Genomic DNA, 144,179 nt, shown 5'->3' on the forward strand with positions numbered 1-144,179 from the left:
ATTGCTACTCAAAAACCATGGCATTAAGAATTCTTCATCCACGACTAGAATCTGAATTATTTTCAAAAGCAACATAACTAGTAGATAACTAGTAGAGTGCATTATTTTCAACCTCATTAAGCAGAATAAAACACAACCAAACTTTAATGCTCACATATTGATTGGATAGTCATAATAAAACCCAAGCATGGGTTACAAACAAGCACTATAACACATTCTGGCTATAAAGACCAAAGCTTGAACTGACCAATTAACTGAAATTTTATGTTAAAAAAAAAACCAATAAAGCCTACTCCAAATTTCAAATCACAGGAGGTGCAACATATGTTAGAGGAAAACGTTTGTCGAAATGCTATTTAAATTAAACGTTGTCGCACATCAGGGATGTTCTTGCCTACACATCACATTTTACAGACTTTGGAAAATATCCTTGCTTGGTACAAATCCCTGCAAAAATCACAACATAATCATTTTAATATTTTTCAGTGACAGTGAGAAGAAGAATTATCATTCCTTCTCATTTTGCAATTGCAGTATCAGTCAGAATAATAATAATTAGATTATTTTTCCAAGATATTTAGCCATGACAAGAGCTATCAGTATTCAGATTGACAGTTTGATGGACTAATCAGTGGGTGAGAGGCCAGCGTCCAGGTGTGACTATGAGTGTTAAAGCAAAATATATCTTTTCCTTTTTATGGATAAGAACAGTATGCTAAACGTAAGAAACTGAACATTTTACAATTAATATAAACATGGAACATTGATGTTTATATATATATATACATATTTATTTATTTATTACTAATCAGTGAGGTGGGCCAACACCAAAAAAGTGCTTTGAGTGATGGATCGTCTTTTTGTGATTGACTGACTTGTTCTCCTGTAAGTATTTCCTATACATTTCAGTCAAGACACTCTCTTTGAACAGGAGTTGCCCGGCTCCCAGTGATCAGAGTGAAATTTGTAAACACCCACAACTGTTATTGTGATCTTTTGTTGAAGTATTATCAGCCATATTATCAATGTCCACCTGGCTTTACCTGACTAGTGACTGTATATGTATTTAAAATGTCCAAACAAAAGAAAGAGAAAGTCATACTGTTGTAAAAATGTCTACTGCTATACAGTAAAATAGTATTACATTCATCACAATACCAGTTTATAATCAGAAAAGTTTGTATTCCATGGCGACATTCAGCTTTTGTAAATGTGCTCTGCCAAACGATTGAGAATACCATTAAAGGGAAATTAATTGAGTCAGCAAATGGAGTCATCTGCTCTAAATTAATACAATGTCCTGAAAAAAAAGGATGAGGCTTTAATGTTTTCCATTTGTAAATGTTCCTGAATATACACATTGCAAACATTGTAACCGGTAAGACTTATTCTCGTGGCAGGTTATGAACTACAGAAGATACAGAAAAGGGAGACAGGGGTAACAGAGCATCTGATAAAAATAGAGGTCATAAGGTATTCTTCATTTCGCTGAGTGCTACAGAATTGGAACCACTTGGGATGTTGGTATATAGGACACCCGCTGCTAAAACACCGGCATGCAGCACCATGATTACGACTTGATCCTTCCTCCACTGAAAGCTCATGCTGGCGGAAATCAAGTACCCTGAGGCTTACAGCTCGCAGCCCAAGGCCTAAAAGGTAATAGCATGAAATATAGATACGGAGGTGACAGATGTTTACAGTGCGTCGCGAGATGGCATTGAGACACAACACAGTGGCTCCCTCCATTGGAGAGGAACCTGATGAGTGGTATATAGTAAAGAGATGGAGTGATATAGGAGGCGCTCCGGCAGTGTTTGCAGGCAGATCATTAGGGCCCCTCTTTAACTCAACCCCCAGTGACAATCTATTGCTCTCCTCCCCTGTCAGCGAATCATTATGGTCTGATCATTAGTGACATCGCCACATGCCCATCACTCAGGCTGGTGCCATATTGGCAGATGAACAGCCTCTGCCCCAGGCCCACTAATCTAGAGACTTCAGACACGGAGGATGAAGGAATGTTCGCCGAGCATCAAAAACACCGGACTCACTCTTTTCATTTAGCTCAAATAGGACTTCTCAGCATAAATGTACGTAGAGTAGAGCGATGATGTGTGTAATAGTTACAGTCAAAATGAAGTGAACATCATTATTATCTTCATTTTTTTTTTTTTTTTTTTGTTATTTTGCTTGAATCGTATTTTCTTCAGGAATTTGTGAAGCTTTTGTAGAAATCCCATTAAATCCAATATATGCAGAATTACTTGTGGCTAATTAGTTTGTTAACCATCACATCCTAAAACTTTATTTTAAATTCTAGCTGAGATTCAAACATTTCCAATGACACCAAATATGTCAAATCTTTCAAAATGATGCACAAGACCTCTGAGAATATTTCCATTTGATGGGACACTGAAGCCATAAAACACATGAAGTCTTTTATTAGATTTCACTCAGTGTAAACATCATATAGCTTCAGCGAGGAGTTGATACAGAATATACTGTTTATGTGATGTTGTCAAACATTGTGGACTAAGATGAGTTTTCCAATATAGAAAAGGTGTTAGTTGTTTCAATCACTCTTCACTTTTTCTGATTTATCACTTGCAACAGTTTGAGTGTTTATCTTTTGTACTTGCACCTCCTCTGTTTTTAAGTAGCACACAACTGTTCAGAAATGTTTTTAGTATGTACTCTTCTAATTATTCAGTATCAACATCCATGTGGCAATACATGTAGCAATTAATGGAAGGAGAGTAAACAATTTTATTGGTGTAATTGCTACATAAATTGTCTTCTTATATGTGGATGGTGGAATTTCATGTCATAGCTATAGAGGGCTACATCTTGGTCTGGGACATGTAGGCTTACCTGTGAAATGTCATTAGCCAGAATTTGTAAATAACATACATAATCATGAGCCAGTTATTTTTGGATAGGCCACATAATCAGGAAGGCTGCGATCTTGTGACCAGTGTGCTGACAAGTGTAAAGAGGGAAGTAACATAAAGAGCGAAAGACAAGGAGCCAGGTGGGGGTGCTGACTGGGTCAAACAAACACAGGACTGTCCCCATGAGACCTGTGTTTTTGCCCCCTGTGAAGCCAAGTGAACTTTGAGTTATTTTAAGATGCGTCACCACCATGTCTCTTTTCCTAAAGCTAACCTACGCAGTGTTACTTGCCTAATCCTAACCTGCATAACTTTATTTGCGTAAACTTAGCCTGCGTAACTTTATGTAAAGTCAACTTTTGTTTAAGTACATAATGTGACAATGCCCAACCATGTTTCTGGAACTAAACCTAACCTACATAATTTATGTTTACGTGTAATGTGATGGCGACATTTGTGAGGGGTGAATTCATCAGATCATACAAGCCATGAAATGTGCATTTTTGAAAAATGTTATAAAAACCACTGTATGAAAATACATTGACATCTCACAATGCTGTCATACAGACAACTCAGTGTTATACAATGTTACTCTTGTTGCTATTAATTCAAGTCCACTTTAGGTTTTAATGTCTAATGTCATCAAATCAAAAGAAACAATAGATTTCTGATATTTCATACTTTTACTATGTTTGTTTTAAAATGTAATGCACATATAAACACAGTTAATATTACATAGTTACACTATGAATTTCACGTTTATTTATGCATTTATTTTTGTGTGATTCTTTCTGTCATCAGTTTACATTTATAGGTACACGAGTAATAAACCAAACCATGCATCCCATTTCAACATGTATACTAATACCGGCACAAAAAAGTCATTAGTTTTGAACATAATATGCATGTTATGATTGATTTCATGTAGAGAAATTCCAGAGATGCTCTCAGCTCTGCGCTGTATGTTTTGAGGTGATGATGCAATGAGAGCAGAAATGCATGGCCTCTGCTCTGTGACCTGTAAATAATTGATAAATCAATTTTCTTGACTAGAACACCAAATAATGAAGCAATGCAATTCTTATCAATTACATTTTCGTCTTAATTGTTGACTTCACTTAGCACAAAGCAGCACAGCGAAACACCACGCCATTTTTCAATTAAAAGGTCCAGATGTTTTTGGAGGCTTCAGTAGACACAGGCAGTTGTGAGAAATGCTTTATCTGCATTGTAATAATCACTAGAACATCAGCTCCAGGCTGCATTTACATACTCATGTTTTATTCCAGCCCTCTTTCTAATGCACCGCTTAATTATACTGAGCGCAGACAATGTCAGACCCCCATAGCCCCAAATTTATTATTGCACTGTGTGAAGCAGCAACCATCAAACCTAGTGCCCCTCATCACAACATACCACACTCATCACCGCTCTCACGCTATGAAATACAGTACATAGCTCTCAGCGTTTAACACACATCAAAATCTCTGATTTTCTGACCATACTTTATTCCCTTTTTCCTTCCCTTTGATGGGAGTAAAATGTCTACAGTTCTTATTCAGTTATTTTACACTGGAAAAACATGTTTACAGTATAAAAAATGTCATAAAATGTTTTTAAGTCTCTAGTTAAAAGGTAGGAGGTAGATTTATTTTTTTTAAACTTTGTTTAGGATAACTCATCTTAATATACCTGCAAAATCGCATGCTTTTTTCATCTTTGGCAGTCAGTATTGACCCAAACATGCAAAATAGAGAGATGTTTCATGATGCACAGCGCAGCAACAAGATCTCCGTCTAATGGCTAACTGCATGCTCATTAATGTCTATAGGGTGTCTAAATAATTGCTATCGAGAGTTGGTATTGTTAACTGCACGTGTTGTTTTTCATGAGAAAGATTACATTGTTATGAGAATCGGAATATAAATTGGATTCAAGATGAATAATCATGAGATCTAATTACTTTCAAAGGCCATGTAGCAGTCTATCACAGGGAACGCCTGCCTCAAAACTATTGTCCTGTTTATTTCAATCATTATTTCCTTTAATGGAGGCATTTCAGTTGTAGCCTTCATTCATGAAGCTGTCACGTGTCATGTGCAGAGGGAGAAGAAAGCATCCAGAGCCTCTTCTATAGTATCACTGTAAAAATGCTCAATTACAATCAAAATACATGTATTTAAAATGTTGAGTAAAGGTCCGTATGTGTAGCTAAATACATTAGTGTGCAAGTGATAATACGCAAAAATGGTCCCTATGATTGTTGAATGATTTTATATCACATTATTAGATTATTATTATTACATTCATTTTAAAGGTGTAGATGTTCAAGATGGAGCAATTTTTACTACTTTATATACCGCTGTTACTCTGTAACTATTGGCCATATAACATATGTTTCATAATATGCTAAGTAACTCATAACTAAAGACTTTAAATAAGTTGTTGTGCATGGTGCACCTCTGAATTTTTGTAACAGGGCACAAACTAGCTGCGCTGGCTGGGAGGGCTTGCCTCAACAGGCATCTCGAAAGCTCTTCATTGAGAAATCACAGGGACAAATTTCCTTAGAGTCTTTAAAGACATAGCCACCACTCTCAGGAAAGAAGAGGCGTTTTGGTGTGGAAGAACACAAGAGATTGCTGTAAAACAGTATCACGGAAAGAGTGTTGAGCCGGGTGAAAGCAAAGCAGTGTGAAATAATTCAGGCTGCATTATTTGTACCTTTTCCTACGAAAAATAATTCACCAAAATTTGTACAAAGTATGAGCCAGTAATTTGTGCATAATCCAAATATTTTGGAAGGCTGTGATCACATGCCCATTGTCCTGATAGTAGTAATGAAGAAAGCTTTACATAAGGGATGTAACATCATTTGTGGGGGTGGTAATAAGTAGAATATCATACGAGTTGTTGTGTGTGCATTTTGGTATGATATCATACAAACTGCTATAAGGATACTTTGAATCACTGCAGCTTAGAGGTAGGCGACAATAATTACTACAGTACACAAATGCAATGTTTTGCCGTATGTCTGAGTTTACTGTTGCTGCCAGGTTGCCAAAATTTCTGGTAAACATTCTTTTAGTAACACCCTTGGCCTATTGCTATCCACAAAATATTTAGTTTGAACGCTCCTTGGCATTTTGGAACAAACTGCAGCAGACAGCGCGTTGAGTAAAACGCCTCATGCATGCTTTGTGTAGAGACCCGCCTTTTGAGAAGCCCGTGCAACTAAATTATCTCAAAATTACACTTGAGGTCCGTGCTCAAGTGAATGTCCATGATTATATTCAAGCACTGATTATTTTTTACTCATTTGACATCTTGCAAGAATCAAGTATAATCTTTAAAATGTAACATTTTTTCAATAAGCAATTTTGTGTGGTCAGTTGAGGACATCAGCAGATTTTAATTTTACCTGGATTCACCTTCAGAAAAACAAATCCGACAGAAAACTAAAAATACACCTGTCATCCAGCTATAAGTTCAGTCAATATATATAAAAGGTTGATCTTTGGTTTGGTTTTCATACAGGGTAGTATATGTTAGAATAAAACAGACATCCTAAGTGCACAGTACATAGAAAAACCACATCTTATAGCAATACAAGCCGACATCTCCAGTCTGGTAAGGTCACATGTTCCGTTACAGTGAGCAGAGAGTGGATCCCCCCCAACCGCCGCCGTATATATCCAACACCCCAGCCCTGCTGCACAGCAATCCTTCTGAGGACAGCCAAGCATGGAAGAAATATTCTTATTTAGATGAGGGCTCTGCGAGGGGCATAGTATGGCATAACAGAAGAAGAATACAATGTACTGTGGCATGCATTGAGAGTGACTCCAATACAGCCCCCTTTACAGAAGGCAATCAAATCTGGCAGTCATGTGTAAAGATACTTATCTGCCTGGAGAGGATTTCAACACCATATTTCTGTGAGAAATGGAAATCAATGCTGACAGCAGCTTGTCAGTGTTATATATTCAGAACATCTGATCTCAATAGAGAAACTTCCTGGAGAAAAGGCGAATAATGAAGAGATATTTCGTAGTGAAAGGTCAATCCTACATTGTGAATAAAGTTAAAACAGAGCAGGAGAAATTTGCTTGCACTGTAAGTGTTTAGTATCCCAATGAGGATGAATATTTTAAAAAAAACAAAAACAATAACACTGATTTTACGCATTTTTACACACTTTGCATTTAATATTGCCTCTTGCTTTTGTTTGAAATTTGGCACTGTTTCACAAATAAGATTTATCATATCTCTGAATTCATAAACAACCTCTTTTCAGATATGTTGCTGTACAGAAGTCTCTTGACATATCTATAAATTTAGTGTCAAAACTAACCACAGTGGGAGCTCATGAAATATGACAATACTCCAGTAAAGAGAGACTTTGGCATGGACAAAGGCACTTTATGAGCTGGTTTTCCTGCAAATGTGGAATTATCGCCCAACGAGCGAAACGACTTCACAATCCCAGCAAGCGGCGTTAATCAGATTTTCCCACCAGAGCTGTAGTTCATTGTCATTGCTAATGGAGCCTCCTCTGCAGGTTGTTGCTCTTCACTAAATTAGTGTGAAGTCTTATCCCAAAAACATTGACTAATACCGCACTTAATCTTAGAAACTCTCAACTCCCGTGAAAAATCTCATCTGGAATGACACTGATGCATCGGAGCGTCGCCCCACATTGCATTCATCATGTTCCTGACAAAATTAATCTTGATAGACTGAAACCAAATTACACCTGAGTTCACACCCATTGCTCACAACAACTGCTGAATAAATATTTATTGATGATATGTGTAATTTTCTCCTGCATGTGGTTGAGTTGTTTTAGAAAATAAAGATGAAATAAGAAACTTTCAAAAGAAAATGCGGGATGTTTTTATCGCTGGTTGAACTCAGAGAAAGAAGAGGCTCTCAGGCAAAATGCAGAAAAGAGCCAAGGGCATTTCCTCAAGGTGGAAATACTTGAAAGGCTTATCTGAAGGCAAGTTGAAACTGAAACAATTAAAAACTCAAACACTGCACTGTGCCCTGACCAAACTGGATGTCGAAGTTCTGAATTATTTTAATATGAACTGTCCTCTTAAGACAGTCTTTTATCTTTAACTTTTATCTTGATGCTGCTTTGTGGAAACAAAATACTCCAAAAAACTTGCTACTTTTATGTGCTTGTACTGACATCTCTTGGATTAACTCAACAGAAGTTCGCAAAAAGATGACTGTTTGTCACTACGCACAGCCATTAACTAATATTTGCTAACATTAATCAAGCAGCATTGGGCATGATTACAGTGCACATATGGCAATATCTTGAAAATGTTTTCCAATAAATCCCCTCAACAAACACCACTATTTTATGTGCAGGCTACTCTATAATTTTATATTATTTTAACGGATTATGAAACCATCAGCATCCCTTTTTAAGTAGCTTCGTAAGCTATGCAAATTGTGTCTCTCCTCTCAGAGACTGGGGTGAAAAACACCCATCTTTAGCCCTGCCAACCAAAAACAGACATGCACAGCTCATGTTATTTATCTTCCAAATGAACTCATTTTTCACGACTAATTAAAACATGTTGAGATGAGGAGGAACATGGAAGAAGGGAAGCATTTGTTTGGGAACTGCACAGTCACTCATTTAGACACGTGTGTTTGGCTTCTGTTTAAAGAAAGTAAAGTGATGTACGAACACGGAGCAAGTTGTTGTCACTAATAGCGAGAGGGAGTCGTTTGTATTGTTGCCGTGACGCTGACACGCCGAACGGGATTGACAGGCTTTAAAAATATTGGGAGGTTTGCCAACCTTTTTCGGGCGCCATGCTTTAAAATAGATCATCCCGTCACTTCTTTAATGTACCTTAATCTATTAGGGACACAGCAAACCAACAAGAATATTTTTAGATGATGGGTTTTTATGGCTTTGTGTTGGTGATTAATTGAATAAAAAGATGGCGTTTCACAAATCATCCCTTTAATTAGTCTGCGAGCGTCAGGGTGACGACGCTGCCTGTGTCTGAAAACACGGAGACAGGGCTGGAGGTACCAGCCAGAGCTCCAGCAGGGGCCGGGGGCCGTAAGGGGGCTTTGGAGGGGGTTGCATTGGGGAGTGGTGGTGGGGGGTTGAAGCGTGCAGCCCCGGCAGCCTGTGCTGCACACCCAGGTGCTGTTGTCAGCTGGAGTCCTGCTCCAGCTGCTCGCCAAAGATTGATTTAATTATTTCCATTCCCTCTGTCCCTGTATTTCTTTAATTCTTTGTCTTCTCTACCTTGTTGCCTTTTGGCTTCCCTCTCAGTCTTGACTCCATGATGATATGAAAACCTAAAGGTCTACTGTTATCAAAACAATGGATGATATATAATTCAAATCTACAGGTTTGATCTCATGCAAATACAACGCTTCCCTCTTGCCGTTCTTCACATTTCAAAGCCGCACTCAGAACATTTTAAATTGAAAAACACTTGATAGCTCCCATTTTCTAAGCCAAATTTTGACTCTCATATCACTTAATCTACTTCCTTTCATTCGGTTCATTTTCACACATAATGAGACAGATTCATTTTATAATTACGGATGTACTGTATTGTTACAGTCCATAAGTGCTGAAGGAGATTTCGGCTCCGCTTGCTGACTTTGAGGTCGTAGGACTTGTGTTATCAATTCTCAATGATTTAAATTACTAAAGTTCTTTTTCTCTTATCTGATCTTTTAAAGGGCAATGAAAAGGCCCATCTTTTCACTGAAACCCGTCCTCAATCACTGTTAATGTTAACTCCATGTACACATAAGAGGGCTGATAAAGAATCATTAGTCTCGTTAATGGAATCACAGGTCCAATCCCTCTATCCTTTTCTATTGAAAAGCACTCTTCATTTCAAAGTTGTTCTGCTTTATTAAAGCTCATTACCATTTCTCTTTTAATAAGCACTCTTTAAAGTCATTACCTGCAGTGGAGTTAAAGGCTCAGCTATTAAAAGGTTACTTTAATGTGAATAATGGCCTCCCGATATACTCAAGTTAATTACTATTGGATACTGGATCTGGTTTAATCTAATGCTTAAACCTTAATGAAAGATATGTCACAGTACAATGAAATAGCAAAAAAATTGTTCCTGATCAACACAACTATTTGTGCTTTCTCTCCTCACATGGGCAACATTCCTCTGTCTTCAGCTCCAAAGCAGCCCTCCGATACATTGAGTTGCAATGTGCACCATTTTCTCAGAATATCAATAGACACATGGTTAGCATGGTTAATTGCAATTGAAGTCAATCTTATTAACGTTGTCTTCATCAATCACTTTTTCTAACATTATGTTGCAATCAGTTAGGCAACAGCTTTTTCTTTTATTCCTCCGGCAAAGATGTTTTCATTTTTCCTTTTAAAAGAAAACAAATGTGGCAAATGTACAATGTGAGTTTTTCAACCATTTCAAAAGTTGTTTTGAACTGGATTGATGATCCTGTCTCCTAAAGTAATAGTATAACATTTATATATTACAAATTTAAATAAGTCCCCCAACCCATATGACCACAAAAGAGTATTTCCTAAAATAGGGCCCCTACCAGTGTCATGCCTAAATGACAGAAATTGGTTATATATGATTGTTCACAGTAACATATTTAAACACATAGTTGACATTATAGGCTTAGGCAACAAAATCACTTTTTAATGACTGTATCAGCCAAGTTGCAAAATGCTGCCACCGAGCAAAATGTTCTATTATGTGTTTTTTGTTGTTTTTTTTCTTGCATTATACCACCAAATCTGCTCAAAAGCATGATACTTGTTTTTGAGTGTAGATATTATTATGCATTGCTCTTTGTTAAAGAGGATTTAATCAATATTTTTATATTAACAATGGATCACATGACCTCTTGCATGTGAGGGGGGTCCCATATGGTGATGAAACCACAGAGGGAACCTGTTGTTGGCAAAACGGTTCTAAAAATGCATTATGCCGCAGTCCTACCTTATCTGGCTGACATCATATTGTACGTGGGCAAGGTTAGCGACTAGATGTCGCATTTTAAAAGGAGAGTGAGTAATGGACTAACAATCACCAAGCTGCTTGAAACATAACTAAAAAAAAACTGTTATTGCTGTTTTAATGTCAACAAAAGACTGTGGTCTTGCTCAGACAAGTCCTGCGCTCTGTGTGCCCAACGTCCACCACCTCCCAGTGAACTCTGGACAGGAACGTATTTTCTTCAGTGGATAAAAAATGTCCCCAATGACCACAATCCTGACAGTAATTATGTTTAGTAGTATATATGTAATTTCTAGGGGCCAGGGTTGCATTCAAGGTAACAAATTAGTGCAGACTGAAAGGCCCGTAGAGCACACCAAATATGTGCGCATATTTGCAAGAAAAACAGTCAAAACCCAGAGGGTGCACGTCAAATTATTCACCGCTCAGAATTCACTATAATCCTAGCCCTGTAATGTGACACCTTTGAACTCTGTGTTATCTTCCTTTCTGAGGGCACACGGTCAGATGATGAAAGCTGACCTCTTCGTTTCAAACCGTTTTAATTCACAAGTGAAAAGCCTAATTGCGGTGATCTGCACAGAAGGCCAGAGGTAAAGGCTCCTGAGAAGCATTAACCTTGAGATCTTGGTGCAGTAACACTTTCCAGAGAAATCAGCGCTGCAACTCGATGAGAAAATTGAGATCAAATGTGCAACAAATTTTACCAGACACATTACATCAGGTGCGGTTGATGCAAATCTACAACATATACATATGCTATACATTTAACAATGCTATTAAAATAAAACCTGAATACCTTTCTTTTAGCACACTTTCCACCTTCCTTCCAGGAGACTGACACACAATTTAAGATGCTGACAAACTAAAAAAACCCCAAATCAGCAATTTTCCCTAATTCACACTATCTCACAAGAAAAATAATTATAGCGCTGATGATATCACCAGTTAACAAATCACATGTAGCCCTAATTGCTAAAGAGCAGATTCCCTTAATGTTTAAGAGAAAAGATCACATCACTCTGAAGCTCCATTTTTATTTTCCCTGAAGTGAAATATGTGTCGTATTCATGCAGAGAATTAATGTGCACCAAATGCACCACATTAGCATTTTCTAGTGATACGTTTCCCTCTCTCTTAAGGTCATGTGGCTTTAACGGGAGGCTTAAGTAAGACTCATGTGCATGCGTATGACCCATTTCATAAATCCCATCGCCTCCTCAGTGAGATAGTGGATACTAAATGTCACAAACCAGTGGGTCATCTAATCCCTTTTCCTCAACAAACTGCATTAAAACAATGATAAGGAATAAGCAGCGGTTGTGTTGGAGGGTCTTCACCGTGCTAAAATACTCTGATGACAACAAGCATTTTCCATCATGTCAACAACAAAAGGCGCATTCATGAATAGGTTTGTTGAGATGTGGTGGACAGATGTTGTTATAGTCATCGGTCTCCATGCTTGACAGATTATTTGCAGAACTTCAATGTATCTTTGAAGCCCAGGGGTCGCCCACTGCCAGCCAAACAGAAATGGCACTGTCAGAGAAAGGATGGACAAGCGACTTCCAGCAAAGAACGGCATGATGAAAAGACACAACTGTGTTTCTTGATCAAGAGCATGAGGCTTCTATTGAGCATTGGCTTTTAAGATCAAATATTTCAACTGAAAATTGGCTGCAGCACAGGCTGTACGGTGGTGTGCTTCATAAATATTGTACTGTATGTTTCACATGAATGCCTTGCTAACAAGACGAACGGGACACAGACAGACATATTCACCTGGAGATGTTTGAAGAAAGCTGACAATAAAAAGTGTAATCTTGAGACTTCATAAGAGACTAAAAATAAAGAATTTTGCTTTTAGCATTTATTAAAATTCTCCTGATTACACATACCAGGCTGACTGCTGAGATGCACCTGATCTTTCTCTTGCTTTCTTTTTGTTTTCATTTTTCTTGTCTTTGAGCTCTCCATTCAGGACACTTAAGAGAAAAAAAAGACAGCTATTGGTGAGTACGGTCACATTCGCACCACTGCTTGTCAGCACTCCAACATTAATGAACTCACCATTGAGTTGTTATGTACAATAGGATTATTTTCTATCTGCCGTGTTTTCATGAGAAATAAAGGATGACAAATGTTTGGAAAGGAGAAAAAACAACTGTCTTGACTACTGCCTGACATTTGTGTCATCATGTCAAAATGAAATATTAACAAGTAAACCTTCTTTTTACTGAAAGAGGAAGATGCTTATTAAAAGCTTATTATAGGAGTTTCTACATAAGAATTGGGAACAAGTTGCAAACAAGGCTGTTTATTTGAGTCTGGTTCTCAATCAGTGGATTGTAAATAAATAGCGTGACATTTTTTGAAATACATTTATTTACCTTCTTGCCATCAGATGAATGGGAAGAATAATACCACAAAATTTGTGTGGTAAAAATAACTCGAGCCAGCAGCCACTAGCTTAGCCGAGCACAAAAGCCGTAAGCAGGGAAAAAGCTTGCTTGGCTGTGTCCAAGGGTAACAAAATTTACCAGCATCTTTAAGTTCAGGTTATATCTAGTTTGTCTTATTCTTACAAAAGCCAAAGGGTAAAACCATCATGTTTCACCCTCTTTACAGTGTTTGTGGTAAGCTACTGTGAATTTACCATCTGTTGGCGGTATCTTTATGTTTATTGTACAAATGTGAGATTGGTATCAAACCTCTCTGCTAATTCTTGGCTATAAAGCATCCTTCATTAATAAAATTCAGAAAATTAGACGATCTGTTAGTAAGTAACCTCCATATTAAGTTTCAGTGTTGTATCCACTTAAAAGTGATTAAATTAGTTTGACACAATTTGGCCCTAATGTGTAGCATCGAAAATCTTGCCTTGATATTCCTTATAGGTGTTTTCAAAAGTGTTTTTAATAGCAAGGTATCAGTTCTTCTGCAAATAGTCAAAGCTTCTCTACTCTTATCCTACTGGAAGGACATGGACTACTTTGTTCATCGGTGGGTAAGAACACATCTGAGCAAAAATGACATTTCGAGTTCCTCAAGGCTCTGTTTTTGGGGCTCTTCTGTTCAACATATATATGTATGATTTCACTACCGTAGACTATGAAGAACAAAAAAATATTTTACATAGCTACATAGACAGTTATGGACTAAATTTTAACTTCCACATTAAAACAATTACAAAATCAGCCTGATATCAAAATAAGAATATATCGAAAGAATTAGAGATAGATTAGAGATTTTAGCAGGATTAAAAAAACAACAACAAAAAAATATATTAAAAATAAAAAAATAAAAAAAACCAAAAAAAACTTGTACATTCCTTATCCTGTTCTCAGATATGTATACTGGCTTCCTATGTGACAAAAAAAAATGTCTTTTTTCAGTTTTTCTGATGAATCTCATCTTAATGCTTTTTATATGAAGCACTTTGATTGCCTTGTTGTTGAAGGGTACAATAAACTTGCCCAACTCCCAGCAAAAACGCAAAATGTCAAACTTTAACTTTGTCACTGAGGAAAACATTGTCAAATTTTACATGAAAAATTAGCATTGTGCCCTATTTTGCTATTGTTTTATTGCATTTTTATCTAGATAAAAAAAAAAAATGTGTTTGGAACCCACTATTCCTTCATGCACCAAAGGTTTTCAATACCATGACAGTTTAAGATACGTAAGACAAACTATTTCTGAACAAGGCACAATATACTGCTCATACACTCTTTCCCTCAATGAGAAAAAAGATAGTAATACTGCACCTCCATAAGAGCCTCATAAAAATAATGAAACTCTGATACTAGTTGCTCTCTCTGCTTCCAGCAACACTACATTTGAACTGTATGTCGACAAAGCAACAAAGTCATCACTATCTGCAGCGAGCGCTTGCATTTTGCTGATGAATGGAGAGCCCTGCCAGATTACTTGATTTGATAAGCAGTACAACCCATCGGTAACATAATACATCACAAATTGTTTTGTCAACAATTTATGATACCATTTATCAAATGACCATCGCAGTGGGCTGAGTTATGGTGTCATAGCTGGCATAATGTCAATACTCAAGCTGAGTTGAGGGCAGTCTGGCCGCAGTGATTTAGACACGCTACACTCTGACCTCTTCAGAGATTTTCTCTTCATTACCAGACAAATTGATGATGAAGGGAGGAAAAAAGTTGTAAAATTTAATGTTTAAATCTTTACAATTAAATATATGAAGGAGATCAAGTAAGTGAGATAAGTCAGTGCTGTGCAGGCCTGCTGCAGTTCGACTTCAGATTCACAAAATGGAAACACATTTACTTAAAATTTAAATTTAACTTTGAAAAATTAAGCGTTTTATGCTTAAATGAAATTAATATTAAAAGACTTGCTTGAATAGGAGTTGATATGTATACTTTGAATGACAATTGAGTTTCATCTGAAGATTTTTACATTATTTTCTACTTATCCCTTTCCCTAGCAACTACCTCCAGCTTTTTGTCACATAAAAAGTCTTAAAAATCTGCCAGGTGATTGTGAATTTTGCAAACCAAAGCGCTGCAATCAAGGTCGAATTTTATTCTGCGCTTGAGAATCAATTTGAGCTGCAGCCTGGATGTCAATTAAAATGTAAGGCCTTAAAATGCCTCCTCAAGTCAATCCGTGTCTCTGGTATTGACCACAATATATGGCCCGTGTCCAAGCCGCCACAACTCGCTGGCCAGTCTTAAAGGTTACTGCAACCACTACATGGACCCACATTAGCAGGACACTCACCTCTCTGGGTTTATGGCCTGTGTAATAATTTTAAGCAAAGAGAGAAGTGCATTCAGTGGAGACAGTAACAGCCAGAGAGTCGAGGGAGGACAAGTATAGTATGATTGATCGTGTTGAGCAGTGTAGCTGTGTACCTCTCACCTTCCCCCCCTGATTACTGCCTGCGCCTGATCTTTCACATCTGTCTTGACTTCCCGGAGAAACGGATTCTTTAGATATGATACTTTCCACCCTTGGGATTAAAACTTTGTCAAAAGGTCAATTTTTTTAAGGAACATCCTGTTTTACATTTGTGCAGTTATGCACATGGATGAAGTGTGTGTAGTGTGTGTAGTATACTGATGAAGGGCATTTAGTAGTTAGTAGTTTAGGAAACTAAGATTTCTCCTTTTGGATTTTCATCATCCCACATTTTTCCAGCTGGTCCTGACCAACAAACTGCAAAGTCACAGGCTACATTTACACGTGTCCCACAGATACGTTGGAGATGTATCAACTCTCTAATTGTGCATTTAACATTCTTAACAGTTTATTAGTTTACCTCCCACACTAACACTTGAAATGATTTAATAACCACAGGGGGAGTTAACTACACTCATTAACAGATGCAATATTTCCTACATAGTTATCTACCTTTCAAGCACATTACTGTACATGCAGGGATCTAACAATGTACATTTACATTTAGTACAATGTACTATGCTTAACTACAATTTAAAGGTACTTGTACTGCTGCTTTATACTTTTTCTCCACTAAAAGTCAGTGGAAAGTGCTCTGCTTTTCACTCTGTTAAATGTATTTGATAGCTACAATTACTTATCACTTTGCATTATGATTAATATTATACATACAAAACATATGATCGGCTCTTATATAAATATGACATATAGGAGTAGATCTAACTATTCAGCAGTATATAAAACTGTTGTATATAACTATTCTCGACCCGCAACAACATTAATAATTTTCTACAACTAATAATTCTGATACTTTAAGTACATTTTTACATTTTGGTAATACTCCTGAATGTAAGACTTTTTTTGGAATGGATTTTTTTTTACACTGTGGTATTGTTACTTTTTCTTCAGGGTGGAGCGAGTGATTCTGGAGAAATATTGTTGGTATTTGATCTCAACACCCCTACCGAGAAAGACAAATTTACAGTACTAGCCCTCTCACTCCCACTGCCTTTCTCTTTATAGACCGTTTCAAACTTGACAACATAAACATTAAAAATGGGTCCCTTTGTATTTCCTGTTGGAATGTCTTGCAGTGTATTTGAGTCACTTTAGCTATCAAAAACATGGACCCAAACTGTTGCCTATCAATGCAATTAGACAACTGGCAAATGATTTCAGTTGCAGAGATAGGTCAACATTGAATTAGCTTGATAGTGTTGTCTTTTTCAGCTGTAACTGTAACATAGGTATAGTTAATCACGGTGGTACGACCTATCTGAGGTTTCTAATGTGCTTATTTTATGTACTGTGTTGCTTTGCTAGCATCTTTGATAAATCAAACCTATCGGCATGGAAGCTAATCAATGTACTGCTGTGGATGGGGCCACAGCAAAATGTATTTTAGCCATCCAAAAAAATCAGTTTAAGTGTAGACTATATTCAAAATATTTTTTACACGTTCCTTTACCTTGTAACTAATCGAGACAGCACTGGATAAGCAACACCCGTGTTCTGCGAAGTAAAATGATTGTTTTTGTCAGTGGAGTCCAGTGGCTATCAGATGAAAGCTTAATATTAAGTACACTTAAAGTATTACTGATTTTTGTTTTTAAGTTGACCTGTTTTGGTGGCTAAAATCTAACTAAACAAACACTGTGATTCGGTCCATAAATGCATGACCTTTCCTCTTTCCTGTGCTTTAGTGCAAACGTTCCCTGTTGCTGATTGGCTGGAATCGTGTTGTGTGGCTTGGCCCATGCTGCTTTGTTTGTTTTCAAAAATCATTTTTTCAATGCACACACAATGAACAGCAAGGACTGCAAGGATTTATTTGCTTAATTTCTACAAACAGTGTATTGGATTAAAATCACTGACTGTACCTTTAAGTTAAGGACGAGAATGCTTTGAACACCACAGTATGCCGAACACAACAAGTAATATTTTGAGCTCCAACATATACAACAGTATTTTTAGAGACAAAATTCCTTGGATATTAGTTTACCACACGAAACCTAGGAGCAGATTCAACAAATATTCATGCCCTCTCTCTCTCTGATTCCTCATGTGCAACCGTAATGAAGACAAAGTGCATGCACACCAGCGACAAATACCAGGAAATAAATAAGAATAAAGTATCCAAACCAAATGAAAGACTGTTCATAATTGGGTTAGTAATGTCTCTGGCACCGTCTGCTCGGTCATTTCCTCCAATCTCCCGGAGCAACAGGGGATCGTACAGGCAACACTCAAACCAGGAGGTATCTTGCTGCCGTGTGACAGGCTGCCATCACCGGGCTCCAGCATTCTTCCACCGTCCCCGACTCCAACTTTAATACGAGGAAGCTCAGAGAAGAGATGAACACCACCTTCAGATGTTAAACACGCAGCCATTTCACAAATCTTTGAATGATTTGTGACCCCTTTGCGGACAGCGAAATTGTGAAATCATGCACCCATAACTTCTCACTTAATCTGTATTACTCTCATCACAACAGAGCAAGCCAGTCTATCAGTAAATGCTAATCTCCTAATTAACAAGCTAATTAGGCAATTACAGCTTTGCAGAAGGATGCCTAAATGAAATATGACAACACAGTCACTTTCTACAGCACCTGTGGGTCTTTTCAGATGTCACAATGAGAAGCATGATGACAAAGTGTTGTCTCTGCACTCATAGGTGCTAATTCCTATGCCTCGCTTAGCACATTTGTAAAAATATTGTCATTTTATTTAACCTAATGTACAGTGGATGTAGACACAACTTGTCAAATTACATGTTATTTATTCCTCTTCAAAGAAACTGACCGGAAGTATTTTGATTTCAATTTGATTTTAAGAAATGAAGTTTACAGGAAATAGTGCAGAGCACAACCTTTTGGTTATGTAAACAAGGTTTTGTGAACTGGTAGCGCCACAGTGTCTTACTGTAGGGAGCTGTCACATACGGAAATGAATTATGTTGACATATGGCTGAAAACAACGGTGAATAGGCCTGCTATGCAATGCAATGAAGAATCATGCACTGCAACAGAGGAGAGGAGCCCGAGCTGTACCTTTGAGCCCTCTCTGACAGGTATGTAGTGTGACTTGACAGCTCAGTATTTCAATGATAAATGCAGTAGTCCTGGGACTCCCATTCACTAAACTCAAGCGTGTGTTGTTCTGATACTTCAAGGTCAAATGAGTGAGCAGAACCACACAGACTGTGAAAGACGATCTGGATTATTATTATTTATTTATTTTTGGTCACATGTTGAAATCTTGTGTTTTCTGACTTTGCAATTTAGCAGATATGGTCATGTTTACTTCATCTGAATACATGATGCTGAGATTTTCACACATAAAACAATATGTAGTCATTTATTTTTTATTCTATATAGCCTATCTCACTAAGTTTATCAAATTTACTAGGCTATGCCTTATTTATCAATTATTTAGGACATCTTTGACTCATCATCTGCTTCCTGGACTGTGAACTGAGCAGCAAAGTGATGTTCTCTTCCTTGTTAACTGAGAATACTGATTTATTTTAAGTAATGACTCACCGTGTCTTAAGTTTTAATAAAAGTTTCTCCCGTTTCTAAAAAAAATTTTAATTCACTCACTTAGCTCTGACTCATTTAGATGAATCATTTCCTCAGACCAGGTGGTCCAGGATTCTGTGATTTTGTACTCGAGGCCTTATTGTCTGGACTTGTGACTCAGACTGGACTCATGTACTGATGGCTTAGATTGATGTTTGATGAAGTCAGAGTCAGAAGTTGGATAAAGACTCAGGTGAGGTTTATGTTTAACCCTTTGAAACGTGCAAATTGGCTTGATTTCTTCCAGAAAAAAAAGAAGATTAAGAAATGACACAAAAAATAGTAAGAAGTAGACCTATAGAAAATTACCTGAACATTTTTAATGTAGCAGGATCGAGGACAAATCTCAATTTCATTTTTTTTTTAACTATAAAAAGTTATAATAAATAATAATAAATCTACCCTGTACCCTGTACCTAGTACCTTGTAAAAGAAAGACAGAATAAAGGCAATGACCTGGAAAAAGTACTTCAAATGTAATAACATACATAATTTTAAATATGTAACTATGATATGATTATAATAAGTAATCAATAGTTTTTGTGGCTTTTTTCTTTTTCCCCGAGACATTTTCTCCTAGTTTTAATTTTTTTTTTAATCCACTAATTTCTTGCAATTTGTGGAACATTTCTTTCCAAAATGCTCATTGCGTTTTCCTTTGTTTTTAAAAGAAATCACTCCAATTAGCTCAGGGTTCAAAAGTTTAAATACTGGGGAAAGGCGTCTGGAAACAGCACAAGTGATGCGACAAAGGGTTAATATGCCTTTAAATGTGGTACACGGCAGTGGCAGGGCGTGTCTGTACGCCTCCACCTGCACGCGACTTTCTGTTGCGCGCACCCCTCGCTACATCTGTTCTCAATTGAGAGACCCGCTCTCGTGCATGTGGCTTTTATGTCCAATTCGGTTCGCTAAATGTTTCTTTTTTTGCAAACGCACAGTTGAGGAGTCAACTGAGGTGTCACACTTCGACAGACAGCTGTCACTGTTACACCCGGAAAAGTAAGTGAAGTACTTTCGTTAGCTAGCTAGCTAGCTAAAGCTAACGTTAGCCGCTAAAGAGCCCGACCATAAATACAGGAGGTCAAGCTAAGATAGCAAGAAAGCACATGGATACCTGATATTCAGAGTGGCGTCTTGCTGCATGTAGTTGTTAAGTAGCAATGTGCTTTTTTTGTTATTGGACTTTCTGGACTGGATGGAGGGAGAAGGATGAATGTCAGACCTTGCTGCTGGATATTATTTTATTGCGCTGTGTTGGTGTTACAACTTCATATGTTGTGTGATGTTTTTGTGTCACATTTAGAGTCATTGTGCTGTTGCCATTAGTGTCATTAACAGGCAGGTTTCTTCATATGACTCATTATTATGATTTTGTATCTGTCTAATATAGCATGGTGTTGTCAGTGTTACTTTTGACATTGTTTCTCAGGCCTGAAACTCAAACATTTGTCTTATGGTGCAAAAATGTATTTAAACAATTGAACTTATGTCATAAAGTACCATGACTAGTCGGCAATGGTTTGAATTAAGGACAACTAATAAGGACAGTTCTCCTTATGTCCATACACATTTATAGCTATTAGAAAACTTGTTTGAAACAAAACATCTGATCAAAAAATACACATATTTACTACAATCAGTTGTCCAAAAATAGACCCTGGAAGGCCCCCAAGGTCCTTTAGGATTTTTAACTATTTTGTTGTTATGATTTTTTTTATATAATTGAAGGTGGTATAGAGCACAAGAGTGTAACTTTAATCTCCCTTTGGAAGGGTGACGACTCGACTCGGACTCTTCTTTGGTGACTTGGAATTGGACTCGATCATTGGTGACTCGAGACTCATCTCGGACTCGACTACAACACTGGTGAGAACTCTATATATATATTTCACTACCAAGAACAAACAGTATTTTAGAGGATTGCAGACTAACACCATCCAGTATTACAATGGGTACACTTAAGTCACTATTCTTAATAAATACAATGTTTGTAATGAGGAAAAGGATTTGATTTAAAACAAAATTGTATTTGATTATCAATCAAAATTGGAGAGTTTGTTAAAGTCTCACATATGGGTTATGCCATGTGTGGCATAGTAAGAGTAAGAGTTTTTGCATCAGAGATACTTTTCTAAAAAGAAAAAGGAAAAACAACAGTTTTCTATTATAAAAATGATGCTCTGCTTGCTCTTAATCTCACCTTGCAAGTGTTTTCTTTTCACTTAATTTTAGTTAAGATGAGAAACATACATTTTCAGATATTTTTGACTAATTTCACAATCCTGTGAATATTTTTTGTTTTTTGTGTTTTCCCTTTACTTTGTACTGAAGAGTATTCTGTCTTCTTGCTGTAAAGCTGTGGAGTAGATTCCCAGCCAAATCTGATCTGAAGGCAGCCATTGTAAAATACAACACAGAGACAGTTACAGACTGCGAGTGATGCCCAATGATGGTCTGTCTGTTGATGGTATTTTTAAATAAAATCCACCAAAACTGATAACAAAAAATGAGCTGTTAAAAGTGAAAACATTGCACCCTTGCATTTAAAGAACATTTAAATGCACATCAACAGGCTTGCATAAAACTACTGCTGTGAACAAGACCTCTCAAACATGGAGGGTTTTTTTTTTTTTTTAATTTCCACAGAAAGTGCCCACCACTGGTGACTGCAAAAACACTGAGGTTATTTCTTCCCCAGCAGATCAGGTTCCTCAGAATAAACTGCAGTCTGTGAGGATGAAGTTTGTCAGGGCGGACTTCTGTTTGGCTCGTCAGCGTATATACGACTTCAAAAAGAGACTGAAGAAAGACAGAATGAGACTGAAATGAAAAAAAACGTGGAAAAGTGTTGCAGACAGTTAACTGTTAGATTTTCCAGCGATGTCGATCATTGCATATTTCTCAAAGGGAAATTTTAGGCAGTTTAACACAAATTAATTGATTCTCTGATGCCTAGTTTGGAGGGAAATGACAGCCACTGTGGTTATTTTGGCTGCTGGAGAATATAAAATCATATCTGAGCAAACAGCAGCTGAATTGTACTTAAAATTGTGTTTATGTTGACTTTGTGACTTTATGGTCAGGGGCATAGCACCAAATTCTGGGCCCCATACATGAGCAGTCTCTGTGGACAAGCCATTTTTAGTTTTGTGGGTCAGAAATGGAAAATACGGCATAGAAATGCAACAAATGTATTTTTCTGCTATCAACAAAAACCAAACGAAAAAACACCACAACAAGACAAAAAAAAGTTTCTTTTCATTTTCTTACACTGTAATTTTTCCTGGGTAAAAAAAAAAAAATTCAATGCATGGGTGCCAAAATAAAATTAGTATAGTTAGTGAGAGAAGTGAAGAGTGAAGTCTGAACTTATTTTTATAACTAGCACTGTAATGTAATCTTGCCCTCCCAAAGATATTCACTTAACTCACTCTTCACTTCTCTTGCTAACTATACTTATTTGATTTGGCATATATCCCTTGAACAATGTCTTTTTATTTTTTTTAATTTGTTGTTGTTGTTGTTTGTTTCAGTCACGACATCTTCCAGTTTCAGAAAATTAAAAAACCCTTGTATTTTGGCTTGTTTTCTTGGTATTTTATGTTATTTTTGATAGAAGAAAAGTGCCACTTCTATTCTACACTTTCCACCTCTGACCCCAAAAACTAAAAATTGCTTTTCTTTTCAATTTTGGAATGAAAATCAAATAACTATTTTTTTTTTCAATTTCTCTCTCTCTGAAAGGAAGAAGCCAAAAAGTACACTGGCACAACAAGTTCAGCATTAAGACCTCAAATTGCACAAGCCCTCTCTTGAAAGACATGTTGTCTTGTAAAAGTCAAACCTGCCCATAACTCAACATTTTTCATGTTTATCACGAAAAAAAGTCAAAGCAAACCTTTATTTTCCTTTTATCTTTTTAAATTCACTCTCGATGCTCATTGTAGAGGTACACAGTATATTTGCTGCCTTGCATCCAGCTCAACAACTTGTCTGCTGCCATAGCAACTGCGGAGGAGCACCGAGCAGCGCCGCCTGCTCGTGCAATGGATGTCACTCGTAGCAACGACCAATCAGAAGTTCCCATCCTTTTGTACGAGCGGTGCGAAGATGGAGGGATGGAGTGGGTGGGCTCTGAGCATCATGCATCTGCCAGTAATAGGACACGCGGATCGTCAGTCTCCGTCACTCCAGCCTGCGATTGGTCGACGAGCTTTACTTTCCAATAATATAAACATGTCTACTGCTCGCCTGGCTTGAACCAAGGCTTACAAGGGACTATGCAGTTCTTCATCAAACTGTATAAAAACTCTCATTATGCATTTGCCTGTGTTGTTGCAGGGCTAAATCTTTATTATTGGTAGAGAATATGCACATAGCTGCACGTGCACGCGTGAGGAAACGAGGATACCCTGCTGCCGCTGCTGCAAGAAAGAGAGAGGGGGACTCTGCCGTGCTTTCATCAATATAATCACCATCCTAAGTACTAGCTCTTAACATTTTGTTTTTCGGTGTTCAGGCGAGAAGTGACAAGAATATAGACCCCTCCTCTGCAGGGCGGAGCGTGCATTTTCATTTCGTATTTTGTATATTTTTTTATTTTTTTCTACCCCTGTTCCCTGCTCTGACACGTCTGCACTGAGTGAGTGGCATTGGCACACTGTCAATCGCTCACTACCGCTGCCATCAAACAACATAAAACACACACAGGCAGAGGCTGGAGCTCATAAATTTCAGCAGGGCAAGATATTTTTTTGCGCATCGCCTTTATACAGCGTTGTATCCTAATTAATTTCTTCTCGCTTTTTTTTCTAAAACAAGAAACCTCCCAACTTTTTGTACATTTCATATTTTTTATAGTCACATTTGGACACCTTATGCCGCTGTATTTTTTTTAACAGTGTCAGTTGTCGCGGGAATCATTTGTGCACATTTATAGTTGGTAACACCTGCGAGATTTTTTTTTTAAATTTGTTTACACGTTTCCACATTGGATATTTTTTTTTTTTTTTGACGGTGCTTCATTCACTAGGAGGATTTGGACATTTTGGAAGAGGAATGCGCCGGGAATCCCATGAAGAGCGCTAATAAATGAGAGATCACCAAGGAGCGTTTCTGTCTATACCAGCCGTCAAATCCCAGAGAAAAGACAGATTGGCATGAGGAGCCGAGCGGGATACGATGGACCGTCAATTTTGACAAAGAAGTGTTAAGAAGAAGAAAGAAGATTTATGCATTTTTCTACAAACACATACGCGCGTTTTGGCACTTTGGACCGCGCGTAAAAAAAAAAGCGAGAGGACAGCGAGAACTTGGACACAAGATTTACGCTAAAACATCACCGCTATAGGCTTTTTTTTTTTAATACCTGCTCTGTTATCGCTGAAGACCCACAGCCGTGCACCCTTCTTGTCTACGGCATATGTTATAACCGATTTCGTATATGAGTTTTTCAATTTGTGTGGCTCAGTGCACAGACTCTTTAGCGGCTACGATGGACGATCAAGCCCGGATCATGCAGTCGATCGGCGGTGTCAGTCTGGCTGGCCACTCGGTACAAGGAGGCATGGCACTGCCGCCTCCACATGGACACGATGGGACAGACGGAGACGGAAGAAAACAAGACATTGGTGACATTCTCCATCAAATAATGACCATAACTGATCAAAGTCTGGACGAGGCGCAAGCAAAGTTGGTTGATTTATATGTTTTATTAACTTCGCCCCTCCACCCCCCCTTCCCCCAAAACGCTGAACGCATCATTATTGAGATGTGGCCCGCTTAACTTAACTCCCCCATGCATAACAATAGGCTGGAGTGGCTTTAATGATAATCATGCACTGAGGTGTATTTACCGCCTTGCAAAGATTTAACAAAGGAAAAAGTTGTCACTGAGGGAACAGCAGCATTTTATTTAAACTGCTTGTGTGCCAACCTGAGTGAGCTTGTGTTGTTCAAAAAAGTTTGTGTGCACACATGTCCTGTAGTAAATGTTCATACAGTGCTGAAAATTGAAATTTATGTCAGTTGGCTTATTATATAAATTAGTCGTAATTTGGTGTTATATTTATTAAGGAACATTATATCAGTCAAATTAAACTAATGCTTTTACTTTGGTATTTTTAAACTCACATAGTAGCAAATTATAACTTTCGGGAGACGTGTGGGTTGGGACATTTGCAAGTCATGACAGTGAAAACTAATCTACTTAAATAATCTATTTACTTGTTAATATCTACCATGTGATTTATCAGTGAATTTATTTCAGTATTTTATTTTGTCTTATACTGAAACAGGAAACATGGACTGAACTGTCACAGAATGAAACCAGCACTCTTCAGCGTTCTCTGTGAAATCAAAGAAAAGACAGGTAAGATCCTTTTGTCAAAAATGTATATATTGTGACAAATATGAACTCAAAGAAAAACAATAGTGGAGCCTCGATACAAACGCACACAAACATTCTTACCTCCCAGTGATCCGGTGGCAGCCTGCATCCAGGTTACAGGGGGACCTCTGCCCAAATTCATCAATCACTTTTTTAAAAGAAATATGTCATTGTGCCACACAGAAACAGTCCTGTTGTCATAGCAATGGTAGATTATTTTTTCTCCCACTGTTTCTAAAGGAGCATCTTTTTCCAGCACTGGTTGCTTGGATTTAAACAGAAAGTGCGCTCCAGCTTTCACCCTCACTACCCTGGCACTGAACAGGATGGGGAAATCCCGTAGCATATGCTCTACATAGCTGAGATCACAATGAATTCATGCTTTATAAGCTGACAACAATTGCCATGTTTTTATTGTATGGAGACAGCCACCCTCTCAATCAATAATTGTATTCCAATTACATACAGACTCTTGTCTCACAAATGTGGGCAGATAATTGTGGCAAAATGCAAATAATAGAATCAACTTGTGGAAAATTATTGAAACATTTTATTGAAAGAAAAAATAATTTTGTTGTATATTGCACAGTTTTTTTTAATAAGCATCAAGTCTGATGTATGACCAGCATTGAAAACTTTCGCTGTGTGCGCACATAAGCACATATATGAGAGACAGCTGAAATTACAGCTTATGTTTTTGTGTTGCATTACTTTTCTTATAGCTCCAAGTGTGCTGTAGTGTAAAAAAAATTAAAAGTCCCCTTTGCACAGACAGATTTCTGTTTCTACACTTTTCCCACATTTTTTTGTGGGACATACCATAACCAACATCCCTTTAAATTCTTAAATGAAATTGATGTAATTGATTTTTTAGAGATAGCAGCTTTTCACAGAGCTTGTTTATTTAGCTTCATATTTATGTGATTGTCCTGTTCTTGCAACTAGAAACAAAATGCTGTCAAACAGATGCTTCGTATATTTATAAACAGATGCTCATCACTTTTTATTTTCAATATGAGATATATATTTCTCAGTCAAAGAAAATATGAGAATATGAGGAAAACAATGCTGCAGGTTTGGTGTAATTTAGCAAACCTTGTTAGATTTGTGACCTTTGTGCAGTTTATGAGCAAATTGGCTTGGGAGAGATCATAAAAGTTTATGAACTTCCCCAACACAGGTGGCGTCCACAGGGGCAGGCAGAGGGTCCACAGTCTAGCCGAGGTGCTCTGCTCTGTGTGTGTGTGTGTGTGTGTGTGTGTGTGTGTGTGTGTGTGTGTGTGTATGTGTGTGTGTGTGTGTGTGTGTGTGCGCGCCTGTTCAGTTTAGACAATGAAAGAGACAGAGCGAGAAGAAGCATAGGATGTAGATCGCACATCACACAATATATGCTGGTTTTATTTGGCATGCAGTCATTGATTTGATGTGGAAGTGTTTTCTAGTACAGAAGCTTTGCTGCATCAGTAGAATGTACTGTAGATATCGGTGGGGAAAAATATTAAAGTGGTGATTTTGTTTTAAAACTTACGTTTTATTTCATAAAATCACGTCCAGTTTCAGAGGTTTTTGCTTTACCAGTTTGTTTATCAAAACTTGTATGACGGCTCCGGTTTGAACGTCTCCAAACTAAGCTTTCAAGTTTAAATGGCTCAAAATCGTATGAGAAAAAATACACCCAAATTTAAAAAAGTATATATATATATATATATATATATATACTGTGTGTGTGTGTGTATGCATGCACATGTTCTTGGGAATGAGCGTATGTGTGAGAAAGAGATGAGACAGAGGAGAAGAGGGAGAACAAGCGTGTGTGTGTGTGTGTGTGTGTGTGTGTGTGTGTGTGTGTGTGTGTGTGTGTGTGTGTGTGTGCGTGTGCATGGTTAACCTGTGGTTTAGAGTCACAGCCTCCCCCTCTTAGCCATTGACAGAGCTCAGCTGGTCTGGTGGCCTTGTTGACCGGCCTGTTTTTCCAGCACACAGTGAGCCTTTCACTGGCTCCTGTGGCACCGTTCACAGGGGCTTACTTGGCCCTTTCATGTCCGTTCAGATGGCACAGGGGGCCGCTGTCTTTTTAGCCATGGGATCCCACCAGTTGGCTGAAAGTGACTTTTAATAATAAATTTGAAAGCGGTCCAACAATCATGGGTGTAATTACCGCGCGCATGTATCATGTTATCGAGACGTATTGTCTGGCGTGCGCATGAATGGCGAGTTCAGGCTTCATCTTCAAAGCTTGTAGTGTTTATGTTGAAAGTGTTGTTTTGTGATCAGCGGTGAGACAAAATCAAAGCGATGAGAAAACTTGATTTTCTTGTCGAGGTAAAGAAGTGCACTTTTTTTGGGGGGGTGTTTGGAAGTTTCTGGCACTCTACTAACTTGTTTTTGTAGAGCTGCAACATATTTCTGCATTGCTAATGCCCTAGAAGTATTAATTCACTTTGATATGCTAATTAGAGAGCATTATGCAAGAAATGAGATTAAGTGGCAGCATGAAGTCATTTGCCTGTCACTAAATTGAGTGTTTTTAGCAGGAGGGTTTTTTCCCCCCTCCAAAATTTTCTTGGTTTTGCATTTAGATAAGCTAAACGTTGAGATTCAGTTGGCGAGTTCTTTGTCCTTCAGTGTGTTTTTCTTTTGGAACATACTAAAGAAATGGCAATTAAAATGTTTTAGTCTCACGTTTCTAACAGTTCCAGGACAATGGATACATTCATGTACCTTTTTTCCCTGCAGGCTGCATGAGGAGACAATGAATGCATTGAGTGAAAATTGCCTGCGATTCAGATGAGTTTTGCAGTTATTCCTCTGCGCTGGGGTTTGTTTTATCCTGCTGGCTACTCCCTTGTCTTGCTCTCATGCTTGGAAGAGAGGCTCACAGCAGCAGCAGCAGCGGGAGCGGCAAGAATAACAAAGGTGAAAGATTACCTCCATATGGTATTTCTGACCAGGAAAAGAGAGGTTCTGTAGCAAGACTCCTCTTTGATGTGAGGTTTAATCAATAGAAAGAGATTACAGAAAACTATTACAGGCTAAATCACGGAGTGCCACAGAGAGGCTTAGCCCTCTCCACAGCTCTCTCAGCTGCATGGCGCTTCTTTTGGCTGCGTATTGACTTGTTGTTTTCCTGACCTTTGACTCATCAGGTTCAGAAACAGGGGGTCTGGAGAGGTAGGGGAGGGAGCGAGAGGGAGAGTGTGTGTGGCAGATTCAGCCTGATAAATGCTCCGATCCAGTGTTTAAAGCAGTGGATTAGGGAGGGACTACACTCACAGTCCGAGCCAATGTCGGCGTTTTGTTGCACACGTTTGATTTGGCTTCTGAGAGCGGCTGCTTTCATGTATGTTTATGGCTCTGTCCGCGTTATATGTAATGTTCAGCTAGGAAAGACTGTGTTAATTAAATACAGTTCAGGATGGGACTGTAATTAACCACATGCAAGGCCGACTAAAAGCATTACCTGGAGTAAATAGAGTTAGGACTGAGGAGGTAAGCATTTCTGAAATCTACAGGAAACATTAATTTCAATGTTCCCTGACAAAGTTAATGACCCCACTCATTCCAATTGGGTTGTTATTATTAATACAAATTTATTGTTATTATTATTAGAATTATTGCTATTGTTATTATTATTAGAATTATTTATTTTTATTTTTTATTATAGGAGCTGCAGATAAAATATTTTACAGTTACAAGCTTGGGAACATAAAAACACATTCTGTGTTATTTTTATATTTTTACCTTTTGGATTTTCTTCTCAGTGCTGAAAAAGCTCCAGTAAATGCATGACAGAGAACAGAAAGCTATTCAGCACGAGAGACAATTGACTTTGGCTGCTTTTTGTCTCAGAGAGCCCCAGTGATGCGGCTGCATTGACTAGATAGTGTTGTGCCGAATGGCTCGCGCACAGCTGGGTTCCTGACTGGCTCAATGGCAGGGCCACTAGTGCTTCCTCTTCTAAAGCACAAGGGGGACTGGGGAAGATGTGGCTATTATCTAAGTAGCTCCCAAATACCCTCCATTTCCCCATCAGCAAAGATGAAAAGAAGGAGAGCCAGACAAAGAGGAAAGGGAAGAAAAAAAAAAAAAACAAGAGTGTACACATCAGTTTCATTTGGAAGGGTAAATGCCTTTGTGCTGTGGAGATAGATGCCTCTGCACCGGTGCTGCCTGGTGTCTGCACGCACGGCTCCTCAAATCTGGTTTTTTGCACGATGATTCAGTGCTGTCCCTCCATCTGCACACACGAGCACCCATCTTGCAAACGTCTCCCTCGCTTCCCCCTCCATCGCTCGGAGCGCTTTCTGCGGGCTCCTGCGCGATCAACAGCTCATAATTGTTTTTTGCACATACGTTATGCAAATGAGTCTTTATGGCAACTGGCATAACAATTAGCATCCTCCAACAATATTTTAGTAGGTTAATTGCGAAATTTCTGAATTGTACATCTGAGTTGTTAATTAGGCATGACAGAGGTGGTGAAATAGTTATCTTCAGGCGGTGGCAGCCAGCAGAGGCTGCTTGGGATGCAAAAAGGAAGGATTGATTGAAATGAGTTTACAGCAGTAGGAGCGTGGCTTGTGGAGAGACTTTGCGTGGCCCTTTTTTCTGCTTTTTGAAAGCGTCTGTCTGTCGCTGGATGTAGGAATGTAAACCTGAAGCAGACAGGGAGAATCCAGTTCAAACTATGACCCCCTGTAGAAATAGATTAAACGTGAACGATACAACTTGTTGTCTTGTCGGCACAAGTTAGCGGGGATTTTTTTTTTTCATGCATCACTGAGGCTGCACTCTCTGTCAAAACAGTAAAAGACCTTTGACCTGCCAGGCATAGTTAAACCAAATGTTCCTTTTTTTAGGAGGTGCAATATGGGATTTCCATTGCTTTGAATTAAGTTATTGCCCAAAACTCACACTTTTAATGTTCTGAGTAAAATTGACAAAAAATAAATAGAATAATTAATTAAAAATTAAATTAGAAAGAATAATGATAAAATAATTTTAAAAAGTTGCTTCCCTAGTCATTTTTGGCACTAGAAAGAAAAATAAATAAAATGAACTCTTAATAGATAATAGAATAATGATAATTAGAAACAAATGTATTATTATTATGTTTTGGGGTTTTTTCATAGGGTAAATGTTAGGTTGCATATCAGCTTTGAGCTATAAGCTGTATTTATTAGAAGTTTTTTTTTTTTTTTTTAAAGATTTTTTTTTAACATGAACTTTTCCATGAGTCTCCTGTGTTATGATGTTCATTACTATGTCAACTGATGGCCGAGTGTATGTAATGCCACGGAGCTGGTTATTAGTGTAAAAAGGGTTAGAGTGAAAGACTGGTGCAAAGCAAGTCCTCTCTCAGTAATGACTCTGCTATTTATAGGTCCCTATTTCATTAGCTCTAGTGTTTCAGGGAAGAGTTTTCCTCATGGGACAGTAGACACCACCATGTTCATTTACTCTGTACACATTACATGTGGACAACTAAATGACCTATCATTTGTGAGTGCAAGAGCAGCGAAAACAATCCTGTCTTTGTCACTATTTCCCGCTTTTGCTCCAGTAACCTTTCCTCTATTTAATCTTTCTGACACATATACTGTTCTGTTTTTTGTAGGCAGTTAAATGCTTGTTTTTTGGACTTTTGTGTGTGTGGAGCTGTTACTCCAACAGGTGACGGATCTCTGTAGATGAAGTGATGAAGGAATAAGAGGCAGTAAATGTACACATTTTAAATCTCATTTGTAATATTTTGACACGGCGGCAGTCTGCAGTTTGTTACTCGACGAAAAACAGAATGACACATTGTTGTCACCTTTGCTTTTCTTTACACAAGATTGTTTTTTTTTCCAAAAACAGGAGAAAAAAGGAGTCTTTTTCCTCATTTGCAAGCTTGAAAATGAAGCCCCTCTTCCCATTGTTCCATATGCCATTGTTCCACATGTTTCATACATTACAATGATATATTGAAGGCAGAAATGGGAAAAAGACTGCAATGCAATGAAATTTTAATCAGCGTCTTCTGCTGCTTTAATAAGGCAAATAATTCTTATTGGCTGCTGTGTTAAGATTTCTAATATTTAATTCATAACAAACCTTGCATTATTCTGCTTTAGCCCTAAGACAAGCTCCACTCTGCTGCCTGCCAAAAGGCAACTGTGAGGAAAAGAAGGATATAAAGGGAACTGCACACTGAGCGTTTTTATTATCAGTCGTGGCAAAATACTATCATGCTTTTTTTGATATTGTTTGTGCATTTAAATAGTATAATTTTGAATAATGGCCTTACTGATGACAGAGAGGCTTGACTGCTGCTGGAGATGAGTGCAAAACACCTGAAAAATTCCTGGCTTTGTAACTTTGGCAGCGGTCAGTAAAATATGACCATTTGCTCCCATTTTTTAAAAAAATTTCTGAAGTCCTTGAAGTATATTCTTGTGTCTGAAGTAATGGAAAGATGGCGAGGGGCCAGCAGCTAGGTGCTGGCTCATGTTACAGTGAAACGGCGGGCCCTGTTTTCGTCTCTCGGTGAAATGGCTTAATTGGTGTCAGAGCCCCAGGGATAAAGGCCTCTTGCTCTGAAACACAGCCACACAGGCCCTGTCTTCCCTCAAACCAGGAGGAACGGGCCGGGCGTCTGCTGGTGAATGAGGACTAAGCCGTGGCATAACAATACCAAATGATGTTTGGGATGACAGAAATTAATATGCGCTTGCTCCCAGAAAGCTATGATTAATGACGGCGAGCAGGGGAATGCTGTCTCTCCTTTTTTTGCTCCTCTTTGATGGGGATTGAAAAGCAAAAAAAAAAAAAAAAAAGGTTTCTCCTCTCTTTAGAAAGTGGAGGTCATCCAGAGTACATTACTGCTATTCTTCTCTTGCCTTTTCCTCAAGCAGGAGGCAGGAAGAGGGCCGAGCGGTTGTAATGAATTTTGGAATGATTCACTAACATTGGCAATCGGTGTATTGTCCACACATACCTGTGAGTTATTCCCAAATTACTCATAATTCAAACTGTAAGAATTAATAGCCTGAATATCACACTGACAACTACAGATACGTTTTTCATCCAGGATCACTTGAAGTGATACTAAAAAAGACGCAGCTCTAATTCTTTAAAAATCTGACATTGTCTTCTCTTCATATGGAATTTTACGTGCACGCATTGATTCGGAGCCAAACGTGTGAACAAAATGGTGGTGTGCTGTTGCCATGATAATGATCTGTATCTGTTGTGTCCTAGGAGGAGACACATGAATATTTAATTGTGTCTGCACGAGAGATCCCCAGACCCTTCTGTTCATTTCTTACTTTCTCTAATGTGTTTCCACCCTCCCAGGTACTTCCTCTCTTAGTAATGGAGAATTAAAGCGCACATTAAAATGATATAAATTGCAATGTGAGGGATTTCTAAGGACATTTGTCTCCGCACAATGCGCTCGGAAAATTCAAATGGCAAGTTTTGACAACGGACATTCTGCTGACACGGCGTATTTGCCTCACGTTGGCTCTTCAAATAAGCATTTCGTCTGTCAGAGTGATTGATATGTATTAAGCATGCCCTTTTTTTTTTTTACATCTGGAAGATGATGTGGGTTGCAGGGATATGAGTTTTAAACAGTGAGTGAGTTCCCCCCTCATATTGATCTATTTGTGTTGCCGGAGTGGCAGGTGCTATACGAAGACTGTGTCAGCTTTGATTGTTTGTGTCAGTGATCCGAGCCGACACTGAGCTCTCTTACTGTTCGTCACTGCACTTGCTTCCTCTTGATGAATGGCAGCACTCTGCGCAGATCCTGGAAAAAACTCATGTCTACGCTGTCTCGCCGACCCCGTGAATCAGCATTGGTCTTCAGAGATTAGATTTCTTCGTGCCAAACTGTGGGACACACCTGCATTCTTTGCAGGAAATATCCCGAAGGTTGTTTTTGTTTTTGTTCTTTTAATGCAATTATGTAAAAAGCTTTCCACATGAATGTGAGCATCAGTTGTTGAGAGACAGGAGGTGTGGTTTCTCTCCTTCTCTAAATATTCAAGATAAGTTCTTAACCTGTGTGTATGTGTGTGTGTGTGTGTATGTGTGTATGTGTGATGGCAGGCCTACTAGGTTGTGGTGTGAAGGTGAGGTGCGTGATGCTCGGAGCCTCTGTAAGTATGCAGAGCACGGCGGGCCTCTCGTGGGTGCTGAAGGAGAGCATGGAGTGGCAGAGTTAATTTATTTAATGACTGAGCGTCTTATATCTCCCCAGCCCTGATTAGAATCCATGCTTGATGAGGGAAGCGATAGAGGGGTGTGCACTGCCCCTAGGCCCTAGCACGTACCTTCATGGTTTTCTTTCTCCAGTGCCTTTTTTCACCCTACCCCCAATCCACTGGGTTTAAAAAAAAAAAAGAAAAAGGGAAAAATGCACCAGCAAGTAGGATAATTTCCACTTCTGTCTGTTGCGAAATTTTGTGATCACGTCTGTACGTGTGATCATTTTGTTGCACATTGACAGGAAATGCAGCTCTGAGGCTGATTAAATGTGTGTGTTTTTGTGTGTGTGTGTGTGTGTGTGTGTGTGTGTGTGTGTGTGTGTGTGTGTGTGTGTGTGTGTGTGTGTGTGTGTGTGTGTGTGGCGTGCTCCGTGATAAAGACGAAGTGCTGTGGAGCTCTATGAACGTGGGAAAGCCAAACAGTGTGTCACTTTGGCAGCACGGGCTGTCAGCATTGGGGAGCTGCAGTTGTAAAAACCATGACCTTCCTCTTTGCCAGCATGTCTCTCGCAGAGCCAAAGCGCTGCCCTGTAGATCTGGGCTGGCTGTGGGAGGGAATACAAACACAGAGAAAGGACAGACAGTGGAAAAAACCAGTAAGAGCCATAATTGTGAAGAAGAAGGGGGGTGGCGGTGAGGGTGGTGGTGGTGGGGGGGCTGAAGTAATGAAATACTTCTTGGAGCTATCATGACTGAGAAGGTGAGGGAGGGAAAGCGAGAGGACCGGCGAAGAGGGAGAAAATACTCCTCGGCTTCTAACATTTCCATGAGCCATCATCAGTAATGCCGCAGCAGCCTCACAAACCAGAAATTATTTCTTCAGGCGTCGCTGTCAAGTGTTATTCAAATAACACCAGCCTCACATTTGAATAACAGCCGACATTTTGAATTAATTAATCAGACAAGATAGTCTGGGCCTTTTCTCATTAGTCTACAGGTCAGGCTGGGGAAGATATATGCGCTGGTGATGATATACTTGTCTTTAATAGTGATTTATGGAGATTTTGGATTGTACTCGATTTGTCAAAGGGCCCGGTAGCAGAAAAATAGGACAGTGCATATTTCATTACCTAATCTCTGATACGTTCCACGATGCTAAAAGATACAATCCCCGTTGTTTAGATGCACAGGAAGCTCTTTTACGCTCACTCTTCTTGAGTGAAGAGGCGCACGCACACACACACTCGCTCTTGCACGCACGTACACACACATGTACACATTTAATCTCCTCTCATAGACCTCTCCCATTTTACTTTTCCTATGCAATTAAGCGAGGGCTGTAAATTATAACTGTGTCGTACTTTAATTATCATGGTGTAAAAATAGAGTTCCTGTCTTTGAGAGGATTTCATTAACTTACTCAATATTCCATGTCAGCTCAGAGAATCACAAGACTGCAGTGAGGTTTGTGCTCAACATGCTTTGATACAAGTCTGTTATTTATTTTGACCTTATATAAAAAAGTTTAAAAAAATAGTAAAGTAGGCATGTAATTATGTACTATATTTTTTCATGTTGCACCTCAGTATTGTCTGTTTATTGGCTGGTGTGACATTTTATTTTGGGTTCATATAGGGTAGTGTGTGTGGTCATGGAGGTGTAAATGAAAATATGTATTTTTAAAAGTGTGCTAACAATGTAGTGTCACCTGGGTGTTATATATTAATGAACACATTCGGTTTACCAACACTCTATTTTTTTATTTATTTTTTTTACATACACAGGTTTTAATTATCCAGTGTAGATATGCAGCACATGCATCTGTGAATTTGTGCAGGTAGTCCACAAATAGTCCAGGTGTGTGTGTGTGTGTGTGTGTGTGTGTGTGTGTGTGTGTGTGTGTGTGTGTGTGTGTGTTAACGTATGTGTGAGTGTGTGCACAAGTGTCAGGAAGCTACGAGCTGTTGCCATTCCGGTGAGCAGCCCACACAAAATGCACCAACACCAGTGTGACAAAACATTCAAATAAATTGCTGTCAGGCTGCCGAAACACCAAGTGCAGCGATTTTTATCTGACATGTGGAAGACCCAGACATGCAGTCCTGACAAGTAACGCCGGAGCACCTGTGAGAGACAGGCGATAAAAATCAGGATATGCCTGATCCTCGGCATAACAATACCTATCATTACTTGATATTATTACTCTTCTTTAAGAGAGAGCTCAAGATGGAAAGATAGTGCGCACGTGTTCTTTAAGTCTTGGATAATAAATGATCTCAGGTCGTCATTTGCATAGGTGCACCTAAAATGTACACTGAAATTGAATTATGCAGTCTGATGGCACATCAACAAGTACTGAATGGGCTTTTCTAGAATTGTTTATTACTCAAACTGCCATGTTTATTTTTTTCAAACTCATTGCTAACAAATTCCAAGGTTAGGACATTTATTTATTCTAGTCCAGCATCATTGTTCGCACGTGTATTATTTGGAGAACACGATCAGATTCATGTGAACAATAACTGTAGGATTTTTTTTTTATTAAATGGCATAACTTTTATTTTTTATTTTTTTACACCATTAAAAAAGCTGCAAATTTTAAATGATAAATCCCACTTTGTAGTCCTCTGCAGTTTAAGTAGAATTTAGTCCAAATTTGATACAACTGATGACACTGACTTTGTTTTACTTTTAAAAGCAGCACGGAGGCACGAATAAATACTAAGGGAGCCTGAGTTGCTTCACTTGTTTTCATTGAGTCTACAAAATTGACTCAGTAATTCTTAAATCCAATTGAGAAGCGTAAAAAAAAAAAAAATGCTTTTCAGAACCTCGTAGACAAAGGACTCACTGTGGAATGCGCCATCCATTCTCTACTGTATTGTTATTTTCTCCCTTATAGGTTACTAATGAGGAATCGGCCCTCATTATGATTTTAAGGATGAGAGAGGAAAGCTTTTAATTAATGATATGTAAATGGTTCTGAATTGATTATGTTAGAATATCAAGAGAGATGGGTAGAAGCTGTGGTGTAATATATTTTAATTAAGAATTAATTAAAAATGATGGCAATTTTATAGAGGCTCACAGAAAATAGAAGAATTTATTCTCTGTCACAAGTAAATCAGCCCTTGATTAAATAAACAGACACATGCTGTATTCATTGAAGAGTTATGCTTATACTTTGCCAGGAAGAATTATCCAGATTATTTATAAAAAAATTTTTTTTTTTAAAAAAAAAGATCAGTGCGGTATGTCAGTGGTCGACCACAAGCTGGGTTCTCTGGGGTTAATGGTGATTTATCTCATTCCTAATTCATGAGATCCTCCTGGTCTGTGTTAGGTGGATCAATAAAGCTGTGTTTCCTTTTTGAATTCAGTGTCTACAATTAGATTTGCAACGTGGAACACAATTATAAGTAAGACATGAATGCGTGTTTTTATCACTTGTGGCAAGTGAATGTGCCCCCTCCACCCCACCCCCAAACGATATCAATCTGCTTATGAGGTAAAAAGATTTGTGTGAAAAAGATGAGTTGTGACTCGACGTGGACCCTAGTTAACCTTTTTAATTGCTATCTGCTTTCTTTCATTCATTCTTCAGGGCGGAGGAAAACACAAGACGTTAGCTGCATTAACGGCGCGCGCCACTATTAAAGGGAAAGAGGTCTTTGTTTTCTGCTAACGGTGGCATGCATGCTCTGTGCTAAACTCTGGGATCAATGGCAGAGAGGCTGCTATCACAGCACTCGGAGCAGGCGTAGCTCAGGGGGGAGGGAAGGGGGGGGGGGTCCCTGGTGGTTCATTTTGATTGGAGCGCGGAGTTTTGTGTTGAAAGGCGAGGGAGAGACAGGCTGTTGGAAGCAAATCCCCCTGGATCAGTTAGAGCTTTGCAACAAAAACACCTTGATATTCCTGGGAACATTTGCTTAGGAAAAAGAATGAATTTAAATAAACGGGCAACGAGAGAATGAAATGATCTAAAGCATTTCTGAAGGTTTGTGTGTTCAGAGAGAGCATGTGTATCTCCAGCTTAGAATTAATTTAGAAACTACATTTCAAATCAGAGGAAATCGCTGCAGTGTTGTAAAAAGGGAATATCTGTATTTTGTCAATATGTTGTTCCACATTCCTAAAGAGCTTTTTAAATGAATAAAGATATATGTTAGAGGACGGTGTGATTATACTATAGAGTGAGGAGCAGACAGAGGCAGTCTGGAGCTTTTATGAGCTAACCAATCTGTTATGGGCGGCAGGGAGGATGTGCTGCTTGAGATGGAGGGTGTGTTGAATGGATTATTAGTCCGAGTCCCCCCATCTCAGGTCACATGTAAAGCCTTAAAGGCATCATAAACAGTCACACGTGCACACACACATCAAATGTCTGTGAGCGCACACACCCACATGCACGATGTGCAGAGGGACGCACGTTCAGGAAAAAACACGCAGGGGCACAGACGTGTGCATGCATGCATATATACAGTGCATGCACGCCAATGGCTGGCAGAGCATCTTGTTTTTGACACCTGCAACTAGTTGCAATACATCACTGTCAGGATCGCTTTCTCCACCTATCCGCATTTGTGCGTTAGTTATCCGCGGAGGCCTTCGTCAAAAAGTTGAGCAGTCTTGACACCAGCTCCCTAGTGAGAACAGAAAAGGTGAAGTTGTGCTGGGAGGTGCCACGGCGGGTGTCATCGCCAGGCTGTACTCTCTCCACCCAACAGCATCCTAACGACAACTGAAGAGAGAAATGACGCTTTAACGTACAAATATCATGCCATAATTAATTCTGGTATTGACACGTGAAGAGAAATTCTGAAAAGGAAAATATCTTGTTGCTTGTATTTATCATGAGTCAGAATCTGTGCGTGTGCCATGTTTATGAAGTGAAGGCTGAGGGATGACGTAATAAAAAGCCAGGTTGAGGTTTATTTTGGATCGGGCCTCTTGCAGCGAGTGTACGTGCTCGTGTAATTGACGGTGAGTGTAGCTTCTGAGAGGGAAGTGAGGGCACGGCGCCTCCTGTGTGAGCTCACTGTGGAGACGAGGAGAGTCTGCCAGTGGCACTACTAGTGGTGAGCACCAACAGCTCCGGCCACGACAGAGAGGAGGTGGGGAGTAAAGCGGGGGTTGAGGGGGAGGAGGGGGGGTCAGCGTCTGAACTGGCTGATGGGAGCCAGAACATGAAACAATGCCGGGGGAACGTCTGGTGGGTTCGCTGCACAGAATTACAAGCGAGGGAGCAGGCCTGCTGAGGCAATTACAGCTTAATGGGGTCATTTGGAAGGCAATTGCCAGGGGTTAATGTAGTATGGAGAGATGAGGTGAGATTGAAGTGAAATTTTTGGCTAGAAAATGTGTTCAAATGAAAAGGGAGCAGGCAGACAAGTTGTGCACTGATGGGGTGGGAGGTTGATTGGGGGAACTGGAATGCAGGCTTTCGCTGCCACACAGATAGACGCGAGGCCTGGTTGCTCTCTCGTGTGGACTCCGGTGCAGGCAAACGCACATGAGCATGTCCACACAGGTGCTTTCCATTTCTTAAGCCTAGCCTGTGCTCACTTTTCTGGCCTCTACTTGCTACCTAAACCATGAGCAAGAGCTCCACTGTTCTACTTCTACTCACAGACATACCTAGCGGTAGATTTTTCTTTGTCTTGAATTACCTGTGATATCATTTCCTGTGTTGGGAACGCTATCCAGCAGGACACAAAATAGAATGCAAAACTGTTTCGAAGCAATACAGAGAAAGATATGTCGGAGACACTGCAAGAGGCACCTTAGAGAACGAGGATAAAAAGGATCATTATGCGCTGTTACGTTAGCCAGTTCATTACCTTAATTGCCCAACATAATCCGGTGTTGGAAGGGTGCACTGGAGCTTTGGGAAGGAGTCTTTGCCAGGACCTCCTAGCCCAGGTCTCATCTCCCTGATCCCCTGATCTGTTGCAAGCAAGGCCGATCGCGCTAAACTTTGATCAAAGCCAAACTTATTTAAGGTCAGCCATGTGAAATCCCCTGGGAGCCGCCGTGTTCGCCGAAGCGGACTGCAGTATAGGAAGTAGTACAGCACTGTGCCTTGCTGCTGCTGCCTGTGACCGTGCTGGATCACTGGACAGCAATAGCATTATCATCAGCCCTTTCAAGTCTTCAGCATTTTTTCGCGATTATGCCCAACAGTGGAACTTAACATCATCCATGGGTGGAGATTCCTTGAGAGTTTGCTCTCTCTCTCTCTCTCTCTCGTACCCTTCTCTGTCTGTCTCCCTCTCTCACTTTCTGTCATCTCTGTGAAGTCTGTGCTTCCCCCCTCCTCCGTCTCCCCTTCCCCTCTACACAGGGTTTTGGCCAAGAGCCGGCCACTTCACTGAGGCAGATTTTCCCAGGCTCCCCAAAGGCTATTTTACCAGGATTCCCATTAGGTTTTTACCCATTACCAATGTTCCAAATCATTTACAGAAGAATCTATTTACTTTATGTGGTAATGGATTCATTTGACATGGCTTGCTCCGAAGAAACTCAGCATTTAACATGCACTCTCCCCCAATTGAATCTTTTACTGTATTTTCTACGTTTGGTTTATTTTTATCTGTTACAGCAGCGATTGTCTCGTATATGCCTTTGAATCCTCCCCCACACTATGCTTTCCATCACAGGGCAATATTGCACAATGTAGAGGTGGTGGAGCATTGTGTCAGCGCTGCAGGAAAAACAAGTATGATGCAACTCTGTTGTCATTTAAGAGTGACAAATAGACAGTGGCAGACCATCAGAAAGGGGGAGAGAGTGGAATGGTGTCGCTGACAAACTGTTATGACCTTTGGGTCCTTTGGCCTCCAGAGTGCACGGCACATACAGTGTTTACCTCAGGTCAGCAGTGGCATGAACATGCTGGCTCCACGTGGAGAGAAACCCGCACTTTTGCACTCATCACATTTGAATCATCAAAATCAATAATCAGTCCGATAACCTTCACTTAAATTGGAAGCATGTCTCTGGATAACAAAAAAACAGGGGGAATGCACCGTCTGGTGTATTTAAACATCTAAAAATGCTATTAGTCGGTCATTCTAAATCATACTTAATTCACAAACGGTCCATAAAGCAAAGCAACAGCAAAAGAGAGGCATAGCGCCTAAAGCTACTGCGCACTTCCCCTGCCTCTATTCCATGTCACCAAAGCATCCCATCAAAGCCTGCCTCCTTCCTGTTGTAAGGTAGGAAAAAAAAATCAATGCCGCAATCTTTTCTTTTTGCCTCCTCCAATCCGTAATTGAAATGGAAAATCAAATGAACGGCAAGCAGATAATTGTTTTATCAATATTCCCTGCCTGCCCTACAAGGGTCAGTGCAGAATGATCATGAGTCGGGGATATGACGAGGACAAAATGTGAAATTGAACAGCTAGGAGGCAATAAATCAGCCCTGACAACTAAGAGTGACCAGCATGTAGCTGCAGCAGGCAGCTCTCCCTTCAGAATTTGTCCTAAAGCTGTCTACACTAAATGGGGAATATTCATCTCATTATTGCTGCACTTAATATTGCTATCAAATATTATTCTTAGAGTCCAGACGGGAAGTCAAGGTCACTGGTGCTATTATTGTTGTCATTGTTAGTGTGTGATATTGGGAGTATAATAGAGGGCAAAGCCATATGGTCTGCAAAGCTTATGAAGACGCAAAGAATAAATTTAGTCATTTGTGAGAGTTTAGGAAAGAAGTGGTTTGCTGTGTGGTTTCCTTTTGACATGTCCATTACTATCACTGCAGCTTATGAATAGGAATGAGATTTTGAAAACCAACAGAAATGTTACAAAAACACACAGCACCAGTTGCAACATTGCTTTCATTATCAATAATACCATTACCTGATAGTTAAACTGCCATGTTCTGATGTTTGCTAGTTTATGCAATTATCAGGTTTCACTGTCAAACTAGAGCTGGGCAATACGGAGAAAATCATTTATTGCAATATTTTTGACCAAATACCTCAATATTGATATTGTAACGGCATTGGAGGGTTGACAGTTGATGCATTCACAAAGCATTTCCGCAAGGTTTTTGATATATAATCATTAGATATGTAGATATAATGAATACATGGGTAAAGGTAAATAGTAGAACATCCTGAACAGTCTGGTGAGTTCAGAAATTCACATCATTTTACTGTAATGCAGCCTTTAAAACCAGAAAAAAACAACACTTATGATTGTGTCACATCACATTATCGATAAAATATTCATATATTGCCCAGCCCCATGTCAAACTGTCAATAATTGCAATACAATGTGTGTAAACTTGAGGCAGAAAATAAGAATGAATAGACTTAGATATAATAGATAAATAAATGACTGATAATATGTATGCTTACTGTAAACAAATAACATTAATACTTTGACAATCAACAAATGTTCCTCTGAGCTCTGTAATCTAAATTCCTACAGATATTGAGACAATGATGTGGTGCAGCAACTACTGATTTTTTTTCATTATCTGTGAATGTCAGAAATAGTGGTAACTGTCTAAATATATTAATTTACTGGGGTATGGGACAAAGAAAGGCATCAAATCATCATAGTTTACAAGCTGAAGTGAGGTTTGTTTGGCAGTTATGCATAAAAAATGAGCAAAATGATTAATTAGCTATAAAAATATTTGCCTTTTTTCGTCAGTCAATTTTTCAATGAATAACTATTTGTTTCCGCTCTGCAATAATGCACTCCAGCTTATTTGCCTTATATGTCTTTAAATAAACCCATCGTGCCAGCTTTCTAAGTCTTGCAAAAACTGCAGATAAAACTGTTGCCAGAAAATCGACATCCTAAATCATGTGACGTCCCTTCCCATCTGGCTCATCCAGTTGCAAGGCATTGACAAAAATATGAAATTGATTTGGTTGAAGGGTGTTAAAGAGCCGACAGGAGAATGTCACAAACAATGAATGGTCACAGCTTGGAGGAAAATCAATGACAGAGGTTGAAGCCAGTCTAGAGTGCTACTTGGCAGCGTTGCACTCTTCCTGGAAAAGAGCTGTCTTCTGGCCTTGGTTGTCTGATCAAAAGGAGGACTTGATAGGTTTAATGAAGGAGGGTACAACTGACAACTGAAATACAGACATTGCAGCAAAGATTGTTTGACTTCTGCGTAGGTGGCAGCTACATGCGCTCATTTTTAATTTGTTGCTGTGACTTTCTATGTCCATATTTCATATGCATGCAGGACTGCAATGCACAATCACTGACTAAGTGTACATACACAAAATATTTCAGTTTTTGCCCTTGTAACGAAACACACAATATTCTTACTAAGCAGTTCCACATGGCTAATGAAAATTAATATTCCCCTGATATTTTGGCTGTGAATTCTCCAATAAACATGCCCTAACATGTTGTCTGTGAAGTCAAAATATGAACAGTGTAGCAGATGTTGCTTGTGCCAGAAGTTTCCCGCCTTGTTCAACTGTGGGAACACAACCTCTGTCTGTAATTCCCTCAACCGCCCTCTTGAAAAGGTCAGCATTATGATATCCAAAAACATGTCAATGTCCAGATCTTTCATAATGTTTAAAAGTAGTTTTGTTTCCACTTTTGACCAGAAATGTAGACTTTTCTTGTGGACATGCATGTCTACCCCAGCTTTGCAAACTGTTGGTGAGTTGGTCTGTGCACAGTGTATCCATGACAACGCACAGAGCTGCCCGTAAACAGAAAAGACACCATATATTGCAAACTGCAGTAAAAACCCTATTTGAGACAAGTATTGTGAATACGCTGAATATATAATAAAATAAAAAGTAAATAAATAAAATAACAACAAATAATACTGCTAACTTGACTAATACGGGCATATCCACATGTCTTCATCAGGAAATTCCAAAATAAGGATATGGCTTAATTTGGAATATCTAAACAGAAAATGTTGTTTACATGAAACCAATTCAGAATATTGTCATGTTATGAATAGGCTGGTGAAATATTAATGTGCATGTAAACGTAGTCACAGTGACTCCCTGGTAGCTCAGAGGACAATACATGTCACCCCTTAAATCCTATATGTACTGTAATGTGTACACATAATTATAGTGTTTGCAGTACACTTTTACATTGTGGAGCTCCATAAATTATACTGAGCTAGAGTCAACGGGTGAGAAAAATGTCTGTATTTTACACAAGTTATGTTAATTTTAGTGTGTAGATTATGATCCTTGGAAGGAGAAAAAAAATGAATTGGCAGAGTGTCTTTCAAGTGGACAAAGTGATGAAAATCCCCCCTACTTTGTTGGGATTGCAGTTGTAAGCTTTGCACCATATGCTACTTTCCTCTTTAGCTGGGATTATGCCATCATTATTGCTGATAAAAGCTGTTTACTGCCTTGGCTCCAAATCGATGCTCGGGGCGCTCTGAAACTGGCATTCCCTCTCCAGAAGAGTTCATTCCATGCCAGCTGCTCAGGATTCAACCCCCTTTGTTTAAGATTTCACAGTTTTTGTAATGTTTATTTTCTGTTTAGTTTCTACCCCCCTTTCCCCTCACACACGAGGTTTTTCTAGCATTAGCATATGTTTGCAACAATTTGACATTTACATTTGATTTGCTTACAGCAGACTAAAGGTGTCTGAGGCATGACTATACAATACTCTTGGAGCTACAGTGCTAGTTAACACAGCACAGACTGTAAAATACAAAAAAAATGAGGCCTGTTTTGAGGGGATGTTTTCTGTACCAAAATGCAATCATGGCATTGAAAAGGCTCTGACTTCAGAGCAGTAACCTAAAGACTCCCTACTCACACTGTTACCAATCAATGGCATAATCAGTCAATGCAGATTCAGCCCGACAGCTGTGTTAAGATAACAACTGGTTCTCATGACTATAGCGGCCCCAATGACCTTGTGTGCCTCAAATTAATAATGTAAAATCAACACAAGACAACCACCCCCCTGGTTCCCACGCAGACAATGATGAACTACCTTTTCGCCTTACCATCAAAGGCCACTCAGACTAAGTCATGTTTCAAGGCATGGACCATAATGTCACGTCTTTTTTTTTTTTTTTCCCTTTTCCCTTTTTTTTTTTTTCAACTTAGGCTCCATGTCCCTTAAATAATGTCCCTCACTCTTCCTCTACAGCTCCCTAGTACCCAGGGAAATCATACTGATCAATATTTCCCATTTTAGAGGAACTGCAGCAAACATTCACACAGGATTTACTGTAGCCCTCTGTTAGACTTTAATCAAGCTATAATTTAGATCCAACAAACAAAAGGTTGTGTTGAAAATACATGGAAAGTCTATTTGCAATTTTGTGGTTTTTGTCCTTTATCAGTTTTATTACCTTGATCCTTCTTAGCCTCATATATATATATATATATATATATATATATATATATATATATATATTTTAATTCTATCTATCTATCTATCTCGATTTACTTATTTTTCAGCGACTTGGTTGGTGTTCATGCATGTGCTTGCATGCATTCATAATGTCTTCACAGGGCATAAATCAGAACATGCTATCTCAGTACTTCTTTATATTGGTCAAGGGCCATTGAGCAAAACAGCTTAATGCGCCCTTAACCATTTCAGTCGTGGCAGGAAGTGGAAAGACTGCTGACTGGCTGGCACTAGGGCCGACACCCTCTGCAGTCTGTTTATTGTTTAATAAAGGGAGTCAGATTTTCTGAAAAAAAAAAATAATGTTCAGTTGTTGAGGAGTTTAAAACAGAGTGGATGGAAATGAGATGACTGCTATTTTTGTAAGCAAGCTGTTAGAAAAAGCAAACCATTTTAGTAGCCTAAGCTATTGTTAGCTGTTTTAGTAAGCTAGTTGTTTTCATAAAAAGCAAACCGTTGTAGTAAGCTGATGATAGCTGTTCTACCATTAACAAGTTCGATGTTTTAGAAAGCTAGCAGTCATTATAATTATGATGGTTTGCTAATTATTAGCTAATTTTAACTGTTTTAGTAAGCTAGTTGTTATAATAAGCAAACCGTTTAAGTAGCCTAAGCTATCGTTAGCTGTTATCCTAAAAAGCAAACCATTTTTGTAAGCTAATGATAGATACCATTAATAGATGTTTTAGAAAGCTAGCAGTCATAATAATTATGCCGCTTTGCTAATCATTAGCTAATGTTAACTGTTTTAGTAAGCTAGCTGTTATAGTTTGCCAGAATACACGAACAGTGACTTCAGCCCAGAATTTGAGTAGAAACAAAATCTGAAGCAATATTTTAAAATATATTGAATAGCTCATTACCACAGCCTCAGCATGTGAATAAGTTCGCTCATGGAAGCAGAGATGTAGTGTATATATAGACTTTTATTGTGAAAGATAAGGAAGGAAAAAGTGTGCCAGTGTGATTTAAAGCTTCAGAAATGTACCTGCATTTGGCGCTTGGTGATGTTAACTTCAGAAGCTGTCTAGAAGACCAGCCTTTTACTCACTAACCGTCAAATCAGTGTGAAATGTCAATACATTTTGTCTTGACCTGTTAAAAAAATGAAAGAAGCTAAAAAAAAAAAAAAGAGAGAACACAATGATAAATGAAGTGTTTATCTGGTCCTCTAATGCCGAGGTTTTGGCAGTTGATACTCCTTTCATACCTCTTGGGTATTGTGTAGCAGCTCCTCGTTCATGCATGACTGTCGGCACACAAACTCAAGCTTAACCCTATCGAGCGAGCACTCCCAGAGCTCCCAAAGGTTTGGCAAGCTCAGACAGGATGTGGAGCTGAGGCAAATCCATAATGAACACAGTCACAATTACATGGGACATATACTGTCCATATGCATATATAAGGAGGAAATTGGACATTTGCATTTGCAACTTTTCTGTGAGTCAAGAGTTGTTGCTGTGTGCACTTGTATGATGAACTTGTGAAATCTCTACAGACAAGTATCACCACTGTGCCTGTTGTTTAAAGGGTTTTATTACTGCAGCAGAAGACATTTTTCAATCCTATGATATCTGCTTGAACTTGATGATAACTAGATGACCAGAGTGCAGGCTGTTGTTGACTCTTCTCCATGGCAGGTGGTGACAGAGCATGTGTGGTCCCCATCACAGGTGTGTGCAATTAGCCTGACAGCTAGTCCTGGATTGCCGTGAAATAAGACCCTCGACTGTTTATGTGTGACCGCGCGTGCATTCAGGGTTCTGCCTTTTGTGCGAGAATGTGTGCATAGTTACCAGCAAATATAAACCGCTGTGCCTTCACAAGAGAGTGTTTCACAAGGCACTGTGGCATGATGTTATACAGTGCACGGTGTAGATCCAAACTGTCTGAGTCTTGTTGCGAGGTAGGAAAATCTGTGTGTCATTTATTCAGCCTGCTGTAATGGGGAAAGGACTTGGAAGAGAAGAGAGGGTAATGTATTGGAAAATATCCCTTTCAGCACCTCAGCATTACTTGTCATAGGTCAGGCTTAAAACGTAGCTTGATACAGTTATTAACTCTAATCCGGGCATAAACACAAATCCTCAAGCACCAGCCCAATTATTAATTTGCATAATTAACATGCATTTTAAATAGAGGCTGGTCTTGTCGTTGCCAAAGCAGGGATGGGGGTAATTAGGGCTAACGGAGCAGTGCCTAGGGCCCTTACCCGCGGACGTGCTGCAGTCGTTTCCAGGGAAGGGATTGACAACTGCAAGACAAGCTCTCTCGGCTTAGAGCGAAACCCCCTTTGACAGAATTAATAGTTGACAAACTGCTCCTAAAGCCCTGGCATTGTTTCTGTCAGTTGTTTGGTTTGATGTCACTGTTAGACATTATAAATCAATAGTGTCAGGATTTAGTAATGTTTATCGCCATCCATGGTTTATTATTTCATGTGACTGTCATGGACAAATAGTATTTATCATAGCTGTCTATAAATTACTGCAGACAGACTGTTGGTTTACCCAAACCCACTCTGCTCTTACAGGGCCCATTCCAACGTCCACTTACATATTTAGAGTAATTTATTTTCTCAGCCGTAGGCCCACATTAACCCTCTGCTTTCTCACACTCCTCTGAGACTTATTGTGGCTTGATTGCTGCGCCTCAGCTGACACATTAACACATCAAAAAAGCTGATCAAAGCTTGTTCAAAACTGCTTGTCGCATCTATTTCGAGGCTGAACATATTTTATCTGCGAAATTTGTTTTCAGAGGGTATTAAATTCTGATAAACAAACCTGACAGCAAGTTCTTTTCATGTTTTTGCCGTATATATTGTCATCGAGTCCTCAATCTTAGTCTGAAAATGGCCATTATGTAGTTAGTTTATTCAGAAATAAGTCATTCTTTAAGTGTTGCGGTGGGAAAGTCCAGTCGCGCTTCATCAGTGTCACACTTTTATGTGACAAATTTATAACGCATTCAGTCGGCTTTCAATGGAACAAAATGGTCTTAACCTTTGCATCAGTGCCACACTCATCAAAAACAATTAGAATCATCAGTTTTAATGAGGTGATTGATTAGTCAGCTCTCGCAACACTTTGTCAAGGCAGAGCAAGAACACAATTGCTGTATTCAGTGATTGATGCTATCAGGTAGCATTACTTACATTAACACATGGATTTGCCTTGTTTACATTCTCCATCACAATGAGTACGTAACAATGAGACGTTATTGACCGATGCGCTTTGTGTTTAGCAGTGGCCATCCAAGTGTATTGATGACTTTGAAGCTTTTTTTATTTAACAAATGTGGCTCCTGTGACAATTTTTTAAAATTTCTTTATTATCTTTTTTTCAGCTGTGAAAGGATTTCAGTGAAACTAAAAGAGGAAAAAAAGAGGGTAAGCTGAGCTGAAGCGGGGGTATTGATCAGCTGTGCCATGGACTATAAGGTCCACTTTCAGCAGGGAGGTCATTAGTTACTCCTGTGTGCTAATTCATCCCTGGGTTGAGGCGTATCCGTTAGAATGCTAATTCACTACTATGATCTGACAGCTGGGGTAAAGAAAGGGGCAAGCAGGCTGCCGCAGAGAGAGGAGGGGAGGGGGCTGCAGCGGCCTACTGGTCTGGTCTTGTGTTTGGGTAAAGAGGAGGACTTCAGTACATGGGATGTGGCAGAGTGTGCACAGAAAAAGGGGTGCAGAACTGACCCCTGCTGTCTTTGCCCCCCAGCAGTAATGATGTAAAAGAAAGATGACATTTGGTGTCCACATTTAACTTGCATTTGCAGTCCACTTGAGAGGTCCAGTATGCGTGACCTACCTTGATTAAGCCTGGGGCTGCCTAGGACTGTACCCTTTAGACTGAAACAAAAAGTGGAAGCTCACAGGAGAAAGCTGAGCCTGTATAATTGGGCCAAGTAGAGCTGCGGGAGGCAGCCAGTCTCCGCTTTGCCTTTTGTATATTCATGACCCCCTCGACTTGATTGATGGAAGGATAGCATTTGGTGACACTGTCATTTGCAAGTTGAAAAGGTAGTGCAGTGGCTGGAGCGGCGCTGTGGCTGTGCCTTAGAAGGGGCATCGAGAGGAGGCTCATTTCTATGCTGATGATATCCAGCCCCCTCTCATTTTCTTTGTCTCCGTTAGAAGGACATCTGCTGACAACACGGAGTTTAAAAAGAACCAAGTTGGAAATGAAAAGGGGGGAAAAGGAACATACATCTGCGTGTTTGCATGTGAAAAGCGCACGGTTCAAGCGCGATTTTAATCAGCGCAAAAGTTTGCTTTTTGATATCTGCATAATTGTGTCTTACAATTCTGTGAAATGGAGAATTTTGAGGCAGATGGCTTAAGAAACATATTATATAGTAATGGGGAGACTCACACAGACTGTGTTTTTTTTTTTTTTTTTTTGGTCTCTGGGCTTTGAACTCATGTTATTTTAGCTGTCACAAGGATCTAGTCACAAAACATTAAATCTCACTGGTATTTTTTCCTAAGAAGCCACTGTACTATCTTTAAAGTTCCATGTATTGCACTGTTGTCAAGCCTGATATACTTTTAAGATAATGAATGACTGTTGACTTGATCTTCTCTTTACACTTACACGTTGCACTTTGTTCCATTTTGAACTTAACAGATATACCAGATATCTGGCATTGTAACCACCACTATAGACTTAGCCAACAACATTAAAGACACTTTTTCTCACTATTCATGATTACAATTTTCATGATCATGCACGATTTAATTAGCATTTTCATGCTATAAATATGATTTATTATTATTATTATTATTATTATTATTATTATTATTATTATTATTATTATTGTTATTGTTGTTGTTGTTGTTGTACAGTCACAGAAAATGCATCATCATGGCATAATCTGAAGATACCCTAAACAAAAGCATCATCCATTTGTTGTTATCTTTAATTCAGGTTTTCCTCTCAGCAATGCTTCTGTAAATTTGCATTTCATTGCACCAGGTGGGCGCTATAGAGACTGGAATTAAGTGTAAAATAACTGTACAGCAGCTAAAATGTTATAACAATAAAGATTTTCATATCAGACAATATCAAAAATTATCATGCTGAAAAAGTAAAGTGATTGCTTCTTTAAAATTTAAAGGCTGGTATTTGTGCCTGACTAAAAATTAAAGAAATCCTACAGTTAAGTGTGTGTTAAAGTGTCAGAACATCAAACATTTGCGACAACAGCAGAACATTTCAGTAATTTGTTTCTTAGATTCAATTTGTTTACAATGAAAAATAATGTCAATGCATAAAACATTTTGTAAGTGTTTTAGCGAACACAGTAAATAGACAAACAAAAATCTCAACTGTGCTCAGTATTTTCTTTACAAGGTTTTCATGCGCAGTATGTTATTTCTGTCGTTTCTCAATCAAAACAATAACAAAAGACGGACTTTGATGACCTTGTGAGGTAATGTGGGGTCATTTATTACTCAAGTCTTTCAAATGTGATTCAGAGAGAGATCATGCTTACGGACGAGGAGATGTATCAAAGTTTTATTCACCTTCCCTTCGGTCATGTCATGTCAATCTAATGAACTAGTCGGTTAGTCAGTCACGTTAACTTGCTAATTTACCATTAGCATTAGATGAGTCCACTATACAGCTACTTTGGCTAATGTTATGTGGCAAATTTAATCATGGGGTATCCCCACGCTCTCATGTGTGGTCAAAACAATCATACAAAAAATAACTTTCAGTCAGCCTTGTTTTCTTCTTCCACTGCTACCACTTCTCCTTTTCTTTTGGTTAATTATGGGTGGCAACTGACATTTAAGGTGCCTTACTGCACTACCACATAATGGTGGTTTAATTATATCAAGGATTTATCAAATATTTATGCGAGAACAATCCTATTGAGATAATTATTATCATTTTATCACCCAGCCCTATTGTAAAAGACAAATAAAAAGGCTAATCATCATGCTCCTTGTCCGAAGACATTAAAAAGTAACTTAAAGGTTGCAAAACAATATCAGAAAGTAAGCTGGCATGTTTCTGGTGTTGAGATTGAAAGTAATTGTATGCTATGAATTTCTTAATATACATCTTGTGTTCGATTTGCTTTGTAGTTGCAGAACTAATCGAAATTCAAAACTATATATCATTTAATCCATAATGGAAACACTTTTTCTTGATAGTTGGGGAATCCAAAGGTAAATGAGACCTACAAAGCCCGACCGTGCAAAAATGTCTTCAGCTGTCCAAATATTTTTCAAGCTGTACTGTGCTTTAAATGTGTAAAGAAGGATGAGGGCTGGTGACAGAAATATCAGTTTCCTGGAGACACTTCTATCCCCTCAGCACTGCAACCCACACTTATCAGAGCCACAATTTATAGCTGCGGTGTGAAGTGTTCGCCTGCAACTCCCATCTTTGTATTTACACCAATTAGCACATAAACTCTAATTACCGAGATCAAGGCAGCCGGGAGTCCATAAATGCAAAGCGACACGGAGAACCGAGTCAGCTGACAGAGAGGGAAGGTGACAATAAATAGGGAAGTATCAATTAGGCATCAATGACGCGATGATGCATGTGCGTGCCGGGAGGTGTCACACGGAGGGAGGTGGGAGTGTGAAATGCGTGGGGGCAGCAGGGTCCACAGAAAGTTGCACAGGCTGTGGGGTCTTGTAACTCACACAGCGCGCTGACACGTTGACTGTACAACACGTTTCCATATTAACACCACGGCACAATCAGGCACTTCTCTTGTGTCTCGGTGAAAAGTAGTATTTATCACAGCACTGCTCTGCATTTAAGGTAACAATTAACACATGCTAATTCAAGGGGCACGGCGCAAAGTCGAAAGGTATAAAAGTTGGCTCAAAATAAGGAGAAATTAATATGCTACAGCAGAAGGTCATTAAAGAATCATCATAATTGGAGGACAGATTTGACAGTTAAAAGTTGTGTTTAATTATAAGGACTGGACACTCAATCACAGCGGGAGAAAATAGAGGCTTCTTATAATGACTTGAAATGGATCAGAGACCACGCTTGAACTTCAGGTTAATCCCAATAAATTGAACTTGATCAAAGCAGAAAAAAGTATGACTGCACATTAATCTAACAAATGCATAAAACAGGACTGGCTCAGCTCTATAAATTAAACTCTGGCTGCAATAATGCTGATCAGGGGAAATTCTGCCAGCATTGGCTCAAGCCGCCTCTGTATGTCTGAAGTCTTGTTATCCCCTTGTCTTGATGTGGAATGGTGTTATCTGTTCCCCTCTCCTTGTGCAGCTTGGATTTTTTTTTTTTTTCATTGCAGGATGGCCCAATGATGGATTTGCAAAGAGGCTGTTTACAAGAGAGTGTAGAGCATTAAAGAGCTGCCAGAAGGTCCATTAACATAAATGTTTAAATCAGACACACAAACTTATGCGCCAAAAATGAAGATGTTTCCTGCATTAATCTGCCGCATGTGCCTTTGGTCCGACAATTAGTCCCCTCTCGTCCCATCAGCCTCTCACACAGTGACCAGTGTTTATAGAGAAAAAGACATGGAGGAGCAGATATGTGGTGCGCAATGTGGCTGCTGAGGCAGCAGCTTGCAGAGACCCCACCAGGATTCAGAAAATAATTGTCAGTCTTGTATATTATAATGGAGTTTGTGGCGTTGCTGTGAGGTCTTGCAGACCTGGGGTGAAGCACCAGACAGTTTACTTCTTCTTTTTTTCTCTCTCTATCAACACATGGCTCCACTGCTGATTTAAAGCCTTGTAAAAATGTCTCATTTTTAAATACTGTTTGCATGTGGGCCCCTGGAAGACATTTCATACTCAGCAGATTTACATTATGGCCATTATTATGATTTTATGATGCTGAAGTCTTAACAACTATTTCCCTAAAAATGCTTGGGAATCATCAGAGTATTTGGTCAGTGTAAATATTTGCCTGCAATATGTCTGAGTTTTCTCCCACCAAAAGCCAGAAGGTCCCAGACTCAGACATCACCGGTCACTTTATTTTATTTTTCAGAGAGATCAAAGCGTCTCCCAGTGCGGGTTATCAACATGTTTCTTCTCAACCCAAAATCATTCTCTCAGGTTTTATTGGACTTCACAGAATTTAGAGAAACAATGAGAAAAATAGTATCACATGAATAGATCCCCTGCCAGTTTTAGAGGTTAACCTTACTTGTGTTTTATGTCCCCACACTTTTTTTACCATCATAAACTACATTAATTAATATTCATATGTGTGTTACTGTTGTTATATGTCATGTTGTTATTATTGTTGCTGTGCATCTCTCCCCATCTCTATCTCTTTTTCCTTTGTATCATTTTATCATATACTGCTGTTATTTGATTGTTCTTTGTGACATATATTGTACATCCGTCTGTCCTGGAAGAGGGATCCCTCCTCAGTCGCTCTCCCTTAGCTTTCTACCATTTTTTTATCCCCCTCTTAAGGTTTTTTTTGGGGGGGGGGGTGTTTTTCCTTAGATGCTGTAAGGGACCAAGGACAGAGGGATGTCATATGCTGTGAAGCCTTCTGAGGCAAATTGTGATTTGGGATAATGGTCTTTATAAATAAAACCGACTTGACTTTTCCATTAAGAAAAAAATCCAATATAAGGGAAATTTCATACAAAGATCTAATGCTAATAGAGTATCTCTATGAACAAGTCCTCAAACCCGGAAATGAATAAGTAATGGGTTTTTGGTTAGATGTCTGAAATAAGATCTTTGCATGCATGCTTGAGAGACTTTCACGTTTTGTTCTGTGACATAAAATATGTCAGTAAATACCCCATTCATGAACTTCAGTGTGTCTTAAAAAAGGTAGTTTCTAAAAATGAGACTACAGAACATAATCACATTGAACCTTGCCGAACAAAGTCTTGTGGCGCCAACATTAAATTAGGCGATTGTAGTGTAGTTTGTTAATAGCCTAACATTAGCTTTTTACTTCTGGTTTCATTTAGGCTTCAAAAATCCTTAAAGTGGTGTTAATTTGTGGAAACTGTCATGCTGAATTAAATGTGTAAGTATCATAAACATTTGTTAAGACTGAGATTTCTTTTCTGCAATAATCCAAAAGTCAGTGGAAAAATCCCATTGGCTTTTTTGACGAGGGAACCGGGGGGGTGCCGAGGGCACCAAATGAGCTAGGTCCAGCACTGCTCACCTATTTGCTGTGATAGCAGATTGAGCAGATTCTTATGCTGCTAACAGCAAGGATAAGATGACAGGAGTAGATTAAAGTAAAATTAGCCTTCACTTATCCTTATCCTTTCTGTTATCTTATGTTTCGGAACATCAGACCCTGTTTTATCCAAACTTTACAGCATATTCCATAGACATTTCTCTCAGTCTGCTTCATGTCTTGGAGATCCTGGAAGCACTATTGGAGGCAACTGAATGTATCTGAGACAAATAAAGCATGTGAATTGATTCCTCCATCACCTGGATAGGCTGTTGATTTTGGGGAGAGTTATCGCTGTTTTCCTAAGTGTGGCGTGGAGATTTGCTGGAGGGCTGAGTGATCGATTCAGCAGCCTGGAGCATCCTAGTGTGTTTATACATGGCTTGTATGGCAGCTTTCATAAGACATTTACCCCATGATTTGCGATGAGCTTATGTGTGAATAATTAATGGCAATTAATCCTTAATTACAGTAATTAGGCAAGTCACAGGAAATTAGGCTGCAGCTGGAGAAGCCCGTGCCTAGGAAAGGGAGGACTGGGGCTGAGAGAACGTGCCATTTAGTGACAGTGGAGCGGCGGTGCAGTGATTGTGTGGCAGGTCTGCACCAATGTGCTCGCTTGCCAGCAGAGATAAGAGTATAGGAAGACACAGATGCTGCTGGCCAGTGAACCTTTCAGCAGTAAGCCAGGCCTGGAAAGCATTTGCAGGCACAGAGCACCAACACACCCAATAAAACCCAACTATAAATGTCCCAGCAAGGTGACCTCTGACCCTCAACACGGCTTATATTTCCTAGTTTGCTCAAAATTACATGCTAAGAGGTAGTGAACCACTTCAACAGCTTGTGACTGATGAGCTAACAGTAATTGGTTAATGCTACACATCGAGCTCCTTTTTTCTCGCTTTTATAAAGCTAGATTTACCACTTATTGGGGCCCCCGAGGCTGCAGACTTTAGCACCCAATGTGCTGTTAACACCAAGTTTATGAATCTGCCGTGGCTGGAAGGAGAGACAAGTCCAAGAAATATCTGTTTGTACCTCTAATAAAACAATTAGCCTGCTTAGAATTATTAAAGGAAACTACAGCGGGCAGAGTTGTTTCGGTTACCGTTTTCATTGTTTGGTAATGACGGCAGAGATTAGGTGGGTCTGTTCTGGGCAAAAGACGGAGCAGAAGAATAGGGACGAGGCTCTCTCCGTGTCTCGCTCGGAACTCATTTGTGCTTTTCCATGCTTGCCTTGATGAATTTCCGCTTCTTTCTGCTCCTGTTGCTTTCAATTACACTCTTATTCACAATCCTAATTGATATGCCAGTCTCAGTAGATGAACCATGGACTTTTTACAGTCCATTTTTCTATTCTTAGACTAACGTTTCCCCATGACAAAATGGGCATGTGGATATCACAGATGTGAATTTTTTAGCCTTTTGTTTTCCTGTGACATTTATTTTACGACCTTGTAATAATTGATTGCAAACATTTGATGTGATTTTAATCTGTCACACCGATTCTCTTATGGGTCCCAGTGAAAGATTATTTTTTTTGTGGGCCCTTGGCCGTTACGGGCTCCCACAATCGTCACCTCCTTTCATGCATTGCATACTTTTTCTTTCTCTTTTTTTTCTCACGGAAGGACTTTTAAGCTAACAGGGAATGTAAGTGAGTTGAGGAGGCATCCAACTGTGATATTACATTAACCCATAGTGCTTGGCCATGTCTGTCAGTGACTGCAGAATAAAGAGAACATGCTCTGCTCTACTCTTTAGCCTTCAGAAGTGCTATTAGAAATAATGAGGATTTATAGTAAGATAAAAGACGCTCTACTTGCTCCTGAATTCTGAATAGCCGCTCATATCCCAACACCAAAAGCTAAATAAAGCTTATTGGTGATGCACACACAACCATAGTAATGTAATTAGTGTTTGCATTATGTAATGTATTGCAGTGCATTTCTCTTGTATTCATACACAAGCAGATATTGCCTTTTGCTATGATATGCATAAGCACTCACCCTGTATATGTAATGAAATCTTTTAATCAGAGCTCAATGGGCATGTGATGTTCCTCAGCCGTTCAATAAGCTCTGCTGTCACACTCAGAGGCCCGTAGCTTCTCCTTTGTGTATAACACAAGCAGGAAGCCACTGAGCGGTAACAGTACCTGAACACCAGCGAGGCTCCTCACTAGCACGAGGGGAGATGCTGCTAACGGTGACAAGGTCAGCATGTTCTACAGGCCGCGCACATACATTCTTCACTATAAGTAATATAAATGAGGTTGTGTTAGCCGTAAACTCACAGCATGTTGCCTGTAAGCTAAAGGGTAACTGCGCAACAGCAACGCCTCCTGAGCAGGTCTGACTACACGGGAGTCTGCAGGGTGAAAGATAGAGCCACCTGCTTGAATCTCCTCTATGAAGGCTTTTACAGAATTGAGCAAGTTTCTCCAAGTATTTTCTGCCAAGAATGGTTAAATTGCAAAGTTGAATATATACACAGAAGCTGTTTTTTTTTCCCCCATGATAAATGTGACAGAATGCAGTTTATGTGCAACATTAGCATGTATTCGGAGGCTCATCCAAATTTGTCGAGCGCACAGCTTTAAGTGGGAGCAGCCGAGTTTGTGTTGTTAGGGGCATTCTTGTATCTACAGTGGTGTTTACTCACATTGGCAATTAATTATTAATGCAGAAGCACTGAGAGGTTACAGTGATACGGCGCTCAGGCTTTCCAAGCACTGTCTATATATGAACAGTCAACACAGTGAGAGCTTCAAAGGAGGCCTCTGAAATGTTTCAGACTCTCATGGAGAAAGCTTATTACAGTTGAAATGTTTTTCTAGGAGCCCCAGATATTCTTTGTGAATGCTGGGGAAAATATATATATATATATATATATATATTTTGTTTGTCTATATCAAGAGACATGTGAACAAAGAGACAGTCAGCATTTGCAGCTTTACTTGGCGTGAGGATTGCAGTTCACAAGCGAGAACTTGTTTGTGCGAAAAAAAAATTGTTTTGCGAAAAAAAACTGTGAAGATTCGACGTAGAGGAAAGATGCAGGATTCCATTTAGCTGTCCCAAGTTTTTTTTTTTTTTTTTTTTTTCTTTCAAATGCAACTCAAATGCATCACACGTGACACGTGCATGGTGCAATCAATGTTTCCCATTAATTTCAGAGATGTAATGTCCGAGTAGAAACGGGCTGTGAGTGTTTTAATAATGAGTCCAGAGATAAACATCAATTGGCAATCTGCTCTTTTTGAGGAGTCTTTGTTGCCTGCAGAGCCCTCACGATGACACCTCTGTGGATCTGCTAATGGAGGAGGACCTGTAAGGCTATCCCCTGGCCTTTGTGTGACCCCTTTGTGGAGCTGAATTCTTCAGATGTTTGCAGGATCAAGTCACTTAATCTGTAGCACAGACTAGGGCCAGAAAAAAAGAAAGAGGACAGGGGAGAGCATGGGAGAGGGAGGAGGAGAGAGGGGAGGGTAGCAGACAAGCGCCTCACTCTGTCTGAGGGCAGAGCATTCAGCACGCAGGGTAAAGAACTGCAAATGTCTGCCTGTTCTGTTATGCACCATTGTTTCATACAGAGCTCGAAATAGACAGAAACAGTGTAGCAGGCGAGCTCTGGCAGGCGGTGCGTTTTATTACCGCGAGACCGTAGACTTAGACATTAGTGAATATGGCTCATTAAATGGCATGGAATGTTACCATTTTACATAATTCCTCCTGTATCGTTGTTGTAAATGAAATCCTGTTTCTGTCTCTCACTGCACTCCAGTCACTCTACAGCCATTACAGCTTTCCCATCAGACCCTAGCACTCCTTGAAAGCAGCTATCTATAATTTCAGGTCTGTGTCACACACACACACAAAAAAAGCTCTACAAGCCTAATGGTTTGGTGTGGTTGATGTGGAAAGGATGTAGCGCAAATAGGAGGAAATCTGAAGAAATATTTGAGAATTAGGCAATGATGTATTCCGGTGGCTAGAGAGACTATGGGTGGGCAACAAATATAAATAATGTATGTGGCAGGCCTCCTGAACATAAGCCGGAATTTACCGCCGCACTTTTTTGTTCTCAATCACCTTGATGAAACAATCCCGAAGCAATGGCTGCGTGAATGAGACCACTGACAAGCTGATTTTCCACCCCTGGCATGAGGCTGCTTTCTCCACTTAATGTTCTCCGATAAAGTGTAGCACAGAAGTAAACTAGAAGAGCCTCCACTCCTGACACATGTGACAGTATTTGCATCAATTATGCAGTCTGCGGCAGGAGGGAGCTGGGGGAGAGAGAGAGAGAGAGAGGGGAGGAGATAGGAGAGAAAAGGGTTTGTGACAAGATGCAGAGGCAGAAATGAGAATTTCTCTTTAAAATGCATTCTTTAGAAAATAACATTCAAGATCATTTACATGAAAGGGGCTGCAGCGGTGAACTCGACAAAGCAGTAACAAAGTCTGCGGAGCGTTTTGACACTAAAGACTTTGGCAAACAGAGTACAGTATAATGGAGAGTTCTTTGTCTCCTCTGTATTCACTGTACGCTGAATATCTCCCCTGAAGAGGAGTGGAGGAGACAGTGAAATGAGGAGAGAGACTGGGTTGAAGCTGAGAGTGAGGCTTGAGTTCCTTATTGCCGGATTCAAGCGAAGGAGTTGCAAGGCCAAATAAACAGTGCTCTGCTGAAGAAGAGCTGGACTGAGAGAACACACACACTCTGTCTAATGAGCTCCTCTAAATTAAGAATCCAAAAATAAGATGTTTTTCAGCAGACAGAATCCAAATGCAGCAGGAAAAGAAAAACAAGTTTGTTAAAATAATGTGCCGCATTTGAAGATTTCATATTGTGCCGGCTGACAATTTCCAGAAATGTGCGCGACGAACAATATTAGCAAATCCATGAGGCTGTGATTTCCTTAAACCCACAGCAGCAGAGGGAGATGCCTGCTTATTGGCAGAGGGAATAACTTTTAAAACCGTGTCCCAGTTTCCAACAGACTCCAGCACAACATTTTATTTCACTGTGTCCAACCCTATTTCACATCCTAGTTAAGTACACTTACAAATCTGCTGTGCCATGGTTTCTAACCTCTCATACGCATGTGGATACACACACACACACACACACACACACACACACACACACACACACACACACACACACACACAGAGTCACATCACCAGGCCTGTCACTGCCTTTTATCCATCGTCAACCTTCAGTTGTATGGTTTATCCGTAGTGACACTATAGCAAAGTGCTTGACTGCTTTTTGCCAACAGACTGCAACACTTTAACTGTACTTAGTCATGCATCATTATGGCAGACTCAAAGCGGTGTGTCTGGGAACGCCTGCAGATGGTGGAGGCTGAACCATTTGGAAAGGAAGCCTCTGTGACAATGATGCTTATTGCATGAGTAAGTGTGTGTGGACACAGGAGTGTATCTGAGCTGAATAGGACGGGGAAAAAATAGTGTTAATAAAAAAGGGTCACTGCTGCTAATTCAACAGGCTTGAGAAAACATCCTCTGTTTGTGATATATGAAATCTACATGCAAGTCTTTGTTAGAGGGATCCCTTTTATGTGTGTATTGATCCGTCATTGTTTACTCCAATCGATGCTGACTTTGTGAAATGCACCCTCCTCTCTGTTCTTCATAGAGATTTAACCCTCTTCGCGTCGCATTTTTTGCCGCTTTGTTCTCCCCTTCAAGCCTTCCTTCAGCTGAAAATGTGATAGCATTACTGTCACTTGTCACTTTCTCTTTATTTCAACAGATGACAAAGCTTTTTACGCTCGGTATTCCGCTCCACGCGTGGATCTCTCCCCTGCTATTGAAAGATAAATGTTAACTTCATTCAATAGAAACCTCATTCAAGGTTCATTCAAAGCTTGACTTCTTTATTCTTTAAGGAAATGAAGAAACCATTAACGAAATATTCACTCACGGAGAAAAGAGAATCTTATCTTTATTCCGCATGACCATGCAGAGCCATATTCCTTTTGACATCATTATGTAAAACCAATTTCTCTTTCATATCATTTCCGCTGTGCTGCATTACCACATCTATACACTCGCTGTTCTTTATTACAAAGTAGGTGGCCTAGAGGAAAATATATGCATTCGTTCCCTATGGCATAAAATATGCATATAGGTGCCTCATTTCATCTCCAATCTGTGTTATTCCTTTAAAAATTCACCGCCGCCTGCAGTCCCTCTTTAATATTTAATTTGACAACTTTTTAATCTGTCTTTATGCGATGATGAAGTAATAGTCAGCTGTCACAAAAATGATTGAATTATACAATGGGATTGAAGTGACTCATAGGTTGTAGGCTTCATTATTTGTTTTGCTTCAGCCCTAACATGTGCTGGAGGGAAAGAATATCCTTCCACGCGCTAATTTATCTTCCATTTTTATTCATCTTTTCTCCCAGGCCCCCCACACCAAGCAGAGCTATGTATAACATTCATACATCATTCATACTTTGTTTACTAGATTTTGGTGCAGATCAAAATACTAGAGCCTGCTGTTGGTGGAGTATTTAAAAGACAGAACATTTAATTGTGCATCCATGCTACTTGCTGCTTTTTTTTCCCAAAGCCCTTCACTTATAAATGGGAGCCACAGAGCAATGATAATTACTCCCAATCCTTTCTTAGCTCTTCTGATCTTTAATGATCACAGATTATCCATCACGCTAGCTAAATAATTAGCAGGGAACGTCTCGTGAACGAGCCAGCGACAGATGCTCCAACACCCGCAAGGTGAAGCGACCTTTTTCCTCAGCGAGGTGACCACAAAAGAATCGTTCTGGAAAACAAAACAAATAGATAATGGAGCAAGTTAAATGAATGTTGCGGTGGATGAATGATCGGCTCCTGCTAACTCCTGTAGCACCACCTCTGCCGGCCTCTCTGGCAATCTGGCCATGTTGGGCCCCCACTGTGGAGCAGCATGGCACTGGGAGTTGTGGTAGCCAGTCCCCCCCCCCATAGCCCCAGGCTGCCTCTACCTTTGGTATGCTACTCAAGGTTAAAGTCATCCCAGTTGGGTGTTTAACAGTGTTGTGCAGGAATGGCTTTTTTTTTTTTTTTTTTTTTTACACTATCTGCACTGTGGAGAGTGGAGAACTATACAGAACTGCTCATCTTTGGAGCATTTTCACATCTACAATGTAGATCTGAGTTCACCATGTAATAATTCTATAGCGGACCTTTAAATCCCTACACCACTGTAATACTCTTATAAAGTAGCAGGGGTAAGTGATTTGAACCGTTTTACTGTGAGGATCTGCTGTTCGCCATACACGTGCAGCTTTTGCTGACATTCATTTTGAAACCACTCGGAGCACTTGCGACTCAGAGTAACAATGCTGAGGGAAAAGTGCCTGCTGAGCTCTACAGTGAATATACCTCTGACCCAGACCGAGGAAAGGGAGATTTATGAAATCCACATGTTTAATACATTTCATTTTGTCCAAGGGATTTGTATTGCTTACCACAGTATTTTAGGGGTTGAAACACTCTGTATAGTCACAGCTTGTATTGTCTGAGGAGAATAAACCCTGTCTGGTTCTGGCTGCTGAAGATTTGTTTTATAGCACCTCCTTTTGCCTTACACACATCAGCCATGCGCTGTCTGAGGTATTGCATTTTATTGTGCTGAGGTGTTAGGTATACACACCCTTAATCTTTAATGCATAATCCCTCGAAAATCCGCTACATAAATGAAAAAGATAACCCTCATATCAGTGTGGTGACAGAAAATAAGATAGCTAGGTAATTTAATAAAGGATTGACGCTGGCCCCGGTGTGATACGGTGTGTGACCTCTGTGTATTCATTGTGTAGCGCGGAGCAGGTGAGCCACTATGAGAGTAGTTCTTCCCCATTCTGAAAAACCCATCCCGGGAGTTTGCGGTGACAAACAGAATGCACCATATGGATTAAAGCGCAGGGAGGGTAGTCACTGAAATATTTGCTTTCCCAAAGTGTTGACACAGTATGAAAAAAAGGAGAACCACGGCTGTGCTTTCCCCGCTGTAATCAGGTAGCAGTTATCGCGGCGAATTGTTTGCCTACCTAATGGCGTTTCCATTTTCTGTGAGTCTGTGTCATCGGCTTCCCATTTGGAAGCACAGGCAGGAAAGGATACAGTAAGTGCCGGAGCCCACGGAGGCTTAGTGTTTGTTCTGTCTGTGAGTATCAACAAACAGACAAACTGAGCGAGAAAAGTCTTTTCAGAAGCATCATAATGTGGTCAGCTGCTGCCGCAGGAGTTCATTTAGCAGCTGACCACATCAAGTCATAAATACCCCTCCCGGCAAGCGCTTGTTTTACATCAAAAATGCACTTGAGTGTAATGTTGACAGATATAGCTTGTGACGAGTGATAGTCAGAATGTATGAGCGCCCATTATGCCGCTGTCAACCTCTGGTGCCAGACTGAAAATAAGCAGTTCACCTCTGTTTTCATTCAGGAGAGTGCAGCAGACAGCACCGGCTTCTCCGCTGTATTTATTGACTTGTTTTACTAGCCTGAAACAGGGTGCTTTTATACGGGCCTCAGTCTTAAGACTCTCCAGACATTTACATTATTCCTGACTGAGTTACACACACGTATAAAGGAGCACGTCCGCAGGCTAGGTTAGATATATGCTCTCTTTCCACTTCTCTTACATTCATACACACATGCACCATTTTATTACCCCACCATTTTAGATATTGTTACACTGTACTTTTCCTCTATTACTGCTCCATATTTCCAACATTGAATCATCTTTGTTTCTATTTCAGCTAATTAAATGGCTTTTTCTGTTTTAAAAGTGCATAAAAACTAGCAAATGTGTTTGAATACTGCGTTTTTTTTTTTCTGTTTATGCTGAAGCTGATCCAGTTGTATAACAGCGTAGATTTCAGGAGGCACTAAAAATCATCTTTCGCTGACTAATCTGCACAACTGCAGCGGAAGATAATGAATGCCAGCACCAGAGTCACAGCCAACACTATGATCCCCCCCACCCCCCCCTCCACCAAGTCCTAAACCTCCAGCAGTATTTAGATGATATTTCATTTTAGAATAAACCTCTTTTCTCTCCCACTGTGAAGATATTGAACTCTTTCACACAGATGTCATCTTAACCAAAGCTTATTAAAAAGATGGACATCAAAGTTGTGGGTGCCCATTTATCTTATAGCACTCTAATTGGCCACCACAGGCAAGAGAACAACTAACTCCAAAATAGGAGGCGTCGAGTGGTTGGGCTAAAGAAGAGGATGTCTAAAGACCTCTCAGTGGATTCATTGCCAATAAATCCTCTGGAATGAAAGCAGGGGCTTTTCTTGGGGGGGGGTGTGGAATTTCGCAAATACATTATGAAATGTGATACGCTGAATTAACTGAACACTTATGGCCACGGGGTTTGGTTTCTTTGTTCGTGTGTAGGTTTTTGTTGGGTTTTTTTGCATTGTCCTGCGTCTGACCTGCAACTTCAATGTTTGCTTGACATGAGGCATTACGCTCTGAAAAGGTCACACCGCGCACTAGCCATGACTGAACTCAGATTTCATTTTGCAAACTCTGTATAGTTTTGAGTAACCCGCAATGAATGAAATTCTTTAGCCAGAGTCACTGCTACTCCATCAAACGGCACACACACAGGCCTGAGGTGAATAATGTATTATGTTTTCCACTCAAGTGGGCAATAAAAACACAAAAACAAAGTCATTAATTGCCCACATACAGTAACCAAATGCCATCAAGAGCCTGTGCTCTCATTAACCTGGCACCTAATTATCTGCCTCCAGTCTGAGTCCTGACAAGCCCCACCGTCTGAACCCTCGGCTCGGTTGTGTTGTGTTGTGTTGTGTCAGCACTCGCCAACCACAGCCAAGGCACCATTAGGTACAGAGAAGACAAAAGCTTCTTGCAGCAAAGGTTCCCTCTGCACGCACCGCCACAATGTTCCTCCTGTTAATGCCTTCCCTTCCAATTAAATCTGCAACTGTTAATTATTGTAATTATGAGAGCGAGCTCTAGCTACCCCCCCCTCCCCCCCCCTCTTTCTCCAACCCCTCCCTTGCCGGTGTGCGGAGACGCTACGGGAGCTGTTGTGTTGCTTCAGTGGCGCCTCGTCTCTGCTCCAGTGAAGCCCTAGTAGGGAATTGGATGCAGACGGGGACTTGGTACACATGACAGGGGTGACGTGAGGGAGATTGCACGGTTCATCTTGGATAACTGGGCGAGCAAGTCACAGCCGATGGCCACGCCTCCAGTCTAACTCATTAAATGGTGTGTAAAGTACATGCTGGGAATAATTAGCACCAAATAACCTTTTTTTGCTACATTGTTCGCGGGGTATCGTGGGGAAAAAAAAAGGTGGAGTATCATCTGTAGGTGTGCAATAAAAGGATTCAGCTGGTCAAATGAAATGAGAGCGATGATATTCTCCCAGCGATTATTCATTTGCTTTGAAAACCTCACAGTTATTTCAGTCTTTTCTTATGGTAATATGAGACTCTCTTCTTTCCATGTTTCTTTGAGAGACTTGCGATGGATCTGAAGTGATGTGTTGAGTATAAGGAGAGCTGATAAAGAGTGGATGGCAGGCCGGCTGCCTGTTAAGTCTCTGCGTGTCTCAACATCCTCTTTGGCCTGCTTCTGTCACAAGCTGTTGTTTGGCCCCGGACCTGATCTGCACAGCCACTCCTTGCACTGCGCTCTGCAGACCTAACCTGCAACATCCGGCTCAGGATGCTTGCAGAAAGAGCGCTCTTGTTTTTTCGGGTGCATGCAACCCTAAGACACTGGATGAGGATGTGTTTTTGTGAGCTTTAGCAGTCCAAGAGACGCTCAGAGAATCAGCATGTCAAGCGCAGCCTTATTCCGATATAACCTCAGTTTGCCTCGTAGCAGAGTCCTTACACGCTAGCACAGCCTAGCAAAGGATTCTGGCTTTACAATTTGGAGCTGAATTCTCTTCTATAAAAGACACTGAAGGAAAGAGCAGCTCCTTCTGCTTCAGGCAATGCAGCCTTTTCGTGGATACACTGCAAAATCTAAATGATGGACTGTCAACTCTCTTGCAGAAATGCCACTGCAAAGAATAATCTCTCTGGCAGTGGATCATGGTTGGCTGTATGCTACCAATGCCGTTTCTTTGTTTATGCAAGCATGTAGCCTTCACACGCACACATGCAGACACAGATACACACACATATGCACACAGGGAAACACACAGAGCACATACACAAAATGCTTCAAGCCTAAATCCTTTCTTTGGGAGCATACAGTGAAATATATGGGATTAATAACGTGAATAGCATTATTTTTTCACCTCTAGCCTTTAAAATAATGCATGCTTGGCTTGGTGTCTGGATGAAGTTTTTGCCTGCGTATTTGCCTGGTTATCGGTGTGTACAAGACCTGCTGTGTGACCTGGTTTCATGCAATCTCCATCTTCTAATTAGGAGGCTGCAGAAAGGCTGGAACGAGAGGAGGAGTGATTAGTTGCCTTTGGGTATTTCATAAGTGGCTTTCAGTGCCACATTTGCATTATTTGCTTGGGGTCTGAATAACAAATCAGCCTACCTTTGCAGCAAATTGAGGCTAGCAGCTAAAGACCATCAGTACATGAAATATAAAATGAAACTGAGGAAAAGAAATAAGCAAAACATGCTAACACAATATAGGTGGTAAAATGAAATATTGAAACACGAGACACAATAACTGTCTCAGACGGTCCAAGTCTACCTGCAGCACAGATATTAAAATATCCTCTGAGTATATTTTCCTGTATGTTCATCTTAGATTTCTGCCTGAATAACACGCAAGCGTCCCAGCGATTTGCGGCTCATTCTGTGACTAGCAGACCATGTGAACCATGTGAGCCCTATGTTGGAGCCCCCATGCTGTATGTGTCCTGTAGGGTCAGTCAGTGTGCTGATCTGTAGCGGAGGTCCTGTCCACTCATTTGGCCAGTCTCCCCAACCGCTGCGTGCGGCCGCCACCGCCAGGCCTGGTCAGCCATCACTACACCACTTGGCCGTTTGCCCACATCGAGTCTTAGAGGGCAGTCAAACAAAGCGGGGGCACTCACACGTCCACGTATAAACACACACATCGCACACACATGCACGCATGATCACAGCGAGTGACAGTGGCTCTTGTTTACCCAGCCCTCCCACCCTCCCTCACTCTCCTTTCATCCTCTCCCTCTAGTCTGTCATGTTGTGTGTCACTTCCCACAAATGTCAGTGCCACCGTGGGACAGTGATTAATTTTGGTGTGCTTGGCAAAATGTCTTCAAGATGTTTGTTTGGGTTGTCTTTTCCCACCCCCTTCGCCCACCCCCGCTTCCCCGCATGTCTTGGAGTCGTGGGTCGAGAGTGGCAAGCCACCCCCCTTTCCCCTTCTTTTCCCCTCACGCCCCTCGCCCCCGCTGTCACAGCCTCCTCTTATGGAGGGGGTAGGGGTGTGGGCTCATCATCATCGAGGGACAAAGGCTACCTGAACTGACAGAGATCTTCTTTTCTGACCAGAGCCACTCCCCACCACCACCACCTCCATGCGCTGTCTGTTTAGTGTGTGCTGGTGGTGTATGATGGGAGAAGTCTTGACCTAGCACTGAGGGGCTGTAACACTTCACTGTCAGCGCGGCTGATTAGCTTATCACTCACCGCACTGGGAGGAAATACATCATCATTGTAGACAGGGATTCCCCAGTTTAGGGCCCATTCCCTGCCTCCTTTTGCTCCACATTTAATCACCAGACGCTCTGTCCCCTCCAGTATTTCAGCCTCACCTCTAAAACCACTCCTTAGTTGCTTTCAATGAGAACTTCCTTCTTTTTAGGTGCGTCTTTAGTTAAATCTGAACAGCCTCTGCCTAACGCATGCGTTGGACGCTGATATTTTCAGAGGAGAGAAGGATGAGCCATCTTCCCAAATGATTCTTTTCAGCTCGTCAACAAAGAAAAGTGAAACACAAAGTGGCAAATGTGCTTTGGCTTCCCCACAGTGCAGTATCAGGTATGGTAATTACTCTGCCATTAACATTGGGAATAGTTAATGTGTATTAATGTGTTAATGGCATGTTAATTACTGTACATGCTAGAGAGAGCCCGCAGGCATTCTCTCAGATTCTTTGTGCCATGTGGATGTAGGCCAAGCTTAAAAAAGCCTTTAAGAACGTCGATGAAAGAGGATCCTTATGTTTCATTTGTCAGAACAAAAGATTTTCAATGGTAATTTGATCCAGCTCCCTGCTTCTAGAGCTGAAAGTCACTGATCCAGGCGCCACGACAAAGGAGATGATATGAAGTCAAAGGAGACGTGGAACGCGGCTGTAGTGACACTGGCCTCTTTGTGAAATGGATACTCTAAGCCCTCTGTAGTCTCTAGTGTGTTGCTTTGGCAGCGGGTTTTAATAACACGGTGGATTAGAAGCCTTGGATCCTGAGTGCCAAGCCAGAGTTAAAGCTCACCTTGGACGAGCCTCAGTAACAGGCTAGATGCCACGGTCCTCCCCTCCTCCTCCTCCTCCTCCTCCTCCTGCTCCTGCTCCGAGCCGCCTCTCTGCTCACACCGTCTACTCCACGGCTTTAAGAGAGATGACCTTTGCAAATATTGACAGAAAATAAATTCTGTTTCGATTAGTTAGCTTTGGGAGACCTTTGCGGATCAATGCAATTAGATGAACAGAGTGTCGATTTGTGGCCAGAGCTCACTGGAGGCACTGGGTAGGAGAGGAGCTGCAGGAGGTCAGGGTTACTTGTAATGAACAGGATGTTTTGGAAACAGTGGTGGAAGTAACGGAGAAACGGTGAATCATCAAACACAGTTAAACAAACACACCAACATTTTATTGTCTCAAAAAAGCATTGGAAAGAAACAAACAAAATCTCTGGCTTTATCTGCGCTCTGCTCTTCTAGTGTATTGTCTGGCATCTGACAGTGCATTCAGTGCAGCAGAATGAGGTGCAGAAGCCCAGAGCCACCCCTTCCCTCTTCAGCAGGCCACATTAACCCAGCAGGGCTCTGCCTTTATGGCTCTCCTGCTCACACTTCAGTGATGAGAGTAAACAAGCAGCAGGCCAAAGGTCAGCTAAGCCCACGGAATAAAAGAGGGCACAGGGGGGAAAAAGAGGTGGGAGGAAAAGGAGAGCGGCCCGAGGCAGTGCTCAGATCACTGTCAGGGCTTCAAGCAGGGAATGATGTACGAGACAACAGCCCAGAACCGGAAATGATTATAAACAGAGAACAGGGGAGAGTATATGAGAGAAAAGGGCTGCATTGTCTTTATCTGTCAAATTTGTTACTTCCTCGGATCTGATACGGACGGTGAAACCTGTAAAAAATGAAAAGGAGAACCACCCCTGACTGATAGGGATGGATTAATCACAGTGTCTCCTTTTGTCTCCGCCACAGAGGAGAAATGAGGAACAATCATATAGGCAAGTGCTTTTTCCCCAGCTACTTCACCTGAATTGTTGAATGACAAACGAGGCAGATTAAGGACATGTTATAACAATTTCAGATTTTTTTTTTTTTCTTCTCTCTTTTACATCATTAAATTCGCTCTGGTAATTAAGTGAGCCGGCATCATCATGTGAAATAACCAGACCATATATGGATTTTTCATTCTTAAGTTCCAATTGCTCTCAGGCTTCACCAAGGTGACACGACTCCCGCACTTTCCCTTTGCACTGAGATTAATCCCACTTTGACTGTGGAGGTGGATTAGAGCTAAACTCGGGTGCCCAAACTTGTTTTAATACCCATATCGTCAGACAAAAACAGGATAAAGATTTGAGCAGGCAAGCAGCATTTGCAGTGCTAGAATGTGACTGTGGCTTTGCAAGTTACTATACAGATTTGTCAACCGCACAGCAAATTAAAGATATTATCTCGCCGGAGCCTATTTTGTGCAAGTCGTGTGATGATGCTGAGCTTAGACAGTGAAGCTCCTCCAACAAAGGTGCACAGCAAGATACCCGTTTTAAAATTTTTTGTCTGTAGGCTATGTTTTTATATTTTTTTCTAATTTTTTTTGTGTTGAGACAGACACATCGTGCCTCTAAACATGTGTGTTATGAATGGCCAGCCGTAACTGCTGTGGCACAAATACACCCTGGTGGACTCCTGCAGGGGCCGTCTGCTTCTCAGGGCAGCGCGGTAATCATTTTTATCCCGCTGATTTCCCAAATAGAAATGGACACGTATGATAAAAATGTCACGGCCACTCCGCATGTCAGTAGACTAACAGGATTACATGTCACTTTCTAATGTCTCGCTCTGTTTTCCTTTGAATGGCCACATTATTGCACACAGGAACTTTGTGGTAATATATGGTAAGAGACTAGTTGCTCTTTATGGTCTGTGATTATTTAGTTTGAATGAAACTGGTGATTTATGCCCATTTAGCTGAAAAGCCCTGTAAATTCCCTCAGCTGCATTTCCCCTGGATATAGAGTGAGTGGAGTGAAAGTGACAACTGGGTTTGGTGTGGAAATGTACGCTGCGTCCCAGAGTTATATTTAATATACCTGACATGAAAAACATGCCTACCTACTTACCACCACCCGCAGCACAAAGGCAAGCGCAGCCCGCTGAGCTCAAGTTGAGAGAGAGTGGGAGTAAATACTGAATTAGGAAAATATGAGCTGTAGTGGCAGACAAACCACCAGCTATTAGAGCATGTTGAGATATGTAGCCAGGCGTCTGGTCAGTCAACATTTGAATCATGCGGCATTTTGTTTTCGCGCTGCACAAAAAACTGGAATAGAAACAGTTGAGGCCGTCCAGAACGAGAGCTTTGGGGTGGAGTTGCGCAGATGCAGTGTGATGTGGATGAGGGTTAGTGGAGCAGCGGCATATTGTCCACATGGATGGCTTGGCTCTGCGAAGCCTGATGGAGCCTTGTCCAGCATCTCAATGTCTCCAACACAAATAGCCACATTCATCCACTCCTCTCACACCATTACACCTAAAAGACTCAAAGCCAGCCGATCCATAAATAGAGGCAAATTTGTTTTTCAGTGGAGCTGCAGTCGAACAAAAACACAGATGAAAACATCAGAGGTTACAAAATGATGCCTAATATTTTTTATTATTTTTTTTAAATCAGTTTTTTAGAAAGACGGACAGAAGAAAAGGAGTGCTTTCTCTCTAGTATTTCCTCCTGTGGATGGTTTGCAGGGTCAGTCGGTCAAAGCGTGGTAAAAGGGCTTCTCTGATTGCATGCCTACTGGCTGACACAATAGAGCCACTAATCTTCTTATTTAGCATCCACTGGCTGGCCATATCTTAATGAAGCTGTAATGAGCTGTTGAAAATCCCTGAATTGCGGGAGGGATTATTGAATTGAAACAACTCTGGTAATCATAACGTTCGAGTAGCCACTCAGTATTTACTGCCCATTGAGCCACATTTTTATCCACTTATTAGAGTGGATTGCTCCAGCTTGTTTTTGTTTTAATTCTGACCTGCAGTGTTCTGTTGTTTGTTTATTCTCTGTAAAGCCCTGGCATTGTGGCTGCATTGCCAATGCATCAAGGTGTGCATGTACGCTATCTGCTGGGTGATTACGACTCGCTGACAGACCGGCGAGACAGAAAACTGGAGGAAATGAACAGCGGGGTCTGAGAGCAAATTCATGAATGAGCAGTTTACATAAAATTGACTCGGCGCTCATTTCGCTGTATGTAGATTTTGACTTCACCAGCACATTTTTATTACTTCTTAGAATATTGCAAAATCCGGATGGTAAAATAATGCGAGATTCAAAACCTCATAAGCAAATAGAAACGAGGTTACTTTTTTTTGGAGTTCCCAGCATTCACTGTGTCAAAGACAGAGACACTCACTGGAGGTATAGTTTTCTGTTTAGCATCCTTTCGCAGAGTAGAAGTGCCACTTCACCATTGAGCATTTGTCAGTTTATGGATGTTGCTGTCATGTCAGCCTTCCCGTACACACAGTGTGCAGCGCAGTGTGTAAATAAAAGCGAACAGGCATAGACATGGGCGACAGGAACACAGCACATACACAGGAGGCACCCAGTTCATACCTGCAGGGGAAACATCACACTATAGCAGACTACACAGACATAATGCTTTTAATTGCTCTTAACTATTCAGTCCAAGCCTATTTCATGTGTTTTATTTTTCACTATAAGTAGTATTTTGTCCCTGGATGGCATTAGTTAACCTGCTGTCCCTGCTTTATGTGTCCCTTCAGGTCTCAGCATCCGTGGTGCCCAGGAGGAAGACCCCCCAGACCCCCAGCTCATGCGTTTAGACAACATGCTGCTGGCAGAGGGTGTGGCGGGACCAGAGAAAGGCGGCGGATCTGCTGCCGCTGCAGCTGCAGCCGCGGCCTCCGGCGGGGCAGCCGACAACTCCATCGAACATTCCGACTACAGAGCCAAACTCACCCAGATCAGACAGATCTACCACACGGAGCTGGAGAAATACGAGCAGGTGAGAGGGCGTATTTGCAATCTTAAGATCGAGGTTAAGATCATTCCGAAAATGGCTCTAGGATTCTGTTTTTTTCTTTATGTTTTATATACCCAGCGGCGCCTCTAAGGGACGGCGAGGGGTGGTCATGGCCCGCATGATAAAATTGCTGGATCCCTCAATTACTCCCCAACAAAAAAAAAATTAGAGGCTGTCATTACTGTCTCCTTTAAATTAAAACTGTGTATTTGTCTTATTAAGGAAAAAGACATCCAGCCAGATGTGTGGACTTGAGTCACATGACTTGACTCAAAGTCTCAAAGAACTTGCAATGACTTGGACTTAACCACCAGTGACTCTTGATTTCAAAACTCTCGATGTTAACATGGTTTTCGAATTCCTGAAATTCAGTTGTGGTTTTTGATTTTGCTGTGCACCCCAAGATCTTTATAAATGGGGCTACATTTATTTGGCCACCCCTGTTAAAAACTTCTAGAGGCATTGCTGGAAATACCTCTCCTTGCACCACTTCAAAGAAAAGTCAAATACATCAATTTAGTATTTCTCTCACAGTCAAAAGGTTTAAATAACTATGTTACTACCAGCTATTTGGAATTCCAGTTTGCGTTCAAATGGGCCCATTGAGTTGTACTTTACATCACTTCAGAACACGCAGAACAGCTTATTCCCTGCATTAGCAAGAAAATTGCAGAGAATATGCATGATGGGGGAGAATGTGTCATCAGCTTTGGGAGAAAAAAATTGCGGTATTATTCACTGCGTTGTAGCTGATTATAGAGATCGAAAGGAGAGCCTTAGTCATCTGTGTTAAATGAAAGTATGATCAGCTCCTTCACCTAGCACTTTGAGCTCGCCATTAAACACACGCATTATGGGGCGAAAATAGAAGGTGTAACAGTGATGCTTCAGCAAGCCGGTGAGGTAAATTAGACTAATTTACTCTGTGCTCTCTGAGAGAGAAGGTGGGTACGCGGGGGCACACAACACTTCGCCCGGAGTAAATGCATCTTTCTTAAGGGTGTTTCCAGGTTTTAATTATCTAAATGTAAATACTTAACGAATTTTACTCAGAGTAATGAGCTAAAGTGTGCACTACGTAAATGAGTTATTCTAATTAATCATGTATGAACTACTGATTTAACGAAAAGCTGTTTAAATTCGCCTCGCATTAGGGCCAAGCCAAATTGCAAATCTGCATTTATATTCAAAGATGACTTCACCTATTATGTCATCAGTGTAATATATAAACAGCGCGGTCTGTTGAAGCTTTTAGCAAAAAGAGTTCACATGTAATGAACTTCTTGTATGAAAAATGTGCACAACGTTAAGAATATCAGTCAAAGAGCTTTTGTAAGTTCACTGCTGTGACTTGGGACGTTTACAGAACTCACTTTGGCTGCACTTTGTGTCTCTCTGTCACTTGGCAGGCATGTAACGAATTCACTACCCATGTGATGAACCTGCTGAGGGAACAGTCTCGCACGCGGCCCATCTCACCCAAAGAGATTGAGCGCATGGTGGGAATCATCCACCGTAAATTCAGCTCCATCCAGATGCAACTGAAACAGAGCACCTGTGAGGCTGTCATGATCCTGCGCTCCAGATTCCTTGATGCCAGGTCAGTGGATCGTGTAGCGTATAGAAATTTGTGTGTGTGTGTGTTGGTATCTAGAAACTTCTGTTGCTTATATATGACCTATATAAGCAAATCCAGTGGGCGAGGTCATTTTTAGACTGTGTGCAGGTCAAAAAGTTTGTTTCTTTCTCCCACTTTTCTGGCACAGCACACAGTATGAGCACTGCAGAGATGCATGATTTTAATTATGTCCATGCTCCATGCATTATCCATTTCCAAGACTATCATGGCCCCACACCTGAGAACAGTTAAGACCAAAATGAAACGGGGGCCGAGTCATGTGTAATGGATGGAGGGGAGGTCATCAGCAGGTGTTGTGGATTACTCTAATCGCTAACAGTGTGGGCACTCGGTGGAGAGCGGCACAAGTTTGGGGCCAAACAAGCCGAGTGGAAGCACATTTGCTTGCCCACTGCCTGCGTGAAGCGCAGTAAACAAGGCAAAAATAAGCAAATGCTCAACAACATGATAAGTAGTGCCCTTGGGAGGGACGGGGACCCAGATCTAGTTAGAGTTTGCTTGTTTCTGCTGGAGATCCCTGGGGCTGTGGCACTTCAGGAACAATGCTCAACTGTGCATGCCGTGATTTCTATAATGTACCGAGATGCACTCCGACTGGGCTTTGCGCTCCATCACAAAGCCCACCCATCCGCTGCACTAAACTCCACACATTACACGCTTGGACTGGAGATTGGAGACCAACAGACCAAATTAAACATTGTATGTGTTTTGTGTGTGTGTTTGTGCACTTGTCACTTTATTGGTCGGAGTCTGCTCTTCTGTGTGTTGACGAGACTCTTGGAGCAGGACACGATATTCTGCTCCTGAGGGCCCTTAGAGCCCCATTCCTCATTATTTTCACCATTTATGTGTGAGATTGATTGTGCAATTTGTGCGATCCAAATGGATGAGTTAATGCTGGTCCCCACTAATAGGCTCGCTCGGCCCTTTTTTCTCTCGTTGTGCTCCCCACTCAGGCGGAAAAGGAGAAACTTCAGCAAGCAGGCGACGGAAATCTTGAACGAATACTTCTACTCGCACCTCAGCAACCCATACCCGAGCGAGGAGGCTAAAGAGGAGTTGGCCAAGAAGTGCAGCATCACAGTTTCCCAGGTGGGTAGTGCTCATCTAACAGTAGCTGGTGGGTAATCAGGGTGGGGAAAAGCCTAGAGGGATAGTTACCGTAGGTCACACCACCAAGACACAATGTCCTTAGCTAACCTTGACATTGTGGCTGCCTAATGATGCTTCAGTCAAGGCTGGTCCCAGTCAGTCAGAGCAGGGCCACAGGGAGGGGAGGCCTATATCATCTCGGCCTCAATCAAAGCACTATGCTGTCCTTCCTTAGCCACCCCCCCCTTGCCTAACGCTGGGTCCCCTGCCATTTTCCCCTCTCATTCCCATCCACCATGTGTGCTCTCTCTGTTGCCTGGTCAGTCGCTCAGGTCATAAGCTGGGAAGAAAAATGGCATCATCCATTACTTTAAGAAAAGCAGTTAAGTCTGGTGCTTGAAAACACTAGATGATACCGGCTATTTATTTGTATGTTTGCTGCTCAAGTGACCTTGCAGGACTCTCTCTCTCTGCTAATTCACAGTAACATTTTCCCACTTCATATATATATATATTTATATATATATAGCATAGCCTGCTTGTTGGGTAAACCTGAAGGCAATATCTCTCACACCTAACCCCCACATCCACAGTATTATTATCCTGTGCTCTCTTTTTCTTGCTATGATTGTGACTACTATCTAGATTTTTTTTGATACTCTATTGTTCTATGGCTGTCCTCATGAGACACTATATCACAGAATCTATACAATAATCTGCCGTGTTTTTTTCTGTGTGGGGAGGGGGTATTGAGTGTAGTCATGAAGAGTCAGATACTGTAAAAGCCCATTCTTTTTTGCCTTCAGGGGGTGGGAAGCACCATCACAGTATCACAGGTATGTCATAACTTCTCCTGATCCACTGTTTTTCATTTTTTGTACCTCCTATGTTTATGTATGTACAGTAACAGCCTCACAAATTTTCCACTGCACAGAACCTCCCTCCCTCACACTTCTGGAGTAATGCTAATGTACTGAATTTTAGTGTTTTAAAGAGAAAGTTTGGATCTTTTGAAGTGGGGTTGTATAGGGTACTTAACCTTAATCAGTGTGTTACCTACAGTGGATGTTTGTCAGCACACCCCCAGTTTGGAGAAGCAGGCTGCATTCAGACATGGACGCTAAGTAATATACTGCTGTAGATAGGGATCTGAAACGAAACGTATTTTTTATCCCCCTAAAACAAAGTCCTACCTAAAAAGTCCGTATCAGTTTACGTGTACGCTATACTGAGAGTATTTCCACTGCTTCACCTTAATGCCAGTCAGTCTGTTTGGACGTGGAAGCAATCAAAAGCTTAAGATCCCCATCTATGCTCTTGTCAAAGCTACCGGACTCCATTAAGAAAAAACTGTATTTTTAGCTCACTCAACACAGGAGCTGCTAGTCTGCTGCTGCTGCTTTAATCAGTTAGTTAGTTTGTGTTATTGTGTGACTTCGGTGAATCCGAACAAACCCTTTTAAACAAACACACAATAACACAAAAATGCCCCTGTTCAAAGCAGCGGTAAACCATCAGCTCCAGTATTCAGCGATGTTAAATCACAGTTTTTTCTCAGTGGAGTCTGGCTTTGAAGAGAGCAATCTTTTTAATTCATTTTCTTAATGGAAAATTGTTATCTTACATTAAGGTAAAGCAGTAAAAATACTCTCATTATAGTGTACATTTAAACTGATATTGATTTTTTTTATTTTGATTTTGACTTTTTTTTTAGGTGGGTAAAAACTGTTTTGTTGCTGACCCCTCCACAGCAGTAGATCGCTTAGCTTCCATGTTAGACTCCTGTATGCTTCTCCAAACTGGGGAAACGCCGTACACCATCTACTGTGTGTCATACATCGACCATTGATAAGTGCTTTATACAACCCCACTTTAAAAAAAATCTGAACTATCCCTTTAATGTGAATTTACATTTAAAAAAAAGAATGGATAATCAGCATTTACATCCCACCTGTAAATCACACAAGAACACATATTTTTTAAACTACACCCATGTTATCACCATATTATGTGTGTACAAATGTGTCACATGAAGTTTTACTTTTTGGCTATTGTTCACCACATTATTTATTTTATTGTTTGTTGTAGAGCGTCAACTGATTGTGTGGTCTTTTTTAAATCTTCAAACTGAGATTATTTACCTCTCCTACCCGCCCCATGATTGCTATTATAGCCCTTAAAGAAATGGCCACCCGACCCTCACAAATGGAGCTCCACTCTGTTTTCTGAGTGCTTTGCAAAAAAAAAAACAATAACAAGCCACCGTTCAGTTCCCATGAGAACAAATCAGTCTATGCAGAAATTAGAGGGCTTTTAAAAATTCACTTCAGCTCATCTCAGGCCCCATTAGTGGCATACTCCTCGACCGGCGGAGGGCCACGCAGACATTCTTATTGACTTATTCTTAGTGCTTTGGCTCATTTTAAGTGAGTAACAAAGTCGGAGGCTCGACATGATGCCGTAAGTGTGTTATCCCTCACCGTGGCCCCGGCCCTCTCAGAGTCGCACGCCGCTCGCTGAGGCCACTCTCAAGTCCTGGGCTAAGTAATTTTTCAAACACCCACAGAATACTTTTATTTGTGGGGCTTTGCTAAATGCACGAGCGGTTCATTAAGTAAAAACCATCCGTCGTGAATGGTATGCCAATAGCAGTCTGCAGCTTTGCTCGATACATCATCGCTGACGAAACACCCTGCATCATTTCAGCAGGGATCGTTGAAAATGCAAGTGATGCAGAGTCGTTTTCCCTGAGCATGAAGCCTTTTTACCTCAAGAGATTCCTGCAGCTCAAATCTAGAGTTTTATCGAAATGCTGCACTGAAACCACTACCTAAGTTGTAATACTGAATCATGAGAGTGCAATGAGCTATTGACAGTGGCTCTCTAAATGCAGGATGTCGTCTCATTCCCTTTGTCACTCTGCATGCGCTGTGCTGGGCTCCTGAATGAAGGCATAGGATTGGATGGTTGTTGTTTGGGTTTACGGAGTCCACATTTGATATAAATGTTCCACATTTAAGGCAGATTCCTGCGCAGAGGCTCATTTACATTGCTTACATTTTTCTTCTGAGCGACACTTTTCAATATTTCAGATCATAGTGAATTTAGAGAAGCCAAGACTTGAGCTCTTATTCATTTTTAATGCTGCCTGTATAATTGATGGTACCACAGCTAGTGAGCCCACCTTTTGTATTTGTATTTAAGGCTTAGGGCTTTGTAATCTCAGATACATTGAGATCGTAGACAGATCATGCATTGCCTTACATCAACTAGCAAGGACGTATTGACCTGAAATAGGGTGAAATAGTTTGAATTATTAACCACAGCTCCGCGGCTTCTCTAGTGGGCAGCGAAGGAGGAAACGGTATTGTGTTCTTGCAAGGAGTCTGCGTGGTCATTATACAATCGCTGCCTTTGAGGCTGCTGATGTCAGGTAATTCAATCTCACAACCTGGCTCTCACCACACATAGGAGTCAATTGAATGCATGGCCTGCCACAAGATAAAAGGGAATTAGTTCTGTAGATTGGGTTGTGCTCCACACCTTACAGTGCCATGCATTTTGTTCAATATTTAGCTGAACCCAGGAATCACTAAAGTAGGAGTTCAGTGGGCAGGAGAGAAGAGGTGCGTCGCGGAGTGCAGAAGGGTGGTGTAACATCTGGAGGGTTTGATGCCAACGCTGCTGAGTCTGTCCAGGCTTGTAACACCATATAGTGGCAGAATACAGTCATGACACACTTCATCATAAAGGACAAGAGCAGATTAAAGTTTGTTTCAGCTGTTCCTAACTTCTGAAATAATCACATTTTAATATAAATGCTAGAATTAGCATGCATCACTGCCTTATTTAGGACAAAAAAAACTAGTGTCTATCTGCCGCTGTCAGCTTTCAGACTTAATGATACAAATATGTCTTCATGTGCAAACACCCCAACTGACATTTTAATAAATGTACTTCTGTGTAATACACTGTTTGCATGGACGTTTCTGTTAAATTAAACAGACTGATGAGCTTTAGAAAAACATTTCCTATGATTTCCGGGGGTTTGTGGGCACTTTGTGGGCTGTCGAAAAGAGCGAGAATATTGCATCGTCTTTGGCTCCACAATCCACCATAAGCAGGTTAAGTAAAAAGGATGATGGCCAGGGCTTTCATTGCTTCCAATTAAACCTTGCTTGTTAGTTTAACCTCTAGGTAAACCCATCAAACAATTGATGTCAAGGAAACCCTGCCAACAGTGGGCCTCGCCTGAATGGTCATTAATTTTAATTGCCTAGATATTAAAGATTTAGAGCACAGAGACGTGCAGGATAGAAATGATCTGATGTCCTGCAAATCCAGTCAGTTTTTTACGCCACAGCATTGGCGGGCTGCTGGGGATATTAAAATTTAAGCACATGGGTGGAAATTAAATAAAGCGTCATTAGGGGCAGCTGCTCTTTGGCTGGTCCAGCCGTGGGCTGTAGGGGCCTGAGAGGGGGGCAGCGGCAGCGACAAGACACTCTAATTTATAGAACCATTAAAAACAAGCATCATCTCATTATTATCCCACTGTTATTGCAGAGCCAGCACTCACACATAAGGTTCACCCCAACTTTTCAGCCACTGACTGATGTCGCATGTCATCGTTTAAGTTCAACAAAATTAGCGTTACAAAGAGCCCTAAATCTAAACACACGCACACACTTTCAGACATTAATTTGAACTTCCTTGTGCCTTTAGAGTTCCATCTTACTTTGGTCAAATATTTGTTTTTGTCTTTAAACACATCAATTAACACTGACTGCCTCGATAAACTGTGTTTACTGCTTCACATGTCTGCAGGTCTTTACCCTCTAACTCTTGTTTTTGATAATTACAAACAAAAGTTGCTTCCCGAATGACTGAGCAGGCACACACAGACATACACACACACGCACACACATTAACACTCTCTGCTGTATTAATGTTTTGTCATTTATTAAAGCTCTCATGTGCTAGCCAAGCCAGCCTTTAATTAAGGCTGACTGTTTATGAGGTTATTATAAGAATTTTAGTCCAATACTGAACACAAATATATGGTGTGTTTGCCGTGCTTTTGTTTACGTCAGATTTATGACATACTGCCTTACATATAACAAACTATTTGTGGATGCATTTGCTCACTTGTCTTACAAAATTAAATCATTTACATTAACGTTTTATAACTGCATTTACATAAGGTGTCAATCACCTAGACTCACTGATCTGGAATCACTGATGTTTTTTAGAGGGTAGAACATTTTTATATTTCACTAGGGGAAATATTAAGTTTTGAATCATATCAGCCCTGATATGAGAAATATCTATAATACATTGACTTAAGTGTCTGTGCAATAGGAGCCCCTTGTGTTTTAGTTTTGTCAGGAGACAGATCCGAGAGCATGTCATGCTCCCATCCATGAGAAGACACAAGTGGCTCCTGATTATGGCTTAATTAGCTTGTGTACCCGGCGGACATTACTGCAGGGGCTGGGAATTGGGTACTTGATGGACCCAAACATGACATCTTGAAACAATCACACTGCTCAGTGCACGGTGCTGTGGCTGCTTGACGTCTGACTCCTCTGCTCCTCCTCCTTCTGCTCTACCACACAGGTATCCAACTGGTTTGGCAACAAAAGGATCCGGTACAAGAAAAATATCGGCAAGTTTCAGGAAGAAGCCAACCTGTATGCCGCCAAGACTGCTGTAAATGCAGCACACGCTGCAGCCGCTGCAGTGCAGAACAGCCAGGCCAACTCCCCTACCACACCTAACTCCGGTAGGCACTCCTGCATATAGTCAAAAAAAAAAAACAGATCTGCCCTCTACCTCAGCCCTTAACCCGCTGCCTACCTGCCTCACTCTCTCATGCACCATTCACACAGCCAAGAGTGACAGGCTCTGCTCCCAGCTTGGGGATCACAGTGTCTCCTGTCTATAAGACAGTTGATGCCAAGCAAACTCATGCATAAAGAGAGCGTTCCTGACTTGTGAACCGAGAACACATGTATTTTTGGCAAAATAATGAAAAAAAAAAAAAAATTGAGAAGGATGCCAGTGGGATTTGTTTTCCCTTGACTTTCTGTCAACTTCCTGTCATTTGTAATGTAATGGTATGTAGTCCCGCTGAATGGAAGTGCATTTATTTTATTTTTTTTGCTAAATAAGATCACACATAATTGCTGGGAGCATTTTACCTACAGTAATAGTATTATATGCAGTTCATGTCGAATAAGAGTCAAAAACAGGAAGCCTGTTTAGTGCGCTTTAATGAGTGATGTAATGCTGAGTTTGGACTTGGTTGACCTGCGTCGGGGTGTGGTAAGCTTATGAAGTGGTCCCTTTTTCTTGCACCCAGGATTCCAGATGAAAGATGAAGAGTTTCAGCTGGATTCTGCAGAGAGCAAAAACACTCTTTTAACCAACATGTTTACTGGTACTGGTCTTTTCATAAGCTTCTTATTGTCCTTGTCATTTACCATGTGATACCTCCCTGCCAACGTTAGATTGGAAGTAGGTGATGTGGAACAATTGGGAGCTTAAGCGACCAACCACATATAGAACTGCCCCCCCTCCAACCCCTCCCCCCTGTGTCGTGTGAATTTCATTTCATTTGTGTCTACTGCATTTGTAAAAGAAAAAAAAAAAGATCCCCTTCAGTCCCTCTGCATATCGTCCCTTTCTGTTTCTTTCTTTGCTTTCTTTCCCTCACCCTTGTAGTTGCCTGCTTTATGGGAGTCTTTCTTCAGTGTATTTGTCTGCTTGAGTTGGGTCTGTGTATGCAGACACGTGTGTGGTGTGTGTGTGTGTGTGTGTGTGTGTGTGTGTGTGTGTATTTGTGTGTGTGTGCTCTCCCTTTATAGCCTTCTCATGTATTCAGCTACTTACATCCTCCCTTTCCAGGTTCTTCAGGTTCTTTTAACCTCCCAAACTCTGGGGACATGTTCTTGAGCATGCAGAGTCTGAATGGGGATTCTTACCAAGGGGCACAAGTCGGAGCCAATGTACAGTCACAGGTAGGATCAACAAACGGGGACAGTTCCTGACTACCAGCGCAGAAAGCTGTCCTTGTCTTGCCTGTGTACTGAGCCATCCACAGTGCAGTCTGAAGCACGCTCAAATAGAAAGTACAAAAAAAACAAAAACAAACACGCTGCTCGTGCGAGAAGGGCAGTTCAAATTACCACAGCAAGCCTCCCATAACCTCTGATTGACTAAAGTGTTTACTGACTATTTCGCTTTGGATGGAATATTTTGGCAGCCAAAATATAATCCCACCCCACTGCTATCATGCCGCAAAGCAATCTCCTGATTCCAAACATCTTAACATTTTTGTGAATGCATTTGGCTTTGACTTGAACTCTTGGGTTGGTATTGGGTTTTTGGTACTGTGTTCTCCCCCTTTTTTCTGTATTTTTCTGTATATTGCTATCTTCCTGTCTCATCCTGTTATTGTTTGTTGTTGATGTCTTCCATTTTGTAAGTTTAATGCAGCTGCACAACACAATCGCTACCATGCAGAAAAAAAAATGCTTATTTATTATTTAAGTAAAAATAAAAGCTAATTGAAAACATACTTTTTTCTTTTTTTTGACTTTTGTTTATTATTCCATAGCCCTTATAGAAGATGTAATAGATTTGAGCATGCTAGTAACATCAGTATGCCTTTGTTGTTTCATTAGAGAATCTATTAGCTGTGTTACAAATGTGCCGTCTCAGGAGTCCCTTTGTGATTTCACACTAGTCAGTATCTGTTGCTTCACTGAGCATGTTTACAGTTAGTGCTGACCTGCTTGGAGACACTGAGTTGACCAGCTTGTCCACCTTGTCTGTCCCCTTCAGGTGGATACCCTGCGCCATGTTATCAGTCAGACGGCAGGATACAATGATGCTCTCGGGGGGAACACGATGTATAGTCCACATGGGTTAAATGTAAGTAGAGGTATTGTGAAGTCAGTTTTTCTGAAAATACGCTTCATTGTAATTATATGTAATTACAATAATTAACATGCAGTAATGATACAATGCGTTATACTCTTGGTACATACAGATAGACAGGTTTAGAGGGTCCTCCACCAGGAAATTTGTGTGTCAGACACTTCATTTCCTGCTTTCTGGTTAACCTTTTCAAACCTAAGCAAATTGGCTTGAATTCTTTCAAAAACAATGGAAGAAGCCAAGTGTGCACGAAATGCCCCCCACAAAAAAAAATAGCAAGAAAAGTTACACCAAAAAAAATCATGAAAATAAGCAAAAAAACCAAACAAACATACAAAAAAACACTGAAAAACCAAAAAGAAAAAAAATAACATGATTTTAAAAATATAATTATAAAAATGATGAATGTGGTTTCCTTTACATTTTTTTCCTTTTTTGGGATGATATTTAATAATCTGCCCACTGTCATTTTCTCGTCACCTTTTTTTTTTTTTCAGTTTCTTAGCAAGTTGCTCAATAAATTTTTTCCTGTCTTCAAAAGAAATGAAACCAATTTTCTTAAGTTCCCGAGGTTTAAATGCCCGTGAAAGATGTCTGAACGCAGCAAAACAAAACTGGTTAATTGTTATGCATCTTTTTTTTTCTTTTCCTCATCAGTTTGTGGTTGAAATGTGTTTAATTTCTTAAAATAAAAGTCCTTTTCCGCTTTAATTTTTGTAATTGTCTGGGGGGGGGGCAAACACATATTAGAAATATTATAAATACTGAGGGGGTAGTGTCCCCTGCTCCCCCCTGAAATCTACGGCCATGTTTGCACGTGCTCCAGCTTCCCAAAACAGCATCTTGCATTTAATAAAACACATTACACAGCAGGGGAATAAAATCTCCAGCTTTACTTTAATAAACACCTTTTAATACTTTTTTGACTCGTACCAAAATGAGATGATTTTTTTTTTTTTTTTTTTTTTTTTTACCCCACGATATCTGTTGCATTTAGCTGTTTTGAAATGCTTCACAGAAATTTCCATAGCCTTATCTTCATGATAAAATATGAACATGTGATCGCCTGCAGCCCTTTTCCCGACATGAATTCCATCTTCCTTGATGAGGTTTGATATGGCTCCTTTTTTTTGTAAAGCAGCGCGAGCTATCAGCTATCAGAGCAAAGATTAATTTCGTTGATGAGAGAGGATGAAGAGAGAGAGAGAGAAATAGTGTCAGACAGCTCTCTCTCTCTCTCTCTCTCTCTCTCTCTCTCTGCACTATATCACAACCTCCGTATTTGCTCTCTTCATATTGTTATGCCTGTTGGGTAAAATGCGCACATATTCACAGTCTAATATTATTTAAAGCTTAAGCATCAAAAAATAAGGTATTAGATTCACAGCTGTGTTACTTGAAATTAAAAAAATATATATATATATTTGTGTGAAAAAGAATTAGCACATTTTGTGTAAACAAATGGTGGGGGCTGTTGCCAGCGTTCGATGCTTTTGGTGTCATTTTGGCTTTGCTGAAGCCTTATTGCTATAAGCTCTTTAGACATGTCAGCTCCTACCAGGATCAAGCGTTATTTCACTTTCTCACAAGGTTTCTCACTTCCATGTGCAGTGTAGACCTGTGCCTACTGGCTCACCACAGCTCAGCGTGATCCGCACTAAAACAGCCGCTGACGGCGCTGAGTAACCGTGACAGGAGAGGAAATAATAGCAATAAAATATTTCAAATAAGTCAAACTGCGGCTCCTTTTTTTTGTAGCGAGAAACCTGAAAGTTCCTCATAGATATATTAGCATAGACTAACCTTTAGCTTTGTTGTTGGTGACGTAGAAGGATCCAGTAAAGGCTAGGTCACGCCTGGAGCAAAGCAAAGTCAGGCTGGCTAAGACTGGCTCTCTCAGAGAGGCCCCTGCCCTGTCACTTCCACTCAGCTCCCCCCACCTCACCCGGCCCGAGCCCTCCCTCTTCCTGACTGACAGGAGAATATGTAGCGACAAGCTGTCGGCCGCTGCCGAAATCTGCTTAGACACTGATTTCAGGGAGCGCTCCCATTGGTCGGGACACGAGACAAATTTGTTTCCAAGAGCCTCTTTGCTGATGCTACTGTAATGCGAAGACTAATCACACACACGCACATCGTCTGTATGTAAAACATTTTGAAGTCAGCCGCCGCACGAGCGCAACCAGAAGTCACGTTTCCATTTTTGGAGTGTTGTGTTACATTTTGGGGATTAAAAATGTACCAAGCTCATGTTGCAGAGTGTGTGATTGTAATCTCAACCCTTTTTTTTTTTCCCCATTTGTGTCCCAGGCTAATGGGGGATGGCAAGATGCAACGACTCCGTCTTCTGTAATATCTCCGACAGAAGGACCCGGAAGTGTGCACTCCGATACCTCGAATTGATCCGCTATTAATGCATCTTTGCCTCAAGCTGGGCATGGACTTTTTTCACTGGCAACTGCAGAGGATAATACACACACAGACACAGACACACACACACACAAAAAAAAAAAAATCACAACAGATTGGTTTTTCCTATACCTTCAAATTTCCCACCAACCACGCCACACACATCCTCCATCATTAACACTCAAGTGTTTCCTGATTGTTCAGTGTTTTCTTTCCGTCTTCATAAATCTGATGTATTCTCTTATTTGTTTGTCGTAGGGGTAAGCGCACACACACACACACGTACAATACTCAGTAAACTTTCAGGATAATTAGCTCCTCTGAACTTAAAATACCGGATGACACTCGCGCGTTTAATGTGACATTTTAAACGGCTATTTGTTTGATTCTTGATTTAATTACCACTTCCCATTTTGATAATTGGGTTCTCTTTCAGTTCGTACAATACATAGATTAAAGCAGCTGTTTCTTTGACTGTAATGTGCTCGCAATCTTGTCCAGCAACTCGACAATGCTACCGTTGACAGCTCAATGGCAGCTTTGTAGTTACTTTCAAGATTTATTTTTGCCTTACAGCTGTATACATTAGTAGAAGGAAATGGCTATTCAAACTCTGGAACATAAAGAAGCGTAATTGATTGCTTGACTATAACATGACACCACTCCATATTTTATAATTTGATGTTTAGTATGTACATATGTAAACATTTTTTTTTTGTACTGCTTATCAACAAATCCCCCCTCGACAATAGATCATTCCCTCATGACACACAGGAACAAGGCCCCGTTACACAGGGAAAAGTTGTACATAATATAGCTTAAGAGTAATTATACATCCCACCAATCAATACACAGCTTTATTACCTCATCCAAATTCATAAAAAACAATCATTTCCATCATTTCTGTAGCTTAGAGTGCTCACTTACTACCTCTAAACAATATCACCGCCATAGTTTCTTTTGCCCTTATTTAATGTTTTTATGTAGTTCTTTTGATTACATCTCGTAACACTGTAAACTCTTCATCCTCTATGTAATCTAATGTATATTTTAATCTTTTAATAAAATGCTGTTGCTGTACCGCAACTTAAAATGACAAAAAATAAAAAAATTAAAATGATAACAATATTAATACCGTGAAAAAAGAGATGGGGAGGTGGGGAGGGGGTGAAGAAGAAGAAGAAGAAGAAGTTTGTGGTGTGTTACTTTTACGACGGGGGCGCGATGAACATTGTTGATAAATTAACACCAAACAGTGAAACTGTTGTAAATACTGAAGAAGAAAAAAAAACATTTTGAATGTTGCTCATCTTGTTACTAAATCATGCGGGGGAAAAAAAGAGAAAAAAAATCATTCTAAAAAAATAATGTAATGCATAGAGGTTTCAGTATTCAGAACTGTACATTTCCAGCTCTGTTCAACAGGGTTCAAAACTTCTTTTCTCTTTTTTCTATTGTATGTGATTCTGAAACTGAAAAAGTCATGACAAATGATTTGTGGCAGTGATTCTAATGTATTAAAGATGTTTAGTGTTACTTTCTAACCAGACTACACCCTGGACTGAAAAGTCTTCCTTGTGGTAGTTGTGTAATTTCAAACATGAATAAACCTTTTGCTTTCATGACAGCACGTTGTGCTTTCTTTTGTTGGGTCAGGAAGAGACGCTAAGCACAATTCCCCATCACAGACTTCAAATATATTGAAGCTATGATGTTTCTGTCCCCCATCCAAGGCTGGACCTAGCACATTCAGCACCCTGGGCAAGCTCCCCCTGGTGGCCCCCCACCCTATAAAAAATTATATTATTATTATTATAATTATTATTACTATTATTACTATTACCATTATTTATATACTAGTTATTATAATTGTTATTATTATTTATATTGTCATATTTATTGTAATAAGTACAATAATACTAACCACAACAAGCACTAATGAGAAATCAATAGCAATAAACTACTTAGCTAACAACGCTTTTTTTTTTAATATGTGCAAATTTTGTCTTCACTTTGTTTTTGTACTGCACCCCAGATGGATTTTGCCTTTTAATTTCTATTACCCTAATGTCCTTCTCCATCATTTCCCTTATGTTCTTTTTTTATCTTAAAAAAAAAAAATTGTGAGGAGTAATTTTGGCAGCTGCCTATGTCACTTACAAGATCCTCCACTGCCCTTTTCAATGATAAAACTAAACATATTTTCAGGTTTAAGGCTATTTTAAAGTGCTTATTTACATTTGCTTTAGTCACTCGATTATCAAATCTAAAGTCACTCTATAGCGGTAATTTATTCATCATTTGCATGCAGTGATCCCTGCATATATAAGCTCAGCACGATGCCTCTGCTGCTGTTTCATAAGCTGAAAAAAGGTGAAGACTTAACCTGGTTTGCAGCTACTGTGCAGCTGACATGGTTAGCGCAATTAACTGAAATGTCAGGCACTTCTAATTCAGGCTATTTTGTCTGTCTGTTGTGGAAAGGCTGCCTTAATGGATCATTGGTTACCAATTCCACATGGAGATTGACATCCATTTATTCTCATTTTCTCTGCAGAGTTCTTCATTCGCGTCTTCCTCCCGTGTCCGTGTCCAGCGTTTGTGTCTCTCAGTCATGGACACTAGATATTTGACAGTGTAAATACCACTGAAACACAGTTTGTTTGTTTGGCAAAAAGAGAATATCAGCGCTCACGATGTGCTGCTAATTTGAAATATTTGTGAATGCACGTTTACGTTTGTTTTGATTTCAACATGTAGGCGTGGACAGACAGTGAAAATGAGAAAAGAGATGTAACAGCAAAGCAGGAGTTTAATTCAAGCGCAAAAGCACAGACGGTTTCCCGGGAGAGCATATTTGTCCACTCAACCAGTGCAGAACTTCATTGAACACCTTTCTCTGGAAATCATATCTTTATCCTGATATCACACACCCATGCCACACACGTCCAAATGCACGGAGAGAGTTTTCTCCACAGCCATTTAAATTAAAAGAGCAGTGTTGCCTTTGAAGTAAATCAAAAAAGAAACTTTAAACCACTTTGCATACAATCGTTTTGTGTTACAATTATTAATAATGATTGAATTCTGCTTGAGGGAGATTTTGCAACAGCCCGCTGTTGTTTTATTTAACATTTAGTGCATCTGCACCAGCTCGTTTGCTCCATTTTAATGCCGTTTAAGGCCATTCTTTTCTAATAAAATGAAGTGTGCATGTGCATGCATATTTCCTCTCACAGGAATTATGAAAGCATTTTAAATTTGAAGTCCAGCGCTGCTGTACCCTGCCATTTGAATTACAATCTATTTGCTCATTCTTCCTTTACAAATAGATACATTTGCTTCCCCAAGACTTCAACTATTGGATTTTAAGTACTGCACTCAGCAAAATTGGCCCCAGAACCTTTTAAATAAAGAAGTTACATTTTCTGAGATTATGCCTATTAGAGATTTTTCTAAGGTTCATTAAAGACGACATTTTCTAAGTAAAATTCACCATGAAAAGCATGCATCATTAAATATGGAAATCCAGAATTATATTAGCAATATGCACATAGCTAGTGCCAATTAAATTAGAGAAAGATATCATTTATATTATTAAGGTAGAGTTCATATTAGATTAAATATAAAATGTAATTCCTTCATAGTTTGATTTATAGCTTATAGTGCATTGTTCACAGACCCATGTTATACTGTATTTCAAGAGAGAGATTGTTTATATTAAAATGTAAAAAGCTGTAATTGCATCACACTTTTGCTAAATTAAATTGGTAGGAAATCAAACAGAAATTCATAAGCTGGCACATATCTACTTTTCATTGTAAAATGTGACTCTATACACACACTAAGCTTAAAACATCATTAGTGTCTGCAGCTACTTTGTTTTTCACTCCAGCTTTGACTTAATATAATTATAATAATACTACTTAATGAAAAGACTTTATGAAAGACTCTGATATTGGAATAAAACAAGTGAGACTGAGTGGAGTCCAAGACAATATGCAATCGCTTTGATCCTTGATCAAAAATTTGGATATTTGCAGTGTCAGGAATCATATGAACCTTATATAAAGCAGCATGGGAGAGATACCAAAAAAGCAGGTTAATGTGAAAGCTGATATTTGTCAGTTTACAGCTGATAAGTTTTTTTGTTGTTGTTTTTTCTCAAACAAAACACCAAAACATGATCAGGATGATTCAATAACTGAACCAGTTAATGGACCTGATGTGAAAGATATAGCTTTTATATATATCTAAGATGCCGAGCACAAATCTAAAAAATTTCCTAATAATCAGGACAGAGATTTTAACAAACGGACACATTGTACGGAAACACAGAGAAACACACACTGACAGAATGAAAGAGCAAAAGCCTCTGAATCAGTGTGACTGTTAAGGTGTCATTTAACTGAATATTGTGGAGCTGCAGTTTTTGACAAAATGCAACAGAACTCACACGTGGGTTGGTGCACTTATCTCCAAATCTTGCCTTTATTAGCAAGGATCCTCCGTATGTGGTTTGTATTGAAAGTGACAAGATTAAGCTTAAATGTATAAAAAAAAAAACTTAATTTAATAGAGCATTTACAAACACATTTTAAGCATTTACATCCTCAATAACACACCACAATGCTGTTATAGGCAGATATAAGGATATTATATCTTCTCCTGAGACATACTGTTTATTTTAAAATATACCCTAGACAAATATATTAGTAAACATGTATATCTTTACAACACTGGACAAACCACATGCACTACCTTTGCAATGTAATACTAGAACCAGTATAATAATAATGGCAAGTTGTTAAGTTTATTTATGGCTATGATTACATTTGCGAATAATTATTTCAGAAAGCGGTGCATGGTTGCCATGTTTTATCAATACGTCATTTGGAAGGACATTTTTGTAGCATTTTTTAATGTTAATAAAAATGTATTTATAATTACTGGAAAGGGTTACCAAGTCATTGAAGAACTTTGAAGAAACAACTTTGAACAGTTTATTTCTGTAGCAAAGTAGATTAAAATAATACATTTTTATAAAACAGTGCTTATTGAATTATATCAACTGTTAGTGGAAATGACTAAAATAATAAATCAGCTTGGTTGTCTGCCCCTTCAAATCTCTATTTTTCTAACCTAACCCCTCTTGCATCTGAATAAGAATAAATGGTGAGATTGATTAGATTCGGGTGCTGTTCTAAAATGATATTTTAATTGTGTATCCAAAAAAAAAAAGTATTCAAAGTAGTCAATTCTTGTGCTTTGTCAAGACTTTGCACTGACACATTAATGCTTTTCTGTGAGCCATACATTTGAAAATTCATAATTTCCTTAATTTCTGTTCAACAGATGTGGTTAATATGCTCATTTCATTTCTGCTGGAATATCCCCTTTGCATAATGATTTTTGCTTTGTTAGAGCTTGCTTCATGAGATGCTCATAAAGCCAGAGACATGAGCCTGAGAGTCGTGTACAGTAGTTTGATTTACTCAGCAGGAGTATAATGGACCAGAGACTGCCTGCACTGATCTCTTCAGCAGCACCAACTGCTATTACCAGATGAGTCCTGAGTGGCCTTTGAGCTTAAAACAGTGGAGTTAATTAACATTTGATCCTACCTCTACCTTACATCTTTACAAGTTCATTTTCAATTTCATTTCAGCCCATTCGCCCATTTTGGTGCTGGAAGATTGCTTTACGATCACGCGCGGAGCCTCATCTCTGAACTGATGGTGGCTTATCATAGCTTGTTGGGCAAAAGCAAGCATGTGAAGGCTTGTGACAGGAGACAGATGTTTGCCTTACCTCTTAGCAGACGCGTGTCAGCAAGCAAGGGCTGCCTTTGTGCTGCTCAACTATACTGACACCAAGTCATGAAAAAAATAGAAAACTGCAAAAAAACAGAACCTGTCTACGTCTGTCTCACACATACACAGAGTGCACAATACAAGTTCAATAACTGTATCATGTAACTTTATTAAGTCAATAGCTGCATTTATTAAATATTTGGACCTTTCTCATTTGGCTTCATAAAGACTTTCATTACTGAGCCGAGCATATCATCACTCACTGAACTGCACGACTTGCAAAGCAGGTGCACGTCAGTGAGGCAGATGATAGATGTAACCTACAGTATGGAGCATAGTTTCATATAAAGCCGCAAAAGATTCAAGTACCGTCATTTAAAACTGATTGTGATGACAGCTCTTAAATTCAGTTGATGTATGAAGGTATGGCATCTGCTTTTGATCAAAACTGGTCCTTCATTCATTGTTATTACTGTTATTATATATGTTTATATATGTTTCTGTTATTAAAGAAACATACATGTTAATACAATGCATTTCAACAAATAATGGAAGATGTTTTCTCGTGGCAGAGATCTCGAACATAAACATAATGCAAACATGGTAAAAACTGTTACAAGATGATATTTCAAAAACATATTGTAATCAGCAGTAGGCCTAATTATGGGGTCCACATTCCCACACAATATTCAAAAATGCTACCCAATGTACCCATTAATATACTTATAAGAAATACAGGTAAATAAGGTCAATAGTCATACTTATTAATAACCTTAACAAATTGCCATTATTACTACCCGTGGTTCTTGTATGGTGTAATGCAGTTCTGTGTGTGGTTTGTCCATTTGGTGTTGCCGTACCCCAGAAAAATACAGCTCATGGGCGTATTCAATTAACCTTTATGTCTTTATTTATGTTATATTTGTCAGATAGCCCACGAGAAGGTGGAAGTGTCAATCATTTTTGTTGCGCTGCATGTTTAATTCATGTAGTAGTTTTTGTTTGTTACAAAGTCACATAGTATACTGTTTAGTTCTGTTTGGGTATGATAATTAATCTAATGAAATAGAAATTGAGCTTTCAAATTTTTAATTTTTTTCTCTTTAAGTACGGACCCCCAGACCCCTAAACTCATTTGGCCAGCCTCAATGTTGACTCAAAAAAAAAGTTAAAATACGTTATCACTGATAATATAACAGATGCATAACACTAATAAACAAATACCCCAAAATCATGGTTATTTGTTATATTAATTTGCAAATGTCTTATCAGTTTATATCTGGATCAAATTTGGGATGACACATGTTTTATTCATTTTTACAGTGGAATCCTATTTGTTACGTTCATACTTTGTTGTTAATTACTATGCTGTTACTTAAAGGTACCCTGTGGTATTTTTGACCATTAGTAGTGCTACTGAGCAAAGTTTCTATCAATGCATCCCCATTTTTTTTTCGTAGTGCACAAGGGCGGCACTATTGACCTCTGATCGACAGTAATGCACCAAGAAAATCTGAATATATGCTAATAAAGGCAAGGAAGAAGAAGACTGTGAGTTAGCATACATTGTAAACAATGTGCTATTTAAAATATTTTATCTGCTTTGCAAATTTTCAGTGTGGAAGGACATGCATTCAGTGAGTTTGTTAGAGCTCAGTCATGCACACAATGCGCTCTGGTGAGAGACACTGACTGTAAATAAATGGTTTCACTGTTAAGAAAATTGTTAACTGTCATGAATGTTCACATTATGGCATAGAGGCATCTAGTTTTCATCTTCATGACCACATTGAATTAAAAATTGTACAAAGGATTTCTGGTATTGTCTTGTCCCGGTATGAAACAAATATCTTTCAATAGCTGTTGTCTAAAACACTCTGCACTCACTGGGCTCTTCGTGTCGAGTACCTTTTTAAAGAAAACTCAAGGACAACATTTCGGAAGGGCTGTGGTATTTTATTTTGGTATTGGTGCGAAGAGTTGGCAGGGCATGCCCATGGACAATTGTATAAGTGTAAGGGCTGATGGAAGAATTTGATTAGGTTGGCAGGGCACGGCAAAACGAGTGCTGAGTCAAGGCTGCAGCCTCAACTTGTGATTGGGCAGCGGCTGTGGCTTGAAAAATGATCCTGTTGCTTAGAGAATGATCCAGTGACGACATAAGAATGGGACACAGAAATTTGTGGGTTGAGGGCGCTTAGACTGGAAATATAATATATGATTGGAAATAGGTGCTCTAGGAATTTGGCCTCCACTGTCTGGCATAAAGATCTAAAGCAGAAGGTGTAAATTGAATGTCCTGTGTTCAAAACACCACCCAGGCTTTTGTCTTATGTTTTCTTCCGCTCTCTCACAGTGTGTCTTGTCTCTGTCTACCTGTCTTTGCTTGGATATACATCCCAACATCCAAAAACAAATGATCCTGTTGTCAACTTCTGGAAAAAAGATAAAGCAGCTGAACCTATTTGTTATCCAAGATTTGGCAAGTGGGTCATTGACTGAGGATGCCAGACAACAGAGTAAATTCATGTAAAAGCTTTAAAAAAAAAAGGTATAAAGTGACAAGTCTAAAGTGACAACATGTTTGTGACTGCGTGCCTCTGATGTGTTTTTCTTCTTAAAACATAAAATGGCCTGTTAAATATCCTTTGCTACATTTTCTTGTGCTGGAGGTGGGATGATTTGAAGGAGGATGACAACACGCTGAGAAAGATTATCAAAAGCTTCTGCGAGTGTTCTGAGTAGTTTTGAGCTGCTCTACAGTCAGAGTTACATTTGAAGTTTATAACCTGAATGAACCTTATTGTTCACCCTCGTCACTGTTTGCTGCTGCAACACAGGAGTTGTTTCAGCAATATCTCTGCGAGTCTGCAGAGAGCAGTCATTTGTTCATCGTGCAACTACACTCTGAAATGAGCTCACTATGGAGTTGCACCTAACCTATCGTCTCAGTGCTTCTTTCCAGCAGCACAGATACAGATCATCACTTGTAGTGTAGTGAGATGCTTCTGTCTGTGTGTGTGTGTGTGTGTGTGTGTGTGTGTGTGTGTGTGTTCTCCTTTGTCTCTTTGTCTGTGTGAGCCATGTACTGGATGTGTTTTGCTATTTGTTCTGTAGTTTGTCAACTGTGGAGGCAGCATGAGATCATAACTACAACCAAACAAGAAATTAGTCTTTCCAAAACTCAGCTATTCAACCATTCTCTCTCAGTTCATGATAAACTCAATCATTTACAAAAGGCGTGTCATACAATGCGGTCTTAGTGTTGTCAAACTGCGTTTATGCAAGTAAATTTGAGAGGCGGTGCGATTGCATTTAAACCCTTTGAAATACTGATCGTCACCATTTTTTTTTGTGCTAAGGATGCCTTTTACAAGCATTTAAACCTTTGAAACATCGGAAACTGTTTTTTGTGTTGTTTTGTTTTTTCAAAGACGGGGAGGAAAAGCAACAACTTAGCATGACACGTTCTGCAACTCACAAAAAAATTAAAAAGTGACTAGGGAAAATATATATAGAGAGAATTTTTATACATTTTATTTAAGTACTTTTTTTCAGGTTATTTCTTGTTCTTTTACTTTTTTTTCATTTCCTTTTTTTTGTCCTTTTTTTTAAAAAAAAATTCCAGTAATTTTCTTGTAACTTTTTTCATTTCTTGTTAAGATGCTCTTTGCCTTCTTTCCATTGGTTTTCTCAGGTTTCAAAGGGTTAAAGCCAATGGAAAGACATACAAATCTGATGCAATTTCATCCAGTTTGGTGCAAATGACAAGAAGCATTACATTTTAAATGTTTCAGTTTAAGCTTTACTGATATACTTACTAAACATAAAGAAAAAAAAGAGAGAATTAAGGAAAATGATTGATATAACAGAAGTTTCTGTAAGTAAGTTCAGTAAGAAGGGTGAGCTGAAAACAAACAAACAAAGACACACACCAAAATGTAAAGGTGTTGCATTCTTACAGCTGGATGTTTGGGGTGAATAAATACACGCTGCACAAACACACAGGGATCAATATCACGTTAACAGTTCAAAGAAAAAAAATAATTAAACTTTCTGACGGCACATATGGTAAAGGAAATTATTTTAGAAGAAGAAGAACCAGCAGCCAGTTAGCTTAGCATAAAGACTGGAAACAGCTGTGGTTTTATGGTGGGTTATGTGTGGGACTATTTCTTGTAACTTCCTCTTTCCTTTACTTTGCCAGGTAACCAGTGATGACGTAAACTGTGGCTCCCGCTCCAACTCATTGCAAAATAGCAACTGGTCATTTTCATGCACCATTTTTTTAAGCAGATTAAACAAACAATCTTAGTGTTTCTATGTCAGCTTTAATACCCTTTTATACCTAAAGGACGGAATAAGTTGATTTTCTCTGACTTTTAAAATGACATATATTACCATCCTAACTGTTGCAGTTTTAAATGTGTCCTAAATGTTGTGAAACGGTCACTATTACACTATAAAACCTTTGGTAGGTTTATTATAAAGCTTTGTGGCTTTTATTATCAACATAATATGACAAATGTCACATGACAGGCATCTCTATCATAGTATACTAAACATACTGTCTATGCTACGTTGTTATTAAAGTAAGTCAATGTTGATTCTGGGCCGGTAACACTGGTCTCAAGGGTGAAAGTCCTATGTTTGTTTGATCCGTCCACCACCCCTTGTGTCCACCCAATAAGACTTCTTTTATCTTTATTCAATATAAATGGATTTCCTTGTTTGTTATTTACCATTTCTATGCCATTCTGTTGCTATGGCAGCAGCTTTGGTCCCTGTTTCCTTCCTGTCAGTTACTGCTTTAACAAACATCCCAACAGGAAATGCACTTGGACCAATTTAGAATGTTTACGCTCTCATGTTTGAAACGGTCTATAAAATTTAAGCTTACCTCCTTCTCTGCTTTCATAATTATTAAAGCACCTTAGAATGAGTGTGAGTATGGGTCATTTTCTGTTTTCTGTTTTTGTTTTTTGTGTGTTTTTTGAGCACGCTGGCTTGAGAATTGTGGTAGAGGGATTATTGTCCCTGGGACAGAGCCAGGCTAGCTGCTTCCAGTATTCATGCTAAACCAAGCTGTAGTTTTATTTTTAGAAGAAAGACATGAGAGTGGTATCAATACACTCATCTCTCAGCAAGAAAGCAAAGTAAAATTGTTAAATTTACTGAGATCAATCCAAACCTGAAACCCACCACCCAGCTGCTTTGATTCTGGTAATTACTTGAAATGACAACAAATTTTTGCAGCACATTTTCCCTCCTCCATGCACTATCTAGTGCAGTGTGGCTATAGGCTACATTGTGTAATGGGAAGTCATTAGCTTTTGGTCTGATGCAGTTTGTTCTCAGTCCCTCGCTGCTACATTTATATTTCATATCTTATGTTTCACACTGTATTAACAGCTGTGGCTTGTTTTTGCCATCTGCAGACAATTACTTTAGTTTACTTGGCTTTGTAATAATAACATGTTTTCTTCTTGCAACTCTCTCAATAGACAGCATACTGCAAATTCTTGACAGGTGCTGAGGCATTTGCTCGGGAGACATGGTGAGGAGGATTATTACTGCATTATTTAGTTCTCCTGAAATAAACAAACACATTCCCTTCCTGGCATCATGCGCGACTACCAAGTCAGCATTGTGTTTTGCATCGCTCCAGCTCCGAGCAGCCAATTATGATTTACGTCGACTACTAGGAACCTCAGTGCCCCTTTTCACTACCAACAAGACCCACTTAGTGTCGAATACTTTCCCCTCCATACCCTCTCATTTGCTCGGTATCTCCTCCTTTTATGACCTTTTTACATTCACCTTGCCTTGTTTCACCTACTTGCTATCACCACAGTGGCTCAGGTTCCGCTCCACAGTCTAGTTTCAGTATAATAACTTGACACTTCACATTGCATTAGTCTTAGTCCCGACAACAAGGTTATGTGACCTATAGTGTCAGAGAGCATACACCATACTTGCCTGGAGTAGCTATTTATCAAGACAGCTTTGGGCCACCTATGATTCAGAGCAGAACAAATACAGATGTGAGGCGGTTATACTGAGGACATATTTGTCCAGCAACCAGAGTTTTGGCTGGCAAACACCATCACGCACTTGTCTCTCACAGGGACTTGGATTAGACATTTAATTCAATACAAGCCACCAGGTTGCATATGATTATATAGTTAACATACTAAAAAGCATAACTGGTCGGTATGTACTCAATGTGCTGTAAAATATGAAATCATCATTTTCATTAGTTCTCAATTATTTCATATTTTAATCTCAGCTATCGATTATGTAGTGTAGAGGGCCATGCACTGGGTGGATGGGGAGGGGAATGAAGGAGACTGCCTCTGAACCCCGAGGAAGTCATTAGGAGACCAGTGACCTCACTGGTGCGGCGCTCAAAAAAAGCCGCCCGCTGGCATGATGTCATATTTTACATGCCATCAGTCATTCTACCACCCCCGGCCATCAAACCTGACGAGCATACAGATATTGACCATTTGAGATCATGAAGAGGAAACGTGTTAAAGTCAGCTTGCATTTGTGTCGACATTTTGTGTTTGTGACAACAGTTTTCTGATCATTTGGACCTTTTTGTCACTTTAATCCAGTGATGTGCAAAAATCAACCCCTGGGCAACATCCTCCGCCACACTTCTTACAGCACATCTGGTCCCCATAACAATCCCTCACACTGTAAGAGAAACAACAGGCATGTAAACTGATTATAGACATGAAGCTGCAGTTATGAATTGCCTGCGTACGTTCTAAAGACTGTTGTTAAGCTCTCTGAGATGAACATTCAAGTGAACTTTGATCATGCTTAAATCACGTGTCTGCTTTGGGTGTATGACTTCATCTTAACCATACTGATAAATTCTTCCCAGTACACAATATGTAATCAGAAGATGTGTGATTAGCCCATTACAGGAAAACATGTGGCTGTAAGTGGTGATTACAGGATAAAGGTGGATTGAATTTCCCTACATTTCCCAAGATTCTCCCGATCCTGCTGCTTCACAAATGTGTCTCTTCTCTTTATAACCATCTTGGGATCTTGATGCAGGTCTAGTGGTAAGATATTTGGAGCCTTTATACAAAACACACACTGTATTCAACAATCTAAATATGAATCACAGTTGCTGATGCTGTAACCAAGCGTCAACCTCGGTGGCTGAAAAATAAAGTCAATGAACAGCACGTGGTAAGATTAAGAAAAAAAACATCCTGATTTGGCTCAAAATTTAGACCTGAACAGCAGCCTACTAGGTGAAAGTCCAAGGTTTGCTGGACCTGCCGCTCCTCCCACCCCTCTAAAGAGACTTTTCCAGCTCCTTCTGTTACATTGTGATTGGCGTTTGAAACTGCTGTCGTCCCATGGTGAAGGATGCCATTATAAACTAAAGCCCGCTGGCCACATATTATACTGCCACTGAGGGTGTCTGACGCTGAAATCACAGAACAAGCAGCAGTATTTGATGAGTTGGTAATGGGAAAGTGCTCATGACAACTTTATGGGAGGTGAATATATACATAACTCACCAGTTTACATTTTATTAAGGCTTGAAGTTACACACAATAAAGGGTGGGACCGCTTGTGTGACAGCTTGTCTGCAAGATGTCATCACAGTCTGTGAATCAGAGCCATCCTTCGCTCCTCCACAGCACCACCCTTTCATCCAAATTTGGTCACCTCTGGCTCAAAAAGCCAAGACGACGACAGCTGAAATGCCAAACAAAGAGGCTTCAAAACGACATTTCACAAACCAATGGGTGACGTCACGGTAGCTACATTCACCGTCTATAGTTATAACACATATCTTCCTGATTTGCTAGATGAATTCTTCTGGTACATTACACAGCACTACATGTTTGGAGCAACATTTTCTTATATACAGTAGAATCATATATATTATCTATGTATATTTTTTAATTCAGTCAGCACTTTCCTGTGCATTGGTCCTTACAGCTCAGACAAGGGTCATCAAGCAAACTCACATCGAACGTCATTCATAGAAACAGACAACAACTGTTCAGCATGTTGCACAGCAGCACACAGCAGTCCTTTGACTAACTGACATTATCGCAATTACACCAGAAAAAAAAAATTGTAGTCTTACTGTTAAACCAGGCGGTTGCATTCAAACAACACTGTGTACATTCACATTCATCAAAAGCCCCTGGAGACTTTTCACATTTCTCTGCATTAAGCTTAGTGTGCTTCCTGCATCACCTCAGAAGGCAGTGTAACCAGTGTGGCTACTATGTTGATCTGTGCTACAATCTGCACCACTGTGCTGCATAATTTATTTTATTGCACAAGAAGTAAACCCCTATCACTCTTCCACACAATCGCAGCCTTAGTAAATGTGTTTATCTTGTTTATTTCTCTCTTTCTTTCCCCTTCTCTCTCTCTCTGCGAGTCTCTGGGGTCTGAGCGGCCCCTGTCTGCTTCCTGGTGGTGTCTGGGAGCCCAGGTCTATGAGGCACCAGGATCATTTTCCCTCTGTAGTTGTTGTCACTAGCATGGACCCAGCTAATTCATCTTGCTAATGGCAGGTGGGTCAGTTGAGCGCTATAATTGTGATTTCCGTTTTTTTTTTCTCTCGTCTCTTTTTTGTGTGACTGTAGTTCCTTGATCTAATAAAAATAGCAGAACCAGCTTTAAAAGAAGACATCTCTACCTGCCATCAACATGTTTTCCCATATCATTAGGAAGATGTGCAAATTTAACTGTAAGTTTTAGTTAAAAGCAAAAAAAAAAAAAAAAAAGACAAATTGTCAAGATTAAGAGTTTGGAGTTTTCAAATGTCATTTAGTTGAACTGGCTGTTTGATTAAAGGCTTTTATTCCAAACAGGAATACACATATTTTTCAAGTGAGCGGGACTTAGATTGTATCTATGTTGCCCAGAACCGACTGCTGGTCATGAGATAAATAATAAAAGACCTATTTTTCTAGAATGGATATAATTAACTATATGCTTTTTAAAGAGCAAACAGATTTTTTTTTTCTTCATTTTTACCAGAATGAAGTCGGCAGCCAGTCGGAGTCACTGGGGCATGAATCTCCAGAGAGCGGTGGACATGGAATGAGCCCGGGCTGATTTCAGTCAGGAGGAAGGTCGTCACCACACAAATGAAAAACATGAGAAGTGGTTGAAGGTCTAATCAAGTCCTCAGACTGCGCTCACTGGGAGCAATTAAGTTCCACCCTCTTCCTCAACATAGGTAACCAGATCCTCCTATTGACATTCTCAATAAAAGGTCATTTACTGTATGGATAAAATGATCAGCCTCTATAAGCCCGAGAACCTTATAGCATAAAATCAACTTGAAAATTGTGGTCAGAGAGCTATGACCAAAAAATTGCACGGTATTTACAAAATCCACCAGGACATAAAATCGAAGAAACGCTTCACATAAAAGAAGGACAGGGATGCATTTAATACAATAAATGTTTGGAATCTACATGCAGCATCTTCACTACATGAATTTCAGGACCTTGGCACCGAGTCCAAAGCCAACCGCAGGAATTCATTACCATCATTGCTAGTCTGACACAAATTAAGTCCCGGTACTTTCTGTCTTGCCGCTCAGACCACAATACTTCATCATAAGTCATCCTTAATTTGTATGGTTGTCGCAGGCACTTGTTGTCAAGTCTGTTAGCTCGCAGCTCCCTTTGTCAAAGCCTGTCAGGGCTGCACAGACTGGCAGGGAGAGAGAGACGATTTTCACACTCTGATTCCACCTAGAGTGCCTACAAAACTCTTGCTTGCCTCTCAGCCAAAATGTAAAATATAGCCCTCGCTTGTTGTACTGTCTCCCTTTATATACATTTTTCAGAAAGTGCGGAAAAGCATTATATACAGTTCACAATAGACAGAATTCTACACCATCCAAAATGTAACTTGATGCCTTTTTAGCTTTAAACCCTGTTTCAAAACAGGATTTTACTGATAGTGAGAACATGTTTCCCTTCTCTGTTTTCTCCCCCCAGGAGGAATCAACCTGTCTCTGTTTCTTCTCCGAGCATCTGGCTTTTACAACACAAATTAAAATTGAATGCAACTTTGATGCTTACAAAGTAAAATTGAAAAAGGGGTGAAAATGCTTAACGATACGCTATAACATCATTTGTGATGTTTTAGCTGCAGAAAATGGGCAGATTTAGGTGTGACTTATGAGTCTTTTCCTTTCGCCAGGGTCATAATGAGCAGATAAGCGTGTCTACATCATCTTAAGCTTTAACACAGTGAAACTGAGTAACACACATTATGGCCTTCTTGTGGGCAGCTCTTGAGGTTTAACAGCCATATGTCCCCAGTCAAGCACACATAATGGAGATGGGAAGAGAGGTTTGGCAAAATCACCCGCTCTGCATTCTGACCAAAGAACTGACTGAGTCAATGCTACGAGAATATTAACAAGAGTCTTACGCCATCTAAAAATAGCTTTACGTGATATACCGTAGGAAGTAGAAACTACTCTGTTTTTCAGGACAAACATTAAGAGGAAACACAAAACTTAGCAGTAGAGAGGAAAAATTTAAATGTCTGATGGTGGGGAGTCAGCCGTCATTTCACTTGAAATTCTTCTGCTGCCACCCCTCTATCTCTGTTAATTACTTCCACAGCGATACACAGATTCCCCTGGGCTCTTTACCAAAAAGCAATAAACATTGTATCACACTGACTTACCAATTGGCAAACAACTGCAAAAGAAACAAGAATAAAAGTAACCAATTAACCAGAAAACCCATTTTCCCTGATTGGTAACACTTATACTTTTTCTGACTGTATTTGACCTCAAGACGCTAGATAAATGCTCTCACCTTTATTTTTGTATTACAAAAATTGTATATTCTTATGAAAATGCATTGGCTTTTAAGAAAAAAATATTCAAAACTTGTAAAACATCTACATTTTGTATTCATTATGATTTTTATGTCTCTTGCAGTGTAACTTTCACAGATGGGAGAACCCATTTGACTGACTGAAAACTCTGCTCTGTTTATTCTGAGTATAGAGGGCGTTTTCAACAACAATCACTGTGTTTAATTTTAGCAACATATTAGCAAGCTGAAGCTAACTTATCAGGCATGTAACCAAATCAAAACTCTGTAGGGGGCAGTTATCATGTTTTCCATAAAGAGTTTCCTCAAACTCTAGTTTTACATTATTCAGTTTCTTCACATTTCATGGTTACTGTTTTGTCTTAGATTTAGGTAATTTAATATAGACGCAATAAAGAAAACATGAGATTTATTGTTTTTTTTGCATAGTACTATACAATTTGGTACTCTGACTCTATTGCAATGTGCAAATCTCACAAAGCATTAATTACATTACGGGGTAAATGGTTTCCAAAGCAATAAAATAACTTCAGTGTTGCATGTATCTGCCTTAATTTGGTAAATTATTGTTTGAAGTTATTTAGAAATAGTTTATCATTTGCTAATTTGAAATAAAGAAAAATCATCTGCATCAGTGCTTTATTATTTAGATCAATGAGAAAAGCATTCCATGTGAAATAAGAGCAAAAAGACCTGAACTGTGGCATCCAGTAAATGGCAGATTTTCTTCTATCATATTTTCTAACACTTTGTAACACAACCAGCAGCCCAGCAGGCGGTGTTGGGACTAATACAGAGAATACTGTGTACTTCTGCTCTGTGAATGAATTTAATCCAACTTCAAGGTGCAGCATGCTTTACTCCTCCCAGGTTTTTCTGGAAGCACTGTAGCAGAAGTTATCTGTTTACTAGTTAGCTCTTGTGGTCCTCACATTTTGCAGTCATTATCACTGTTTAAGAGCATGTTTATTTTTGTGTGTGTGGGTTGCAGTAGAGGATGGGTTATAAAGGAGTCATAAGGGTTGTAATCTCCTGTGCAGTTTAAGAAAAGTGTATAGGTACCAAGCTTTTTCTCAACTGCAGTAAGTCTTTTTACAAACCTATGACTGTTGAAGCCGAAGCTCAATATTTGGGAGAATATGCTTGTTCACCTTTTTAGTTAGTTTTTAGTTTAGATAGATGGGTAGATTGGTAGGTTACCACTCTCATATTTATATGCTAAATATGTGGATGCAGCTAGCAGCAGGTTAGCTTCGTTTTGCTCACAGTAGAAAAAAGGACTAAAAAGTTAATAGTTAATAAATAACGTAAAGTAACCATGGTAATGATAATATGTAATTAAATACTTAAAATGTAATAGAAAAAAAACAGAATCAATTTAGCTGCTATAAAACGATTCATAAAATGATGCATAAAATGATGCATTGTTGATTTTGCTGACAAACCAATTATCATCTGGTATCGTCGTCGTTGTCCAATGAGATTGTTTATCCCGCCCTCCACGTTTAATGTTCGGTAACGTCACTAAGGTGAAAGGGCAGAAAATCAGGCTTGGTTGAATCTGAGCGAAAAGTTGAAGTCGTAAGAAACGCGGATAAAAACACAAGAAGAGGTTAGCGGTAACTTTGGGTTTCCATGTGTTGTTATATGTTTCATGTTGACAACTTAACCAAAGTGTGAATATAAAAGAGAGTACGCCGCTGGCCGCAGCGCGTGCACGGATGCCTGACGCATTTGTCAATACGAGTTTGCCCGTTGGTGAGTTAAATCAGTCGCTAGCTGTGATGCTAACTTTTGCAATGTTAAACTCCGTATACATGTGCTAAAAACATTAGCGTCTAATGTCCGCTAGCTTCAATGCTAAATCATGCCCGTGTTCAACACCAGTCAGTATACCAGACCTGTTGGCAACCGGAAAGCGTGTCATTTAATATTTCGATAAAATATTGTCAATAAGCAGTGTGTTCTGTGATTTTGGTATAGTAAGAATGCTGTCATTTATTTTGTTTTCATGCACATATTTTATGCTCTCTGAGTTTATTGCTGCAGCCCAGCTGCTGGTTGAGATGAACTTTGATAATGAATTTTACCAAATGCATTTTATTTGTGCTTTCCTGCTTGTAGGGGAATTATGAATATCTTAAAAGTGCATTGAATTAAAATAACAATTGTGCTGTTGTGTTTTGTATTCTGCACCGTAACTGTAATTTAGTAATTACTGCAAGCATGGCTCTCTATACTGTTTTTTAGTTTGGATATGAGTGAAATTGTGATATCTGAAACTGAGTTGAACTACAAATGTACAACAGAAGTTGTGAATTGTAGCATAGAGTCGTATTCTCTAGCTTACAGAATTAGTATAAAGGTAACAGTCTGACCTCATTTATAAATGATGATTAATTTTTTGTGTGCTTTTTTTCAGTCCGAAGACGAGCCAGGACTTAGGAGGAAGTCTCAGAGCCATTGGAGGAGATTCCAAAGATTTGGAGACGATTTAAGAGAGAACCATTTTGCAGAACTGGATGGCGAACCGAGCCCACGAGAGCCCAGAACCTGTTACCGCAGTGAGAAGGCTGGCAAGTGAACACCTACGTCAAGTGCGGTAGGATTGAACTGTACACACACACAGCTCTGAGGAAAGAGATCATACACACCTCTTTTATACCAGTGCCACACTGGAGTTGGATTGAGGGCTGTGATTCTCATGAGGTAGGATTGTTTTTCTTAAACCACTGAGCTCGTAACAGAAGTGTGTCCTGATGGTTTGTGTTGTTGTTCACTGCCACACAGTAAATATGCTTTGTTTTTTTGATGTTGGATTGTTTTGTTAATGTGTTAACCGGCTATTGGCTAACTAGCGTCATGGTGGTCTTCTGGTTTTCGGCATTGAATGATTAATATAGACGAACGTTGTAGGCGCAGAACATATGTGTTGGTTTGATGTCAGTTTTGTGTGTTCATGTGTAACTTTAACACACATTAAAGTGAGGACGATGCAGCAGGGGGCTGTTGTTGCTGCTAGTTCTCTGATGTTGGTTTGGTGTGTCTGGGCCTTTAAAGAGACATTAAACTAGAAACCCAGGTCTTTCTTTCTTTTTTTTTTTTAAGTGCACACAGTTTAATTTTCTGGTTTGTTATTTTCTAAGTGAATCTGTAAATATATTTACATTATAATTTGAATTTACCTGTTGAACTTGCCTTGGGAATCCTACCTGTTTATCACTTTTCGAAGCATTCAGTATATGCTGACAATATATATATTGAGTTTTGTGTTTCTGTCCTCTGTGGTCTTCCATCCTCTTGGCTTCTGTCTGTCCTAGAGATTTCTGAGTCTGGTTCAGTCGTTAAAGGTACCTGTAACACATACTGGTTATATTTGCTTCACACATAGACAAACAAGAGGGAAACGTTTCACAGATGGGATGGGCCCATGACTGTATAAAGAGAACTGAAAACACTGTTGGAGTTGGTGCCCCATTTCTTCTTATGAAATTTGCTCAGTGGTGCATGAAGCCCAAAAGGTTTGACTTCCCGAAATTACCCAGATCTTCTGCTCTGTTTCTGCACTGTTGCGACCATTGTTGAGCGTCACTCTAGTGACCCCCACAAGCGGAGCAGCCAACTTCCTCCAGTTCAGCAGCTGAGTTTAAGCCCTCCTGCTAACTTAAATTGGGATAAAATGTTTTAATCATGCCGCTCTTCTAGACTTTCATAATCAGAATGAAAGGATAAAGTTCTGATAGGGAAATTAGTCATTTTTCAGAGGTTGTGATGCTAAAAAAATGTATCCAGTGATTTACAGATATTTTTTTTTTAAACGTAAGTCTATGAGAAAAAGGCTTTTTTTGGCCCCATAGCATCATGTGATGAATCTAGAAGTTGTAATTTCCAAGATGGCAGCGCTTATGAGCACTTTTTTTTGTTTTATCTGTACAAACTAAAATGTAGGAACGTTGTTGGTTTCACAGTTATCGACTATTTTTTGGCCAGGAGCAGTAATTCTCTGGAGTTTTTGCTGTTTCCCCTCCAACTTCCATGGTTTTGTTACCTTCAGACGATCCAGGCTAGCCATTTCCCCTTAACCAGTTTTATGGTCAGCTGAGTTAAATTAGCTATGATATGAGACTTGTGTCATTCTTTTCATCTAACACTCTGCAACAGCGAGAATTTCCCACAGACATAAGCTATTACTTCATTTTACATAGTTTATAAGTATTGGTATTGCCACAGTGTCAGTAGTATTCAGTGGAGGAAACAATGCAGCTGAGTCTTTTGAATAAGTAAAGAGACACCATTACTAACACGTTCATGTTGGCACTATCAGGGATGAATCATGGATGTGGAGAAGGGCTGTATTTATCTGGGAACAGGACAGGGACTGAGGAGGGTTTTCAACAGTTTCACACATCCGCTGCTTCGTTTGAAGCGCGCCATAAAGACGTAAGAACAGGAACAGCTACTAGCACGAAATGTTGGCAAAATTGTCATCCTGTAATTATTTATGGAGTTGAGCATTTAAAGTAATTACCGAGGTGCTCACACAAAACAAGCCAGGCTGCAGGCTCTTTTTATTTTTATTGTCCACGTCAACTTGTTTGTTCCAAACGGCTTCAATGGGAAAAGCACATTTCAGCAAAAGGTGTCACACTCATACATCTTGTTATGTGGTCATAGTGCTTACTTGCAAAGTGCCAGTCTTATTCATGTCTGAGTGGGCATATGCCACACAAGGGGCCCCTCACACAGAGTGGATTCCAGTCACTGTGTAGAAGTAAAGTAGTTGTACTGATGCATTGACATGACATCATAGCAAACGTCGACATCAAGACATAGCTGGCTATCTTTGGAAAGTGATGATGATCTTAGCTGTGCTTCTCATCAGCAGTGAGAAAGATTGCAATGTACAGCTGTCTGCGCGCCACATCCATTTGACATGTTGACACAGTAGGTCCTTAAAAGTGCATGTGTCAGGAACTCGGAACTAATAGCGCAACGTCTAACTTCAGAAGATTAGCCAAGCAGCGACGTAAGCCGTGGCTGCTCTGGTGTTTAGAAGCCGGTGTTTTGAAAAATGTGTGTGGCACTCGTACGTGAGGAGAGAGAAATGAGGGCGACGGGGAAGGGCTCTGCAGGAGTGGAAAATAAGTGAAATGTAAGTCATAGGTAGCAATATTTTGATAAAGTAATCATGCTTCAGGAGCAAAGCTTGGACTCTGATAGCAGCCTTTGGTGATTCTGCGGCGCTCCTCCGAACATGGCAGCATCAGATTTACAAATTGAAAATCATTAATAATTCTAACCAGGATGTGATAAATCTGGAATCACTCCCGATGAACCTGGACACACTTTCATAAATCAAAAAGATTACTTGGAAATTTTTTAAAATCTGATGTCAAAGTGTCAGGCTTACTAATGGTTTTTGTAGATCCCTTGCCGTGATATATCATTAATCTGAGATACATTTGAAGTGTGTCACCGGGGCAATATGTGATCCCTCTAATATTAGGAATATGCTGGTCTGTGTCAATACAGGAGATAGAGGGGATAAAAGCGGGTGGGGGTGCTGGCGAGAAAGTTGCCGTGGGTTACATTTTGATAAGGCGGTTCAATGAATATTTCAAATGACCGCAGGATCTGAATATCCTTACATGTGAAAGTAACAACAGTTCTGGTGGAGGCTGTGTATCATGGTGATCGTGATATTGATGATGATCAAAACAGATAACCTACTGTAAAAACGATAGCTTGTATTTTAATGCAGCGCCAGTGTTTCCCTCCTAAATCCTGTGAATATCCACACAGTGAACTCCGTATCCCCCAAAATCCACATCACTGCTGAAACACCTTCTTTATTCTGAGAGCAGCGTTACTGAGACTTAGGAGTGCTATTGTGAAGAAGGAGGTATTGACCGTGATGGTGAACAGGGCACCTCTGTAATCTAAATGTCATTCACTGAAAAGCATCTCCCACACAGCCAATGGCTTTCATCTGAATGTGCCTCCAAAAGATTCAATTACTTTTTCTCTCCTTCTATTTCTTTCAGCCTCTGATCTCCACCCTCCTTCCCATGCACTAGTTGCTTATCTGCTGTGATTATAGTCATTATGAAGCAGCCGTGTCTGTAGTGAGATTTCATCAGGAGCAGACATGCTCAGCCAGCTGCCTCTGCAACCAGGTCCCGTTTAGTAAAGGAGCTGTACAAAGAGCTGCTGGCTGGAGATGAAATACTGCATATTTCAGCTACACTTCCTGCATAGGCTCTTGCAGTCATGGCATAACATGGGAGTGAATTACTAATAAGTGTGCGTTCTGTGCCATATGCTCTGTAAACATTACTCACATTAACATGAGTGGCTCGGTGTTATAGTACTGTATAAAGGTTATGTACTGTGGGAAGGCGCAGCTCTTTCCTATTCTGGTGAGGCGAGGGGAGAAGTATGGCAGCCTGAGGATAGAGGGCTGTATCAGACAACACAGCTGCTCTTTTCATGTTCAAAATCTGTTTCTCGCACGTCTCCGTCTAGGTTTCAGCGGAGGGGGTGGAGTTTAAATGCGATGGAACAAAACTCATTTCTTGACAATGACATCAAAGGAGATGGCTGCTTTTGTGTTTGAAGTGGAGCATGTTTGAAGTGTTCTGAAGACAGTGGAGTGGTAGGGCAAGTTCATTGTTGCTTCGCTCTGGGGATGATTATCAGCTGCTATCGGCGCGAATCTCTGAAACAACTGTCAGCATGACATGTGAATAATGATCTCCCTTTTTCACCTGCTGACGCCTAACCCACTCTGACACCTAAATACCTACAGTACCACTAGAGTTCAGACGTTCCTTCCTTCCTTTCGTCTTTCTTTGGCTGCAGTTTTAGACAAGTCGAGGAAATTATTGAAATTATGGCGCTGTAATTTAACTTAACTTTGCACTCATACCCACTTTATAAACAATTCATAAATGTTATAAAAATACACTTTAACACAAAATAACAGAAAGTTGTAAGCATATAAAAGGACTTTTTCAAGTGTTTATTACAGTCTTATATCATAATTTTAACAACTCCAATGAAGCAGTAATAACAGATGCAGTCAATGAACACCGTGTAATCACATATCATAATTATGTATATACAGACTATCGTGTCATTAATAATCATTTTATACAATCCCAAGCTCTAACCTTGGAAAGGATTTGCACATATTAAATTTATGCACCTAATACATGTTGATTGAGTAAGAGACGACTGAGATATCCAAATAACTAACCCTGCCTGAACCCAAACTTATTCTTGCAAGTACTTAGGGGAACTAATCTTACTTAGCATTTTGTGTGCTTTATTAAGATGGAAACATGCTCATAAAAGGAGTGAGTATAAGTTGCTTGTCAGAAGCGTGTAATAGTACATTGAAGTTCATACAAAACATACTATTTCTTTTTGCTAAGCATGAAGGTGCATCTTATACAGAACACAGTGCAGTGTGGTGGAAACATTTCTTAATGTAATTGTATGTATTATGATAGTACATTTACCAGTTAATATTATTAATGTGGTACAAATATACTTGCTAAGCATTTATTACCTTGGAAAGGGGACTGTAAAGTAAAATGAAACTTTCTATGATTTAACAGTGAGTGTTTATGATGAGCAGAGTCTCAATATCTTACATACTTTTTCATATCTTAACAAACATAAATTATAAAACAGTGGTAGTGTTACAAACACATAATATCTGAAATAAAAGTATAGCTGCCATAAAAAGCAAACTGGTAAAATTTTCTATAATGCCCATGTCTATAATGAATTGTGAACATATGTATATTCTGCTTATAGCACTGTATTTTTTTTTTATCACATTGTATTATAGTTATCATAGTTGGATTACATTATAATCATTCTACAATGCATTATAATCACTATTTTAATGCATAAAAATGTGATTAGAAGATTTTCTACGTGTTCATTGGGTACTTTAAATCAGTAAATAAAAATACCCAAGGTACAGGCAGATTTAATACATTACACGCTGGTTATGGGTACCAAGTAGTCATTGTTTGAAGTGAAGCAAACAAATATTAAATCTATGCAAAAAGAATACACAAATGTTGCAAAATGATTGTATTTGTTTTATGGGTCATAACAGAAATTGAGCACTCCAGTTTGACATTGTTTGATTGTTTGATAAATGAAACTGAATGATAGACATTCAAGCATTATAAATATGCTTATAATTGATGATTACCACGGGCGTCATAGAATGTATAAACCCAAACTTTAACGTGTAAAAGACTTTTCGTTCCTAAAAGAAAAAAATTAGTGTTGGATGGTTCACCATGTCAGGTGATATACCAGTCGTAAATTTTTGTGTGATATAAATATGTCATATACTGTCATATTGGCAAATATTTGAAACACTCCCAGTGATGCCTAAACACGGGGCATATAGCATGTTTACCACAAGAGCATCACTGTGGTGGCAAAATAAATGTCAAAGTTTAAGTTCAGTTTATAAAAAAACAACTAATAACACAACAATGGGTGACATGTAAACAATTTGTAACACTAATAATTATATATTTACAAAATAGCTGCGCTGTATGGCATGCTGGGTAACTGGAGTTAACTGGCAAAGTTACCTGTAGCTGCACTTTTCCAGACACCATGATTACTGCTGAAGCCGGAGATAACACAGAGACAACAGAACTAGAAAATTCTCCTGCTTCCCTGAAGTTAGCGGCGTGGCGACATGTTGCCTTCTCCTGAGTGACGGGATGTAAACAACAAAAGAGACTTGACGGTCTGCAGGCTGCGCTAATGAAGTGAAAGTCAAAATAGCCTTTTGCAGGTAACTTGTTATAAAATACCTTCTGCTATGTAGTGGCTGTTGTTTTTATGTTTAATAGTTTGTTCAATTGACTGGTGAACTAAATTACAACAGTAATTATATAATAGTCGTAGCACACTTCATACCATGAAATCTACCTTTCAAATAAGAATTTGAAAACGTAAAGGACAATTGTCAGGGCATCAAACCAATGATCTATTGATCCTTACAAATCAACACTTTATAGTCTAACATTGGCAGTTCTGAAAAAAATGCTTAAATCCCAAATCAAAAAGCATTGTGTTATTAAGATCAAAAGTCTAATTGAATCATGGATTTAGAAAATAATGTATGAACTCCTGACAGCAGAATAAACCACTACAGATCTATATTAGGGGGGGCTGGGGTACTGTGATATACTGTGAAATCACCAGAATCTCTAAAAACACTGCGTTACAAATTTTAGATCATACCGCCCAGCACTGCTGAAGATGTACATAAGATAGGATTACAAGTAAGTTATGTGCGTTTGTGTCATCAAATTTCCATTAACTGTCTATATACCAGGTAGAAGGAAGAGTAATAGTTATGAACAAACATTAATAAACACTTAGAAAAGCCCTTATATTTGTTCACAGCAGTGTGTTATGAACCATTTATCAATAGTTTTCATAGTGCTTTTTTCAAGTGGTACTATCATTATATTCCATATGATTGCAGTTTTGTTATTGAGTTAAATGTATTTACACCCACATATAGTAAGTTACTAACCATGTGAAGTGTTGCTGCTAAATAAATTAAGTATCTCTTGTATCGTTATAATTCAAAAACATGTATTATGGATGAACATCCTCTACTTTAAATATATTTGCTTCCAATATTGTTGATGTATTTTCTCAGTAAATGCCATGTTTTGCTCCTCTCCTTTCATGACGGTGTGAGTCAGAGAGCAATGGCTGACACTGCCCTTACATATAAACCGATCTTTGATATTAGCAACCTTCATATAACTGTGTGCCCTTAATGGTTACATTAACCTAGTAAAATAGACAAGTTAACAGTCCTCCCAATACATGTAGTGAGCTGTAGATTTAGTTGGGCCTCTAAAATCCTCCTCCACTAACTATTATTGTACATGGGTTGGCAGTCTATAGTCCAGCCTGTAAAATCTTTCAGGAAGGGTCATTAAGGATATTTCATTATCTCCATATTGCCAAGGTCAGGTTGTCCATATATCCACTTTACGGCTGCTAGGGGAATATGCTGCGACTGTAGTATAATAGACCAGAAAATGTCCACACCAGGAATGATGGGAAATCAATATTGGGCCCAGCTCATCAATACAAACCCCATTTTCACAAGCAGGAAGAAGGTAGTCGGGAAAAAAATGTTGAGGAAAATAGATTGAATCAGAGGGAGACAATAAAATAAAACAATGTTTTATTGTTAATAAAATGTTTGTTTTTTGGTGTACAATATGCTGGGAGACTCGTCACAGGAGAGGTTTAAACCGGTTTGGCTTGATTTTGTTTTAATCTGCCAGCACTGGATCAGGCAGTCCATAAATGTCCCGGCACAGTCGTGTAACCACGTTAAAGCAGAAAGAAACATGGGTTGTGACAATGATTTGCCCCATTTGTTACAGCAGTGGCAGGGGCCTCAATCTGCCTTCGGTTTGTTAGAAGAATGTTGATGCCTTTCGGTTTATTGCAGGGTAATGGCGAGAGGAAATGTAGGATGCCGACAAACAAAGGAAGGTTTATATCATTACAACTTAGAGAGGAGGTGTGGTGTAAGCCATTCAGTCACTACTAAAGCAATCCCACTATCATACTCACATGATGCTTTTTTTCCCTTATTAATTAATCAAAGCCCGAGTATACAACATACACAGTACTCTTCTAAGGTGTACATATATTAATGTGAAAATTGTCAGTACATGTGGGCTATTTGTTAAATAAACATAGCAGAGCATGTTGTGGTCCAACAAGGAATTTACAATGTGCTATGGTGGAGAAAAGAGAAAACAGCCTGTGGTTGTTTAACCAGCCAGTGGTAGCCTTGGGCGTTGTTTGTTTATGCAGCACAGCTTCCAACAAATGAATATCACACTGGCAAACTGATGTTGGAAAAAAAAAAAGGACTCTGCATACAAAAGCGTCTCCCTTCCTTTCCAAACGGCTACTAGCATCAAAACAATCCAAAATACTCCGAGTGATGGTTGTTGGTTCTGTTTCTCTCTGTGCTGTGAAATGTTTGTTTTTGCGCTGTATTATTGCATGGCACAAACACTGACTCACGACTGTACAGTAGACACATTGTCTTTGTGTGAACATTACACATTGTCTGCTGCATGTTAATGGCTTATTGACCATGTATGGTGTAATGAGACCTTGGGTGCAGGGGCAGCCATGATATATGAGGGTGAAAATTGGCCTCTGCTGCACTGATGACCTAATTTCAATATTCAGGGACTTGGGGATGGAAATGACACTTTTCACATTTAAGTGCTTTGTATTAGCCCCTGGCTTACTGTACCTCTGCCTAATCCCAGTCCACAGACAGAACCACACACTGCACAGACAGAGAGAGCGCGCTGGCTGGTATGGACCCCGCCAAATTACAACCATTCATTGTGAACACAGCGTGCACGTAGTGAGAGAGAGAGCGAGAGCATTTGACTCGTTCTAGGAGTCACCTTCATCTTTTTCCGTTCTGCTGCCTTGATGCATGCATTCAAGAAAATAAAGCAGAGGCAGATTCCAAAAGGGCTCTGTCTTCAGAGATAACCTTGAGGATGTATGGCATTTAGCATTCCGCTCAACCCCGGCCATGGCTTCCTGAAAGCGGTCATGGCTTCCCTAAAGCACATATTTTGATCCCTAGCCTTACGCAGGGGAACATTAATACCTTTTCATGCTAAATGGGAGAGTTTCCTATATTTTTTTTATTTCTTACGGGAGAGGCTTCAAACTGGAATTTAAAGACTGTCATTGCATGTTAGGGCAAAAGGGGGATGAAGCTCAATGACCTATTTGCATTTCTGTCTAGGAGAGGATGGAAGAACACGAGGGCGAGGTATATAGCGGAAGGTTGCGGGAATGCAGATTTATTTATCATTCATCCTTTATTTCTCGTGTATTAGTGAGTGGAGGTGTCATGTTTGGCACATCGAAACTCTGTGTTCTGCCAAAGAGATGTGACGCCAAGAGAAATAGGTGTTGTTTTAACCTTGAGCCTGATTTAAGCAAACATGAATATATTACGTGCAGTATCCCTCATCCCCCAGCTGACGTGCTCACACCGTATTCTTGCTATGCTACTGTATATTAAGTGCAGTTTTTACTGCAGACAGGAATATGAGGTGTCAGATTGTGCACAAAGGACAAGTGAACCACAGCATGGCAGCTTCACTTTCTTCCTTGACAAGGGAAAAAATCCTGAAAGATGCCCTAATAGCCATCACAAAAAGTAGAGATGATTGATAGATAGATAGATAGATAGATAGATAGATAGATAGATAGATAGATTTTTAGCTCACCTGAGATGCTTTACAACAGCAGATGGGACTGTGTGCAAGCCACAACGACTCCTACATAGAGATTGTTTGCAGCGTGTGTGTTTTGTGTGTGTGAGTTTGTGCGTGCTATGGGGACAGCGCAGTAGCTCACGGTGCTCCGACAGGTCCACCGTGTGTGGTGTTCTGCAGCATCAGCAGCCGGACAGGGGCCAGACGGTGGATTTATGATGCCAGGGAGCGGAAATGACCCGCTTCTGTCATTGGGTGTGTGCCCCATCACGAGAGGCCCTAAACTATATTGGCACAGCGCTGACAGACATGTTTGTCATCCAGTCAGTTTTGAAGATACCAAGCGAGGGGTATTAGTCCTTTGACAAGTCCCTCCACTCAATCTGTGTGTGTGTATGCGTGCCGGCCGCGTATGTCTTTTCTGCTCCGTCTACTATTTTTCTTGCTTTTTACTTTCAGAGCTGTTCTATCACATTGGCTCTTTGTTTTGTTGCTCAAATTACACCTCATTCTTTAATGTGATCTAGAAAGAGTAATGTATACTTTTGCCTTCTTCACAGTGTCAGTATATTACCATACTTGTAACAGTATAGCCCCAAAAAGTAAGCACTTTATTTCTTTAATTGATACATAAAGAATTCATCTAAACAATTACAGTTGTTAAGATACATTTCTATTTGGTTGAATACATTATAAGGTAGGCAATTTCTTAATCACCAAATAATGTATAAATAACATTGCAGGTTATATTCTAATCTATAGATTCAAATGTAATTCAACAGAAGAGTGCTCTCAACTTTCCAGGATTAAGTATGGAAGTGTTGCATGAACAGTGACACCTTCTGGCATTCTGAAAAGGCCAAGCATGACTGGATTTAAAATTTCAATCACTGCCTTTTTCACCTTGAAAATGTATGATAGTCACACAAACAGGATTTGCCTCAGGGGTATGAAGTAGTGATTTGGAGCAAATACTTACTGGCCTTAACATATTTTAGTTAATGCTGTGTAGAGTTTGTAATTGTTACATATGCAGTTCCTTAAAAGTTCCTTTGACTTAAAACTAGGAACATATTCTGTCGTATTTTGAGTTGAAAAGCATTAATTATTAGCCGGTTAAGGTACTTCAAAGTAGGGGAGGTTAATGCATCTGAATTCATACTTAAAAAAGTGTATCAGCATTTTAACATAAAGTCACATGAACATGTGGTTTGGACTGTTAACATCTTTTGTAGTTATATAAATATGCATCTTAAAGGAACAGTTCACTCCAAAATCAAAAGTGCATATTTTTCCTTTTACTTGTAGTGCTATTTATCAATCTTGATTGTTTGCTGTGAGTTGCAGAGTGATGGAGATATCAGCAGTAGAGATGTCTGCCTTCTCTCCAATATTGTAGAACTAGATGGTTCTTGCCTTGTGCTCAAAGCGTCAAAAAATGCACTTGAAAAGCCCTAAAGCAATCTCTCTTTCCAAAAATCATGACCTGGTTACCCAAGATAATCCACAGACCTGTTTTCTTTCTTGCTAAATACACCCGCCGTCCATATCACCTCGCAGAAGAAAGTGTTCATCTACTCATAGATGAGAAGCTCATGCTTGTGAGAGCAGGAAATGCAAACAATAATGGCATCCTTTTCAGCTGAGCTGTGATGTGAGCTAGCTCAGTGATGCTAGGTGAGCTCGCTGTAAATGCACACTGTCTTCTGGTTGGAGGGTGAGGTTTGTTAGAAAGAAAATAGTTCTTATGTGAAACTGCTGACAACAGTTTATCCTGATTTACCGGTTCATGATTTCTGCAAAGACACATTACTGTTAACTTTTTCCAGTTCAAGTGTTGTTGTTGTTTTTAACTTTTTAACTTTTTAACTTGTTAACTTGTTTTTAACCGAATGCCATCCAGTGCCATTATACTCATGAGAAGACATTTCTACTTCCGATATCTCCAATCTCTGCAACCTACACAAAAACAATCTAGATTGATCAATAGCACTACAGAAAAGAGAAAAAAATATGTATATCTTAATTTTGGAGTGGACTGTGCCTTTAAAGAAGCTGTTTCTCTAATAGATAAGTTAGGCTGTCATGTCGGCAACAATTTCCCATTGCAAAGCACTGTTATGCTAACTTTTAGCTGTCCATATCTTCAGTTTATCAGAGATATTCTGTACCTGCATGTCCCTGCCAAAAAAAACTTAACAGCATGCACTCCTGTGAGGACACCAGCTAATTGCCTTGGCGTTTGTGTTTTAAGACCTCATTACTCACCATTCATTTTGTCAGCCAATTATCTGATCAACAATCTATATTGAGCCCAGTTTGGTGATGTACTTGTTTCTGTTGTTTTTTTTTTGTTGTTTTTTTTTAACATGAACTGGCTAAAGAGCGCAGGATGTAAAGAGTTGCACATTTGTCGAAAGATATATCAGAGATAGTGACTGAAAGTGTGTGACTTTGGCGGCAGTGTCAACACATGCTTAAATAGACTTAGAGAACATAAAGAAGGCTTCTACTAATATTGGCAACAAAGACCATGGACTGCCAAGTGGGTAATAAAGGATCCAGCTGTAATTTAATCACGATCATATCTTAAATCAATCTTTTGTCAGTGTGAAATGGATGAAAGATGCTGTAACAAAAGCAATCTCACAACAGTAAATCACTCGATCAGCTCATTTACTAGATGCACAGCATTTATTAAAAGACCTAAAAAAAAAAGGGCACTTCATTAAATACTTTGCACCACATCTTTAATAGGAGAACAAAATCCCAACAGATGTTTTTTAGCAGTTTTGGCATTAAAACGCCTGACCTACTTATGTGATTTACACAGCAGACACCAAATTCTGCTTCTATCCACTTGAACTTCCAAAGATTTTCCTCCATCACCAAGCAACCATCTACAGAGCCTTGCCTCACCCATCCACTCCAATGAATATTTTATAAAGATGCAAAGATTTCCTCCATCTCAGTGTGTAATCAAATGCACACAGTGCTGCAGGGATTTAAAGAAGAGATATAAAGTCACATCTTAAGGAAGAAATCCATTTTTCTCTAGCCTTGCATTCATTTAGGAATCAATGCACCTCTCAAGAGACTGGCTATTTGAATCACACACACACACACACACACACACACGCGCACACGTGCACACAATTGGAAACCTTTTTGTTATTATTCTGATCTTCTGAGCTTTAAATGCTTTCAGACAGCGAGCATTAATGGACTGCGGATACTTAGAAGGCTACCATGTAATGGTGCTTAACTCAACACGTCTGAAACACGTTAATTAGCAGACAAAATAAGGTCAAAGCAGTGAAAAAAAACAATACTCAACCATAATATACACACTTTGCATTCATCGTATGTAAGGAGCAACTGGTATATTATCATTGCACATTTAACGCCAATAACAAGCTCATATTACTTGATAAATTTCATCATGTCTTCTCTCATTTTTGTGTGTGATTGACGCACAATTTGTTTGATTTTACAGATGTCATCAGAGAAACTGAGATAAAAGGAAAATACTGAGAAGCATTTACATTATTTTACATGGTTATCTATGTTTTCTGCTCAGTCATATCTCCATTAGAGGGAATTCAATGCCCTTTGAATATCTAATACAGTGTTTTTCTAAGAACTTTTGGCACAGTGTGCAATCCATTTGGGTCCTCTTGTTATTTTATTGTCATGTTTGAAATGCTGTAAAGCTGAACTGTTTTAATTAGTACTCTGCACTTTATGGAGATCATTGTTCACGCTTGCCTAATTATGTTGAGATGGCCCAAATCTCCATCAAAGGAAACCATTATCCTACATCGATGGTAAAGCGACGGGATTCCATCTTCGCCCCCAAGACAAGGCTATTACTGCTCTGCCTCGGCTTGGACACGCTAAATAAACACATCAATTTCATAGGTCTGGAAAGTTAGAGATTGTAGTTATCAGCTGCATATGGTTGATGATACAGATACTGTACTGTGCATCACAAGTGTTTTTGCAGCGGATGGATCGACCAGCGGATTTGTGCTTTGCAATTTCTCTCACCCCTAACCACAAAGCTACTTCCTGATGGGAAAGCAGTAGAAAGAAATGAAATGCTATACTTCCATTACTTACATATTCCTTTGTAATGCCCTCCTAATGGTGGTATTTAAGAGCAGTGGGGGAGGGGTATGATTGGTGATGTAGTCTTTTTTTTTGCATGCATCCTTGCCTGAGAGCCTAGTGAATGTGATGGTTTCAGATTTGATTAGGCAGCCCAGGGGCCTCAGCAGTCCAGCCCTGCAATAGGCCAGCAGGGGCCTTGTACAGGCGTCTCATTGCTCACCATGCCTCAGTGGTGATGTACACATCGAGTGTGACCGCCCGCTTGATTTAAACAGCAGTCCGGCCTCGATGTGGGAGTGCGCTCACTCAGTGCAATATTGTGGCCCATTCATCCAGTAACCACTGGACATTGGTCTCTGCCAAATACGTCAGGCTTGCCACCACATTTGTGTTTGGAGTGAGAGAATCGATGGCATACGAGTGCTGTGAGACTTCATGGTTGTGTGTCGGGTTCCCTTAACACTGCACGAAACACATTTCAAACACATACTGTATATTGACGAGAGACTCTGTGCAGTATCACAGTGTTAAATCCAGTGAATTTAAACTTTTCTTTATTTTCTCTTCCAACCTGCCAGTGATGGTTGTGGACCATTTCAAATGGGAAGGGGGAATGGGGAGTTGGGACTTGGGAGCGTGTTCAGTTTTAGGGGTACCAGTATTTTTTTTTTTTTTTGTCCCTGATCCCGATCAGAGTCATTTGATATTGAGTATCTGCCAATTCAGAGTCCTGATCCGATGCTTATATTCACCTGGATAATACAGCTGCACAGTGCACGCTTCAAGTACTGTAAAGTTCCTTAAAACAGTTCCTTAAGGGTTTTGTATTTTATTCTTTACAACACAAAGTAAACAAACTAAAAATATTTTTATATGGCTCTTACCACAATTTCACTTAGTGAGGCATTTGTTTTTTCAACAAAAAAACAAAGCGAACAAACTAAAATGTGTCTTCAGAAATTGCTTTTGAATCCACTTAGTGTAGCATTGTAATAAAAGTGCAAAACACTATAAACAAGTAATATGATCACAGTTTCTCTTCAGAGTAGTTTTATAGCTGAGCTTTAAAATTCCTAGTCACAGCAAAGAAAAAAACACCACAAATCCGCTATATACAGCATCATAGTAAAATTAGTTCAACAAAAATTTGAATTCCACATTAAGGGGTGTAGCAGCATTAGTTGAACATGAAAAAATCAGTTTCTACTGATAGGAGTAGCAGCATTACAATAAAATGTGAATATCTGCCACAAATTGAGCTCTCCATTTACTACACCGTGTGTCAGCAGAACATAAATAAAGGATCTGGCAGGGCCTGTGCTCAAAATAACCGATCCCGATTAATTAAAAAAAGCGTTGATCGGGCTTGATTACATCCGATCGGGACATACCTACCAGATATACTATTATGTTCCACTACCATCGCAGTTTGGTTCTCCAAAGGACTATTGATACACATATAAGAATCACACAAACACAGGAATACTCATTGTTAACATAGAATTTAACACTGCCAATGAAAAATTAGAAACAAACATACACGTGTACGAGATTGTTTGTTGCAGCAATGGACGACTGCACTGAAAAAAGGGATACTGAATATTAAATGTTGTTTGTTGAACTTACATATACATTTTTCATTGAATCTACCATGTTACAATTATTTTAGGAATTATGCTAGACTGATATTTTTTAAACTAACATTTATAAAACAACTTCACATACTCCCTGCAGCACTCCAAAATACCCCAGTATGAGAAACACTGTACAATTGTACAATTTACAATACACGTCTTTGTTCTGTGCTGTTTTTTTTTTTTGTTTTTTTTGTCGACAAAAAGGAAAATAGACTTCGGTTGTTAAGATTCAAAGATATATGTTTTTACTTGATACATGATGGTGCTGTACGATTTAGTTTGCAGTGTTCTGCATCATTCAGCCTAACAAAAGTGCAATATTTTAGACTTAAGAATAAGATACCTCTGCCTGATCCATTTCTTTGGATCCGAATTGGAGACTTTAGATATAACACAAAAAAGTGAAACATTTGATAAGAATATATCTAAAAAATATGGTGAATTGTTTTCTTTACAATGTTTATTCTTATACTGAAGGATGCAATCCATTAAAGTCCACAATACATCACTGTATCACTACAGTACCGTCCAAAATTGTCTAGTCAGAAATGTCATATAGATCCTTTTGCATCAAGGATTATGGGAGTTGTTAATTCTTACAATAATACAACTTAATGCTGCTTAGTAGATCCGGACCTTTTTTTGTTGAAAATGACACTGGGACCAGTGATGATATTGGACTGACAGACTGATGTGCACTACATATGAGGTTAAATTTGACAACCACAACATCATGGGGAGAAGGAGGCTTGTGTGGCTCTAGTCACCCACGATGTTTGCCAACAATTTAAATCCAATGGTCTAAAAACGACTGAAACCATTGAGATTGGCCAACACAGCATATCTCACTTAAATAGTCACACACAGCAGTTTGTGCTCGGCCCACGAAAGGGTAATGAGGAAATGCACAATGAAGTTTTTTATGCTTTGATTTAAATCTCTTATTCATTGCTCCGCACCAAACAATGATTCTATTTGCAATTTAGTGGCCTTGTAAACTAGCCCATCACACCATTCCTTTATGTGAGAGCATAGCAGCCTGTGAGCACCCAAGTTATATTTAGAAATTCAATTCTTTACTCAGACCCTCAGCCTACAGGCCTTTGCTTTGCACAAAATGAGCAAAGTTATTTTCATTTCCTAATGGTCACTGCAGCCAAGCAGTAATGAGCAGGGCCAAGGAGGATTGTTATTTTCTTAAGGACCAAATTAAAAAAAGAAAGAAAGAAAAGGAGAAAAAAAAGCAAACCCTGAGTAGTTCCATCATTACAAAGGGAAGCCTAGAGGAGAGTGTGCAGTTCATTAGTCTACATGTTTGGTCCTCCTGGTCCTACAGGGTGAGGGAATATGGGTGATAAATTGTGCATCCATTCACTTCCACAGTGCGAGTTGTCATTAAAGGCCCAATCTGGGATTGGAATATAGTGCTACCTTTGAGATCCACCTGCTGCTGTGGCTGTGTTTGTATTTATTTTGTTGGGATGGAGACTTTTATAACTCCCAGAGAGAATAGCTGAGTTCCTGAAATAAAGACTACTAGGTATGTAATAGCCTTTAAATGTATTTTGAGGCTGTTATGATTTAGCTTTTGTAAAGTTAATAAACACTCGAAAAAATGACCCTAAATTTTCTTTTGAGTATTGCTGTTTATAGAAGTGACAGATTTCTTCCACATCTAGTTCTTGAGAAATCCTGTGTTTTTTTGTACGTATACATTCTAAGGAATTTAACACCCTTTACATTGAGCTGAATCTGGTTCAGCGCAGTGTTTCTCATAGTTAACAGGTGATGCTCATCTCCTTGATTCATAGGTGAGGCCACTGCTGTATATCAAAGAGAGGTAAAGCTGCCAGGTACATGATGTAGTTCTTACAGTTTTGGACTCTTTACTGTGTCACTGTGATGAAGGTTGACATGTGAAGTATGACATCATGCCAGTGGGCAGCTTTTTTTTTGAGCTCTGCACCAGTGAGGTCACTGGTCTCCTAATGACTTCCTCAGGGTTCATAGCCGGCCTCCTTCTCTGCAGCCCATGGGGTCCCCCCCCCTCCCACCACAACCACCCGGCGCGGCTCACCCAACACGGGCAGCTCGACGCTTGGCTCGCCTCTCTCGCTCATTGTTCTTAATCAAGAAATGTGAGGCATAAAGACGCAGCAAGTCAGTTCATGCATGCCCAGTGGGGTCCTTCTTGTCAGACAGTCAGATGAAGCCGAGTGGAAAAAGCCTCTTATGCCGTACACACACGCATTCAGAGGGAATCGTGTGGGGAAAGGATGGCTACCACTGGCTGGTTTGTAAGTATGATCACACATTCAGTTTGCATGAGCTCTTGCACATGATCTAGTATTGGATACCGTTGTTGTGCATTGTGATAATACAACAACACGTCCTCAGATCTTCAAAGCGATGCATTTTCAACACTCCACATATTAATTCTTGGTCCAAGTAATGGACCACAGGCCTAGAGTGATTTTTTTTTTTTTTTTACTACTTCTGCATCTAAAGGCAGGATGAGAGGCATGTAAATCAGGCAGCCCATGTACTTCTTTAATATTTAACATAGGTTATTAGACAGGGCAAAGATTTGACCCCCCGAGCGCTTCTGCACATCACATGAATAACTAATGTTGGCTGATTATGTTAATCAGTAGTACTAGGCAGTGATGACCAGGAACGCAGCACCACTGCTGCAGGAGAGAGCTATAATCTCAGACGCATCACAAAAACACAGCCCGAGCCCATCATTAGCTCTGAAACACAGCCACTGCACACTGTGTGCAGCACAGGGTGATTTACACTTCACATGCTCAGCTTGAATTTTCCTTTAATATGTATACTGGAGATAAACATGCTGCATTTGTGAAGCTACTAGCTGTGATCTCCCTTAACAGATAATCAAATATTTGCATAATGATAAGAACACTAAAGCTACACCAGGCAACTCTGCATGTCGGCAGCTCCGAATGGCAGCAAGAGGAAACTCAAAATGTTAAACTTCGATCATGTAATGTGAATGCAACTCTGACACTCCAGGTTATTTTAGCAGCCATGCTTGACAACAAGACCGTCAGAGGATCCATGACTTGGAAAAAGTGAATATTCAATTCTTCAGTTTACATTTGTCAGTTAAGAGTAGGCAGATTCCTCACCAGGAAATTTTTTGGGAACAAATATTGCAGATTGACAGCATCCCAATTATATTTTGGATGAGACACCTCTGTTACAGCCCCTTAAAGAATAACTTTAGCATTTTTCCACCTGGAGCCCAATTTCCCATGTTTTTGTGTCTAAGTGGCTAATGGGGACAACAACTTTTGAGACTGATCCAGTATTGAGCAAGAGGGCTGCATCCTGCAGCAATGAAACAGGCTACAGTGTAACCAGTAGGGGCATTTGTGCGCTGTCAATTTTGTGCACTAAAAGTGCTTGTTTTTGCAGCTGTCCATGTTATAAGTATTTGACAACATTATTGAAAGGGTCACTACAGAGATAGACCTTTAAAACAAAAAAGAACAATCAGTTTCTGAAACCAGGAACAGCCTTGAAATCACCTTAGCCAAACCCACCAGACTCCAATTAAATAAACAGTATTTTTAGCCTGTATAAAGTGAATGAAAATTGATGATTGCTGGAACAGAGGGATGATTTTTGTGAGTTTCATTTTGTTTCTGTTGAACTTAAATGAGGTGTATTTTGCAGTGATAAAAATACTGTTAATTTTAATAGACTCGTGTTAGTTTTGCGATAGGGCTGTTTCTGGTTAAACATAAGCGATCATGCTCATTAACAAAAAGGTCTACCTCTTTAAGCTTCGTTTTATTGATGTTATCAGACACTTATAATAACAATCTGAGCCTGTCAGTGGCAAAAACATGCACTTTTAGGAAAAGTAAAATTGACAGTGCACAATTTCCCATTGACGTTACATTGCGGCCTGTTTTGCTGCTGTCAGCTGCAGCACTTTAACTCAACAATGGAACGGCTTCAAAAATCGTTGTTCCCATAAGTCACTTTAGACACAAAACCACGGGAAAATAGGGTCCACCAAAAACACTGTAAATTACCCTTTAAGGATTTTTTTTTAACCTCCCATTGTAAGCAGCTTTCTGTAGGAATATTCTTAAACTTGTGTCTGTGTGCATTCAACAGCTATGCCAGCCCTGACATTTTTATCATATGAGTGAGTGAACTTTAGGCGAGCTCAACAAAAACGCCTACTTTTTTTTTTTTTTTTTTCAAAGATGACAGTGCTGATTTTAAAAGCTTATTGCTGCGTCATAAAGCAAGTGCCTGTCTTCTCTCCTGTTTGTTTTGAGCCAAAGATAAAAACATACTCTTGGAAAGCCATTTAGAGGTAGAAGCGGGTTGATCGTGGCTATATTCCATCCCCATCACCAGAGTTCTTTGGCCTCCACCATAAAGAATTCCAACGAGACAATTTTGCGCAGTGTGGGGTGAGCTGACAGGGAGTGTTATTAAAGCGCAGGGTGCTGACCGCTCTCAAAGTTATTAAAGTGCTGTGAGATTGTGTCTGTGATAGCCCTGCCGGTCGGGATGTCCTTCACACACACAGGTACATTACAGTGGGGATGCGGTCATCGCAGGGAGAGGGGGGTGGGGGGGGGGGTATAGATAGACACACCAGGGCCCACTATGGAGCACTGTCATTGTCTTCATTCCTCCACTCACGATAACCATAGTTAACCCCTTGCTGAAGATTCCCTCTGTTATCAGTGTAAATAATTCAGAATTATAGCATCCTAACATTTTCAAACAACATGTTCTCACTTCCAAACATTGACGCCTGGTCAGTGGCCCCGTACGTCAAACTATGACACTCTAGGTACTTCTCCAGCATCAGTTTTGGATGCTCAAGGACAGCATGGCAATTTACGCAGGTAACATAAAATGTGCATTAAAAAAACGAAAAAACAAATGAAAAAGACTTTTCACAAGGAAACTACAATTTCCATTCCATACAGTTTTCATTGTATACTGTCTCTTTTCAAAATAAAGTTTTATTTTTAGGTTTACCTCCTTAGGTTTAGGAAGCACAACAACATGGAAAAACATAATGGTTTGTCTTCAAATAAGTGCTTTTGTCTCTAATGTAATATAAACTCACGTGATATACATCACTGGCATAGAAGCTGCACAGGTTTTTTTTTTGATCCATCCATCTCCTCTGCCATCTGACTGACTTGGATTTTCTTACATATAACAGCAGTTGCAGAAATATTCAAAAAAAGCTACCGCCCAGTGTGTCTCATGCCGCTGCGAAAGGGTGCCTCAGTGTTTTGGTATCTGACTCCAGGGGCCACTAATTAAGCATTGCTATTTTATGAGTTGGGAACGGGGCCTAGTTGTTTTAAACTTGGTGCTCGGAGGTTGCACAGGGAAGTTAAATATGTGAAACCTATTCCAAAATTCCAAATTTAGCATGCATACACCATATAATTATGTTATTTCAAATTTTATGACACTGAATGTAAAAGCTTTTTGAAGTACATATATTTTTAATTTTATTTTTGGAGGTGCATTTTCATTTTAACTTAAGAGAGGACAGTGTAGAAATGGGGGGTAAAGGGTTAAGTATAACATGCAACAAAGACCCTAAACCTGGTATGTTGGAGTTATTTGGCAAGAGCTGGAACAACTCGGCAAGCAGTGAGCTCCCAGTAGATTGATATTTAGCAGACAGAGCCTTATCCATTTTCATATTTCTTTACTTTTTCAAGTTTGACTTTCTAGATTACATTCCCTTCTTGTCATCCTCTATTGATTATGGTGTCATTCTGGCTACCGCTACGCCAGCAACCAGTGATTGCTTCTTGTTGTAATTTAATTATTAGAACAAATTTAAGAAAGAATCTCCTCCAGTGAAGCTTAGTTTTTTTTAAAGGGGAAAACTAGCTTAGCTAAAGACTACAAAAACACGACTTTACAAGACAGTGATGAAAAAACGACCCTTTACATTGTTTGTATAAGCATCTTGCTTGAACCATATTTATGTTTAGAATAAGGTGGCAACCTCTAGTGGCTGTAAAAATTGAAAAGATATTATTTTGACCTACCGATTGTTTTCCTTACTTAACCCAGTATTTTCTGTTTTTTTGGTCACATTAAACACGTGTTAAAAACTGCATCCATCAATAATCATTCATGTTGTTGTTGTGTTGATCTCCTGTCACTAGTAGGCGTGCTAATTTGGGAAAAGCTTGCGTGGGTCGTATTACGGGTTACGAACAAACTACTTTTGTGGTCCTATGGGTTAAAAAGTATTGCAATTATAAGAAAAGAAGTATCTGTAAAAATATTAAAAAAAAGAAACAAAAAAAAATTTACCAAACCCAGAAAGCTCAAGACAGCACTGGTCTGCTGCATATCTTTGGCCCCTAGGTGAGTGTCAGATTTGAATGTGGGGGCAGCTGCCTGTGTAAAACGATAGGCAAATGGGAGGAGGGCTAATGGACTGATTCTGTGTGTTTTAGAGGAGAGGGAAGAAGCCTGCAACATCAATCTGCTGTCGGCTCCCTCTCAATCTGTTTCAGCTCCACTCTGACATGACAGCATGGGGGACTACAGCCCTCGATTCATCACCGGGTCTGGAAATAACAGGACACCTCCAGTTTGTCATACTAGATTAGTCTGTGGCCCGTAACCACTGTCCTTAATAGAGTCTCCAGCGTTTCATCTGAGGTGTCCACTAGACCACCACTGTAGACCTCAGGGGGAACACGGAGGGTGTATCGACATCTCTTGTACTGGCTTTCATGTGGAGACCACTGCAGTGTATTTCCCCTCTGTTGTAATACTGAAGACAAGAAACAAACATTCAAATACATTTTCATTATTTTCTTTTTTCCTTCTTTATTTTACAAATTGTCAAACCCAACCTGCATACACTGTCTTTCAAGCCCACAGAAGATTGGGACACCATTCTCTAGGGCTCATAAGTCTATACCCTGCACATAAAATCAATTGATTGTAATCCATAATATTTCTTAATAGGTGATTAGCTGTTACTTTGTGGATCACGGGTCCTGGCAGTGGAATTAGCCTCGGTCTTTAATAAGTGCTTGACCATCCAGCGAGGAGAAACGTAATGGACAGTGCAGGGTTAGGCCAGCACTGTGATGTAGTAGCTCCTCACTGCCTCCCCTCCTGACCTTGACTGGCAGTATGGCTCTTTGAAAATCTAAGTGCCCATCTTACAGTATGCCTGAAGCAATTTAGGAGTCCATACACATTCATATAAGTCCAACTTATTGATCCTTTTGCTGCTGTTCACACACAGTCTGGCAATGTAGAGTTTCAATTATCACTATGTGACCTGCCATTGTCTGGGAAAAAATGTGATCTATAGCCAGGGAAGATGAAAGTTTGCAGGAAAAAATAACAATAAACATTGAGCGTGTGTTCAATAAATAGACGTTTTTTGACCTTGTAGACATGACGTAAAGGTAGCTTGTAACTTTATAGACAGGCAAGTGATGTCCAGGCTCCAAAGCTGAAATTCAAAATACACCTTAAGTGGACAAAACAATCAGTTCATGCATCAACTGAAAGTCAATTTTTTTTCCTCCATGTAATTATTGTCAACATTGTCTGCAGACACATATAGGCAGCAGAGTGAGGGCCCCTGATGGATACACGACTGCTGAGGGTGGGGTGTGTGTGTGGGGGTGGTGGCTTATTTAGCCTGGGATGACGAGTGCTGTCTCTGGCTCCTGAGGCTGCCCCCTCTTCCTGTTTACCTGAGAGTCCTTTGGGGTGAGGTTGAGCTGAAAAGCCCAGTCGGAGCCAGTCAAAGGGAGCGTGGCGCAGTCTTGACCCTGGCGCTCCACTCATTGTGTAGTGCAGCGGTGTAATGAGGCCCTGTGTGGATATTGATATGACAGAACAAAAGGCCAAGGTGCAGTAAGGACAGCAATCCACACGTTTCACACCATTTGTTTTTCACACCGTATCCATCACATTAATGGGTCACCTTTCTGTGACAGCTCATGATTACCTGCTTACCCATGGAGAGAAAAGGGGGTGAGAGAGAGAGAGAGAGAGAGAGAGAAAGCCATGTAAGTGCAGAGAGAGAGAGAGAGAGATAGGCAGGAAGATAGGGAGCGAGGGTGCTCCAGTACTGAGGGTAAAGGGTGAGTTGGGGTTGGAAGGGGGCTCGGGGAGCGAGGGGGATGGGAACCTAGTGCCATTTTTTTATTCTTTCATGAAGATTGGCTCCGGCCCTGTCATCATCCCCACAGAGTGAATTTATGACAGGTCAGCTCTCCATGTAGTCACCTGATGGATGGAGAACATCCAAGTTTATTTGGGGCACAGTGGAAATGGCCGAACAATTCCCTAAAGCACCAACAGATTTTTTTTATTTATTTATTTTTTTAAGCGAGCAGAACACTTACATTCACCGATACAGATTACCAACAGAAAATGTATTTGTAAATTTGTGTTCTCGTTTTTCGCCTGTTTTACCTTCCTAAAGTACCTTTTTTAATTGTCAAGTTTAAAAGGAATTGTAAGAGAGTAATGGATCTATAATGCTTGGTAAGTGAATAATTATTGGCAATAAAATACTAGAGAGCAAAGTTTTTTTCTCCCATTGATCACATATCTTGATATGAAGTCTTTGGAAGTATGAATATTTGCTCTGTTTTCCCTCCATCTCTCTGTTGATTATTGCCCATGCATGGCTCATTTGCTGTAATGTCCAGCAATTTGGAATGCTGAAACTCTTGACTTGGATATATTTTATTGGCGCAACAATGAGTCTGCTGCTGATACTTTGGAAGGAAGATTTAGACAAAATATCATTTTTTTTCTAATGAAGGCTGTTCTGACACTCGCTCTGGCCTCGCTTGGAAATTACAAACTATTTCAAAGGAATACTTAGGTTTGATTTCCAAAAGTTAGATCACGGTTTGGCTTCAGTGAGTCGGCAGCGTATAATAAAAACAAAAGAGCTTTTCTGTTCACCTCCTCACATTATTTTATTGTGTTTCTCGGTTGCCGATTTGCTTGGATCTTGCAAATATGCCATGTTCTGCTTAGCACAACAGCTATTGATGCCTTCCATTCCCAAACACCCACCACTGGTGTCATCTATGAAATCTTAAGTCACTTAGGACAAGCATTTCAACTCCCAGTCATTGCAAGGAAATGGCAAGATCCCATTTTATGATAAAATAAGACTACAGCTATGTATCTTTGGAAAGGCCTTAGCTCAGCATAACAGGTGAGAGGCAGGGGAGGATGAAAGAGGAGAGAGAGAGATCACTTTGTCCCAAATTAAAAGTCAGAGTGTCATCTTTCGGTCTAATTGCCTGGAACCATTATTGGACACTGCAAAAAATAGTGTCTGCATATGCATTTATTTTGTAATCCATTGATGTACTTCACTCTGAGCCTAGTCTAGGGGGACCAAACCCCAGGCATGCAAACATGCTCTTTTTGTATGAATGGGGGAAGGATTGCTGCCTGTGCTGCAGAGAGACAGTTTGCCATATGTCACAGCACCCAGCAGATATGAGGTGATGGTGTCAATACATCTTGCGTCTGCCCAATGGAGGCTTACTCCGCATTACACTAAAACATGAATAATATGAGTGGAACAACGCTGCGTTGGGCCGGGACGTAAATCAGAAGGGAGAGAAATTGCTGACAAGTTTTGCTATTAAAAGATAATTGTAATCAAGGTGCAAGACGAGCAATGAAGTGGTGATAGCAGATAGATAGACAGCTGCAAAAGATGGATTGTTTTAATTTGCACCAATTAAATTGAAGTTCACTGGATCATCTTCCTCAATCTTCATGAATACTTGATTTTCTGGCCGCTACAAAGCTATTAAAAAGAGTGATTGGACGCTAACACTTGGTATACCATATTTTATGCTATAGTTTCATTAACCCTTTGTAATAATACTTTTTTAATAAGAGGAGCTAATAGACATACTGCTAAGCACAATATAGTTTGCATATTATGTGCAGATTATGCACATTGCCTTGTCTGTAAATGCATTATCTCTTGACAACAACATTGTCAGGCTTTAAACTGGTCAGTGTTTGTGTCGATAAGTTGTACTTCATATAAAATGTATACATTCGATGTTTCGTTTCCCTCAAATTAATCAGTAAAGCTGGAAGAAGATATCACCACTTGAACAGTACTTCTTGTTTAAGTTAAGGCTCTTATTTTTCTCATTGTCAACAAAAAACATGAAAAAGAAAACCAAACAGTGCTTATGTCCATGTCTTAAAACCTCTCATTACTGGTGCAACTCAGCACCAAGCCTTTTTGTTCCCACTGAAGTCATAAATCTTTTTAAAGGCGTCACAAATATATAATTTCACTGTTATGAGATTTTGTCTTCTATTTTTAAACAGCTGGGCATTGTAGCTTTTTTTCAATCATTACTTAAACAGGAGAAGATTTTGAAATTGTTGGGGACTATTTTCAGCCGTGGATTAATACACATTTGGCATTTGAATTGACATAAACTAGAGTCCTCTTATTGGCTCACTGATTTGTTTTTAATACTTTCTAGACAACAAATAAGCTCAATATTGAGATATATCAAGCTCTGACTACACAGGTATTATGATATGAATTATTATTATTATTATGTAATAAATGAACAATCCATCGTTAGTTTTGGTATTTTCATGGCATTTGCTGATGATGAGAGAAATATAAAAACACCAGCACTTGTCTTCAACAATGAGCAGGCTAGGTGTGTTAAGGTTAGCCTTCTTGTTGTTACTTAACAACATATTGAACAAATTACAAACCTCATCAGTCGTTAGGAACATTGCTCGAGGGTAAACGTAAGTGGTCATTATAATACCTTCCTTATGGTTATCCCACGGATGAGAAGAGAACAACTTAATGTTGCACAAACACGCATAGGCATACACACACACACACACATACATGCTTGTATAAACACACACACACGTACGCATACGCACGTAACAAAACTGAATATATTGTAGGTTGTAATGTGTTATTACTGCTGTTTCTTGAACCTTTCAAAGAAAGCAATATATCAGTTGAAATATATTTATAAATGTCAATCCTTTCATTCTGGCTGAGCACATTTTTACAACTTACTTATGCTTAATTTAAAAAGAATATAAACAAAGTAACTTATATTTGCAAATGTCCCAGTCTGAAATGTTTCAGTCTTAATTGATGCTGAACCTCTCTTGATGGTAATTTCTAAAGGTCAGTGATCTTCATGTTTGTTTAAGTCTGATTTATAGTACACACCTATAGTATGTTTTGAACAACCTCAGTGTGAGAACACAGAGCCTTTGGAGCAGAAACTTTCTGTATATAAGGAAAGTTATTTGGTATTGGCAGATGTAAATTGATGTTGTAAATCACAATTTCACACACAGGAAAGGCAGCATGGTTGTGAGTGTGGCGAGGCATTTCAGCGGGGGCTGGGAGCAATGTTCCACAGTGTTTGCTTCTGAGCCAGACTCGCTCCAAGGCAGGGGTGATTAGTGCTTGCTGGTAATTTGGCAACCTTGACCATGTAACCTTGCTAAAGCTGGATTAACATTTTACCCTGGAAAAGCCAGAGATGCCTTAAAACATGTTCCATTTTTCCATTGCCTATTATGAGACAACAGCCTACAGAGGCTATTCAAATGAGTGCCCGTAGTATGCTGCATGAGCACTCAAGGAGAAACCCTTATTAGACTTAAGCATGCTAAGTGTCAAAAAAATGTTGACATATACATCCGATCACTCACTGAAAACACCACACTTGCATATTGTGTGGTTATGAGGTTAACAGCGAGGGTTCATACACAACTTAAACATGAATTCAATAAGCAATAGGAATATGTGCATAAATGAACTGGTATGAATATGAAAGAAAATAAATGTTGTGTGTCAATTCAAATCAGGTTTTCGGTCTTACTGGATATCATTTTTTTTCTTGTTTGGCTCAGTGCTAAAATGATTGGAGTAAGAAGGGGGGCTAAACATTGTGTTTCACTCTTTTAAAAAGCCATACCTTTATGCTAGATATGCCCTATTATGTGTGCATGTTAATGCATGTGAGTCCCTGTGTGTTAATCCCACTGGCCACCATTAGCCCTATGTGGTCCCTGTTAGCACTGTTTGCACTGTTAGCACCATTAGCTGCTAGCCATCAGCTCCGCTCCATGTTGAGAGCCATGTGCAGACAACCTCTGAATATCATACAGAGCAACTTTACAACACCCTCCTAACTAGGGTTGCAAATTGTAAGAACTTTACTGAATTGATTAATAGGGAAAATTAACGATTAATTAATCAAATGAAAAAAACTTTAAAACTTTAAAACCAAATTCGTTTTATCCTCAGTCAAAGCTCACAGCAACATACTGCATATATTTTGTCAGAATTTCATAGCCTATTGATTAATCACTTAAATTTTACATGTTCGATTAAATTCTTAATGACGGATTAATCGATAATCGAATAATCGTTATCATCCAATAGCCATTTTCTACCCAAATTAGTGCATGTATGCAGGTTTTTTAAACATGGCAAAAGCTGCCAAATAGGAGGTAGATCTCTTTTCTATTGCCAGTAGACCAGAGCCTGCATCTTTTACTTACTGTATTCAGTCACTTAAACTGAGTGCAGACTAATTTGGAATGATGTTTTAGCGCTACTTGTGTGGAGATGGACAGTTTTTTTGTGGTGATGTGTCATTGCATCTTGCCTGTAAAGGGTTAAAATTGACGTGTTCACCTGGAGTGATGTATTTTCATTGATCCAAGCCAGAGCCAATAAATATTACTGCTGCAGAGTCATTTGACGTGGGTGTGAATATAGTGGGTATTTTCTGTAGTGGAGTGGGAAAGAAACTAAATTCACCACAAATAATTGGTTCAATTTATTTAGCCTCTGATATCTAAAAGTGTGCATAGATTTTAAGATTGTTAACAAGGGTCTTTCTGACCTATTTTACTTCACTGTTGTTCTGCTACTATGCAGGAGTTGTCAGTTACTGCTTGTAAACAGTATCCCCTGCAAAAGTGAAAGTGGAAGCCAACGCCAAACTTTGTCTGCTTGGCATTTTGTGTCGCTGTATTTGCATTTTTTCAGCGTTGTGTCCGCAGTATTTGTAGCTTCCTTTTGCATGTGTTTTGCTTATCAGATGATTGAGTGATGATAGAGAGGAATCTGTACATTGTTTTTAGGGAAATCCTGTATAGTATACCTTTAACAGAAAAATGATTTTCACAGATTTACCAAATCACAGTAGTCAAATAAGCAATTGCCAAAAGTATTGTAATAATAACTAATTGATGATTTTGAATTTTACATACATTTTGTGCTTTTGACTCATTTTACTTTTCTGTAGTTCAGCTTAATATAAGCCAGTATTTCAAGTCTTTCTGTTAAGACACACAATAAAGTGAAGGTGGGCGCTTCTAAAGGATAGTGACAAATGATGTGCTCTCCAGAGAATTAACATTCAATCATTAGAGACCCTCCCCCACTACCAAAAAAATGTAGACTCCCCTCCCTCTATAATTTTCACAAGGTCCCTTAAGTCACATCACCCTTTCATAGTAATTGTTCTCCATTTTGCTTAAAGCCGTCTTTTTCATTACAATACAAGGTTGTTTGCTAATTTCCAAGTGCACCTCCTGTTTTTGTGACATTGGTGTATCTGAGGTAGGTGGTACATTGCCCTCCTACGAAAAGCTCAAGCTTATTATTGAGCCTCTTTATCTTTGCTGTAGCTAAGTTGTTAATTAGCTAGACCTTGAATTAGATTATTTGCATGTCTGAACAAGGGCTAAGGTATTAATGCTCCCTTAGGACAAACTGTAATAACCTCTTCGGTGGCTCCAAGATCCCTGTGGAGGGGGTGGCATGGACGCTAGCCCCTGGAAGGAGGGAGAGAGCACAGCCATTTCATCCAATTAGCTGTGGATTATACTGCTCCTCTCCCTTTGAATCCTATTTGCTGTGATAAGGTGTTCTCCTACAGGGACAGAGCTGAGCTTTGCTATCAGGAAAAAATGATTAATTCACAACCCAATATTAAAATGCAGTGCCTTCCATTTCACACTGTCTGACATAGGAGGAAGAAACAGCTCAGAAATCAATACAGGCACTAAACAACCACACAGGAGAAGGAGAGGTTGGCCAAGTAAGAAAAAACCCCTAAGAATCTCAGAAGCAGGCTGCATTTCATTCTACACATCACACTTATACAGCTCTCCATGGTGTGGTATGTCCTTGAATTATTCAGAGCCCGCTAAAGCGTGGGAATGGTTTTAAGACTAATGTGGCACAATATCATGGTCGCTTTTGTTATTGCATTGTGCTGTGCAATTTTCACAAATATTTACCTCTTTCTTCTGATCTTCCCAAGGGCATGTATTTTAATTTTACAATTCCATGCTCCTCGCACGTCTTTGAATAAAGATATAAAGAACACGGTCACATATAGGATGGAATCAAAGGGACATTTTTTTTTATAGATTTCCGTGTCTTTTCTGTCCTGTATCTGGGATAAGTGCGGAGAATCCAGAATCCAGATTTATATTTTCCAAGCCCTCCGACGCCGCACAAATGATGTTTAAACACCCAGCACCTAGGGTTTAATTAAGTCCCTCTAATCGTGTTCCAATCAGAAGCTTGGACTGATGGGCTGGAATTCCTGATGTGCATTTCTGTCAGTCTTAATTGGATAATTGATTGCCAATTTGAACCTGGCCACACACTGCATACACAATAAAGCGCCTGGCCATGTTCCTTGAGGATTCATTTTCCATCCGAATAAAGATGCTGCTTCGATAGGCAGAACTCCAACTATTGGTCTTGCTGAAAAATAAGCCACGGCTGATGATGGAGATTGGACGTCCGCTTATGAATGCCTCTTGAATTTTTAGTGCGTGAACACAGTTTTTGTTAGTGTATGTGCATTTGTGTCGTCCCCCGGCTCTTTGTATTTACACTTGCATGTAAAGACATAGGCAGCTGAATCTAGCAGTTCCTGTTGTGTGTTGTTTTTCTTTGGGGTTTTTTTTTTTTGGTAACAGTGGCCTATCATAAAATATGTGTACCTCTTAGTTTGTTTGCATACTCATTCAGTCTAACAATGCAATTAGTAAAGAAAAGGTAGATTTCATTACTCAACAACACATGATGCACTCCAAGCCACAAGGAGAGGAAGGAAGTGTTAGGTCCTATTAACACCACCTTTCAATGTTTCACACCTAAGTCAATTAGCTGGAATGAAGTTGTTGCCAGCCTATAGATTTGCAGGTGAACCTTGAACATTTTTGTTTTCATGTGGAGCTCAAAATTAGTGTAGTATGGCATGCATATTTGAAACTGTTGACCTTTGTTGACCGCTGACTGCCCAGATCCTTTTGTTTGTCCAAATTGAGTTTAAAAAAAAACCCAAAACATGATGCAATTAAATAAAACTATCACAAAATAAAGCCCCAGATTGCACCACCGAGTTAAGTCAATGCATAAACAATTAAAGTCGGGAAGTATTCATTGCAGGACTCGTGTGTTGCACCGCGTTGCATCATAACAGGTGTTTCTATTTTTCAGGTCGCTCGGTTTGTTTCGCTGTTGTGTTAGTGTGTTTTGTTAACGCAGCAGTAGCTTGGAAACGATCAAAAGGTGATGCTGGTGGGGAGAAAAGGTGATACAGAAAGACAAGGATATTAATATTTATCAGGCATTTAATATATGAGATGGCTATGAAGGGCGTCATGGATACAGACCCTCAATATCTGTTGCCAACAAGGCAGGCATGCTGTATACCTGAGGCATACATATACCTCTCTCTAATATTTGTACTTGAGCCTTAACTTTATTTAGAGGATATTCTTTAATTTTAAGATACCATAAGCTTAACCTACACCTACACCAATTTGTGCCTTTTCTGTATCAATTTTTGGTGTAAATATATTGAATTTTGTTAATACAAAAGTCCTCTTCTACTTTAATTAATTTAATACTTTAATGTCTGGGACAAATGCAGCCAATAAAAACCATAATGTACACCTATGAATTGCATTGTGATGGAAGAGAAAATTCAACGTGATTATGACAAAACTGTATGGAAAAAAAAAAATCACAGATCCACATGTTGTCAATTTTCTTGTTTAGAGAAGAGCTCCATGAGGTATTTTTTTTTATATAAAACAACCGAGAAGCTGTAATTTGCAGTTTTAAAGGCAATAATGTTAATCATATACTCATTATCTTTCATATGCAGAGAAAATATTGTCTACAAATTGCAAGACATTAATAGTTGTGTGACAATTTTAGTTCCCACCTCTATGAGCATGAACAATAGGGAATAACATCTATGAATCATGTGTCACAGAATGATAACACGTCATGATAATGGTGACCAGATTTATAAATATCTTTATGCAGTTACACACATTTTCCTTGTCAGAGAAAATTTCTCTGGAGAACCTGAATCGCGAAGGTTTGATGGGAAACAGATTTGAGGAGTCACGGCAGCACCAAGCTGATCTCTTCTGATCTCCCTCATCAGTCGCAACGCTGCTCTCTTCTGTGCATTTGGTTCCATTTAACCTTCCCCCGCTAAAATGCGTGTTTGATGGTGTCCTTCGCTATCAAAGTGTCACCAAACGCACCACAATTTAATAATTTGTAAGAATAACATTTTCTTGCCTTTTTTTCCTGCGGAGTGAAATTCTTTAAGTTGAAGGTGCCAAAATGTTTTGACATGCCAAGGCGAAAGACTCCGGGGGCCTAATTTTGTGTGGACAGCCAGGACTGCCTATGAGTCCCTCTCTGGGTGGGCCTGAGTTATTCTAGTCTCTCACATCTACTCTACATTTCCTGCAGTTTTCTCACAAGGAATTGCTTTTCCTCTGTAAATAAGAATTCTTCCGCGAAGCCAAATGGTAAAGAGAGAATTCTCCTATTATAAATGGCCTTTCTCAGCCCTGTAACCTCGCTACGAGTTTTAGCACTAAAGTGCAACCCTTGGTGGGATTAGATATTTTGGCCACCATTTGTACAGAGTGAAGTTTCTTTGGAGTCTCCTTGAGACAAGTGACCAGTGCAGGGCAAAGTGAAGGCCTTATCAGTCACCCCACAATGGTGCCACCCCATGAATTATATTAGGGACGGATGCGGCTCGCCAAGCCACTGCATTGTGGACCATCTGGGTGACAATAAACATGTCGCCACATGGTTTCCTCCATCATTCAAGTCCAGATAGCAGATCTGGACCTTAACTATAGCTCACTATCTCCTGGATCTCGGTGTGACCTGTTAGAGAGATGGAGGTGAGGCTCAAGGATATCTCTCAGAGAGTCTGCTCCAACACCAGGAGGTTATTATAGCCATGCTGGGGGGAGGCAGCCCGTCTGTCTAGTGTGCTGCCCCCCCTCCCTCCCCCCCTCTGTATGTGTCTATATGTTACACACAGAAGGGAAGATAGTGAGTGAAAAATGTTTACGGTCCACATGTAAACACTGCTAACCTTCTGTTTATACAAACTCGTTGAGTTCTATGTATTCTATGTATTTTTCTTTGCTGTTAGACACAATCACATGTGTGTATTAACTACATGGAAGCTATCAAGAAATTCGTAGACCTGCAATAACAGATTTTTGCCATTTGGGGCTGAAAAAAAGGTGTGAACACATCACTGACATGCTGTCACCTTTTAAAGTGATAGTTAACTTGTTAACAAATAGCTTCGGACCAGCAGTGGGGACGATTCATTCATTCTGCATGACTGTCCAGCTAGCCACAACCGCCTCACCATGGTGAAGTTAGTTTGAAGTTGAATATACGACAGACTCAGGACCCGGCACCGTCTACATAGTTCCAATTTTACCTGATGTCAGCAGGAGGAGGATAGTATGGGACTCACCACCTCTCATTTTACAGCTGGGGGTAGACCCAGACCCTTAACTGTACTGTTGATAGAGCCACGTGCATGTTTGCGTGTCTGCAGGTGTTCATGGATGTTTAATGAGAAAAATAGGTCAGAACCTTCAAAACAGAGTTGTGTGTCAGGGCACCTTGCACAACTGTCTCCAATATTCACTCTTTTTTAGCTCTGTTTTGTCCTCCACCAAGTCCTAAATGAAATATAAGACTTAACGTTCCACTACGTCCGCCAGCTAGCTAGAGCTAACTTAAGCTCTCTGTTGTTTGATGCTGGCATGGTAGCATCAAGTTTGGTTTTAGAACTTTATCGCTAAAAGAAAAAAAAAACACGTTGCGTTACAAAAACCCAAACCAATGAGCTGAAAGACGTTACAGTGCTCCATAGAGCTGAAGAATCCATAGTAGTTCTGTGGTAATTTGCTGTTGGTTCATCACAGTAATCAGTATAAAAAAAAAATACTGATTATGGTTGCTTAAAAATACATAACTTTTTCAGCCATTTATTGTTGGATCAAATTGTGGCACTTTAATTTTGATGAAATAAAAAATATTTCCACCTTGAATTTATGCAAAAAAACAAAACCTACGCCCTTGCATTCATTACTGTAGATGGTTTTCATCATCAGGCAAATATATCAAAGATAGATGCTAAATGTGTAAACCATGTTTGATTTTTTAAGCACTTGCTTTTTCATAGATTGCATTTAGGCAGTTAGCATGAAAAGTGCATTTTGAGCAGGCGTTTTCTGATGTAAAATTAAACTGTAATTGTTCAGAGCTGTGACAGAGTAAAGCTATAAATGTTTGTTTGATTTAGGTCTTTTATGCATTTGACTGAACTTCATCAGCCCACCACTGTGGCTGAGCAGCACATTAAGACATATTGGTGTAAACCCTCACTTTCTCTTTGCTCTAAAGCTTGTCACCGTCAAGCCAACAATTAGGTTATTCGGCAGGCTTACATGAACAGAAACTTTATCAATGCAAGTTTTTTGCTGCTGTGAATCCACCTGCTTCAGCTAATGGGTTACTTGAGCTAGTTATTCTCTGCTGTTGTTACCAACAGAGAACCATACAAATTAATCATTCACATGCAAAAGGGTTCAGTGGGTCAAAAACATGCGACGTTCCACAAATCTGGCATGACGAAATATTGCTTAATTTGACTAAACATGCTAACGCCTTGATGATGAAACCTGAAGCGAGACTCAAATGAAGCGTGCTAAGGGCAGGAAACAAAAAAACACTAAAAGACCAATGAGGAAGTGAAAAGTGAGGCATAAACAATGGCATTTAATACAATTTCATAAAACCACTTATAGCACATGACAGGGGCTCACATGTAATCACTGTAAGTGGAGACGAGGATGGGGGCTGCGGTGTCGTCGCCATGATGCCAGAACACTTCTCCATGACACGTCCCCTGCTTCTTCTCATTAATCCCCTAAGCTACATTCATTAACGGTCACTCCCTCCGCTCAGCGAGCCTGCACACCCCAGTGAAGTCACACTAGCCATCACAAAAATAACCTGCTGTAGAAATGCAAAAGGATAATTTGTTATAGCTTTCCAATCTTAATACTTCCATTTTAATTAATTAGTACACACTGTTACTTTATTCATTATGGTAAGATTTAAATGGAAAAGGGTATTATGCATGGCTCGGATCCAGGTCAAATCAGAGCATTGAATTTAGGCGAGTTTGAAAAGTGCTGGGAAAGAAATTCATGTCTCACCAGACGAACAGTGAAATCCAGCTAACAGCTGACACTGAAGGACAGTAGTGTAAGTATGGCAGTCAGGGGGGAGAGGTACAAGAGGAGATGATAAATACAAGAGATTTACAGGTCCTGGGAGTGTCAGATGCACTGTGGAAATAGTGCTGGGTGTGCTGTTATCTAGATGGGCCAGTTAGTGGCTTTTGGAGGATCCCCTGTTCTGAATAGGGCTGTAGTTTCGGAGGGCAGCCTTTATGGCTCACCAGTGCACTGACCACAGCCCATTAACTCAAAGAGCCTCCACAGGAGCACTGGAGCAGGGAAAGGGGCCGTGACCTGCCCGAGACCATCTTATTACTTTAACACATTATGTCTCCCACTGCGATCTTTTTATTTAAGTGACTTCAGCAGAACGCATCATCTCGGGCCAAGTCGGGGACAGACAGGGGCTCCTAGACAAGAGGCAAGAGGAGGGGTCAAATGATTTATTGGAAACGTCTGCTATTGGGTGCTACTGAAAGGGAGTGCAAGGATGGACAGTGAGCAAAAGTGCGGGGGGAAACAGTTAGTGATGAACCTGACTGAGATGGGAGCTGTTTATGGCGTGGAGAGGCCGGGCTGACCCCAGAACAGCTCCTGGGAGGATTCTCAAGTTCTCGCTGATGAGCTTTTGCAGCCCTCTGATGGCCACATGGCCTAGACAGAAAAAAAACAGGGGGGAGTGGGGGTGAGGAGTGGGGAGCAAGGGGGTCTGGGGTCAGGGGAGTGATTTATTTTACCACCATGTCACTCTTTATGGGCCATACCACTAGAAATGTTACTGTCCTCAGGAGGAAGATCAGCACACTTTGCCTAAGTGTTGCAGCAGCTCAGACAGACTTACTCACCTAATGTGTGCTCCTCCTGGCTTTGTATGTTTGCGTCAGCCAGAGTTCAGCCTTTAAGGGCAGCTGACACAGTGTGTATCCCAGTGATGCATGAAGGGAACCAAAGGTTAAATTACAGCATAGCATTTAAATCTTGAAATCTTATGTCATTACAAAGAGAGAGGGGCAGACTTATGATATATGCTAATGATCTGAAAATTTTCTCTTAAGTATTTAATTAAGTGAGATGTGCCATTTTGTGTTTGTTTCATCTGTTCACATTAATGCTGATAGGAGTTGATATTTATGAATTCATCAGCCTAGTATCCACTGAATTATACTAACAAGGGTCAATGCCATAACTTCTGACTTCTGACTTTGATAGTGACGGTGTCTCCAGTGCTAATGTTCAGGGTTGTTGCAGAAGGTGACGTACCCTTTTGGTTTCAAAGCATGTCCGAATCTTGTACAGTATACACTTCATATTCTGTCACAAACCTCATTAATGTCCAACTTTTAACTGCAGCCACGATTTTTCTGTAATCTGAACCTTATGGGTTTAAGTTGCCCAACCGTAACCACCCATATGCCCTAGCATATTATCTTTAATCACATTTTCTCCCAACTTTAACGTTGAAATACTTTAAGATCCCTGTCCTAGCTGTTTTGGTGAGACACATGGTTGTTAGTCTTTGCAGCAAGCGCACAGCTAACACTCCCCGTGCAGCTATTTTTTCCGAAATAAAACCAAAGAGAAATGAACTGATGTATCTGTTCACAGTGCAGTCAAACAAACTCGTGTTGCTTTGCTTTGATATTCTGAACTGATCCACTGTCAAGAATTGCCAAAAACTGCAGGAGTCTGAACACTAAACAATGAGGCTGATATCAGTTAGGTAAAATTACACATAGTAATGCTGGATTACATGCATGCAGCACTTCTTGGGAATCTTTAGGTAGGCAATTTGAATCTGGTGGGGGAATGGTGGACCACTAAAATGAAAACTGCTATATATAGAGGTAATAACTAAAAGTAAATATGCCTAGTAGATATTGATGAAGTACTGGGGTTATTGGAGTTGGATTTCATGAATTCTAAATTAAACATCTTCTTGTGCACAGGTTTTCTAAGAATTGACCATGGCAGAATAGGCCCTTCACAAAGTCCATGCCCCCTTGGTTACTGTTGTCAAACCTGTCAAGAATTTTGCACCCAGCATGTCAATGTGGCATTTTCAGCTATATTCGTAAGCGATTCATCAAAGGAAAAAAGTGCAAATTTCTGGAGTAAATATTGGAAAAAAGTAGACAGAAAAGAGAACACTATGCATTTTAAGAGCTACATTCACAGTATAATTTGTCAGCAGACTCTTGTGGATGGGGAGGACATTAAAATTGAGAGAGAAGCTCAGCGGTCCAAATATTATCCCATGTCTTAACAGTTCAAGTGTAGGACAAACAAATTGGGACAACAATGTTCTTGCAAAACAGGCTAAGTCAATTTATTGTTTTATTTTGTGTATAATGTTAGGTTATGACCCTCTATAGCTTCGTTATCTATTGGCTATGTTTTAGCCCATTGCTAGCAAAACTACATTAGCCTGCTTTTCCATTTGTTTAAAGTGCCAACAGCCTCAAATGGCTACCTAACTTTAAGTTAAAACATAACTTCTAATTTATATAATTATTTAACCGTCTTTATTTGCTAAGCTAGCCAACATTGGTTAGCATCATACTTTGGAGCAAACAAAGGGGTTTTTGTTGATCTTCGAGGGATTCAGGTGTGAGTAAAGTCTTCCACACGGTCTGATTCATATCTGGCAACTTTGCTCTTGCGTTTTTTGGCTGTGAAAGAGCATAAAATACCGCACAGTTTCGTCATTTTCCCTTGGTGTGTAAGCTTGACAGATCTCCTGTGCCTAGTTACAGTTGCTAACATAGCACTGGACAGTGGGAGGGGCTTAGCAAAGCGTCAGTTGCCCCATATCAACTTTCTTGTCTAGCGATAAGGTTGAAATTCATATAGTACAAGCATGAGAGAAAACCAGACACAATGAGCTGTCAACATCAAAATACAGTCCTAGAGTACTCGTTCTCGCCCCTACAAGAGCAGGAAATATTGGCTTTTTTCTGTTCAGGATCCTACAAGGCCCCCTAGGTTCGTGACATGGGTCATGGACATTCCACCATGGCTGATTTATTTCAGCCCATTAGGATTACAGAGACAAATCTGCAAACCTCCCATTTTCAGATGCTGTCCCCTCTTTTTCACCCAGCCTTCCCCGACAACCCACACATCAAAACTACCATTACGTTCTTGTTAGTTCACACTGTCGATTAGAGAAGGGCAACATAGATTCATGCCAAGGGCTAAATGTGTTTATTCTAATTCCTCCCCCGTCTCTGCTTTGTCAGAGACAGACACCCACAAACACAGAACATCTGAACGGCTCCAACAACTCACATCAGAAGGACTCAATCCTTCAGGAAGTGGAAGTAACCGATTAGATTATGTCATTGCCACAATCTGTTACGAAAAATAAACACTGGGCCTTTTCATTAACCTAATGAAGACGAAGCACGTTGATGAGCTCTTAAGTCAATTAACGATATTTAAAAACAGGCGGTGCAGCCCCAAGGTAAATTAGCATGCAGAGAGTGAGGAGGACCCAGGTTCAAACAAATTGTGCGTGGAACCCTCTGGTTCAAGCCGCTTGACTCTCTCCCCCCTCCCCCTAATGTACACCCCTCCTCTTCTGCTCAAACAAGCTTTCATTAGCCATAATTAACTGCATGCTTTCTGTCTTTGCAATACCAAGAGAGTTCAAGTTGAGACTGAGGGTAAGGATGTGGAGGAGGAATGCAAAAGCGGCCGAGATGCCCCTTTTATGCTGACCGTCTTTGCATGGTTTGACGAGAGAATGATGCAGGTCAAAGAGAGCACAATATGGTTGAAATAATACACACAGAGCATCTTGACACAGGCTTGCTTTCTTTTCACGCCTTTCTTCTCTCTTTTTTTTCCAAACTTATTTGAAATACCCCTGGGTTTTAAATCCCTCTCCCTCTTTCTTTCCTTCCCTCTCTCTCACACACTCACTTGGTCTCTTGGCTGCAACAAGGTCTGAAAAGATTGCAGTTCATTTCGACCCACAGTGGATGGAGGCCTCATTTAGTGGCTGCTGGCAACTCAATCAGCCTGCCTCACACTGATGAGTGAGTGACTACTTTCAGAGCGCCAGTCAATATGTGTCTGCTGTGATAGAATGTCAGCACCCATGCCCTGTGTTCTCCGGACCCAATGTTATGGCTTTTTTATTTTGTCTAATCAATGATATATGAAACAACACAGACACATTTCAACAATAGATCTTTTTTCTCTCCACACATACCAACGCTCGGTGTGCGGTTTCTGTTCATGCAGCTGCTGTGATGTTCAGGATTAAATAAGCAGTTTACATTTTTTGTAGCTTTTTTTTCCCTGGCTGTCTGGATCCGGGCAGAATTCAATATAGATGGAAAACAAGCAATAAACAGTGTACAAAGTGTGATACAAATAAATGAAAACACTTGCCTTCTTTCAGTAGACTTGCCTAACAGTGAAGGCTGTGCGTTGGTGCTTTCTGTTGCACAATTTTAGCCCTTTCTGGGGAACCCCCACCCCCCACTATTATGATATAATAATAATGCATATTCTTAATGC

General features: G+C 39.8%; 1 protein-coding gene across 9 annotated transcripts; it reads left to right on the forward strand.

The window, feature by feature from the left end:
- Window positions 1–20,216: 20,216 nt before the first annotated feature.
- Window positions 20,217–86,815, forward strand: pbx3b (pre-B-cell leukemia homeobox 3b). 9 transcript variants are annotated; one of them, XM_088077005.1, is made up of 12 exons: window positions 20,217–20,430; window positions 21,204–21,297; window positions 25,728–25,801; window positions 71,845–72,086; window positions 73,514–73,704; window positions 74,700–74,835; window positions 75,642–75,671; window positions 80,455–80,620; window positions 81,200–81,277; window positions 81,745–81,857; window positions 82,684–82,773; window positions 85,090–86,815. In XM_088077005.1, the coding sequence occupies exons 3-12, from the start codon at window positions 25,753–25,755 to the stop codon at window positions 85,180–85,182; spliced, it is 1,188 nt and encodes a 395-aa protein (XP_087933131.1). In that variant the 5' UTR covers window positions 20,217–20,430; window positions 21,204–21,297; window positions 25,728–25,752; the 3' UTR covers window positions 85,183–86,815. The 9 variants fall into 9 exon arrangements, with proteins under 9 accessions (XP_087933131.1, XP_087933127.1, XP_042344649.1 ...); XM_088077001.1 differs by lacking the exons at window positions 20,217–20,430; window positions 21,204–21,297 and adding an exon at window positions 23,683–25,122 and having other exon boundaries at window positions 25,722–25,801; XM_042488715.2 differs by lacking the exons at window positions 20,217–20,430; window positions 21,204–21,297 and adding an exon at window positions 23,684–25,122.
- Window positions 86,816–144,179: the final 57,364 nt, after the last annotated feature.

This window comes from Plectropomus leopardus, chromosome 4 (assembly GCF_026936395.1).
Source record: "Plectropomus leopardus strain MGB_pleo_1.0 chromosome 4, ASM2693639v1, whole genome shotgun sequence".
NCBI lineage: Eukaryota > Metazoa > Chordata > Actinopteri > Perciformes > Serranidae > Plectropomus > Plectropomus leopardus.

What these genes read in the sequence shown, in the direction of transcription:
- pbx3b (XM_088077001.1), top strand. Translation starts at nt 24,875, where the DNA reads ATGAGTTTTTCAATTTGTGTGGCTCAGTGCACAGACTCTTTAGCGGCT. An exon ending in GCAGCATCACAGTTTCCCAG is followed by an intron (nt 74,836 to 75,641) that starts GTGGGTAGTGCT and finishes TTTTGCCTTCAG; the next exon opens with GGGGTGGGAAGCACCATCAC. An exon ending in CCCTACCACACCTAACTCCG is followed by an intron (nt 80,621 to 81,199) that starts GTAGGCACTCCT and finishes TCTTGCACCCAG; the next exon opens with GATTCCAGATGAAAGATGAA.